The 144,179-nt window shown below is 38.7% G+C and overlaps 4 protein-coding genes across 6 annotated transcripts in view; 1 reads left to right on the forward strand and 3 right to left on the reverse strand.

The window, feature by feature from the left end:
* Positions 1-871: 871 nt before the first annotated feature.
* dbh (dopamine beta-hydroxylase (dopamine beta-monooxygenase)) lies at positions 872-22,664 on the forward strand. Its single transcript, XM_056238993.1, has 12 exons — positions 872-1,401; positions 3,114-3,264; positions 5,194-5,447; positions 7,445-7,621; positions 9,853-9,955; positions 10,905-11,071; positions 11,611-11,754; positions 15,708-15,746; positions 16,021-16,080; positions 18,365-18,492; positions 19,016-19,175; positions 22,533-22,664. The coding sequence occupies exons 1-12, from the start codon at positions 1,075-1,077 to the stop codon at positions 22,656-22,658; spliced, it is 1,836 nt and encodes a 611-aa protein (XP_056094968.1). The 5' UTR covers positions 872-1,074; the 3' UTR covers positions 22,659-22,664.
* Positions 22,665-23,910: 1,246 nt separating this feature from the next.
* sardh (sarcosine dehydrogenase) lies at positions 23,911-90,414 on the reverse strand. The gene is made up of 21 exons (XM_056238953.1): positions 90,396-90,414; positions 87,285-87,611; positions 86,768-86,946; positions 86,279-86,458; positions 86,054-86,177; positions 85,671-85,771; positions 82,909-83,013; positions 76,453-76,582; positions 67,685-67,771; positions 58,732-58,822; positions 55,235-55,376; positions 50,735-50,818; positions 50,214-50,327; positions 49,971-50,109; positions 49,711-49,824; positions 49,395-49,542; positions 40,033-40,126; positions 36,584-36,746; positions 30,008-30,176; positions 27,580-27,715; positions 23,911-24,495 (listed from the first exon to the last, which is right to left on the reverse strand). The coding sequence occupies exons 2-21, from the start codon at positions 87,604-87,606 to the stop codon at positions 24,340-24,342; spliced, it is 2,778 nt and encodes a 925-aa protein (XP_056094928.1). The 5' UTR covers positions 87,607-87,611; positions 90,396-90,414; the 3' UTR covers positions 23,911-24,339.
* A 3,457-nt stretch (positions 90,415-93,871) lies between these two features.
* cercam (cerebral endothelial cell adhesion molecule) lies at positions 93,872-112,638 on the reverse strand. The gene is made up of 12 exons (XM_056238964.1): positions 112,312-112,638; positions 110,877-110,987; positions 110,634-110,751; positions 107,522-107,656; positions 106,122-106,326; positions 105,779-105,898; positions 104,363-104,439; positions 104,135-104,241; positions 101,948-102,080; positions 100,395-100,522; positions 97,148-97,351; positions 93,872-95,279 (listed from the first exon to the last, which is right to left on the reverse strand). The coding sequence occupies exons 1-12, from the start codon at positions 112,512-112,514 to the stop codon at positions 95,045-95,047; spliced, it is 1,776 nt and encodes a 591-aa protein (XP_056094939.1). The 5' UTR covers positions 112,515-112,638; the 3' UTR covers positions 93,872-95,044.
* A 15,128-nt stretch (positions 112,639-127,766) lies between these two features.
* The window catches only part of urm1 (ubiquitin related modifier 1), an 18,749-nt gene continuing 2,336 nt past the window's right edge, over positions 127,767-144,179 (reverse strand). Inside the window, exons 2-5 of one of the 3 annotated variants that reach the window (XM_056238996.1) lie at positions 143,338-143,408; positions 138,453-138,534; positions 137,535-137,583; positions 127,767-128,014 (exon numbers count right to left, since the gene is read on the reverse strand). In XM_056238996.1, coding sequence (XP_056094971.1) covers positions 128,003-128,014; positions 137,535-137,583; positions 138,453-138,534; positions 143,338-143,408 — 214 coding nt within the window. In that variant the 3' untranslated portion in view covers positions 127,767-128,002. Of the gene's footprint in view, positions 128,015-136,510; positions 137,123-137,213; positions 137,453-137,534; positions 137,584-138,452; positions 138,535-143,337; positions 143,409-144,179 lie in introns of those variants that run through there. The other 2 variants (XM_056238995.1, XM_056238994.1) reach the window with 2 other exon arrangements.

Genomic DNA, 144,179 nt, shown 5'->3' on the forward strand with positions numbered 1-144,179 from the left:
AGAACACATGTCTGTCACACATGCTGAGAAATATTGTGCAAACATAAAGCTCAACGAATGTCACAGTTATACCAATATACTTATACTGTTATACTATATAATAGTTCAAACCAAACAGGTATTTATTGACAGAGAAGCAGAGCAGTTATGCAGGTGAGTAAGGAAGAGTAATATTAAGCAGATGGATACTGAATAACTGAGGCCGTTTACACAACGCCGTAAAAAAAATGTTTAATGCATTTCTGCCGTTCATTTACATAACAATAGCGTTTTGGGGGCCTGAAAACGCTAACTTTTGAAAAAAATAAACAATTGACAGATGTTTACTTCTAAGGCACATCCGTTTGAGAGGTTTTGCATCTGAAAATAAACTATAATCTTTTTTTTATTTTTTTTCACTCCAGACAGTACCAGTTTTTACCCGACGTTTGAAGTGTATTTTCAAGTTGAAATGTTGTTTAAATTCAGTTTTCATCAAATTAATAAAAGTCATGTGTTTTCTCTTCTTCAATAAAATGACACTGGGTTCTCTGAAAGCGTATAAAGGACATTTTAGCCAATAAAACGCAATTTTCACATGCGTGTGATCTATTGCACTCTAACATCCCAAACCGTCTTAGACGTAAATGATTTTTCATAATAAACTCCACATCTATAGCAAACGAAAAAAGACAGTATTGCAGAAATCCGCCCTTCTCCCTCACAACAAGCAGATGTTGGAAAAAAAAAGAAAAAAGTTTGACCAGAGGGCAAAATAAACAATTGAATTTTCGTTAACCCAGCTAATAGAATTAGCCAGGATAAAGTAGAGGCTGTCACAGGGTCGTGCTCTTAAAAGCCAGAGAGAGTCCACAGCCAACAGAAGTGGACCAACACGAGGACCGGTGGACACCTACCAACTGAAAAACACATCTGAGACGGGATCAAGAAGTCAACAGAAGAACGATCCATTTGGGAGTTCTCAAAAGACGACGGCATAAGGAGATTTCTGACGACTTGTGACTTCAGAACAGCCCAGAAACATCATACTAAAGACCAACAGAAGGGGCCTTCAAGTAGAAGACAACATAGGCAATGCGTCTTCTCAACAAAGACCTGCGGTTGCAAGACGTCACCCTCATGTACCTCACCGTTTTGGCCACTGTGGTGGTGCTCTTGGTGGCTTCCTACCAGGCTCCTGCGCTCCCCTCCAGACCCCCCCTGGCCTACCACATCCCCTTAGACCCCTCGGGTCAGCTGGAGCTGTCCTGGAACATCAGCTATCCCACCCAGGAGGTCTATCTAGAGGTGAAGGTCAAAGAGCTGCACCACGGCCTTTTACTGGGCATGTCCGATCGGGGAGAGCCCACCAACGCCGACTTGGTCCTTCTGTGGGACGACGGTCAAAAATCCTATTTTGGGGTAGGAATAGTTCATACGCTTTGGTTTTATGATGGTTTTTTTTCTTTATGGTGTTGGAAATGTGCTCCGGGGATAGTGTAGGATTATGTGCTTTTATAAAATATGTATTTGATATGAGCAGGAAAATGATGCAACATAATGCAGAATCTTGTCAACATGAGTGTTTTTCTTTTTTTTTGGTAAAAGGATTGCTTATCCACAAATTAAATGTCTTTACTCATCCCACCTTGTAATTCCAAACCTGCATGACTTTCTTTCTTCGGTGGAGCATAAAAAAAAAGATATTTTGATGAATGTTTCAATTGGTTTTGTATGTACTGTCAGTGGAGTCCAATGTTGTTTTGGACCCCATTGACTTGCATTGACTGGTTCTTTATTGGCATCAATGGAACCTTTGCTTTGCACAAAAGGTTCTTTATAGTGGATAAAGGTTCTTCAGATATTTAAAGCTCTTTTAAGAACTGAAAGGTTCTTTGGGAAACCAAAAATGGTTCTTCGATGCACTGCAAAAGCCTTTATTTATGGACAAAAAAATATTAAGAGATTAAAAAAAACCAAACATAATCTTTCATGTTCCACAGAAGAAACAGAAGTCATCCAGGTTTGGAACAACATAAATAATGACAGAATTCAGAGATCGTACTAGACTTTTTTGTTGTTGAATAATAAACGACTAATGACGAATTTCTAACCTCTCGGTCAAAGCAACCTTTCTCCGTTGCTCTTGAGTCTGAAGAGTCAGGCTTTATAGATCTTGTTATGATTGCCTGGCTACAGCACACCCACCCACACACACACACACACACATCCGTGCACTTCCAGTTCAGCCGTATAGTGCAACACTCCTTCTAACATTGAGCGGAACAGCTCACATCTGGGTTTTGCCCGGCGCACCCCAAATAAAGTGGTTGAAGGAAGGTCATGTGTGTGTCAAGGCCCTCTCCATTCATTATGCATGATTTATTTCATTATTTTGCCTTTGGATTTCACTGTTCTGTCCGTTTTGAATAAATGTTGTATGGCCAGCCGCTCGCCCTGCCTCCCTCAGCGTATGTCCAGGAGAAGAGTTACTGACAACAAGTCAAAACATTGTAGGCTGGCGGAAAATTATGAACGAATTACTGGTTAAAATGGACACTTTCAAAATCGATTATAAGTAACATAAAAACCATAGTAAAATATCTCTAAAGTATTTATACCAATATTTTATGATGGTTTTAACACTTTGACTTACTTTTTGGCAAATTAGTGGCACACTTTTTTCGAAAAATCATACATTTTTGTATGAAATAACTAACTTTTTAAAAATGTTCTCAGGAGATCGTGTTGGGTAGTTTATAAATGAATTATGTATCACGGTTTCCACAAAAATATTAAGCAGCACAACTGTTTTCAACATTGATGATAATAATAATAACTGTTTCTTGAGCATCAAATCATCATATTATAATGATTTCTGAAGGATCATGTGACACTGAAGACTGGAGTAATGATGCTGACAATTCAGCTTTGATCACAGGAATAAATTACATTTGAATGTTTTAATGCATATTCAAATATAAAATAGCTATTTTAATTGGTAATAATATGTTACTGTTTTTACTGTGTTTCAAATAAATCAAAGAAGATATTTCTAAAAACATGAACTTACCGACCTCAAATAGAGAAGCAAAGCTGATGTTTGTTTTTGTGATTGAATGTGATATTCTTAGGATGCATGGAGTGATAATGAAGGCAGAGTGATGTTGGACACTCAACAGGACTATCAGCTGCTGGAGACCCATCAGTCCTCTGAAGGCTTCTTTCTGCTCTTCAAAAGACCATTCAGCACCTGCGACCCACACGACTACACCATAGAGGCACGTTACTGAACATCTGAAAGTAGAAGAGCAGATAGAGGGGCTTGAGTGAGACAAAGAGACATTTGCATGATAATAGAGTGCAATAGGAAATGGAAAAACTCCTTTTATAGGGAAATTGATTTTGAACGATAACTTTTAGACTTACTGTGAGCTACGAGGTTGTTAATCCATAGTTTTTGCTTTTGTTGAAGCTGCATTATTTCAGCTTATTTTTAACCCACTGGTGCTCTTCGGCCATTTTTGACCGAAACATTTTATGTTTTTTTTTTTTTTAGAATGAATGGACATGATTCGAAAAGGTTAAATGGTCCTGAAAAAAATAGTCACACTTGTGCTCCTCGCGGTCAAATATGACTGCATTGGAAATGAAGGGGAGACGGATTTCATTTAGTGGAAACTTTTGGTACTGCGCAAAAACAAACTCTTACTGAAAGCTAATTTTTTTAAGATATCAAGCTCAAATTTGGAAAACAACTCGTTTAGAATTATGGCTTTGATTTTCTTGCAGTTTTAGAGTATAACATGTTTTTGAAATTATATTTTATATGCAAATTTGAAAATTGTGCATTTTTCATAACAATAAGCGTAAAATTCTGTAACTTTTTACAACTTTTTTCACTTCAGAAATAATTTTCCAAGTGTCGTCTTTGAAAAGAGATCAAACTAAGTATGAGCTCTAAAGCATTAAAGATTTAAATTTCCTATGCTCAAAAAGTGAATAAATGGATTACAAATACAGTGTAGATATAATTTAGTACCATAAAATCCCCTAAAAATACAAAATATTAAATAAAACACATTATCGAACTAACATATTATTTCATTGAAATAAAATAAAAAATTCAGTTATTTTTTAAAATAATCGTATTTAACAGCAGAATTCCTAGTGAAAGAATACATTACCCATGATGCAGTACAAAAAATTATACCAATCAGTGAGACATAAAGTCTTCAGCTCCGCCCACTCCCATGAAGCACTGCGAATGATGTAATTGAGTCGAACTCTGTAAGGTCTCAAAATACTGAATATATTTTAAGTACATTGCAAAATATGCATATATATACACAAATATTTGTTTTATATGTATCAACATTTATACATGAGAAGTTTTATCGTTTTTAATTTGATTATGCTGTTCGCAAAGCTTCATGGGATTGTAGTTCTTTCCCTCACTAAAGCCGTTAAGTACACAGTCGTGTACCTTCGCCATTTTGTCCGATTTTCTAAAACTTTTTTGTTTCAAATCAAAGTTTGTAATGTTGTGATTCACCTCAGAGCTGATTGGCTTGTTTCGTGGCTTATAACTCTTTAATGAAGACTTTTTAAAAATCCCTAAGGGAACAATACTTCCAGCACTGCTGAAAAAGGGGGCGGGCGTTGTTGCACTTGTGCTCTCTATAGTCCTTAGTCATGTTAGAAAAAGGTCCAGATCATGTAATTTTAACAACTCGTAACTTTCAAAACTGAGTTTGTCTACTGAAAGGTTTTTTTTCTTTTTTTCGGAAAGATGTTTTGTCAGATGAACAATTGGTATGTTCATTAGTAAAATCCATTGAACGCACTGTATTCGATTTCTCACAGCCTCATTTTCATTCCTGTCAAAAAATAAACATGGCGCTACCATGACTAAGGGATATATTAGGTCAGAAAATTACACATTTTTTAAAAAAAGAAGAAAAAAAAGTTATATCTTAAGTATTCTGAAGTGTTGGGGGGAAAATGTCTTCATTTACTCACCCTCATGTCATTCCAAACCCTTTCATTCCTCCATGAAATACAGACCGAGATGTTTTGAAGAATATCCATGCTGCTCTTTTCCATAGAAGGATCATCGTTCCCATTCCGTCCAACACGTTACTTAGTCACATGGGTCTGGAAAAACATATGGGTGATTAAATGATAACAAAAAAAATCCTTATTTCCAGGAAGGCACAGTCCACATAATCTACGCCTTGCTGGAGCATCCGATCCTATCTTTGCATGAGCTCAACATTTCCCGTCTCCAGCCTGGCGTCCAGCGGGTTCTGCTCCTGCGTCCGGACACTCTGTCCCTCACGCTCCCGAGAGATGTGCACACCCTGGAGGTCCTGGCCCCTGAAGTCATCATCCCCACACAGGAGACCACGTACTGGTGCCACATCTATCAGCTCCCGCCTAATATGCCCAAGAACCACATTGTCAAGGTAACTTGAAACTCTTGGAGCCACTTTGACCAATTATAACCCTCTTTAGTCAAACACTTTTGTAAGTTTGTACTTACGCAAGAGTGATGTAAACTCAATCTGAAGATAATTATGGAATTTGCTAAGGCAATTATCAGTATTGCTATTAACTCTTCCATCGCCAGCGTTCTTGCCAGCCACTGCCAACTTTTTAAAAAATCATCTTCAGACCTTTCAGACCCCCTTAATGACTTTTTTCCTCCAATAAAGCATTTAGCGATATATCTAGTGACTTTTTGGACTGTTGGTTAACATGTAGTCAGTCACTACATCACTCGTTCTGTTGTCTGACAGAAAAAATATAAATGAGATCAGCTTTATTGGACATTCGGCTATATATTATATCAAAATAAAGTACATGAGCACGGGTTAGGAGAAGAAACCGATGTAAAGTGCTTACAATTGGTACATGACATCATCTAGTAACATTTAGCGGCTTTTCCTACTTTTCCACTGAAAATAATTGGCAACTCTATATATTCATACTATACTCACTCATTTATACTTTTTGACCATTGCATAGGTCCCTCTCTTTTTAGTGAATTGTTTTAAGTCAGAAATGTCAACTTTTAAAAACACATTTTGAGATCCTGCGTTCTTTTACGCTGCACTGTCTGAGGTTTAAGTCTTCATTTTTTTCCGGCAAGCAACTAAAAAGCATCTAAGTTTCTCCTGTTTTATTCGACCTGATCCCATGGGAAAATATAATGTGGCGATTTCGTTTGAATTTGTACAATGTGAATCCTAGAAAACGTATGATTATTAGAAAAAAGCAAGCATGAAGGTCCCCTACTAAACAAACCCGTCTCTGGGGTGTAACTAGGGGGCATTTACATGACACCGTTTTCAACTAAAAACTGAAAACTTATGCGTTTTGACCGTTCATTTACACGACAACAGCCGCGTTTTGGGGGCCTGAAAACATAGACAGTATAAGAAGTGGACAGAGCCATCTCATTGGAACTCAGTTGAGACAGTTGAAGCCCATTTTTAGCGATTTTTGAGCACTTCCGTTCCTGACGCACAGATTTAAACCGACTCAAACTAAGCTTGATGACGTGAGCAACCTGTCTGACAGACGTAAATCTTCTAGTAGCTGTGCGTGAAAACTGCCAACGTTAATCTTGCAGAGACGGAGAACTTGAGCAAAGAGTCCTTTATTGTGAGTGAGCAGGAGTAAGTATTCCGTTGCTTTTATGGACTCATCATCTATGGGCTTCTCCCTTGACGGGACGTCCCCCGATCGCCTGCAAGCTTCTCCTGCTGTCTGTACGGTAATTTCTGTACAGCGCGACAGAGAGTCGAGTGGTTATGACGCAATCGTTAGCCTATTTTTACTAAATCTGTTTCTACGGGGCCATAATGTAACATAGAAGGTAATGGAGCACTTTATACATCGTCGTGTTTCTTTAGAAATAAATAATGGACAAATGGAGTCTTTAAACGCCTCAGATGTAAAGTTATTCGCTGTCAAAGTGACGCCAAAATGAATGGGAGTCAATGGAAATGCTAACGCAAGTGAAGTTCTGCTACAACATTACGGCACCCGGCCGGCTTCAACTTCCGGTCGATGGATTACCCCCTTGCCTGAAAACGCTAACTTTTAAAAAGGGATTTTTGAAAACGATACTGTTATCAATTCCGTGTAAACTACAAAAACGCGAATCTGTGAAACAGTGACATCATGTGCATGAGTATTGTGTGTTCAGTCTATAGGCGTGTAGTGTTTCTTTACAAAGTGACATCGCCAACTACTGGCCTGGCATGAATAATACAACGTTTTTAGTCATTTTCGCAGATCCTTGTGAACAGGGATTGTCTTGACAACATTGTCATCTGTACGTGAAAAACGCACAGGAAAAACTTGGTTTTATTGCACACTCAGTAAAATACGTTTTCTAACTTATTTCCCCCCTCCTGTTTTTCTGCAATTTATATCTCTTCATCTTCTTTTGCAGTACGAGTCTGTAATCACTCCTGGTAATGAAGCCATTGTTCATCACATCGAAGTGTTCGAATGTTCCCCTCAGATGGACACCGTACCTCCATACAGCGGCTCCTGCGATTCAAAGATGAAGCCCCGCAAACTCAATTACTGCCGACATGTTCTGGCTGCCTGGGCCATGGGGGCGGAGGTACACACGCAACTACATACTGCATTTGCATAGTATATAATTAAAGCCAGTTCACTTAAAAATGGACAATGATTTGCTATCATTAACTCAGCATGACATTCAAAATCTCAATGGCTTGCTTCCTAGATAGCACACGTACGTCTGCAAGATGTCTGTTAAACATCACTGCTGTTGATCATCCGCTGTTTACTAACATCTGATAGACGTCTTTAACCCTCTGGGGTCCTTCGGCCCAAATGGACTCGAAGCATTTAAATAAATTTTTTTTTTAAATCATAGCTTTATCGGAATGGTCCGAAATTTGGTGACTTTGTTGGTACTTGGTATATGAACACCCAACAAAAATTGGGGACAGGATTTGAATAGTCTAAGTGGTTGTAAAAAAATAGTCACACTCAGGACCTTCGGGTCCAAATGGACCCGCATAGGAAATTAATGGGAAATTGGCAAAAATGTGAAAATACAGAGTTTTTTTGTGCGTACAATCTACAAATCAGCCACGATCCAGAAAAAAGCACACAACAGTGAAGGGGTGAATCTATAAAACATCAAGAGTGCAAAACAGACACATCCACACACACACACACACACACACACACACACAAACACACTTTTATACACATACACACTAATAAATTCAGATTACATATGGGTTTTGAATTTTTAAAATGCTCAGTTTGTCCACCATAAGGCATCCATCTCATTTCAAAAATTGCTTTCATGAGGCCTAGGCTTGACTCTAAAATGAAATAGCTTAAAAAAAAAAAAAAAAAAAAAATTCTATTATATTCAATGGGGAAAAAATGGGTCCTAATTATTGCATTAATATTAATTATAAATCATTTTTATTTTTGAAATTATCTCAAAACACCAAAAAAGAAAAGAAAAAATATTATAAAAAACAAGTAAAAAAAAAAAAAGATGATTTTTTTACAATAAATATTAATCCCACCCTTCCGGCCCATTTGGACCCGAAGGTCCTGAGTGTGACTCTGAAATGAAGGACCCCATAGGGTTAAGATGTCAGTTTTACATACATTTTGAATCATTAACATCTTAGAGACATTTTCTAAACGTCTATTTGACATCTGACAGGAAACGTCCTATAGACGTATTGCAGATGAGCAAACACTTGAAAAAATACGTCTTCCAGATGTAAACGCGCACATCGGATAGACGTCTCCGTGATGTACGTGTGCTGTGAAACACACAAAAAGATATTCTGAAGAATGTTCACCCTGCCCTTTTCCCGTACAACAAAATAAATTAGGGAGTGTCAAGCTCAAAAAAGACAACAGAAATTACAATCACAGTAAAATGACCCAATGAAATTACGGTCTCCCCCTGACACTTCTGCATATTCCTACATCTCTTGTCACAAATGTCTATCCTCTTTGACTGCATGCTTTCGCACTGTTTCATCATGAGGCATATCCATAGAGGTCACTTTCTACATCAGTTTCTCCCTCTTTAGCGCTAAGTTTGAGAGCTAAAAACAGAACATATGATTATCAGCATCTTTAGGAGGCACACATACAGATGGGCTTTTTCTGCGCCAATTCGCCCACTCTAGGTAGGTGCCAGTCAAGGTTTTGAGCAGAGCTGTGAGCCAATCTGAAAGCAGAGGCGTCCTGATAAATCAGTTCTGGAGCCAAGGACCGATGCCGAGCTTGAGAGATAGAGATGGAGAGAGAGGCCTGCAATGAGATTACATGGGAGTACAACAAACACAAATCATGTGTTCTGCTAGCTGCCAATGTCAAGCTGGAGAGATGAGATTATGTAGCAAAATTTAGATGTTTTTCTTCAGTAGACTGCAGTTTGCCTCCCCCCCCCCCCCCATCATTTCGTTTTTAAATGTGTTTTAATGCCTTGTGAGAGAAGGAGGGGGAGTGTGTGAGAGCCAGGAGAGTGTGATAGAGGAACGGGAATGGGGCGAGAAACTGGAGGTGGAAGGAGGACGGTTATGTAAAGCGGTCCTTCGCACACGAGTTCTAAAACAGATAAGGGTTTAGGTTTCAACTTTGCAATCCTTCATAAGTCTAAAACGATGGTCGTGAACTGTCACGGATCTACAGGACTTTTCTGGCTCTGACTGAGCCGGAGTTGGCATAAGCTTCTTGTGCATTGGCTCAAATATCTTTTAGCCTGCAAAGCATAAATCAGAAGCTTCACTGCACCACGATCAATCTTATTTAAGTTCATATACAGTTCTGTGTCTGTACGCACAGCCGTTCTACTACCCTGCCGACGCTGGTTTGCCTCTGGGAGGAGACGGTTCTTCGAGGTTCCTTCGTCTGGAAGTTCATTACCACAACCCTCTCCTTATATCAGGTATGCAACAGGCACACAAACCATGTGAAATACTTCAGCCCAGTTGCTTATGGCTATGTTGAAAATGCTGAGTCATTACACTGTACACACTTACTATTTATAGGCGACTTTTTTATAATGCAAAAATATATCTAAAATAGTTGACGTTATATGACTTATAATGAGGTCATGTGGCACTTATTTCATGTTTTTAGTATGGTTATTAAACCATCTTTGCCCGTCCAAAAGTGCATTGCATTATGGGATACAGTATTCTGCACAGTGTGCTTTGTTGGAGACTGTAAATATAATATGATCAGAGTATTATATATGTAAGTATTTCTACAACTTTGGTATTTTTTCACATTTAAATGGTCATCATAAAAAAAAAAACTTCATTGTCATTTATTTTTTACTCCTTTTTTGTTTACTATTTTGTTTTACCCTTGTCCCAGAGCCTTTAAATCTTAAAATATGACAATTCATAACAAAAATATGAGTTGGTACATGTTTAATTTTGCCCATAATACTCCTCCACCCTTTTACATCACTCTGGATCAACATTCGTCACAATTCTGCGCTCATGGGAGTCACTTCAAAGGTTTTACATACCTGACGTTATTAACACAGTTGCGAAAGGTAGTCAGTGAAGGACAGTGATGTGTCAGAGATTATAAGTATTAGTGACAGCTCTATATACAAGCACCTGGAATCTGGATTCACACTGAAATCTGATATTGGCCACATTTAAAACAACAATGTGAACAGCTATGCAAAACAATTAGTAGCTATAGTTAAAGAAAAACCCAATTTGAATACTGCTCACAAACTGTATACTCCAGCAAGCGTAAGAATAGCATGCTAGTTTGCTGCTAATGTCTTTCTTCTAAACTCCTCAACAGCCTGATTTCTTCCTTTGATTTCTAAATGCAGAGCTCTTTATCACTCGTTCTGTGTGTGTTTGTCACAGGACGGAGGGACTCCTCAGGCATTCGTTTATGGTACACTCCATCTCTGAGGAGGTTTGACGCAGGCATCATGGAGCTCGGGCTAGTCTACACTCCTGTCATGGCCGTTCCTCCCCGCCAGCGCTCTTTCCAGCTGACTGGCTACTGCACCGACAAGTGCACACAGACGGTCCCGGATCCTCACAAACATACCTAAATACTGCACTTCACTCAAGCCAGATAAATTCAACCAAAGCTGCGACTGAAGATAAATCTAGAGCATCCAGTTCTAACTGCATTCAGACTTTGAATTCAATTAAAACACATTGGGTGGCTTCCTGAAAATAGATTAGGGACAATTTTCAACAAATCATGCAATCAAAATAGACTAACTTACTAAAAAAAGAAAAACACTCCCATTTAGGGTGTAATAAAAGTCTAATGAACCAGCCCACAGTGGCAAAAGCTCATCAACAAAAGGAAAATTGTGAAAAACAAAGCATTGTTATATAAGAAAGCATACTGTATAACTTCAAGTAACTCTGTTTGGGCTACTATATCATGAATGATAGTTCAAATCATGTGGCTTGTTGAGGTTAAGTTAACCACTCAAAACACCCTAGCAACACCCCAGCAACGCCCTAACATTAAAACCACTTACATTTTCTTCATAAAATGTCAAATATAGTTGACATTAATGATGAAATATAATTTTTTTCTGTCCTCCAGGCTCTTCCAGCAGGAGGTGTACATATATTTGCATCCCAGCTACACACTCATCTGGCCGGCCTCGGGGTGAGAACCGTCCTGGTGCGAGGAGGCAGAGAGGTGGAAGTGGTGCAGGAGGACAGACACTTCAGCACTCACTACCAGGTATTACCAAGTTTGTTTAAGCATAGAAAATTAGTTTATCTTTTACCCTTGATACATTTACCTGGTCTTATTGTGCATGATACATGAGTGCACGTTATTCCAAAATAAAAGTTTTTACATAATATTTTATCATAATGTAATAACTTTAACCTCTAAACAACTTTCCTTCTCTGCTGACATCACCAAGCCCTCTTATTTTTCAACCAATCCCCTCCAACCAGAGAGACACCACACCCAGCTGTTCATGAGGAAACTGCAGGGGGTTTGTGGTTTGATGAAAATGTAATAATCAATTGAATAAAAAATAAAAATTTGAATAATTTTAAAATAACAAAAAACATATTTTATTAAAATATTTTATTTGTTTACCTGTATGTCATGTAACCATTAACCGACACTAGACCGTAAGCAAACTTTAAACATGCAGATGTGCTGTTAAAGTGCCACTATTATGCTTTTTTGAATATTACCGTTCATGTAGTGTGTAATATAGCTGTTTGTTACTGTAAAAGGTCAGCAAAGTTTCAAAGATCAAAGTGGGCGATAAATAGAGTTGTTGTCTCCTAAAAGAAAGATGTGATTCTGAACTGCCTGAAAAGAGTTGTCAGTAATTCAAATCGTACAGGAACCTACGTAAGTTTTGTAAAAAATTTGCTTAATGCCAGCCTATGTTCTTCATTGGCTCCCTGCAAACAACATCTGGTCTGACCCTCAAACACTGTAGTTGTATCTGAGGCAAGGAAGAGTTTGGTTCGTGTTGTCGAGATGTTGAGAGGATGCTGTTTTCTGTGCTGTGAAAGCAAATCCACTTTGATACACTTACAAAGGATGAAGACTCTGACTCGGATTGATGCCATCGTTACTGTTGATATCACTGTGTATCAAGTGCTGAGGCTAATCTGGAGCTAAAATTCAGATATGGCAATGGCTGTTTGGTTTCCGACACGACCTTTAAGTGGTAGACCAATCACAACAGACCGGGTCATCCGACCAATCAGAGCAGAGTAGACCAATCACAACAGACCGGGCCATCTGACCAATCAGAGCAGAGTAGACCAATCACAACAGACTGGGTCATCTGACCAATCTGAGCAGAGTAGACCAATCATAACAGACTGGGTCACCTGACCAATCAGAGCAGAGTAGACCAATCAAAACAGACTGGGTAATCTTAACCAATCAGAGCAGAGTAGACCAATCACAACAGACCGGGCCATCTGACCAATCCGTGCAGAGTAGACCAATCACAACAGACCGGGCCATTTGACCAATCAGAGCAGAGTAAACCAATCACAACAGACTGGGTCATCCGACCAATCAGAGCAGAGTAGACCAATCACAACAAACCGGGCCATCTGACCAATCAGAGCAGAGTAAACCAATCACAACAGACCGGGCCATCTGACCAATCCGTGCAGAGTAGACCAATCACAACAGACTGGGTCATCTGACCAATCAGAGCAGAGTAGACCAATCACAACAGACCGGGCCATCTGACCAATCAGAGCAGAGTAAACCAATCATAACAGACTGGGTCATCTGACCAATCAGAGCAGAGTAGACCAATCACAACAGACTGGGTCATCTGACCAATCAGAGCAGAGTAAACCAATCATAACAGACTGGGTCATCTGACCAATCCGTGCAGAGTAGACCAATCACAACAGACTGGGTAATCTTAACCAATCAGAGCAGAGTAGACCAATCACAACAGACCGGGCCATTTGACCAATCAGAGCAGAGTAAACCAATCACAACAGACTGGGTCATCTGACCAATCAGAGCAGAGTAGACCAATCACAACAGACTGGGTCATCTGACCAATCAGAGCAGAGTAGCCCAATCACAACAGACTGGGTCATCTGACCAATCAGAGCAGAGTAGCCCAATCACAACAGACTGGGTCATCTGACCAATCAGAGCAGAGTAAACCAATCACAACAGACTTGGTCATCTGACCAATCAGACAAGAGTAAACCAATCACAACAGACTGGGTCATCTGACCAATCAGAGCAGAGTAAACCAATCACAACAGACTGGGTCACCAGACCAATCAGAGCAGAGTAGACCAATTACAACAGACTGGGTAATCTGACCAATCTGAGCAGAGTAGACCAATCATAACAGACTGGGTCACCTGACCAATCAGAGCAGAGTAGACCAATCACAACAGACTGGGTAATCTTAACCAATCAGAGCAGAGTAGACCAATCACAACAGACCGGGCCATCTGACCAATCCGTGCAGAGTAGACCAATCACAACAGACCGGGCCATCTGACCAATCCGTGCAGAGTAGACCAATCACAACAGACTGGGTCATCTGACCAATCAGAGCAGAGTAGACCAATCACAACAGACCGGGCCATCTGACCAATCAGAGCAGAGTAAACCAATCATAACAGACTGGGTCATCTGACCAATCAGAGCAGAGTAGACCAATCACAACAGACTGGGTCATCTGACCAATCAGAGCAGAGTAAACCAATCATAACAGACTGGGTCATCTGACCAATCCGTGCAGACTAGACCAATCACAACAGACTGGGTAATCTTAACCAATCAGAGCAGAGTAGACCAATCACAACAGACCGGGCCATTTGACCAATCAGAGCAGAGTAAACCAATCACAACAGACTGGGTCATCTGACCAATCAGAGCAGAGTAGACCAATCACAACAGACTGGGTCATCTGACCAATCAGAGCAGAGTAGCCCAATCACAACAGACTGGGTCATCTGACCAATCAGAGCAGAGTAGCCCAATCACAACAGACTGGGTCATCTGACCAATCAGAGCAGAGTAAACCAATCACAACAGACTGGGTCATCTGACCAATCAGACAAGAGTAAACCAATCACAACAGACTGGGTCATCTGACCAATCAGAGCAGAGTAAACCAATCACAACAGACTGGGTCACCAGACCAATCAGAGCAGACTAGACCAATCACAACAGACTGGGTAATCTTAACCAATCAGAGCAGAGTAGACCAATCACAACAGACCGGGCCATTTGACCAATCAGAGCAGAGTAAACCAATCACAACAGACTGGGTCATCTGACCAATCAGAGCAGAGTAGACCAATCACAACAGACTGGGTCATCTGACCAATCAGAGCAGAGTAGACCAATCACAACAGACTGGGTCAACTGACCAATCAGAGCAGAGTAGACCAATCACAACAGACTGGGTCATCTGACCAATGAACAGTTCTTTTATCGAACAGGTTCAGACACTGTGAGAAAAGAGGTGATGCTGAAATGCATATTATAAGAACCTTAAAGTGTTTTTTGACCTTGGATGCATGTAAACGTTTTGTAGGAAACCTTCAAAACAAAATTAGGAGCCTTTAAAATAGCATAATAGGGGCACTTTAAATTATTTATGTATTGACCTAAAATCTCAGGGGGAAGGGGAAGTGTATATTTAAGATGCTCTAACTGTTCACCATTTATTTTTAGTTTAAGATTTTTTTTCAGTTGACTTAAATACTTTTTAAAAGTAAAAATGTTTATTTTGCTCTATGAATGCAGTTTATAATAGTTTCAGATGACGTGTAGCATGTCACATCGACTGCAGCACACTGTTCCCTGCTCGAGACGTGTCAACTACCCACGTTCCCCTGCAGTATACCTGAACAGCTGACGGGTTCATCACTCCCACGCCATTCTTCATGCTCACATACTCCTGTGATAAAAACCTTTAAATGAAATACAAGTGAATGTGCTCTGACTTATTTCTGTGATGCCCTTTTCAAATCACAAAAGTAACATAATATTATTAATATTATATTTTTAGGGCACTGCTATGCGGTTGATAAAACTCTAGGCCATAGAAAGGTGCTATGCTAACAAATTCAGATGCATTCCGTTTTGGTTCTAATACATATTGTAAAAAGAAAAAAATCAATCAAATGCTAACATTTGTAACCTTTTTCTTTTTTGTGCAGATTATCCGTGTTTTAAAGAAGATGGTGACTGTTTTGCCAGTAAGTTGCTCTTCACTCAAGTAAAAGCTGAGGCATATTTAGATGAGAGAAAGAGAGACGCTGCAGTGCAGACATTACAGGAAACGCCTGGAGCCAGCAAGCCACCAACAAAAGCACAGATCGACTGCATTTAGACTGTCAATACAAGCACCCACACACGGCTGAGGCTGCCAATCTAATGCTAACCTGCCAAGAGACATTCATTCTAACATGCTCTACAAATAGCGGAGTGAACGTGTGTGATTGCCGCTTTGTGCGTTTGTCTTCCCCATAGGGCGATGCTCTCGTCACAAAGTGCACGTATAACACTGAAGACAGGAACAAAGTTACAGTGGTAAGTCTGAGCAATGGCATATGCTTACATGTAAAATGACACGAGCACTCAAATACATTCTCTCGCGTGAATTCGGAGGATCTAGACACCACAGATGGATTGGCTGGAAATCAAACAAGTTCATAACTCTCAGAATGAGATTGTTATCATCCTGCACAATATAACACAAGTTTGTAATACAAATTTAACTAAGATCTGCTTGAGCTTAATTAAACCCACACTCATAAACTATTACATTTAAGCTACTACTGTTTAATAGGAAACAATTTGTCATTCATCCAGGTAAACATTTCATATATGCAAATAGGCATTACTGACCCAGTCTGTTGTGATTGGGCTACTCTGCTCTGATTGGTCAGATGACCCAGTCTGTTGTGATTGGTTTACTCTGATCTGATTGGTCAGATGGCCCAGTCTGTTGTGATTGGTTTACTCTGATCTGATTGGTCAGATGGCCCAGTCTGTTGTGATTGGTTTACTCTGATCTGATTGGTCAGGTGACCCAGTCTGTTGTGATTGGTTTACTCTGATCTGATTGGTCAGATGGCCCAATCTGTTGTGATTGGTTTACTCTGATCTGATTGGTCAGATGGCCCAGTCTGTTGTGATTGGTTTACTCTGATCTGATTGGTCAGATGGCCCAGTCTGTTGTGATTGGTCTACTCTGCTCTGCTCAAATTAAAGTCCCCCTGTAGTCAATCATTTTATCCTTTAAAACGAATTTTTGATCACAAAAATTACATATTAAAACGTATTTTCCTGTGACATTTCCCTCCCTCATGCCTTAAAATAGCTTGAATGTAGCGCTACACCCTTGCTTCATTTAATATCACGCGGAACCATGAATATGCTAATTAGCCCCGCCTCCACTCACGCCAGCTCACAGATTCACTCGGCCAACTCACTGTGGTAAACGCTGCACAGTGATATCGCTCTTTACAAGGGTAACTAATATGAGTAGCCTTTTGCTTGACTATGTTATCAAACAGCTGAGGTCAGGCACTTATGTTGGACGAGAAGGCCTGGCTCGCAGTCTCCGCTCGAATTCATCCCAAAGCTGTTCTAACGGGTTGAGGTCAGGACTCTGTGCAGGCCAGTCAAGTTCCTCCACACCAAACTCGCTCATCCATGTCTTTATGGATCTTGCTTTGTGCACTGGTGCGCACTACAGTCATGCTGGAACAGGAAGGGGCCATCCCCAAACTGTCCCCACAAAGTCCAAAATGTCTTGGTATGCTGAAGCATTAAAGGGATAGTTCACCCAAAAATGAAAATTCTGTCAGCAATTACCCACCCTCATGTTGTTCCAACCCCGTAAGACTTTCGCTCATCTTCGGAACACAAATTAAGATATTTTTGATTAAATCTGAGAGCTGGATCACTCCTCCATAGGCTTCTTAAGGGATCGAAACTTGCCGGCCCAAAAGTTATGAAAGACATCGTTAAAATAGTCGAGTGACTACAGTGGCTCAACCTTAAGTTTATCAAGCGACGAGAATACTTTTTGTGCGCAAAAAACAAACAAAAAGAACGACTTTATTCAACTACTCTGTAAGGCCGTGATATTTCACGTAGTGAAACTACGCAAAGCTTCTAGGTTGTATGTCACACGTAGGCTCACTATTGGCTGACGCTGGTCATGTGTGTGATGCGTGACGTGCAACCTAGAAGCTTTGCGTAGTTTCACTAAGTGAAATATCACGGCCTTACAGAGTAGTTGAATAAAGTCGTTCTTTTTGTTTGTTTTTTGCGCACAAAAAGTATTCTCGTCGCTTGATATACTTAAGGTTGAGCCACTGTAGTCACTTGGACTATTTTAACAATGTCTTTCATAACTTTTGGGCCGGCCAGTTTCGATCCCTTAAGAAGCCTATGGAGGAGTGATCCAGCTCTCAGATTTCATCAAAAATATCTTCATTTGTGTTCCGAAGATGAACGAAAGTCTTACGGGGTTGGAACAACATGAGGGTGGGTAATTGCTGACAGAATTTTCATTTTTGTGTGAACTAACCCTTTAAGAGTTCCTTTGACTGGAACTAAGGGCCAGAGCCCAACCCCTGAAAAACAGCCCCACACCATAATCCCCCCTCGACCAAACTTTACACTTTTCACAATGCAGTCAGGCAAGTACCATTCTCCCGGCAACCGCCAAACCCAGATTCATCCATCGGATTGGGTTCAGTGAGAGTCCACTCTAGAGTCCAGTGGCGGCGTGCGTTGTGTGAGAGAAACAAAGATTTTACTTCACTTCAAATCAATTGTCTTTGTTTTCTCACTTCCGCAGGGTGGTTTTGGGATCATGGACGAGATGTGTGTCAATTACGTCCATTATTATCCCCGTACACAGCTGGAGTTGTGCAAGAGCCACGTGGACCTGGATTACCTGCAGAAATACTTCAGTCTCATCAACAGGTACACCACAAGTCCACAAAACATCCACTCAGACTAAACTAACCACCAAAAACACCAAACATGACCTTCCTGTATGACGTCTAACACATTCCAGACAGTCATTACCTCACAATGAGAAGAAAACCTTGAAAACAGCAACACTGCAGATGATGTGTCACACCGCTCTGACCCAGTCAGGCTACAACAACAACAGCATACCTGAAAGTAATGTCTTGCTTTGAGACCAACTGCCCGAGGACAAGAGGAATACTTTCAATTCCTGTACGAATTCAGTCGGAAAAACAGAAATGAGTTTTCTTCAGCAATGCATAAACAAAGAGAAGGCGATGACATTTGTATTCATCCATTTTGCACAGGCAAATTGCATTTTCTAGCTTTAAAAAAAAAGCAATTTTACGACATTGTTGTGGGGTCAGACGAATTATGAAAGTGGTTTTGTGTCTATGCAACCAAATTACCCCTTCTTGAGATGTTTTGGGGGTGGAAAGGTCTACCAAGTTTTGCTGTATTGTCGTCTGTGTAGGTTTCAAGGACGTGAGAGTTGCAGTTGTCCTCAGACTACCGTGGAAGAGCAGTTCTCCTCAATAACCTGGGACGGCTTCAGCGGGGATGTGCTGAACTCCCTCTACATCACTTCCCCCATCTCAATGCACTGCAACCAATCCACCGCTGAGCTCTTCCCCGTAAGCACAACATTTAAGCCACCATTTCACTATCTCGGACAAACTGGAAGCCATTCATTTCCAACGGAGGGTAATACGAGACCATATGCGTATGCAGAATCTTTAGATTCGGATGTGTTTATTGAAACTTTTGTGGCTATACCTCATGTGAACCACCCAACTTTATATGGTGCATTCTAATCAAAACTGAGATAAGTGAAGAACAAAGTGAGATTTAGCAATATTTCTTAAAAATCTACTGTTCTTCTTATATATTGGCAGTTATTTGTTTAGTGTGGATAAATTCATACATTCATTTTACCATCGTGAATAAGCGGAGGGTAATGGCCACCAGAGCCATAGAGAGACAGAGTTGCGACGCTCTTTGATGTCGCCGCGACGGCTGTCACGTGGTTCATGTAAGCCCCAATAGTTCCAAAACATACGCGGGCTGTCATGTTCTTCTATGGGACAGACAGCAGCGATTGCATTATTGACCGGTAAATATAAAATAAAACACACACCCAAGTACTTTTTCAGCTGTTATTGCATTTTGTTAATGTCAGTTTTGCATTTGGAGAGGCAGGGTGACAACTTAGATAAGTTTTAGGCTATATTTTTGGAGGGAAAAGCTTAGTGTTCATGTTCGCATGGGTAGTAGCACTGGCTTTAGCGTCTCTAACTTAACTTTTCCATATCATTCATCTGATGATGGACGTCTCGTGATATTTATTTTAGCACAACTGGGCTGTATTAGGCTATTGATTCCCGTGATCTTGCTTATAAATTCCGATTCAGCCATTAGCCTACCTTCGTGATCACGCACGAAGATCACGCACATCCGTTCAGAACTCCAACCAACATAAAATATAAATAATTACGCTGTGCATGTACAAATGAATGATTTAGGAGGGAAATAGACTGCTCCCATAACTTTGAAAGTAACGACTATATTTGCAATGCTCGGTAAATATTAACTTCATAAAATGAAACCGGAGAGATAGTTAATGAGTGAATTAACTATGTTCCTAAACACGATCCATAACATATGTTTTTAACATACAATCCATAACTGTTAACGGGATTCATTTCAGTATGGCTAATGTACCCCTTCATCCTACCATAATCATAGACTAAACCATTCATCTGAAAACACACACAAATACATACGTACTGTGTACAGTACACATGTATATATATGTATGTATATATATATATATGCATGCATGCATGTATGTATATATATATATGAATGCATGTGTATTTATGTATATGTATTACACAAACACACATTTTGACATATGCATATATACACACATAACCCTAACCCATTTAAAAAAATGAATTGTGTGTGTGTGTATAATATTATATATATATATATAATATTAGTTATATTAGTTAGTTAATATTAGTTATATATAATATTATATATTATATATATATATATAATATTAGTGCTGTCAAACGGTTAAAATATTTAATCGCGATTAATCGCATTAATGTCATAGTTAACTCGCGATTAATCACAATTAATCGCACATTTTTATCTTATCTAAATGTCTCTTGATTTCTTTTTGTCCCATTCTTTTTTCTCATTTTAATGCTCTTATCAACATGGAAAAGTGGATCGGCTTGCTTTGTGCAAATGTTTTATTTATTGAAAACAACATTGACATACAGTTCAATTTCACACTAACATTCTCACTTGGAGCAAATAATCTCTCACACAATGTAACACTGTCCATCAATAAAAGGGTGAAATAAATATGACGAGGTCCTGATATTGACGAGGGGGCGGAGAATTCGCATCAGCTGTGTGTGTGTGTGTGTGTGTGCTTGGCCATCATCAAGTGGTATTTCAGACTGGACGTGCTGCGATGTTAGCTCAGTTCACAACGACAAAACACACAGATCACTTTGGTCTCGTCAATGGAACCATTTGGGAACTTTTTAAAAGTAAACTTTCCATTCAGAATCTTATTGGCATCCATTTTGGCGTCTCGCGCTCGTCATCCACTCAGAACGTAACTTTAACCTACTATTTGGCCGGCTCGCAAGCCCAAACAAGTGTGTGCGTTGTGCCTGTTGTTTTGTTTCCGGTCTAGCTAGATCCGCTTGTGCTTTCAAACGCATGCCGCGTCCTGTTGCAAAAGCATGTGAAAAAACGACAAAGTTTGCTAGGCCAAAAAGACCGTTAAGCGCGCGATGAAAAAATTAACGCCGTTAAAATGGGTTTGCGTTAACGCCGTTAATAACGCGTTTAACTGACAGCCCTAATTATTATTAATAATATTATAAACATCAGGTTACCGTAAGTTAGCTAACGTTAGTGAAGTGTTGGTCACGTAAGCTATAGCTGCAATTAACCTATTATCTTCCAATAAACATTAACTAAAACTGGCTACATAAAATATAACTACGGACTAGATTCACGAAGAGGTCGGCTAATGTGTGTAAAAGTAAAAAAAATACAGTAATTTCATTAATTTACCAGCGAGCGTACTTCGGAAACACTGAAAATGAATGGGGTTCAATGGAGAAACTATCAGTGTTTGGAACTATCGGCCGCTCCACGACACGCGTTACTTCCAGAGTTCATATGGCGGTCTATGGGAGTGTCGCAACTCTGTTTTTCAACGGCTCTGATGGCCAGTATTGGGGAAAGTAACTTTTACAACATCGTTACAATATTGCGATACTCCCTTAAAAAAGTTACTAATTACATTACTTTCCATAAAAAGTAACTAAGTAATGTTACATTACTTTTGCATTACTTTTTTTTCAGGCTCTTCCAGGGTTTTTTTTTTTACTGAGAAGTTATTTTTTGCAAGTGTTTAAAGCACCTTCGTTGTGTTTTAAAGACACATTTAGAATATTATACAAAAGTTCAAGTATTTCAACGCACACAAAGCTTCAGTTGTGCTGCTTTACAATTTTGTAGAAACAGTGATACATTTTTTTAAGGAATCTTAGAAAGTTCAAAAGAATAGCATTTATTTGAAATAGAAACAAATAAAAAGACCATTATAAATGTATTTTCTGTCACGTGTGATCAATATAATGCATCCTTGCTGAATTTAAGTACATTTCTACTAACATTTACAAACAGTTTTAAATTAAATCTGTAAAAACTTGAAATGAAAAAGAAATTAATAAATAAATTTGAACAGGGACTCAAACAATATCTGTCCTTGAAAGCTTGGGTAACATTATGAATACAAGGTTTAGGATTCATATAAACAACTTTGAAATTGGATTGGATTCAATTGGATTGACAAAAATGAGTCAATGTAACCGTACCTAATGAGAAAATGCCACCTCAGGTTGAACTGAAATTAGGATATCTTTACGTATTAACGCTCAAGTCTTTTCTCTTAGGGTCAATGGGAGAAACAGGAGATACCGGTGGTGACGGCAGAGCTCCAGAGAGCCCCGTACCCGTGTGAAATAAACCCTCGAGCGAGTGACAACCCTACAGAGGTCAGGCCTGACGGCAGCGTCTGATGCCCAGACATGAGCTCAACCTTTACCACTCAACGACAGACTCACACAGCAGCCTGTGCACTACGCAGGAGACGTGCTTCAAGTTATCACATACAATCAATCACTAAAGTACTGTTTTGTTTGTAGACTATTATTTTAGATATTACATTAATATTTGTTTGAGAAGGTGCAGTGTGTAAAAAACAGCATTTATATGGACGAAGGTGCACTACACTTAAAACGTAACATTATTGTGAAGTATATACTGAATGCTGTCTACTATTTAGTAGATAGTAAAATAGTCCACATTATGCAACGATGAGCATTTCAAATAGTAGCAGGTTAAATAATGCATGCTTAATTCCATGGGTGGCGTACAGTCTTCTCAGAAATAAAGATCATTTACAATTGTTTATAGTTATTTTGTTTTGTGTAAAAACTTCTAAAGAGTCCAATGAAATGAATCAATAAGTTGGTATTGAGTGCAATGCATTGTGGGATATTTTGTCCAAAGCAATATGCTGTACAGTATGCATCCGGGAATCCCATGTGTACAGAAGATCAACACTGCCGATCAAAAGTTTGGGGTCAGGAGGTTTTTTTTACAATTTAAAATAATAATTTTGTATTTTAATATATTTTTACATTTAATTTATTCTCAAGCTGAATTTTCAGCATCATCACTCCAGTCTTCAGTGTCACATGATCCTTCAGAAATCATTCTAATATGATGACTTGATAGCATTATTATCAATGTTGAAATCATTTTTGTGGAAAATATGCTTTCTCTTATGAATATAAAGTTCAAAAGAACAACATATTTCTGAAATAGAAATCTTTTGTAATATTATAAATGGTTTTACTGTCACTTTTGATCAGTTTAACGTATCTTTGATGAATAAAAGTATTAATTTTTATTAAAAAAAAATCTTACTGGCCCTTACTGAAAGTTTTGAACGGTAGTGCATGTTCTCCTATAAGACAGAAAAATACTTAGAAGATCTCACAATATGACAAAATTTGGTTTAATTCTTTCAAATGTATCAAATTTTCAACAACAAATAAAGTTAAACAGCAGTCGGCTTCAAAACCAGACTTAAGAAAGAGTTTTTACTATTGTTAATGATTACAAGTAATGAGGAAAACAGGTTAAAATACTATAAAATATTAATTTAATTGATGGCCCAACATGCAGAAATCATGTTCGGTTTCTCTCGTTCTGTCAGGAAAATACAGCGTATTTTGTAACATGTACACAAAACAGACCTTCAAATCAAGACAATATCTTTATTTAATTCCATAGATGTATATTTGGCAAACATTCATTAATCCCTATAGTTAAATTTGACACGTGACCACTGAATAACATCTGTAATGCACAGCTATTCAATGAAAAAAGTCACAAATGTTCAAACCAGCACAAATAAGTGAGTCAGGCTCATGGTGGTGTACTCACTAAAATATAATTTTCTGAATGATTTCTTTCTGAAAACGATGAACTTTTAAGGCACAGGAAGATGCTGAACACGATTACACTGAATAACCAGTTTTTTATTTTTGAATTCACATTAGTACTTTGTTCTTCTATGATCCGTTATGGTGGATCCTCCCTTTAAGACAGTGAGTATAAATCCAGAAGAAACGGTCACTTGTTTTGTCCAGGAATGCTGATGCTGATGTGTTGGATAAAGGTCTGGATCGGTTACGTTCTGGCCTCGTGCGCTTGTGGAGAGCCGTAGATGCCCTTGATGCGCTTGTTTTCGGGGTCGAAGGGTGATTTCAAGTGAGCTGTAGCTCTGTATGTGACGCCCATCCTCTCCAGCGTGAAGTCGCCACTGCGGACGAAATCAGGGCTCACCTGCGGGCCGTTGAACACAGACACATTTCAGTAAGATGGATATATGATTAAAACTAAAAGGCTTTTATTTTTTCATTGATATATCAGTGTCAAACCATGCAATGCAAATGAGGTCTGCTCTCCTCACCTCCCTCTCTTTCTATCTCTCCCCTCCTGCTCGCTCTCGGTCAGGGGTTGCATCTCTTTTTAATTAAATCTGAAGAAGCTGCAGGCATTACCCTGTGGAGTCGAGATCAAGACGCATTCGCTGGAAAACTAGCCTGACCTCTTTAAGTGGGCACATTGCAGCACTAATGGACACATTGGTAGATGTCCACTGATTGGCACTGAGAATGAGGCAAATACTAAAGCTCCTTGTACAGATGAAACACACTGTTTGCTCATGTTATTAATACAGAGAGCGGTGTCTTGAGCTCCACATACTCCTCCTGCCTATGTGTATTTAAAGGTACAGTAGTACAAAATATTAATATGCCCTTCTAACCCTCTATTAAAGTTTTAGTTTCTTTAGAGAAACACAAAAAGAGACAGAATGCTGAAGCTGAAGTTTGAAGCCCTGGTCATGATAGCTTTGTGTGACAATTTTAAGATGTTATTTCACTTAAAATATTGACATCGGCTTTAGCTCTCCTTGGTAACTTCAAGAGAATTCGTGAAAGGAAAAGTGATAACTGATTCATAAAAAATAAAACTAATACTGCACACCGGCGACCAGTATGGACTCTCACAGTGCTTTTGAAGCTTGAAATCTCTTCATTTCCAGTCACTACATGGAATAGCAATGGAACGACAAGGAGATTTTTTCTAAATTTCTTCTTTTTGTCTTCCACGGTAGAAAGAAAGTCACGTGGAAACTTGAAACTAGAAACAACAAAGTCTTATGCATGAAGTCTCAAGGTCTCTCTTCCATGAATAATACTTGTGTGACATCATGCCCAGTGATGTGTCTGTTATCGTCTTCCTCGCTGTGGAATGGAGATGTCTCAGTGCTACCTCCCCATCTGTCCCTCCTCATCTAGCTGTCTGTCAGTTAGCATTAACTACACATCCCCCTGTATCATGTCATACTTGTAGTGCACGCACTTCAGAGTGTGTCTAAGCATTACAACACACACAGTCACATGGTCTCCCTTCCCTCTAAACCATCACACACACACACTCATTTATGTCAAGCTCTCTCAAACCTTTATATTTTCAAGTATTTTCTACCTAAAATGTTTAATTAATGTGTGTACACACACACACACACACACACACACACTTAATTCACAAGTTAATTTGAAACAATATGTATTTTGAAAAGCGCTATACAAATAAATTTGAATTTAATTTAATTTAATTATTACATAAAATGTTATATATTCATGGTTGAGAAACCTTGAGACTTCATTCATAAAACTTTCTTTGAGTTTCTAAGTTTAATAAATGTATTATTTATTTTTTAATTTTATAGTTTATAGTTTAAATGTAAAAAATGTTGAAACCTGCCTTTCTCCATTATTTAATAAATGAATATTACATTACATACATAACATTTTATTTTATTTCTTTTCATCGTTACTTATGTTAAAGGTTGTTTAATAATAAAATGTTTTTCAGTGAATTTCCATCAAAACCTAATGTGTTATTTGCAGTGATCATACGATGTTTAGGCCATAGCACCCACCGTTGCCCATCGTTTGATACTGGATTAATGCAAATGAGCACTTGACAATAATGGCAGTATGAGCTCAGCAGAGAGCACGACACACACACACACAACCCTTCATCTAATCATCGCTCTTTAAATGACCCTATATGAGGAGCAACTCGCATGACTCACCCTGAATCATAAAAGCAGAATGAGTGCGTATGCGTCGAAAGACCCGAATCAGCGGAGTGTCTTAATACTTATCTCTTAAAAGTACTTGCCCAAGCTCAAGTTCAGTTATAATTAAAATATCATGTTGATAATGACCCATTCTCATATTTTGATGTCTGATCTGACTGTGTGAGTAAAACAGTCGTTAAACCCACATTTTGTAGCACTAGCTGCAAAAAAGAAAAATGTTCTTTCTCAGTATTTTTGTCTTGTTTTCCCAGTACAAATATCTAAACATTCTTAAGCCAAGATACATTTACTTGAGAGGCAAAATGATATAAGACGTCAAGTCTTCTGAAAAACGTTTTTTTTTTGCTTAATACAAGAAAAAGGAAAAAAAAAAAGATCTGCAAATAGGGTCAGAAAAATAATAAATTTTTCCCTTTGAATTAAATTAATTTTTCATACCCCATTAACATAAACTCATTTAATTAATAATTTTTTCAAAAAAACAAGACTTAAGTCTCTTGCACAACAAGTTGCAAATTTTCGTATGCGTTTTTTCGTGTTCATTATCCATGCGAAAAATGCAGAACATTGAACCCGATCCGAATTTTTTTATGAAGGATACATTTTTTCGGAGGCAGTGTTTGAACGTAATTGACAACGTGAGGTCGTATTTATTTGTTAACGTGCGGAAATTTCGGATGGCAATTTCGTACTCAGTGTGCAAAGACCTTACACTTTCAGTAGAGTTAACTTACAGCCCTGATATACTTCAAGCGAAATCGAAGAACAAACTGGTGTGACGTCATTTCAAACTAAATCAGGCCAAAACGGAGTTTGTTTGGAGTTCATTTTGCCAAAGCGAACTTTCAGGAAAAGTTTGCTCCGAGTGCCAAACGCCTTCGAACTCCTTCAAGAAATCCCTGATGTATATAACTTTCTTCAGATAAACACAAATAAAGCTTTTTAGAAAACAAATCAATGCTTCCGGTCTACTGTCCTACGAGCGTTCATGAGAGGAATGTTGTGACGCAAGTATGTTGTTTAGCACATAGGACCAGCTCGTATGACTTTCACGAGGGCGACAATTTTTCATTTGGGACGAAAGATTTCAACATGCAGATTTCACAACAGATGATGTTGCAGTCTAACTTTTAGAAACATCCTCATTTTGGAGGAGTTCCTATGCAGCCATAAAATGCTAAACAGATAAACATCTATATATAGATAAACAGCTCACTAGTTTTAGAAAAAGACAGCAATCGCACAGTACTTACCACACCACCGTCTGGGTTGCGAATATAACCATAGCCAATAGTCTTGTCAATGGCAAACCCAAATTCGGAGCGCCGCAGGTGGCCCACAGGAACGCCGTTGCGGAAAATAGCTTCCAGACCAAACATTGGCACTTTCCTGCAGGAAAGACAAACAACACATTAGTGCTGATCAAATGAGGATCCCTAAATAACATGAAAAACTACCGGTACATGGCATTTATGCCAGATCTAGGGGCCCTTTTTAGATCTGGCAGTTTGATTTTAACTTCTAAAATGTTTTATGATGATCATAGATTGATTTCAAATTCTACATTCAATTTCTACAAACTGTGTTGGATGAAGTTGGTTGGGCAATATGTAAAACATTAGACTGCTGAAATATTTAGTAAGGCTCATGTCAGGCAAAAATGAAGCTCTAAGCAGACCATCATGAAAAGTGGTGGGCAAAATCTCCTTGAAAAACCTTATCAGGCAAATGTAAGGTGACATATTATAGCATTAGTTCGGGATTACAGCAATTATTCACTTTTAAAGGAGCTGTATGTAAGAAATTTATTTGAATTAATCATAAAATGGCCCTGAAATGTCACTAGACATTGAGAAATCATGTTCATTTCAAATACTTATATCACTGACAACAGTAGTCCGGCCAGGATATTGTCATTTAAAAAGTGAAGTTGCAGCCCTCAACTGATGTTGATGTTGTCATGTTGTGTTTTGGTCTGATGCTCCTCCCTCCACCTATCGACCATTCACGAAGTCAGTAGTGTTGCGGCATCCGGGTTGCCAGCTCTGCTCTAGTTACCACAGCTGCAGCTACACACGTGTCGGATAAAAAAATGCAGCCGATCTGGCAACCTCGAGTCAGGGGGGAGGGGGAGGGGATACACCGCTCTACAGTAATTTGAAAGTGATTGCAGTACCGGTTTTGGCCACAATCTTACATACAGCTCCTTTAAGCCAGACGGTCTGTAAATAAATGTCAGAAAACTTGCCAGTTACCCGAGGCTATGAAAACACTGATAGCCAACATAATAGCCTGCTGCTGTGCTTTGAATTTTAACCCTATAAGATCACATTTAGGAGTCTGCATCCGCTCAATCGGTCCTTCATTTTCACTGTTGTTGTGATATTTTAGAGCAAAGCAGAGAAATAACCACAAAAATGATCAGAGTCAAGGGTCCATTAAAGGTGCAGTAAGTGATTTCTGAGAAACACTGGTTGTTGACACTGTTGATGTCTCTTTATCGTAGCTCAAGCGAAGCAAAATAATGCTTTGTGAAAAATAAAGAAAAGATGACGAATTAAAGACAAGGAGGAACAAAAAAAATGGACATAGTTCACAAGAGTATATCCAAGCAAGAGTTTATTGTTAGTCACCAGCAGCAGCACAGCAGCTCCAGACAAACAATGACACTCATGTTACTATAGCTAACATTACAACCACAGCATATCTTGATTCTGTGAAAAAGCAAAAACCAATGTTACTCAGGTATGAAGCAGAAACAACACAACACGTCTGTTTTCAGGACTTCCCGCTTCAGTCTCTCCAGCGCTGGAAAGCTTTTCTAATGTTAACGCGGGTCCTAAAGCTCTTGCCTGATCATAACCTTTTATGACTCTTACAGTCATAAAACTGTCATAACTTTTTCCAGTGATATTCCTCTAACCTTTTCTCTCAGCCATTTTCTCTTTCCTCAAATCTCCCTCTTGCTCTCTCTCTCCTCCCCCCATCATGAGTGGACACGCCCCCTACTGCTGATTGGCTCTATCTCCCCCTCCCCCATCATGAGTGGACACGCCCCCTACTGCTGATTGGCTCTATCTCTCCCTCCCCCATCATGATTGGACAAGCCTCCTACTGCTGATTGGCTCTATCTCCCCCATCATGAGTGGACACACCCCCCACTGCTGATTGGCTCTATCTCCCCCTCCCCCATCATGAGTGGACACGCCCCCTACTGCTGATTGGCTCTATCTCCCCCTCCCCCATCATGATTGGACAAGCCTCCTACTGCTGATTGGCTCTATCTCCCCCTCCCCCATCATGATTGGACAAGCCTCCTACTGCTGATTGGCTCTATCTCCCCCATCATGATTGGACACGCCCCCTACTGCTGATTGGCTCTATCTCCCCCATCATGATTGGACACGCCCCCTACTACTGATTGGCTCTATCTCCCCCCTCCCCCATCATGAGTGGACACGCCCCCTACTGCTGATTGGCTCTATCTCCCCCATCATGATTGGACAAGCCTCCTACTGCTGATTGGCTCTCTTCCCCTCCCCCATCATGATTGGACACAGTGCTGATTGGCTACTAGTGTGTTGTGCTGGTTGGTCCGATCCATTTTCTACAGCATTTCTCAGAAATCGCGTACTGCACCTTTACACTCCTGTTATTATACTCAACATATTCAACACTCACTCATCAACTGTGAAACAGACGATTCGTCTACGCAGACCCTCAGCCTTTTGGGCCTCCAACGCCTTCCGACCCAGGAAGGGAATGGAGGTCTTCATCTTACAGGTGAATGCAAGTCCCGCCTCCAGTGGAGTGTCATCAGGACGCAGATCTGCATGCCAATGCCTGTAACCTGATAGAGACAGACAGTTCATTCAAAATCATTTCAATAATAATAAAACAATTGAAAATGGAATCTTTGTATTCATGTTGGATTCATATATTATAAAAATGAACAAAAAAGTTGCGATCCATGAAATAACTGGCCTTTAAAAATAAAAATCTGCCTGCCTCTTTGGGAATTTAACATAGGGGTGCCCTGACTTATTCACCCTGTATTTTAAGGAAGAACATTTATTTATTTACGATACATTATTCATTCAAAGAAAATTGGTGTCGGTAAAGGTTGGATTTTTCCTCATTTATTTAAGGCATTAAGATCAATTTCCAAAAGATGATTTATTATTCCTCTTTTTAGTCAACTTTAGCATGGGTGTGTTAACTTATGCTAAGCACTGTGTGTATATATATATATATATAAAGGAATTTTAATTCAGAATTTGAAAACATGTTCATCATAAAAAGTGCATTCATGCCATTGTCTGTATGAATTGCATTTTTTGATATTTTTTAATAATTAATAGCTCTAAAGAGCATCACGGCATTGAACCAAAAATATTAAAAACCCTATCCATTATTACTTGCACGCTGATGCTTCAATAAACAGACTTATTTCTTCATCATATTTAGTCATGAACTCAGGTAGAGTATGAATACTGTCTAGCAGATATGACCTACATAGTGAACACACAGTGAAGCTGAGTTGAGTCTCAAGAGTGCAGTGAAAGTGCTGAAGTGTACGGCTCCAGTAATGAGTTTTTATTGTGTCCAGCTGTCTACTTTTCCCTTTAATTCCAGGAAGTGCTAAATGCATACGGGACACCTACCAACCTACAGTCCATCTGAACTGTTATCTCCACCTGACCTCCGGCAGCATGTGTGCTTCCACTGTTGCTGGTGCAGGAGAACTGCTGCGGTTCAGTTTAAAGCCGTATTGAAAGCAGCACAAAGAATGAATTATATATGTGGCTCTATTGGAGAGCTATACAATGATATTTTATGCTGTGTGAATCAAAAATGCATCTACAGGACTCGAAACGATCAATCGAGATCTGTTGAGTGGCTCAAACAATGTTCATCAACAGGATACCAGAGTAAATCAATCTTGACACACTAAAAGCAAAGTTTTACTGCGTCACCTGGAGAAACTCATCTCATAATGCATGAGGGATTGTGAAAACATCTTTTACCACTGAACTAGATGTTTAGAAGAAAATGTAAGTGATCGTGTTTTGGATGGTTGCTAGGCATTTGCTTACTGGGGCATCTTCCTGCTCTGCCACTGTTCGGACGCTCTTGCTTACTGCTCCGCGCTTTGCTCTATCGCTTTTATATTTTTATATTTTATCTCCTTTTATCACCTAATTTTAACTTCAGCTAATCAGCACAGTGCTCAAACGCTTGGATTACTACAAAAAAGCAGAATTCTTTTTACTTGACCAGCCTCCCACTGAAAGCTTACATTCCGGGGAAGAGAAAATCACAACTGTCTACACTCATAAAGGATAAGAGAAAATGCCTCCTCTGGAATCTACTTGCTGCATTAACTGCCACAGACTTTTACAAAGGATTGTAGTTCTTGAAACAAAGTTATTTGTGGGACCACCAAACCAGACGGAACACACAACAGAGATCAGCCATGGACGCCCTCAGCATACAGCCGGTGAGTCCCATGCATCTAGTACTCCTCGACAGGCCATACTGAGTGTAGAGAAACAAGCCGATCGACTTACAAATCGATGGCACAAACAGGGAGCGAGACCCAAAGGCACTCGAGACATCAGATTGTCACGAGTATCACATATTGCTGCAGTAGCATCCTCTACCCCAGATACGGCTCTGACAAGGATTGCAAACACTGGTCTCCTACCACCGCCTATACATCTTGAGAACAGATTTGAAGTATTAATGAATGAGGAATCCCTGAATGTGATGAATGTGATCGAACACAGACTGAATCAGCCAGTAGCTAACACTGCTAACTGCTCAAGGTCGAGCAGACAGCGGCACTCAGCTCAGAGCGCAGCCGAGCACAGGACTCTGATAGTGGGTGACTCCATAATCAAAAACATTATTAGCAGGGATACAACTACGTGCTGCCTTCCACAAGCAACGACTTCTGATGTAAACAGGGAACTTCAGAACATTCTGATGAAACATAAAACTGCAAATCGACTCATCATTCATGTGGGGAAAAATGATATTCATAAAGAGCAGTCAGAACTCCTTAAGAAGGATTTCAATGAACTTTTTGAAACACTTAAAAGACTGAAAGTTCAAACATTCATCAGTGGACCACTCCCAGCAAGAGGAACAAACAGGTTTTCACGGTTGCTTGGGCTTAATACATGGCTCCAAAAAACCTGCTATTTAAAAGGAGTAAACTTCATTGACAACTTCAATCTTTTCTGGAGTCAGAGGCAACTGTTTCAACAGGATGGCCACCACCCAAACAAACTTGGCTCAAGAGTGCTAAAGGACAATATCTACTTCTCCCTCAATCATCCTTCTGCAGTCTGTGCCAATCCACTCAACCTGAATGGCACACACATACCTGGACACAGTATGAATGACCACAGGACTTCACTTCAGCACCTGAATGGACATGCGGTTGACACGTCACACAAGGACAATGATAACACCACTCAGCCACAACAACCTCTGCTCACGGACACAATCTCAGCTGAGCCCTGCCCACAGAGCTCACCACAGACAGACTGTGACATACTAGAAATGCTCCAAGATTCAGCACCCAAGGACGACTTTCTGGAAAACAGCCAGGGAAACCAGGACAGCATATTACAGCCGATAACACCAGAGCAACAGCCCCTCTCCCCAGACACATTTTCTCTATCTCCAGCATCTCCACTTCTGTGCTTCTCAGAGAAAATGGAAGAACTGGTGTTTGCTGGAACCAAACTATCCCACTCTTTTGCTGCAAGCCCCCAGATGTCAACCAAAAAGCGGCAGGCCCCACAACCACCAAAGCCTGCGGGCCCAGCTCGCCCTCCCCCTCCTCCTGTGAGAGCTCTTCGGCCTCTGCCACAACGCCAGGGCTCACACCCTCCTCCAGCGGCTCGCGGTGAACCAAAAACAACTGATACCAGCTCTCAGTGATATGTGTCGGGTCTCCGCTATGACAACAGTAACTTTCTTAAATGTTTACATAACAAGCGGGAACCCAGTGTGCCTGTATCTTTCTCTATTGCTGTTCGATTACATGATAGAAGGTCTAAGGCCTTCAAAAGCCGTACAGCAAACCCATCTAATCTGGTACCTATTACACGCCAAACTAAGACTGCTGTGGGGACAAAAAGTAAGACTGTTAAGTTAGCACTTTTAAACATCCGCTCACTTAAAAATAAATCACTTCTAGTCAATGACTTAATAACCACATACAACCTGGATTTTATGCTTCTAAATGAAACCTGGCTAGAAGACAGCTGCAGTGCAACAGTCCTCAATGAAACATCCCCTCCTAACTTTACTTTTATGAGTGTCTGCAGAGCTGTAAGGAGAGGTGGAGGAGTAGCTGCTCTTTTTAAGGATGTCTATCAATGTAAGCAAACATCATTTGGTAACTACCCGTCTTTTGAATATCTCGGTATTGTTTTAAAAGGTGCCCCACGCATTTTACTTATCATTATTTACAGGCCTCCAAAATACTCTCCAGCCTTTGCTGAGGACTTTACAGAACTGTTATCAACAATTTCCTCAGAGTTCGACTGTTTTGCTATTGCTGGAGATTTTAACATTCACATAGATAATGATACAAATATGGCAAAAGAAATCAAAACTGTTTTAAAAACTTTTGACCTGATTCAGCATGTACACGGACCGACACACACTCGTGGACACACTCTAGATTTACTTATCAGTAAGGGTCTAAACATTTCATCGATTGTTATTAAGGATGTAGCACTGTCTGATCATTTCTGTATTTTCTTTGATATATTGATCTCTCCTGCCATTGAAGCTAGATCTGTGTCTGTCAAGAAGAGATGCATAAATGAGAACACTAGTGTACTATTTATGAAGGCTATATCTTCAACACCAAGCTTATCTGCTGACTCTGTTGATTTTCTCCTTGATTGTTTTAACTCAAAAGTTAAAAGTGTAATTGATGATATTGCTCCTGTGAAAGTCAGGAAGAGTGGTAGACAAAAAGCACCTTGGAGAAACTCAACAGCTGTGCAATATATGAAAAGACAATGCAGAAAAACAGAGCGCATGTGGCGGAAGACAAAACTTGTAGTCCATTATAACATCTACAAAGACACCATCCATGCTTTTAATATGGAACTAGGCAAAGCTAGACAGACTTTCTTCTCAAATATTATAAACAGCAACTTAAACAACACACGCACTCTTTTTGCTACTGTAGAGAGACTGACAAACCCCCCAAGCCAGATTCCCAGTGAAATGCTCTCAGACGGCAAGTGCAGTGAGTTTGCTTCTTTCTTCTCTGAGAAAATCAATAATATCAGAAAGGTGATCAGCTCATCCTTGAGTTGCTCTGGGGTCAGACAGATCAGACCACAACCGCAGAAAGTAGCTACTATGTCTGTTTTCGAAGAAATTGATGGCAAAATTTTAGAAGAAACCATACAGCACCTTAAAACATCAACCTGCGCCCTTGACGCACTTCCCACATCTTTCTTCAAAAGTGTGTTAAACTGTTTAGAAGCAGATCTCCTAGAAGTGGTAAATGCCTCACTTCTCTCTGGGAGTTTTCCAAACTCCCTGAAAACTGCAGTTGTCAAGCCCCTCCTGAAAAAGAGCAATCTGGATAAGACCATATTAAGCAACTATAGACCGATCTCAAATCTTCCTTTCATAGGCAAGATCATTGAAAAAGTTGTCTTCAATCAGCTGAACAAATTCTTAGTCTCGAATGGATACTTTGACAATTTTCAATCTGGTTTCAGATCGCATCACAGCACAGAGACAGCTCTCATAAAGATAATAAATGATATTCGCTTAAATACTGATACAGGGAAATTATCAGTGCTGGTACTACTCGACCTCAGTGCTGCATTTGACACTGTCGATCACGACATACTTCTTGACAGGCTGGAAAACTGGGTGGGGCTTTCTGGGATAGTCCTAAAATGGTTCAGGTCATACTTAGAAGGGAGAGGTTATTATGTGAGTATAGGAGACCATAAGTCTGAGTGGACATCCATGACATGTGGAGTCCCTCAAGGCTCAATTCTTGCACCACTCCTATTCAACCTGTATATGCTCCCAATGAGCCAAATAATGAGAAAGAACAAAATCTCTTACCACAGCTATGCAGACGACACACAGCTCTACTTATCCCTATCGCCTAACGATTACAGCCCCATTGACTCCCTGTGCCAATGCATTGATGAAGTAAACAGTTGGATGTGCCAAAACTTTCTTCAGTTAAACAAAGACAAAACTGAAGTCATTGCGTTTGGAAACAAAGATGAAGTTCTCAAGGTGAATGCATACCTTGACGCTAGGGGTCTAACAACTAAAAATCAAGTCAGGAATCTTGGTGTGTCCCTAGAGTCAGACCTTAGTTTCAGTAGTCATGTCAAATCAATAACTAAATCAGCATACTATCATCTGAAAAATATTGCAAGAATTAGATGCTTTGTTTCCAGTCAAGACTTAGAGAAACTTGTGCATGCTTTCATCACCAGCAGGGTGGATTATTGTAATGGACTCCTCACTGGCCTTCCTAAAAAGACCATAAGACAGTTGCAGCTCATACAGAACGCTGCTGCCAGGATCCTGAGCAGAACCAGAAAATATGAACACATCACACCAGTCCTCAGGTCTTTACACTGGCTCCCAGTTACATTTAGGATTGATTTTAAAGTATTATTACTGGTATATAAATCATTTAATGGCCTAGGACCTAAATACATTGCAGATATGCTCACTGAATATAAACCCAACAGATCACTCAGATCATTAGGATCACATCAGCTAGAAATACCAAGGGTTCACTCTAAGCAAGGAGAGTCTGCTTTTAGCTATTATGCCAGCCGCAGCTGGAACCAGCTTCCAGAGGAGATCAGATGTGCTCCTACAGTAGTCACATTCAAATCCAGACTCAAAACACTTCTGTTTAGCTACGCATTTACTGAATGAGCACTGTGCCACTGTGTCCGACTGTTTGTACTGTATTTTATTTTATTTTTTATTCTAAACTGTTTTAATTATTCTTATTTCTTTTGATTATTTTAATCTCTTTATTCTTAACGGTTTTAATTATTCATATTTCTTTTGATTTTTCTATGTAAAGCACCTTGAATTACCATTGTGTATGAAATGTGCTATATAAATAAACTTGCCTTGCCTTGCCTTGCCTTGCCTACTGGCCCAAGTCAAAAGAATATTGCTAGTGATGCCAATTACAGTGATAGAGATGACACTAAAGCATACCTTTCTCAATGCTCAGGGAGTCAATGGCCCTGTATCCAGCATTACAGATGCCGTATCTGGCACCGGCGGCCATGATGGAGTGGTAGACGGGCAGACAGGACTCTTTCGGGATATGAAGCTCCCAGCCCATCTCACCCACGAACGACAGACGCATGGCCCTCACCTACACACACACACACGATGAAAAAAATGCAACTTTATAATATGTGAAGAAGAGATTCCTGGATATTGAGTCCATTTTTATGCATAAGGAATGGACTCGTTTTCTTAGTGGAAGCTTTGAGCAAATCTATAAAAAAGATAAAATGATTTCAACTCACATATTTAATGTCCATTCATTTTTTATTTTCTAAGTAGTCATGCAATAAGCGGGATAACGTACGTGTCGGGTGGTCATTATAAAAAAAAAAATTATAAAAAAATATATATAAGTGATAAAGGGTGTTAAAACCAAGACAGATGAGACTAGAATGAAACAGAATTATTATCAATGTTGAAAACAATTTTGTGCTGCTTCATATTTTTGTGGTGACAATTTGTCAGGATTCTTGGATGAATAGAAAGTTCAAAAGAACAGTATTTGAAATTAAAAATCTTTTGTAACAATGTAAATATCTGAACAATTCAATGTGCCGTTGTATTTCTTTCAAAACAAGTTTTACAGACCCCAAATTCTTGAACGGTAGTGTAATTTAAAGCTAATTTTAGTGTCGTAATTCCAGGTTAAATGATTTTCATGGCATACTCATGTGACAAATGAGGTGATCTCATGTTCTTCCTGGCGTATCTGTCCAGCCTCGACTGACTTCACCCTCCAGAAAGCTCAACTGTTCATTAAACTGGGCTGAATACCGAACACACTTTAACACCCAACCAGGGATCAGGATACAGTATCAACAGCGCTAAACAGTCACTTAGATACTAGGCTGGCCGCTCTCCAGGACCTGCAGCAGTAACAGACGCACCCGAGTGTGTGTGTGTGTGTGTGTGTGCAGTGATCAGAGAGGAGCGCTTCATTGTGCCAGGCCTGAGATCATGTGAAGGACACCATTATCAGCCAGAAACAAGCATTCACAACTGTAACCTGCAGGGAGATACAGTGAAGCTTTTCTGGAGTCCAACTCAAGACATTGTTAGATTGGTACCCTGTTACCCACAATCCACTAGTTTTAGCCTTAGATAACCCATCTGCAGACTGTTCACAGATCGCCTCATGCATATTCAGCCAAAAGCTGGCGGAAATTGGTGGTCACAATCTGATTGGCTGGCTTTATGCAATTTATGTCAAACTGCACAGGTTTTTATCAGTTCGGCAGGAACACAGTTGGTATTTTTCCCAGCAGCACTTCCAGGAAGAACTAGCCAATGGATTTGCTGTATGCAATGTTCATGGCATCAAATCTTTGAGAGAGTTTAGTTTGAAACAATCAGTAGTTGGAATTTTACTTTGTTATACAAGTTTTATCTGATGTATGATTTGCCCACCTCTAAATGTCACAAAAACTGCATTTGGGGTCAATTAGATATTTTTTAATCAATACTTTTATTCAGCAAGGACACACTAAATTGATCAAAAGTGATTTCTATATTTCAAATAAATGCTGTTCTTTTGAACTTTCTATTCATCAGAGAATCATGAAAAATATTCAGGAGCACATCTGAACATTTTAATGATATCTTAGCGATGCGATAATCTTTTGAGAAATTGAGAAATAAAAAAATAAAAAATCTAATCACCCAAGCAATCATTTATCAACATATTTATTCAAGATTCAATTTGATAAAAGAAAACAATCAATTAATTTGCAAATATTACATTTACCAATTACTAATGCAAAAAAAATGATAAAAATCGTATATTTATCTGCGTAAAAGTAAAAATGCATAATCACATTTTTGAACAAATCTTTTACATTTTAGTGATTTTATGTTTACTGAAGCGTCTCCTTGCTTAGGTTGTACTCATGGTTGTAAAAAACTGTTGTATGTATTGTTCTGTTCAACGGGCCGCTGATGGAGGACAGCACCTGGCCAGGGGCCCCCAGGTTATTTGAGTCGGGGCCCCTGCTGTAAGCCTTTGGTTATAAAGGAAATACATCTAATGTAACGTCTAATGTATGCATAAATAAATGTGTAATGGTGCTTGATTCTATAAACTACATAAACTATAAAGTATAAACTACTTGGCTACTGTATTGTCATGCATGAGCATGTCCTGAGGTGAGTGGGAGAAAGAGTGTGATTGGGTGAGCTGAGGTGAGACAAAAGTGTGTCTACATTAGAATCACAAGAGCGGAAGTTGACCATCTGTCTGATGTGCAGAAACACAAACACACATACAGGAAGTGTCCATGAGATTCATTGTTATTTTAGGTTTTATTAGGGCTGTCAGGCGATTCAAGTTTTTAATCGAATTAATTACATGATGTGCCGATTAATTAATTAAATTAATTGCAAATTAAACAGAGAGATTACCCCCCCCCCCCCCCCCCCCAAATATTTTAAGTCATTATTGCTTAAAACAAAAAACAAAACCAAAAACAATTACACTGCGATTACAATTGCATAATTAATGCCATGAGATTAATGGGTCTTAAATGGGTATTAAAGGGATCGTTCACCCAAAAATGAAAATTCTGTCATCATTTACTCTCCCTCAAGTGGTTTCAAACCTGTTTGACTTACTTTCTTCTGTGGACCATAAAAGAGGATAATCTGAGAAATGTCTTCTTTTATGTTCCGCAATAGAAAGGAAGTCAAACAGGTTTGAAACCACATGAGAGTGAGAGACATCACGCAGTGAGTTGAGTGATATATAAGAGGACCTATGTAGGTCTGGGGTGGGGCGTGTACAGTAAATGCATTAAATCATTATAACACGTTATTTTTTCCATTACTAATTAAAGCAGCACTAAGTAGGAATTCCGTTTTTGTCAAACAGCGACCCCTAGAGTCGCGGTGGAGTACTTGTACTGTCGTGAATAGCACTCACGCAGAGATGGCTCGCACTCACGGCCGGATCCCCTCCCCCTGTACACCGGTACCTGTTCAGTAGGATGGACGCTGTAACGAGTGGAAATAAGGTATGGCCCCTTTAAGAGCTGCACGCGCCCAACACCACATGTATACAGCGCCAGGTTATTTCTGTTTGATGCTCATTTTATCAGAATTTTATCAGATCTTTGGGCGGGCCCGCCGGCCCAAAGTTGCAAGGGTGGTTTTGCGGCTCACAGGCAGCAGGGGGGTGCGAGACGACCACCATTCAACACGAAATCAGTAATATAAACATTACAATGACTCCAAAGCTGTTCGGTTAAGGTAAAAAAGTTACTTAGTTCACCTTTAAGTAAATGAATCTGCAAGAATCACTAATTAAAGCATGAGCAAATGTGTGTGATTGAGCTGGAACTGCACAAAGATGGAGGACAGGGAGAAGGAGGGAGCGTTACCTTGTGTCCGGCGGCGTTCACTATCTTGTGTGTGGAGAAGGGAAAAGCATCATTACTGAGGTCGGAGTCCAACACTTCCTGCAGAAGCTCACGACTGTGAACACACAAATCACACGCTTTACACCCAAACAACCATACCAACAAAATCAATACTTAATAAATCAGTATCAACTTTAGACCAGTTTTAAAAAGTTAGTGAAATGAACCAGAGGAAAGGGCATGAGAGGCATTTTCCTGTGAACTTCTACCGCACTTTTGTAATTATATAATAGTTTTAATAAAAAAAAAATTGTAAATAACATTTTATTCAATTTGAAAATTAATTAAATATTATATTATGTACACTCGAGTCGGAATATTATGAATGAAAGTAGAATAAACACAGTGCCCAATACTTCATATATATATATATATATATATATATATATATATATATATATATATATATATATATATATATATATATATATATATATATATACTTAAAATATACTTATATATATATACACACTTGAAAGAAAAGCACACTTTTTTCAAGCAAAAAATTTCACAAGAGGTTTGGTTTAAAATAATATAACTTTGATTTAATATAAAATAATATTTGAAAGTATTTTTTTTTTACATTATTAAAAAAACTGATTAATTAGTGAAATAAATAGATTAAATACAGAATAAATACAGTGGCACTTAAGCCAGACTTAAAATGTATTAAATGTCATTGCATTAAATATATATAAAATAAAACACCAAATGGCATTTACTGTAGAGAAAAGCAAAACATTTCACAAAAGGCAAAAAAAATATATATTCAAAAGTGTATATGAAACGCAGCAAATTAACATAAGAGTCGTGGTTATTATTTTTATTATATATTCTTTATGGAGTGCATGAATATGTCCCTATGTGTCACCATTTATACTGTCTCCATTTCATCAGGTCAGCCATCAGTCTCTCTCCCATTTACTCTCTCCATCAGTGTTCCTTTCTATTTTCAACCCGCGGCCCTCGCCTGACCTGCTCTTTTCCTGCGAGTGTGTGTGTGTGTGTGGGTGCGATGGACTTGTTCTCGCTGCATCATTTGGGGTGACAGGAACAGCTTGGCCTGTTTTGCATTAGCATGTGTGTTAACAAAAGCAGAAGGAGGCCTGACGGATGTTTGCTCAAGTGCAAGAGTGTGTGTTTGGCTTCATGCTACATGTATCTCACAGTACAGTTCTATTCCAGCAACAGACAAAGAGAAGAAACATGAGATCAGTGTGTGCAGAGTGAAGACCGGTAAAAAGGTTTGAAAAAGGTGAAGGAGGAGGAATAGAGTCAGGGGGATGGAAATGATGAAGGTGGATTGCCATGTATTTGAAGGACTGCATCATGTGTGTGTGTGTGTGTGTTTAAGGAAAGTCTCCTTCCCTCCACCCACTCAAACATCACTCTGTTCACTGAAGCACAAAGGCCAACAACCACTCTAATTATACAGTGTGTGTGTGTGTGTGTGTGTGTGTGTGTGTGTGTGTGTGTGTGTGTGTGTGAGTGAGAGAGAGAGAGAGAGAGAGAGAGAATCTAATTAGGCGCTCTGTCTCTCCTTTAGCAGTGTCAGTTAAGCAAGGATCAGATATAGTCTTAATGAAATCACTTTTCACCACAGAGCACAAACGATGAGAAATGAAGCGAGCGCTCAACCAAAACGCTCTGAGAATCTTGACGTGCATAAAATGTATTACTCAATATTTAAGTGTAATGTTAGATTAAAATGAAGAAATTGACCTTTAACTACTAGAGAATATGACCGTTTTAAAAATATTCGTGTATACATTCTTGAGTATAGTATGTTTGTATACACACATTATATATTCAAACACGCATATATTTCCATTTCAAATATATGCTGTTCTTTTGAACTTTACAGTAAAAAAAAATCAGCACAACTGTTTTCAACATTGATAATAATAATAAAATGTTTCTTGAGCATCAAATCCTCCTATTAGAGTGATTTCTGAAGGATCATGTGACACTGAAGACTGGAGTAATGATGCTAAAAATTCAGCTTTGCATATCAGAAATAAATGACATTTTACAATATATTACAAAAGAAAACTTATTTTAAATTGTGATTATATTTCACAATTTTACTGTATTTTTTTAATCAAATAACGGCAGCCTTGGGTAGACGACTTTAAAACACATAAAAAATTAAATATAATTTTATTTATATGTGGAACAAAAAGAGAAATTCTGTTGAATGTTTAGGCTGCTCTCTTCCATACAATACAAGTGGATGGGGACTGAGGCTGTCAAGCTCCCAAAATAACAACAAAAAAGTAATCAATGTGGCTTTTACACTATATTCCAAGTGTTCTTAGGACAGACAATAGTTTTATGTGAGGAGAAGACTAAAATTAAAGTTGTCTTGAAAATCTTGGTTGATTTGGGCACCATTCACTTTCACTGTTTAACAGCTTGGACATCCTGCTATAAATAACTGCTTTTATATCCCAGAGAAGACAGTCCAGACCGACAGACATAAGGCCGAATAAATGCCATGAATTATAATTTTCATGTTCATTAAAATGTTCTTTGTATAAAAAAACACAATCTGCCTGCTTTGGCTAATGAAATGTCCTATCATAACATGCATCTGCTGATTCCATCTCCAGACTTCATTGAAAATCACCACCCTTCGGTCAAGCTCACAGTGGCTTCAGTGCGTCGCGAACGCAGCTGTGGAAGCATGTCTCCAGATGACGGTAAAGCACGCATTCACACTTCAATATAAGCACACTGTCGCTTGCTCTGCTAACACTGCATGAATCTCGCTCCCGTCCTGACAGGGTCCCGTATGACACAGGGATCATTTCAACATGCACACAACAGCCTTTCAGACAGAATGTGGCTCAGAACATCTTTACCCAAATACACGGCATCTTATGAGCTTCCCGGGCTTTACCGTCACCCCGAAATAATGTCTGGATATTCACAAACAACGAGATTTACACTAACAAGTTCCTTGAATCAACATGTTGTTCCTGGAACATGTTGTACTTGGGTAAAACACATTTTGAGGGAGGTAGTTTTCAACACAATGTTATAATTGGAGCAAAAAAATTGAGAAGGTCTCTCATGAGGACAAGGCTAGCTATAAAATCACCGCAGAACATCATTACTCAGAGACGGTTCCTCAGCTGTGTCTACACATGGGCCGTGTCTCAGGTTCCCTATGACAGGAATCTGTATATTTAACCGCTACCACGTGACTTGATTAACAAAATGTAAAAAAAAAAATATATATATTTTTAAATTTCAATCAACAGCACTCGTGGCATAATGTTGATTAATGTTGATTACCACAAAAATAATTTGGACCTTTTCTTATAAAAAAAATATCTGGATCCAGTGAGGCATTTACAATGGAAGTGACCATAAACAATATGTCTGTTAAAACATGGAAACCATTCAAAATTTGGGGGTTAAAAAAACCGAAAACTTTTATTCAGCAAAGACAGCAAGTGAAGACATTTATAATGTTTCAAAAGATTTGTACTCCAAATAAACACTGTTCTTTTGAACTTTCTATTCATCAAACTATCCTGAAAAAATATATATCAAGGTTTCCACATTTATGATAATAAGAACCATTATTAATAAGTGAGTACCGATAATAATTTATAGTAATTAAACATCAAATCGTCATATTAGAATGATTTCTGAAGGATCATGTGACCCTGAAGACTGGAGTAATGATGCTGAAAATTCAGCTTTGATCACAGGAATAAATTAGTTTAAAATATATTGAAAAGAAATATTGAAATTATTAAAAAGTTATTTCATAAAATTAGAAGCTTCAAATTTCTACTGCTAAATCCTACAAAAATTGGCCCCATTTACTTTCTCATTGAAAACGCCATACCATAACCTTGATTTTTACGGCTTCTTTTTTTTTATTATTATGGTGCCAAAGAGCTTAACTTGCATTAAACCCAAAAAATTCCTCTAAGATGACATAACATTTACAGTAAGTGAACGAAGTGAGCAGTTGATTCTCAGAGGTTTTCATGGCACCCTGTGTGAAAATCTCTCGAGAGCGAATATTTCGGTGCACTGGAAACATGAACAAGGGAGCAGACTGAGAACACACGGAGTTCACAACGGGAGCGAGAGTAGCTCCTGTTCGGGAGAAACACTGCTGTTCTCATTAGATGTGACAGAACCACTGCCCTCTCCTAAGCCATGAGGAGAACAGTGAAGGAAAGGGGGGTGAAGAGGGAGATTTCACAAAGCTGCTAACTCTTTCATCTAGCTTTCATCTGGACACGAGGAAAAGGACTGAAGGACACAGGCGAAGGGCACACTCTTTTGATGAGCAAAGCAGAAGTGCTTTAAAGGGCTCACATAATGAAACATCTCATTTCTCTTGATCTTTTGAAACAGAACAGTTTCAGAACTCTGAGTCAAAAAAGATCCTTTACGATACAAAGCAGCAAAAACCACTTGTTCTGAGGGACTGTCTGCATAAAAGACAGCATAAAAAACTAAATAAAAGTCCATCTCATGCTTTTAAGAGCATCAGGCACTGGGAAACAGTTATGTATTTCATCAGAATATACACAGCTACTTTTGAATGACCCATCAATGGAGAACGTTTGTTTGTTTTTTTGCCCAGAAGAATGGTGTAGTTACAGCATCTACCAGCAGGGTTTAACTTACAACGCTAACTAGCCAAATCTTATGGAAGCTTGTTTCCGCCACTGAATAAAATGAATAAATAAATAAATAAATAAATAATTGCGACTTTTTCTCTCACAATTCTGACTTTTTTTCTCACAATTGCGAGTTTACATCTCGCAAATCTGACTTTATAACACATAATTGTGAGTTTATATCTCGAAATTCTGACATCTTTTCTCAATTGCGAGTTATCAGGCCAATTCTAAGGAAAAAAAGACTTTTTTCCCCTCAGAATAGTTTATATCTCACAATTCTGACTTTACAACAAGCAATTGCGACTTTATATCAATCAATTCTGACTTTATATCTCGCAATTCTGACTTTATTTCACGCAATTGCGACTTAATTTTACGCAAATTGCGACTTTGTTTCACGCAATTCTGACTTTGCAATTGCGACTTTATATCAATCAATTCTGACTTTTTAACCTGCAATTGCGACTTTATATCAATCAATTCTGACTTTATATCACGCAATTCCGACTTTATAACACGCAATTCTGACTTTATAACCTGCAATTGCGACTTTATATCAATCAATTCTGACTTTATATCACGCAATTCTGACTTTATAACACGCAATTGCGACTTTATTTCACGCAATTGCGACTTTATTTCACGCAATTCTGACTTTACAACACGCAATTGCGACTTTATATCAATCAATTCTGACTTTATATCTCGCAATTCTGACTTTATATCTCGCAATTCTGACTTTATTTCACGCAATTGCGACTTTATTTCACGCAATTGCGACTTTATTTCACGCAAATTAGGACTTTGTTTCACGCAATTCTGACTTTGCAATTGCGACTTTATATCAATCAATTCTGACTTTTTAACCTGCAATTGCGACTTTATATCAATCAATTCTGACTTTATATCACGCAATTCTGACTTTATAACACGCAATTCTGACTTTATAACCTGCAATTGCGACTTTATATCAATCAATTCTGACTTTATATCACGCAATTCTGACTTTATAACACGCAATTGCGACTTTATTTCACGCAATTCTGACTTTACAACACGCAATTGCAACTTTATATCAATCAATTCTGACTTTATATCTCGCAATTCTGACTTTATATCTCGCAATTCTGACTTTATATCACGCAATTGCGACTATTTCACGCAATTGCAAGTTTATTTCACGCAATTGCGACTATTTCACGCAATTCTGACTTTACAACATGCAATTCTGACTTTATATCAATCAATTCTGACTTTATATCACGCAATTCTGACTTTATAACACGCAATTGCGACTTTATTTCACGCAATTGCGACTTTATTTCACGCAATTCTGACTTTACAACACGCAATTGCGACTTTATATCAATCAATTCTGACTTTATATCTCGCAATTCTGACTTTATATCTCGCAATTCTGACTTTATATCTCGCAATTCTGACTTTATAACGCAATTCTGACTTTATATCTCGCAATTCTGACTTTATAACGCAATTCTGACTTTATAACACGCAATTGCGACTTTATTTCACGCAATTGCGACTATTTCACGCAATTCTGACTTTACAACACGCAATTGCAACTTTATTTCACGCAATTCTGACTTTATAACCTGCAATTGCGACTTTATATCAATCAATTCTGACTTTATAACCTGCAATTGCGACTTTATATCAATCAATTCTGACTTTATATCACGCAATTCTGACTTTAAAACACGCAATTGCGACTTTATTTCACGCAATTGCGACTTTATTTCACGCAATTCTGACTTTACAACACGCAATTCCGACTTTATATCAATCAATTCTGACTTTATATCACGCAATTCTGACTTTATATCAATCAATTCTGACTTTATATCACGCAATTCTGACTTTATATCAATCAATTCTGACTTTATATCTCGCAATTCTGACTTTATAACCTGCAATTGCGACTTTATATCAATCAATTCTGACTTTATAACACGCAATTGCGCCTTTATATCACGCAATTCTGACTTTATATCTCGCAATTGCGACTTTATTTCACGCAATTGCGACTTTATTTCACGCAATTGCGACTTTATTTCACGCAATTCTGACTTTACAACACGCAATTGCGACTTTATATCACGCAATTCTGACTTTATAACCTGCAATTGCGACTTCATATCAATCAATTCTGACTTTATATCTCGCAATTCTGACTTTATATCACGCAATTCTGACTTTATATCAATCAATTCTGACTTTATATCTCGCAATTCTGACTTTATATGACGCAATTCTGACTTTATATCAATCAATTCTGACTTTATATCTCGCAATTCTGACTTTATAACACGCAATTGCGACTTTATATCACGCAATTCTGACTTTATATCTCGCAATTGCGACTTTATATCACGCAATTCTGACTTTATATCTCGCAATTGCGACTTTATATCACGCAATTCTGACTTTATATCTCGCAATTGCGACTTTATATCACGCAATTCTGACTTTATATCTCGCAATTGCGACTTTATATCACGCAATTCTGACTTTATATCTCGCAATTGCGACTTTACATCACGCAATTCTGACTTTATATCTCGCAATTGCGACTTTATATCAATCAATTCTGACTTTATATCTCGCAATTGCGACTTTATATCACGCAATTCTGACTTTATATCTCAGATGTAAACTCTCAATTGTGAGAAAAAAAGTCAGAATTGTGAGATAAAAAGTCGCAATTACCTTTTTTATTTTTCATTCTGTGGCGGAAACAAGCTTCCATAATCTAGACCCCTTTTTTGCTGTCAATTTCCCATGTAAAATATGCATTGAATGACAGTTAAACAAAAATGTCCCACATGGTCATAGTGAGGGTGGAAAAATAGCAAAATTATCAATAAATTACAAAAATATTTGTGATGCAAACAAAAATTCGATTCACATAAGTGGACTTGACTTAAAAATGCTGTTTAAAATATATATATATAACAAGAACATTTTGAACAGTCAAAACAAACAAATAAAATCCAACAAAGAAAGAACATTTCACCACAACTAATTTGGCCTAAGTCATGGCTTAATTTTTCTCGGTCACATCAATAATATGTGGCAGTTATACTGTTAATTTAAATGTAATTTAAATTATGCAGCTTAAGCAAACCCCCCGAGAACATATTAATTATTCTTTCCTGTATCTCTTCATCTTTCCTTAACACACCTCTGAGACACACTTTATATTGAATGACTGACTGTTGTGTAATATTTGCCTTATGGCTCTTTTTTTCATCTGTTTTCAGGGCAGAGGTGAGAGAGACAGCATGTGGAATGGTTTCAGGCGAGAGACGACAGACAGTGGATGTTATTACTGTATACTGTATATTCTTGAATTTGGACATGATTCGGATATGTTAAAGAGATAAAAAAAAAAAAAAAAAATCCCACTTGGCTCCTTCGCAGTTAAAAATAACCGAGATAGGAAATACGAAAAGGGAAATACGAAAAAAATACGAAACCTCAGAGAATCTTTTAGTGGTACAAACTACAAATCAGCCACTGTGCAGAAAAAGTGCACAGCAATTAAGGGGTGACACTAAAATATCAAGAGTGCAAAATAGACACACTAAAAACCACTAGAGAATTTATAAGGCACTTTATATAGAACTATAGACATCTAGTGGTTACAACATGGCATTACATAAGTTTTTCTTTTTTTACTCCCACCAGATGGCACTAATCTTTAACATGGAAGACTACTATAAATTAGAAAAAAATTGTGTATTATTTTCAATGGGTAAAAATAGCTAATAATTTTTTTTATAAATATTGCATAGTATCATAAAATCCCCTCAAAATTCTAAATAATAATCAAAAAATATTATTAAAAAATATATATTACATTGGTTTTACTGGGGGGGGGGGGGGGGGGGGGTATTGGCATATTCTTATTTGCTTTTTTTCTTCTTATTTTAATAGCTAAAATAAAATAAAACGAACTTTATCGTGATATATATCGTTATCGTGATTTTTTTTTCTTCCTCATATCGTGAAATACGATTTTGTTCATATCGCCCACCCCTACAGTAGCATACAGAAACAAAGTAAAATAGTCTATTTTCACTTTTTAATCAGTACTTTCCAATATTGATAAATTATTCATAATCAACATTTATCCCACTTTGACCACCATCTTGGATAGATTTTCTCCCTGAACTTCTTGCAAAGCATTCTGGGATTACATTCGCCATGATCCTGGCTTAATGACCATTCACACCAAGGACGATAACTATCAAGTTTTAATAATTGTTCTAATTCTACGAGACTAGCGTAGTCCACCTACCTAGTCCACACCACAACTACTGTATAAAGATAACGCCAGACAGGAATGATAACGATAATCATTTTTAGAACGATTTTTTCGAGCTGATGACTGATAAAAACATTTGACAGCCAATCAAAATCCATGTGACTTTAGAGAGCTCGAGCATTTAAAGCGGCAGACGACAAAACAGCAGTGTGCATTAATAAAAACCAGAACATTATCATGTGTTGGTGTGGATGCTAATTTTTGGCCTTTAGAATTTGGCCAAAAGAAGGAATATACAGTATACTCAATTCAACAACTCACTAGAACAGTCTGTTTATAAGTGTGTGTGTGTGTGTGTGTGTGTGTGTGCTTGTGCCAACCTCTTGGGTCCCTGTATGCTGATCATGCCCATGTCCTCAGTGTGGTCTATTAGTGTGCAGTGGAAACCCTGGTCCTGCAGCGCTGACTGGATGTGGCTCCAGTTGTGCTGCGCCACACCACCTCCAACGGCCAGGTAGTACGCATCACCTTCAGGACACACACACACACACACACACACACACACACACACACGATGTGAATATAAACTCATGACTTCCTCCTAACATGCTGATGAGATACTTGCAACGTCCTGTTTCAATGCCTTACACATCCGTTCTGTGACCCTGAACAGAATGCATCACGTGTGTTGTTTACCGTTAGATTGGGGTGTCAGCGGGAGGTGGGCGGGGCTTGGCTCCAAACGACTGACGGTGAGGTCAGACTCAACTCCGCCCCTCTGGTTTAACATGCAGGTGTAGACTGTGGAGCCTGAAACACACAATCAGTCAAGATCATTACACTTCAGAAAGCTTTACCACTGAAAGTATGTGGTCAGAAAAAACAATGTTCATGACTAGATATTATATGTGAAGACTAGAAAAAAAAGAGGAGACAGAGATCACAGAGATCCTCACCTGGAGCTTTGTTGACATCCGCTGTAAACAGCCAATCAGCAGCCTTCTTTGCATCCGGCCCAGTCAAGTAAAACTTACCAAAGTAAGACATATCAAACACAGCTACAGCATTCCTACAGGTCAGACACTCGTCCCGAATCTGGGTTCAAACAAAAATGTAAAATATATATATATATAAAAAGATTAAATAAATACTGGAACTGGAAACAAACACTCTCAGAAACATCTACCGATGTTGCTCACCACATCATGATGTGGAGGGAAGTCAAAAGTGTACTCTTTGCCAAGTATCTGGCTGTATTTGTTCACAGTGTTCTTGGGGACGTCGTAGGCTCCATAGTAATCATAATCTAGAACCTGAGGAAAGGCCATGGCAAACACCAATTTAGCAGACCAATCAATCAACCGTCAACACACGATTTCTGTCCTATACTGAGGTAATGGTGCATATGTGTGTGTGCATATGTCTGTGTGTGTGCCTGTGTGTGTGTGTGTGTGCTCGCGCATATATGTGTGTGTGTATTTATATCTGTGTGCGTGTGTCTGTAGTGTTTGTATCTGTGTGTTCGTGTGTGCCCGCCGTGCATATGTGTGTGAGTGTGTGCGTGCGTGTGTATGTGTGTGTGCATCTGTTCGTGTGTGTAAGTGTGTGTGTGTGCATGCGTGCGAGTGTGTATGCGAGTGTGTGTGTATATTTGTGTGCGTGTGCATGTGTGTATGTGTGTGAGTGTGTGCCTGCGCGTGTGTGTGTGTTGAAAACTCACTTGAGCAGGTCCATCTTGGTTGAACCATCCAGGTCTCTCCCAGCCGTGTCTCTCTTGAAACACACAGCCCTGTTCCTGTAGCACCTGTTAAATAACACAACCATCAAACATAACATATTTCAGTTTCCAGTGAAGGATCCAGCATGATGTAGGCAGTGGCTAAAGACAGCAAAGAACCGTAAATATGGAGAGAACACCGCGACGGGAAATCTGAAAAACCCCTGTGTTTGTAGTCAACATTTCCCACTGGATGACAACGAACACAGTGTTTGGGCCCAAAAGGAGGGGAAACAATTGCGAGTAAACCGTCGTTCTGTCACTTCCGCCCAACTTCCCAAAGCAAAACGCCATCGCGGGCAGGTGAGAAAGCTGCTGCCATAGTATGTTTACCAGAACGCCGTTTTAAAGTAGAAAAAGTACGATGCAATTTTCAGTGATAAACCAACTCTTAACAACACTGTATTGCTAATAACCCTTTGTCGATCCGACTCTCCGTGGGAGGGAATACAAAAAAACACCTTTAGTTCTCACGAAAGCCCTGGAGCTCTCAAAAGTCTGATGAAGCAAAACACGAACGACAAATAAACGTGAACGTGACGTGAAGAAAGGGTCATCATTTTTACATGACATTTTATTTAACCTTTATTTAACCAGGAAAAGTCCCACTGAGTTACAGTAACTCTTCTCCTAGGGAGTCATACATATACAATAGACACTGAGACAATACAAAACGAGTTTAAAAATCGTCAAACATTATTATTATTATTATTATCTTTATTAAGTAACTGTTCTGTGATCCAAGTCAAAATGGTTTAATTGCTTAGAAACACTACTCAACTAGTCACACATTTTGGGGTATCATTCATATCTGTAGCCCAAACAGAGCAGGATAGGTTATGCATAGGTCTGGGGTCCCTAACCATCTAGCTAACAGTAATAGTGATGTCTGTCTCATCAAACACCCCTAATCAACACAGATTCTGAGTAGAAATGTCAGTTTAGACAGAATAAAGAGTTCGATGTGGCATCCCTCCCTCATGCTTTTGTTTTCCACCGCTCCAAAAAGCCCATCACGATTTCTCCAGCTATTCTTGAGCTCGAACACAAAAAAGAAGGAACTGGTCCACCCTCCTCCCGGCCCCCCACACAGCACCAGATTCACGCTTTCCATCTCCCAGGCCAGAGACACACTGGTTGCTAGGCAATTCGCCTTCCTTCTCCAGGCTTTTTGAAGTCCATACATTATTCTCCCGGAGTAAAGCATGAGCTGACAAGCTTTCCATGAGTCACGCACAGCAGCTTGTCTTATCCAGCATGAAACGCTATCATTTATTGTTTTTTGATAATGATAATGCTAGTGTTCTTTAACAGGCCCAGGCGAAAAATACTGTTCGCATGAATTAATTCAGCCACTGTTCCCATGCCAATGAGCCACTAGTGTACACGCTTGTCCATGCTGTTACTTAACAGAGGAATTTAAAGAAGTATCTGGTAAAATAGGTGTTGGAAAGCAGAGGTTTCTAGAGGTAAAAACAAACCTGACAAAGATCTGCATGCGGTCAAGGTTTGCACTGTTGATTTCTTGAGCATATACAATCATGTGGTGTCAGTGACAGAAAGCTTGTGAATTTAAGGGATGGTTCATCCAAAAATGAAAATTCTGTCATCATTTATTCAACCTTATGTTGGTCAAAATCTACGGTACAACCTCCAAAAATGACCAAATCACCATAAAAGCAGTTTTTTAAAGATAAAAAAAAGACATGTCAAGTCTTTTTTTTCTTTCAGAAATGGATAAAAAAACAGGGATGTATGATATTGGGAAAGACTGACATACCAGTCAAAAGTTTGGAAACATTACTATTTTTTGTTTTTGAAAGAAGTCTCTTATGCTCATCAAGCATGCATTTATTTGATCAGAAAAACAGAAAAAAAATGTAATATTGTGAAATGTTATTACAACTTAAAATAATGGTTTTCTATATACACTTTAAAATATCATTTATTTCTGTGATGCAAATCTGATTTTTCAGCATCATTACTCCAGTCTTCAGTGTCACATGATCCTTCAGAAATCATTCTGATATGATGATTTATTATCAGTGTTGGAAACAGTTGTGTGGCTTAATATATTTTTTTTAATAACCTGTGATACTTCTTTTGTCACAATATACACTACCGTTCAAAAGTTTGGGGTCAGTAATTTTTGTCTTTCTTTTTGTTGAAGGATATTAATACTTTTATTCAGCAAAGATGTGTTAAATTGATAAAAAGAAAGTGATAGCAAAGATTTATATTGTTAGAAAAGACTTCTATTTTGAATAAATGTTGTTCTTTTTAACTTTTTATTCATCAATGAATCACAGGTTCCAAAAACAAAATTTTAGGCCCCCCAACAGTTTCCAAAATTGATAATCATCATATCAGAATGATTTCTGAAGGATCATGATGATGATGCTAATGATGCTGAAAATTCAGCTTCGATCACAGGAATAAATAACATTTATAAAGTATATTAAAATAGAAAATCATTATTTTATATTGTAATAATATTTCACAATATGTACTTTAAATGTATAAAGTACATTTTTTTTCTGTATTTTTGATCAGATAAATGCAGGCTTGATGTGCACTTCTTTCAAAAACATTAAAAATAGTAATATTTCCAAACTTTTGACCAGTACTGTGTATATATAAAAAAAAATTCTCTTTTTTTTTTACTATGATGTATATTCCAACATGAAAAAAATATTGAAAGTAATTTTATCAAGAATACTTAAATTGCTATATTTGGAAAGACTATTAGGGTTAATTCACCCAAAAATTTATATTCTGTCATTAATTACTCATCCTCATGTTGTCCCAAACCCACAAGGGTTTTGTTTCCCTCCATTGACAGAAAGGTAGTAAAGACATTAAAGTAATCCAAGTGATTTTATTAAGCGACGCGAGGTTTGCGCAAAAAAACATAATTTACCACTTTATTTTCAAAATATTAATCTCAAATGCAGTTCATGAGGGCACCACAACGCATGCTTGAGAGTGCAGACGTTGTTGTGTGAACATGCGTTACTATGTTTTTATTGCGCAAACAAGGCACTTGCGTCACTTTATAAACTTGGTTAAAATACTGGAGTCACATGGATTACTTTAATAATGTATTTCCTACTGTTCAGGACCTTGAATGTGGTAGTTGCGTAGCTGTGGAGGGACAGAAAGCTCTTGGATTTCATTACAAAGATCTTCATTTGTGTTCTGAAGATGAATGAAAGTTTTACGGGATTATTATTATTATACTACTTAATTTTTTTATTTTCAAATGATAGACCATTGAGATTTTATTTTGGCAGTTTGCCAGTTTCAGAGTGAAGTGTGACACTGAGTTCACACACGCAGCTCATGATCAAAATTGTGCATATATTTACTTAATTAAATCACAACCTTTACGATTAGTGATTGCATTAAGCAATATTGCATTATCGATTATATATCAATGTATTGTACAAACCCAATAAAAACCTTCATTATATGGAAAAGAACAGCCTAAACATTCTTCAAAATAGCATCTTGTGTGTTCTACAGAAAAAGAAAAGTCATACAGGTTTGTAAGGAAATGAGAGTGAGTAAATGATGACAGAACTCACATTTTCAGGTGAACATTTCCTCTAACACACAAAATAATGTTCAACATTTTTACATATTGATATAAATGAAGGTTGAAAAGTTCACTTTTGAGATTAGATGAAAGGCAGGTGTCTTTTTAACCAAGTTATCAGTATCACATCCCTTTGCTAGCACTTAGCTGGATTAAGATTTCCAAGCCGGAAAGAGATGAAATATTCAAGAGGAATGTCTAATTTATAGTCATCTTAGTGAGGCTCAGTGGACTAAATGAACGCAGAGTGTTATTATTGCTAGCTATCTATATTTCAGCAGGCTATTATTCACTAGGATGAAGCCTTCTTGTGCGGCTTCACGCCTGGAGCCTAGCCAGAACAAAGTGGTATTTTTGGAAACACTTAAACATCATCTTTTTAGCAGTAGCTTAGCAACAAGTCTTTTGAGCAGCCACACAGATGCTGGCAGCGAAACGCTGGCTAATAGATTCACACATAACACTTTTGGCTAGCAAAGTGTAAGCTAAGTTGCCAAGTTGTGAAATTTCTCAAGTTAAATCATGATTTACACTTAAAGGATGATGTTTTGATGTAATTAACGCGACTTGTTCTCGGATCAGGCTTGTGGAATTTTTTTTGTCTCAATACAAGCAATTACAAACTGACAGGAAGACGGGTGTGAAAGCAGGACACTGAGACAGAAAGAGCAAGAAGAAGAGAAAGAGGAAGCAGCATTCATTTCACATTAGTACGGGTGAGAACCACTTGTCTAATGCACATGCATGTACGGGAAATTATATATGATTATTATGGACAGTAAAACAAAGACGTCTCGAGTCAGTGGTTGATAGGAGGATAGAGAGATGCAAGAGAAGGGCAGAACCTGGTGGAAGGTATCTTTCCTCATGTTGCGGCTGGCCAAAGGTTCATCGAAGGGAAAAACTACTGAATAGTTTTTGGCGTATGACTCGTGACTTCGCTCTCTGATCCAGCGGTTGTTTTCGGTCAGGGAATGGTGGAACCGCCTGAGATACAGACAAAGGGAGATACGCACACACACACACACACACGGTCGTTTTAAGGGCCGTTTCAATCGCAAAATCCTACCAGTGCAATAAAACGTTCGCTCCGTTAAAAGTACCACAATGCATTGTGAAAAAAAAAAAAAAATCACCAACACAATGACACGTAATAGATGTTTTTTTTTTTTTTTTTTTTAATACAAACCATTATTTAATTATATTTCAGCATACATACATCGCTAGACAGGTAATGAACAATCTAGCTAACATTTATATATAATATACACTCACCGGCCACTTTATTAGGTACACCTGTCCAACTGCTCGTTAACACTTAATTTCTAAGCAGCCAATCACATGGCGGCAACTCAGTGCATTTAGGCATGTAGACATGGTCAAGAAAATCTCCTGCAGTTCAAACCAAGCATCAGTATGGGGAAGAAAGTTGATTTGAGTGACTTTGAACGTGGCATGATTGTTGGTGCCAGAAGGGCTGGTCTGAGTATTTCAGAAACTGCTAATCTACTGGGATTTTCACGCACAACCATCTCTAGGGTTTACAGAGAATGGTCCGAAAAAGAAAAAACATCCAGTGAGCGGCAGTTCTGTGGGCGGAAATGCCTTGTTGATGCCAGAGGTCAGAGGAGAATGGGCCGACTGATTCAAGCTGATAGAAGGGCAACAGTGACTGAAATAACCACTCGTTACAACCGAGGTATGCAGCAAAGCATTTGTGAAGCCACAACACGCACAACCTTGAGGCGGATGGGCTACAACAGCAGAAGACTCCACCGGGTACCACTCATCTCCACTACAAATAGGAAAAAGAGGCTACAATTTGCAAGAGCTCACCAAAATTGAACAGTTGAAGACTGGAAAAATGTTGCCTGGTCTGATGAGTCTCGATTTCTGTTGAGACATTCAGATGTTAGAGTCAGAATTTGGCGTAAACAGAATGAGAACATGGAACCATCATGCCTTGTTACCACTGTGCAGGCTGGTGGTGGTGGTGTAATGGTGTGGGGGATGTTTTCCTGGCACACTTTAGGCCCCTTAGTGCCAATTGGGCATCGTTTAAATGCCACGGCCTACCTGAGCATTGTTTCTGACCATGTCCATCCCTTTATGGCCACCATGTACCCATCCTCTGATGGCTACTTCCACCATGTCACAAAGCTCTAATCATTTCAAATTGGTTTCTTGAACATGACAATGAGTTCACTGTACTAAAATGGCCTCCACAGTCACCAGATCTCAACCCAATAGAGCATCTTTGGGATGTGGTGGAACGGGAGATTCGCATCATGGATGTGCAGCCGACAAATCTGCGGCAACTGTGTGATGCCATCATGTCAATATGGACCAAACTCCCTGAGGAATGCTTCCAGCACCTTGTTGAATCTATGCCACGAAGAATTGAGGCAGTTCTGAAGGCAAAAGGGGGTCCAACCCGTTACTAGCATGGGGTACCTAATAAAGTGGCCGGTGAGTGTATATATATATATATATATATATATATATATATATATATATATATACTATGTATTTACATGCTGAAATGTTGCACGTATATGTAACAGGCAATGTATTTATCACAATATATTTTAAATACCATAAAAAAAAAAGTTAGAAAGATATCAGTTCTGCTGTTTTTCATTAATACCAGTAGTGATGATGTACAATGAGGACTTATAGAGTCTTGTTGAGACGCACCCTGATACTTATTTCAATCATGACAACTCTTGAATTAGTTTTAGTTATGTTAATGTATTTGGTCTTGGCAGACTAGATCTGCTACGCTGCTGCTGATTATTGCTTCTGCAGAGCAAGTATGGACTTGTTACTGCTAACAGATACACAGACACACTGCTGTGAGCACGTAAGATATGAATAGCCTGCATGAATAGACATATACATAAATCCCGTAGCAGATCTAGGCAGGTGGAGCTGGGGGAGGTGGAGGGTTTCATAGTAAATCTGCCTACTAGCCTGCAGCTAAGAGTGAACCAGACTATTTAAATGTTGAGCAAGCAATCTCATTGGCTGCAGGAACAGCAGAGGCCAATCAGCTTGAGCCACGCAGTAATGATGTGATTGTTTGGAGACTGCATGTAAAAAACCTATCAACCTGAATCCTCTAGAGCTTCATGACTGAACTTGATATTTAGTAGAAAGCATGATCTTCAAGATGTTTAGTTTGGTTAACAGTTCTTGAATGTCTGGTGTGGAAGAAACATGTTCTAGTACACTAAAACATGTCAATATGGTCTGATTTAGGGTTGCACGATTTTTAGAAATCTAATCTAATAAAAATTGCAATTGCAATTTAAAATGCAAAAAAAAAAAAAAAAAAAAAAAAAAAAGTTCCAGGTTTGCTGTGCTTGTTTATAGGGCTGCGAAATTGTGACTATAAAATAATGATAATAGTATTCTAAAACAATATTCTTATTATTACAACTAAATAAAAATGACATTTTACAGTAAAATAAAAAAATTGTATTTTAAAAAATTATAATAGACATTTTATTTTAACATTCACATTTAATCATTTATCAGACGCTTTTATCCAAAGCGACTTACAAATGAGGAGAGCAATAGAAGCAGTTAAACTAACAATTGGACAACAATATGCAAGTGCTGTGACCCTTTCCAGTTTAGTCTAACGCAGTATATGTAAATTGATGATATGTATGATTTTAAATATGTAATGATTTTAAATAACAAATTAGTATTGCAATTTTTCATATTAATGGCTTTCTTAATTTCTTCATTTTCAAACATTACCCATCAAGATTTTATTTTGGCAGAAAACCGCCGGAAGCCCTTAGAGCTAGAGCTTCTCTATGGCTGACAACAGCTGCTTTATAAGTGCTTCTCATTACAAGTTTGGGAAGATACAGTTGTTGGCGCAAATTCTGTTCACAAATGCACGTTATAAGTGATCCAAACTCAGAGCATATAAGCTCAGCTCACATGTAAATGAAACGTAGCCTTGGCAATTTGATAATTACACTAAGTCATACCTATTCTTCAGTTTTAATTTGTTTAAATGTGTTAAATGTGGTCTAAATTGTGAACTAATGACTCTTGTGAACCGGTTCCTTTAGTAAATCAGTCAAAAAGATTCACGAGTTATTGGTTTGAATCATCTAACAACTGGCTCAATTAATTGTTCTGAATAGTTCTTGACTCACTGAACAATAAGTAAATTACTTTCATGTTCGAATTAATGTCATGTCTGACTCAAAATGTTGGAGCTCCCAATGGCTCTCCCATTGGCCAGCCAAACACATAGCCCCGCCTCAAACACAGTACACAATGTAGTACACACAGGAGCACTTGCTCACACTAAACGTACCTGATATCGTATCCGTACATGTCTTTCTCGGGACGGCCATGAATGATCCAGTGAGCCAGCTCTTTGCCGCAACCTCCCCCCAACATCATACCTGCCAATCAAATCACAGAGCACATGTCAATCATCATCCCACTACATCCTTCATCCTACATCAGACAATCAGTCAAACTTGTGTACGACCCTATGCAACAAACCGCACCGTTTAACAAAGTACCTCTCTAGAAACATTCTGACTGAGAGTTGCCAATCAATTCACCATGAACGTTACCCGGTAGAGTTGTGCTGTCAGACTGAATCAATCTTCACGAGCTCTGAGCAGACAAGAGAATAATAATGAACAGAAGTAGAGGAATACCAAGGAGGAATGAAGGACACTGTGAAGTGAGAGACACATAAAAGGGGAGTGAAACGGATGGGCGAAAGGATCTTGGATAGTAAGAGCCGTACTGAGAGCCCGTGGTGTCTCTAAAGGACTTTTGCTTCATTAGCTGGCTGATGACTTCATTAACATTAGCCAGCCACCACAGAGTCGCTGAGTAATGGCCACCTTGAGTTTCACACACCCCGTGTCCCTCACGCCGGATGAAGTATTCTAGAGCTCTCATGACAAAGCAGAGAGACACTACCAAGATCTCCGTAAGAAAGAGGTGTCTTAGGTGCCAATCATTCAGAACATGCTTTCGCGTTTAAAAAGTGAGATGCAAAAGAATGACAAGAAACAAGTTCTAGAAACGTGTTTTGAACCATGATTTTATTGTGTTGATACATCAGACATTTTATTGAAAGGCCCAAACTAAGCAAAAATATGCAATTCGACGCAGTTGCTGATGTTTATTAGGGGGGTAAATCTGACGTTTTGTCACAATACCATATGATATCGATTCTCTTAGCCAGCTGTATTACGATTTTTGTTAATTCCACAAAATATTCTGCGATTCAATTAGATTCAGGGGTATGCCAATCGATATATGTCTATATTATGTGCCTATTTTACACAACCAGTTACATTTTTATTAATTCACAAATGCGACCAAAATATATAACATGACCATTTCTCTGAAAATTTTGCATTCCTGTATCTCAATTGTGACATGCACAACAAAAAAAATACCTATTATGCAAAATTCACTTTTATATTGCTTTTGAACATATTTATTTGTCAGCAGTGTGTGTATACAGCCACCCTATTGTGGTAAAAATCCAACCATTCAGTTTGCTATTTTCCCCATAAATCTGAAACAGTGTCTCAAAATGAGCCGTTCAGGAATGTGCTCCAATGTGACGTCACATTGCACAGGCTCCGCCCACGACTGCTGACAGAATCTGCCCTATTAGCATAGCTCCTCCCCTAAGTGAGCTGAACACAGTCTGCCATGTTTAGCATTTAACAGCAGCATTCAAGAAATGTATTCTTATTAAAGCTTCTAAAATAATTTTTTGATAACAGCATACAGCAGTAGGCACTGTATATTACGCTGCTGTCACTTTAATACACAGATCTAATAAACACAAACACGTGTTTCTTTACTTGCTGTTTACGATCACAGACATAACTGAGTATGTTAACTTTGTGTGTTTTTGACTAAACCTTGTGTGTATTTGACAGTTTAAGCGCAATAAGACGTGAAAGAGAAATTAGTTTAATACTCACGGGTCACTTCCAGCTTTCTGTGCGCGTGCTTCGGATGTGTGCGGAAAACCAAATATCAGAATTTTTGAATAATATGGCCTTGAAATGCATGCAAATAAAAAACTTCCATGACGACGAAGAGCGTGGCCATGATAGAGATGATAATCAAAACCAAACAGATGTTTTATTTTTGGCAGAGTATCCGAGCTGCTTCTGGAAAACGGGGCGGGGAACAGCAGCTCATTTGCATTTAAAGATACATGCACAAAAAAACAGCCTGTTTTTCCTTCCACTCAAAAATGGTCATTTACAACATGGTATAATAAATGGTCCGTGGGGTATTTTGAGCTGAAATTTCACATATACATTCTGAGGACAACTAAGGCTGCGTTTACACTTGGCATTAACATGCGATCACCGTGATCCGATCAACCAGATCGGATTATAAGCCAATCAGGACTCGGTGCGTAGACACCTGTCCACATCAAGTGGTTTCTGTATCTGGATAACAGATCGGATCTCGCAAAAAAAAAAAAAAAAGGATGGCTCCGGTGCAAAGTCGACCTGAAGTGGTGGGTTTTCTTTTAAAAACAATTTTCAGTCGGGGGACATTTTACAAATCTCGCTTAATGAGGAGGATGAAGAGGCTGCAAGTAGGCTACTAATAATGTGGATAGATGCTGTAAAGCGGTACAGAGAAACTTATGGGTCCGAGAACGTTGCCAGCTGTGGTGGGAAAAATGCGCGTTCATTACAGAAAATTAATGGTTCTGCAAGTTTCGGGTGCAAGGCAAACATTTCAGTATATTTGCGATGTACTTCGCACTCGACTATATCGCAAAACCACACCGCTACGTGCAGCAATTCCTGAAGGAGGGGGAATAATGACAGTGGGCGGGGTTTTGTGTGACGTCCACCTGTGAATGTAGACACGATGGCTGGATTGCGTTTACATTACACTGAGATCCGATCACAATGCGTCCTCGACTTCCTCCGAACCTGGACACGCCGATCGGATAACATACCGATCAGAAGAGCGGATAAAGGTCGCATGTTAATGCCAAGTGTAAACGCAGCCTAAGACTAATATTACATCTTGTAAAAAGGGGCATGATAGGTCTCCTTTAAATAACATCAAAATCAAGTCACACATGAGATCAATAATATGATGACAGCTTATGACATGACAACAGTCAAGAAAGTCTTTCAGGCTTCTGTGTTAAAATGTGCAATGAGTAAAATCTAGAGCAGATCCTCATTAGCAAACAACAAAAATAAGGTACTCTAGAAAAATGCAAGAATAATATGCATCAAACAGTCCATAGGTGGTGTGTCTGAGCCTACAGATGTCCTTGATGAAGGGTGCAGCACCATGACCTTCGCCAACGACTGCAGAGGCGACACAACCATTTACTCTTTGGTCAGTGGTTTGCTACAGCTGAACTATTGGGGCCGGGATAAGAGTTAAGCTTTGCATGAGTTAGTGCTACCACGTGAATAGACTTTCCCATATATATTTTTCTCTCAGGACACACACACACGAACACACACATCAGTTCTCATTCTTCATCAAAGCACCAACCGAATCACTAGCAGTATTTCTGCAAATGTCAGGGGAGATGAGAAAGAAAACAAGGGGGAATAAAATGAAAGAGAGAAGGAGGTTGAGAGAGAAGGAAACTTCAGAGTGCTATATGAGACGTGCGGATCACATCAATGTGTGTGTAGGTGCATGAAAGTACATGATTCTGTTCCAAAACCTAGAGAGCTGCCCTGCTGTTTACCGCCAACATAGGCAGCTGCCTTCTAAGACAGCTGCTAAAGGCCCTGATACACTTCAAACGAAATTGAAGAACGAATGCATGTGATGTAATTTCGAACAAAATGTGGCCAAAAGGAAGGTCTTTTGGAGTTTGTTTCTATAGTTCGAAACAGCTTGCCAGTGTGAAAACTTCGCTTAAACATCTTCTGAATGCCATTGGTCCATGACAGTGATGTAATAGGTGGGTGTGGCTCTGTGGCTCCACCTTCTTTGACTTGGAAATCTGTTCAGGTTTATTTGTTCACTCAGTCCGACGGTCAGACGGGGGTAAATCTTTTCTCACCGCTGTCATTTGTCATTTTTGTTGTGTTATTGAGAGGAACGCGCACAGCATATATTTACATAATCCTCTAAACGCCGCTCTCAGCAACAAGGGCAGCGTCGGGATGTTTGCTAACAGTGTACCATTGCACAGCTATTTACAAACTTCTTTTTACCCCTGAACGAAGAGCAAAAAAGAAGTGTGCCTCAAGTATATTGGGGTCTTAAGAGTGGAACCTCATGAGGGAACCGATTCGAATCGCTCTACATAGGCAACAACTCAGACGAAGCCCACAGCAAAGCTCAACTCACAACTGATTCCAAAAGCCTTTGATGTTAACATGTTGCTAAGCTAGCAACTCGTTCATTTTTCATTACACTGAACTATTTTTAGTCAGTACTTATTCTATTAATTAAATAATAAACATTTCTATCTCTTATTTGACCATCTTGAGTGATTTTCCACCCACTAATATTGCTGTAATGTATTATGGGATTGTTTTCTCCTCAAAGAAACTGCCTAAGGGATCGTTTACACGTAAAACTTTTTATGTGTTTTGGCTGTTCAATTACACAACACGGCATTTTGGGGGCCTGAAAACCTGAAAAGGGATTTTACAAAGTGACATCGCCACCTACTGGCCTGGCATGAATAATACAGTGCTTTTAGTTGTTTTGACAATGTTGTATAGTAGTCTGTACACGAAAAACGCCATTGTTGTGTAAAAGTGCCCTTAATGTGAAAGTGAACTTATCTTAGTACAGGCAGTTTCACAAAGTTTGCTGCTTCATTGTTTGTAGATTTTTTTTTGCACATTTCTATGGTATACTGTAAAACGATATGCATTTCATAAGTTTTAAATGCTTTTATTCGCAAAAACGTTCAATATATTCAAAGAGTCAATATTTACAGTGTTGAGCATATAAACTTCTGCAATTTGCTCTAGCATACTGGATATCCGCTTCTGGGCCAAATCCTCTGGGCTCGGAGTTCACAATTTGTGGACTTCTGCTTGTACACTCGCCTTTTGAGAATTGACCACAGGTTTTCTATGGGATGAAAACCCAGGGAGTTGCCAGGCCAGGGATCCAAAATTTAAATGTAATAACCTCCGAGCCACTTCATTATCACCTTTCCTTGTGAAATGGTGTGCCATTATGCTGGAAAATGCATGGATCATTACCAAATTGCTCCTGTATCGTTGGGAGAAGTTGCTCTTGCAGGACGTTTTGATACCATTGTTTATTCATGGCAGTGTTTTTGGGCAGAATTGAGAGAGAGCACATTTCCTTGGATGAAAAGCAACCCCACACATGGATGGTCTCTGGATGCGTCACTGTTGGCACGACACAGGACTCATGCTAGAGTTCACCTTTTCTTCTCCGGACAATCGGGTTTTTTTTTTCGATGTCCCAAACAATCAGAAGGGGCTTCGTCAGAGAAAATAACTTTGCACCAGTCCTCTGCCGTCCAATCCTTGTACTTCCTGCAGAATTTCAGTCTGTCCTTGATGTTTTTCTTGGAGAGAAGTGGCTTCTATGCTGCCAGAAGCATTACACACACCTGCTGCTAATATTGAGCAGCTCTGCACTGGTGAGACACATTTCCGTAGCGGATTCCTCAGGAGGAGACGTCCTGGCACTTGGTGGAGACTCTGGGACGTCCCAAAGCAGTTAAACCTCTCTCCTTGAAGTCCTTGATGATCTGGTAAATAGTTCTTTTAGGTACAATACCTTGCAGCAAATTCTTTGCATGTGCGGCCATTTTGATGCAAAGCCATGACGGCTGCACGTCTTTCTTGGGATGTAACCGTTGCCAACACAAGAACGCAATGATTGGAAGCACTTCTTCCCTCCTTTTACAGCAATCAGTCAGCTCTTATAATCCAGTCAGAATGATAGAGTGATTTCACCTGAATAGTACTTATTCACACTTTCCCATGTGCTGATGATAAAAATAGTAAAATGATGTTACCTGGTAATTTTGTGCCAGGGCCACAAAACAGTGAAATTTGGGTTTTTTAAATTAAAGTTTTGTAATTTTTGCAATTATTAAAAATGCTTCTGATCACCCCACACAATAATCTAGAAACAACGTAAATCAACAGCACAACTGAAGCAGCAAACACAACATTTATGTCTCTGCCAGAACTTTTGCCCATGACTATAGGGAACAGTGATTTCAGATACACCCATTGCCATGTGACTTACAGCGTCAGTTGCGCTGCTTCACCGCCATTCACAAATCCTCTCCTGTGGCCTCATGGGATAGTAAAGTGTCCACTGTATGTGCGCTTCAGAATCAAGCCGGAAGAAGGCCATCAGGGTAATTTGATACAGCAAAATACATATTTTACAGAAACTCCAAAACCAAAATGAAAGTTTTCATTTAGCTGAAAACCAAAACTGAAAATAAAGTTTATTAAATATTTAATAATAATTTTCTTTAATAATCAACAGTCACACAAAATACTTGTATATAAAGTTGTTTAACACCTAAATTTCACATAAGGCAGTTTTTTTTACTTAATATACTTATATTTCTACTTCAATTTGTTGTTGAAACATTTAAACGGAGGCTGCAATAAAAAAATATTTTCACGACAGGTTTATTCAAACAAAACCGAAATGTAATTCAATAATCAATAATAACGCAACGAATTTGGACACACTACTCATTTTATGTACTGCTTTTCGCCTACTATATAGTAGGGAAGTTTGCAAATTCGGACACGGTGAGAGCCTGTGTGTTTCTCCAGAAGGATAGCGGCTCTTAGCAATCACATCACCAATGGGCCACCATCTGCCTCAGATTAACAACTACTCCTACCACACACACACACACACACACACACCAGGTACACATCAACAGTCCGGACATTTAACTAGTCATCCTAAAACTCTTCAACTCAACTTCCACTTGCATATTTCTCTGTCCCAGTCCAATGGTGTGATGGTAGCACTGAACAGGGGAATAGAGAAAGACCAAAAACCAGACTGAAGACAAACGGGGAGACATGGTGGAAAGCAGCGGGGAAGGACGACATCTCGGTGGTCATGCATACTGATGGAATCCTATGCCCTGGTGCGCGCGCACACACACACACACACACAATAATAATATCCAACAGTTCTGATGCAATCACACTCAAGGAGAATCCCTGATCAACATCTTATTCCTCAAGTACCAGACTAACACCCACTTTAAGCACTTTTCATTTCAGTTTTGACATTCATAGGGTGAGTGTATCTGCATTAGAAAGTACCGGTTTTCTTCAAGAGAAAAATATGAATAATTCATCACAGATTTCAATGCTTCTTCCAAGATGGAATGGTTTATGGATAATATAATGGTTCATGGATAATATAATGGTTCATCATTAATTGACGTTAACTAAAAATCGAATAGTGTCATAATTTATTGACTCTGATGTCATTCCAAATCTGCATGACCTTATTGAGAAGATTTAGCAGAAACATTCTTCAGAATATCATCTTTTGTGTTAGAGAAAAGTCACACATGTTTGGTATCAGTAAAAATGTCAAAATTTTGACTGGTACTGTGTATCGAATAACGTTACCAATCACAGCCTCTTGTACTCATTCTTTCCAGGAAATGAGTTTCGCATGCTGAGGTCAGGAATCAATGTGCCATAAAAAAGCAAGCATGCATCTAATATCTGACTGTGATTCCTATAGCTATGTATTCCGATCCGTTCACGCGATCACGGCCTGTTGTTCGTCAGCATGTCTGAGGCCTGCAAGGTGACCCGGCCCACGCTGAGCACAATCAGCATTACTCCAGTTTCATCTGACCTTCAAAACCACGAGCCATCTGCATCCAAAAATACCAACGCAAAATGCCTTCTTTTAATCTTGCACTTGGATGTAATGTAATTAGTGCTAGGCGATATAGCTACAGTACAAATAAGATCAAAAATACAATATAAAATCTAGTTAAAATGGTGACAGGAACCAACGTCGCAGCCCAGTGAAACATACACGCGAATACAAGGAATATCTTATTCCTAAATAACAACGATTTGGCTGTCTATTAAACCGATCACTGCGAAGATTCAGATTTGCGTTGGCGCTGCCGCTGACAGAGAGAGCAGTTGTCATGTTTATAGGTATGAAACAGCTTCACAAACAGTGTCATTATTTCTGTTACAGTAATTCAGATGATCACAGAAGAACTGGGATACAAGTTTATAGTTCGGATATAAACACTGATGGTAGTGATATGATAAAAATAGAGTAAATCACCTTTTGAAAGTAACAACGTGGTGACAAGTGACTTAAATGTATCTGTCATTTTTAATAATAATTCAAATTAATATATATTTTTAAAAAGATTGCAACAATTAGCATTTTGTCAGAACCTCTAGTAAATTGCATGTTATTTTGTTCAGTTGTCTATGCAGAATCATGAAAGAATCGTGATCTCTAAAACAAAAAAATGTGTAATTCTCAATTTATCCAGAATCGTGCAGCTCTACAGCCCAGGATAGTCTCTAGTGAAGGACTGCACACTGCACAGGTAGCCTGGGTAAACCCAGACAACTTCCGGAAATTTAGATTTGCTCTGAAAGTTAGTCTGGCAAAGAGCTCATTCAAGCCCATTTCCAATCCGTCGAAATCGAGGCACCAATCAGAAACGTTGGGGCGGGCTTTACACGATGACGACAGCGCTGGGATTTTGTAGCCTACATTACAAAGATGGATGCCGCCGTCGAACATCACTCGTTCTAATCAGCTATCGCATCTGTTTTAAGCGATTTGAACGTTTCCTTTTTGTTAAAAAACGAGCAAAGAACAACACTCGGAGATGTTTCTCCACCGCTCTGCAAACGTCATCTCCTTCATCGCTCTGATTGGGTTTAGGTCTATCCGCGACGTCCGTTGGTGACGCCCATCTGGAAATGATTTGTCAGTTACAACTGAGAATGGTCTGGTTTTAACCAGGCTACTGTGCACAGGAAGAGATGGATACAACTGCAGTGGACTTAGATCTCTGGACACGCAGGGATCAGAGATCAAGTTGCGTTGATCTTGAGTAGGTGGTGTGTACATGGAGAGTGCGTGAGACTGAATTTTGCATGTGATCCCTGCTGGGTTTCTGGGTTAAATAATTCATTTGGCACTGGTCATCTGTGGAAGAGAAAGGTGCGTGTGTGTGTGTGTGTGTGTGTGTGCATGTGCTTGCGAATGTTTGTGTGTGTGTGTGCTCCATGACCTACCTGCACTGTTGAAGCCACATCCAAGGAAAAAGCCTCTCACTTCGGGAGCTTCACCCATCAGAGGCTTGTGGTCCGCAGTGAAGGATTCTGTAGGGGAAAAGGGTGTAAAAATGCACTATTAATCTGGTTCCCATGACTGTATTATTTTAAATTTAAAACTATAGGAAGAAACCTAATATTTTGAAATCAAAGAGATCAATGGAGTACATTGGCATACTCTAACATTCTCAACGCAAAACTCTCCGGTCTTCCCAGATCATTGATGGAAACTTGATTTACTGTATAAACCAAGCACCTTTATATATTCAGTATACAGAAACGTGGCCCATCCTAATAAACATGGGGACAGAAACATACTTTATGCAAGTTCGCAAATGCAGACATGGCACTGTTGAACATACAGTTCAAAATGTTGGGATCAAATTAGTACTTTTATTCAGCAAGGACCCCTTAAATTGATCAACATTTACAGTAAAGACATTTACAATGTTACATTTCTATTTCAAATAAATGCTGTTCGTTTGAACCTTCTATTCAACAAAGAATCCTGAAGAAAACATGTATCATGGTGTTCACAAAAATATAAAGCAGCACAACTGTTCTCAATATTGATTTTAAAAAAAAGTTTCTTGAGCATCAAATCAACATATTAGACTGATTTCTGATTTCTTTACAAATAAATGCAGCTTTAGCTAAAATCTTATCTTACAGTACAGTACTTATGTGTACTTACAGTGTACTTACCTAGAAAGTACTGGCTAATATTAGGTAAGTACATGGGTTAGGGGTGGGTTTAGGGGTAGATTCAGGGTTAGTACCTAGTTATTACCCAGTAATTATAATTACTATAATAAGTACATAGTAAGTACATGGGTAACAGGACTGTAAAAGGAAGCGTTACCAACATTTGATTAGAAGTGTGTGTTTGTGTTGATCTGTGAATATTTTATTTCATGCATGTGCTACTCCGACAGTAAATCTATTAATTTACAAATTCTTAAAGGTGCAACAGCAAGTATCTATTTTTTGCTTTTGACAAAAATGTCCTTTAATTGAATCAACATTTCTTCATGTTATATTAATTCATTTCAGTCTATTTTATAATGGATATGACAATGTTGATCTGTTTGGTCTTGGCGGGACTTGCTACTTCCAATACACACATGACAGTTAGACATGCTGCTTCTGTACAATATAGTGTACATGAATTACCCATAGCAGATCTATACAGGTGGAGCTGGGGAAGGTGGAGGGCTTCTGACTAAGTATTTTGAAAGTATTTGTAAGGTGAGCAGCAAGCTCATTGGCTACTGATAAAGGAACCAATCAGCTGTGCCCTATATAGAAGTGTTATTTTCATTAGCGAAAACTATGACTATAAATGTAAATTAAGCTTTTTTCCCATGACTAATACTAACACTAAGATGATGACGAAATGACAATAAGGTCATTAAACGATAACTGTAACTGACTATATCAACATGCAAGAGTTGATGAAAAAGACAAGACAAACAACAGAGTCAAAACATTACACACTGCTGTACAAGCCTCTACTACGAGCTTTCATGCTTGCGGTTGCCAGATGTCAAGAGTTTAAATCCCATAATCAGAGCTTTTCTGTTACCTTATCATTTGCAGTGCATATTGCAATATGCAATATAATGCATATAAATGCAAATATTGCATATTTACCTTAATCTTTGCAATGTGGCAACCATGCGCTCTCTCTAAACTGCGGAAGATGCGACCAGGAACTGAAAACACAGACAAACACGTAAGCAGGAGTTCAGTGATCTCCATTTGAGATGTTCTGCTTAAATGAAAGCCCCATTCAGCCGGTACTTGTTCCTTCACAAGCCGCTGGTGCTGTTTGCTGTGACTAAATCTGCCATCAAAACTTGATTGAACTGTAAGAAATCCAAACATGCATCTCGGCTATATTGTTTGCGATTTTGGTTGCTGAATAAATTAGATAAAGCTGTTAAACAAAGAAAGTAAATGGTATAAAACGGTAAAATTTGGATTTCCTCCTTAGCATAAAGGCTGAAGAGCGCCTGGACTTCAGCGCTGGTCGACCTATCCCTGTTTTGCGTGTTCATGGAGTAAATATATAGGCTATAAACTGTGTGTTTACACTGCTTTTTAAAAATGGCGGGTGCGGGTGTTTCGCATGCGTTCGGCCAATCAGCGTACACTTGCGTCACTGGTAGTTCCTATAGTCCTGGTTTAGACCCTACTCTGAAGTAGGAGCTAATTTATGCTGCGTTCCAGGCAGGTTTTTGAGCACGTAAATCACGACTTCAAACCACGACTCACGACTTTGTAGCGTTCCAGGCCAGTCACGCCAAACTACCTGAGCGCAATATACATACTTATTTTTTCAGACACATAACATTGTAATACATAATCGTGTGTGTATTATTATCATTATTATATTATTATTAATTTGACTGCAACGTTATATTGTCCTAAAGTGTATTCTCACTGTGTACCGCCTGCAGAAACACTGCATCCGTAGGGGCTGCCATTGTTGTTTTGTATGGTTTTGCGGGCTATGTGACGTCAGAGCTCGTAACTGGGAGTACATCGATCTCATCGGTCTAGATTCCAGTGCACTTTCACGGGTATAAGGTTGGAAAAACACGGGTTACAGGTTGCCTGGAACGTGGCATTAGTCCCCCAAAAGGAGTTCCTAGAACTAAAATTCCCAGCGATGCAAACACGCCTACTTCCGCCATTAGTTATAGGAACTATGAAAAGGTTCCTCTTGTGCGAAAGCCTACAGAGCCCCTAAAGGGACATTTGCAAAAATCAAGAATATACAGACTTCCGTGTGCGTACAAGAAACTTTTTGCGTGCCCAAGAGAAACTATATATAAACTATACCGGAAATTGTAACACATGAGCATGCAAACTAATTTTTGTGTGCTCACACGTTACAATTTCTGGTTTATGTATACTATAACCTATTTCCTTTGTGCATCACTGCCATTTTACTATAAAGAAAACGAGAGCGTGAGCCTCCCTTTTATATAACGCAATGCTTTCATAAGTCCTTTATGCTCACAATAAGCGCTGATAGAATTGAATGAAGAAACTCAGCATTTCTCCGCCACCTGTAAGGATGCATTAAATCTGACTAAGTGGTTTAATAAAGGGAGTTTTGATCTTGTGAAATGCAAATTTTTAGTACATTTTACTGTGCCAATATTTTCTAATTGGCCGTTATAGTTTTATATGGGACAATAAAAATTTACTGCCCTAACAAAATCCAAATTTTGATCACTTGTTACAGTACCAATGTTTTTTATGAACCATTAAACTTAGCATATAGGACAATGGACACTGAGCCATGTTGGCCGCCTAAGAGTAAAATTGGTTAAAGCAGATATAAGGCCGTGATATTAGCAGTATACTGCCCTAACGAAAGCCAAATTTTTAGGAAATAGATCTTTATAGAAAACGAGAGTATGAATGCGCAAGAATTGATATAGTAAAATGGCAGTGACATACATAGTAAATAGGTTATAGAAAGTACACAAAAACTGGAAATTGTAACGCAAAAGTTTGTCGTGGACACGCAAAAGACTGTTTTTATTTATTTATTTATTTTATTTCCCTTCAGGGGCTCCGTAAAAGCCCCTATAAAGTCAGTTGAATGTATTTTTATAACATTTCCTGTACTTCACGAAAAAATTATTTGCTGACAGTTTATAATACATAAAGTACAAAAGGAAAGGAAATAAGTGGGAGAGGTGGGAAACGTATGACACATGGTGCTGCTGATGGGTCAGATCAGATCTTTCTGAAAAGCTCTTTAAAAATGCATTGCTGCTGAGCGCTCACTTAATGGTCTATTCGTAATGGTCAAAACTTTCAGTGGTAAGATATTGTGGGATGACCCTCAAAAGCATCGAAGGCAGAGAGAAATGCAAAGGAGAACGAGTGTGAAGAGAAACAGAGGCCACGAGAGCAAGAGAGATTGAGAGGTGAGACAGAAAAAGAGAGATGAAGAAAAAGAGACACACCTTTTCCATTACTCCACATGAGAAAGTGTTTTCCAGAGCATCATCTGCTCTTTGTGAGAACGACAGAGAGCAAAAGGAAAGGGTGAGGATGCAGCTATATTTTATTTATCCGTCTTCCCTCTTACTCATCCGTCACCACACACAGACAGCGACGGCCTCTGAGGAATGACCCAAGCGCTCTGACTGCCCTCAGCGGATCACACTCTCGCTCAAACATATCCTCAACATCAACAGAACCATTTCTGAAGGATCAGGTGACACTGAAGACTGGAGTAATGATGCTAAAAAATCAGCTTTGCATCAGGAATAAATTACACTTTAAAATATATTCACATAGAATACAGTTATTTTAAATGATAATAATATTTCACAATATTACTGTTTTTTACTGTGATTTTGATCAAATAAATGCAGCCTTGGTGAGCATTAGAGCATTTAACCCTCTGGGGACTAAGTCCTTTTTGGTCCGTTTTCTCTATTTTTACATTTGGGCTTATAAACCATATGTAATGGAGATGGATCACTATGTGTTTGGTATCTATGGATTCAGAAGACCCTAAGATAACATAAGCATGCATGTAATGTGTTTATAAAGGAAGTATGAGTGAAAAATGTACTATAAACTAGAGAATTTCAAAAACGGAAATTAGATTTTTCTCATTTATTTCTGAAAATCACACATCACACAAAAATAGTGAACAGTTTTTGAACAAAAAATATATTTGTCAAAGCCTTTGCTTGACAGACATGTGTAATTGTTATATAAAATGTGTAAAGAACAATGAAAAATGTAACTTTATTTACAAATAGTCCCAGGCTTTTTTTTTAGGAATGCTTAGAATTTTCTAAGCAATGCTTTCTTCTCGTCACTCTCCAGTAATTGTTCCAGAGCTTGTTCCACCGTAAATCGTTTACTGCTAGCCATCATAAAAGTGCTAAAACAATATATAATGCTATAATTGTATGTATGTGTATATAAATATATATATTATAATTGTTCTTTCTCTCTCTCTCTCTCATTTAAATCTCTGATAATCCGCTCCGTAAGCCTCCGTTCGCTCTCTCTCCTTCTCTCCATTCAACGCTGTTTGCGTCATATCCCTAACTATATAGTACCACCCCTTGCAAGGCTACAGAGTCCTCTGATTTGCTAGAAAGGTCATGGTAACCTTCCTCTGATTGGGTAAGAAAAATATTTCTCCATCGGCAATTTTTCAATTGGTTGTTGTTCACGGAATCTGCCAAACAACATCGATTTCATTGGCCTTTTACATAGTGGTATTGCGCAACAAGGAAGTGTGTATATTTACAAAGCCGGGTAAATTATCACTGTTTTCAGCGGAATCTGAGGAAGACGGTAAAAAAGACCGCAGCTCTCTATCATTAATAGTTTTTAAGATAATTACACATTTGTAAAAGTATGCCATTTTGGGCGGTACCGCCCAAACCGTCCCCAGAGGGTTAAGAACGTTTTCAAAATGATTAAACTGCAGTCTGTAACAAGGAGGAAACACGATTAAATCACATCCGGATGTCAAAGTATATCAGTAATCGTATTCATTTAATGTGCAACCAGATAATTAAGGTAATTAAGTCATCAGTTTTCCAATATTTAGTGGATCAAGACCTCTGCCCAATGTTGACGATATACTGGCTCACGTCACGGGAGGTCAAAGAGACGCAGCAAGAAAGTGAGCACTTTCACAAGGACTATTTATTCTGAAATCATTATGAAAATAGCACTGCGTACAGGTGCCCTTCAATCAAGTCATCGTGATTTTCAAGTGTAGTTCTTGACTAAAATGGATGCAGTTAATGAGCGCAGTTCACACCAAAAATGCGTTAAATGGGATTCATACAAAAGTCCAATGACAGCAGGCCTGAATTACACATATGCTCAACATCTCCTTTTTAATAGCTGATGAGTGGGTGAATGGAGTCGTTCATAGCACTCTTGAAATGATTTGAGGAGTGCTTATCCACTGACCCGAAACTCGTCTGCAAGTGACCGACAGTCACTACAGTGTGTTAGCGGCATTTCACACCTGTCATCCTTTATTACAGCCAGTAAAGGTTGACTGAATCTCTGGGGAAAGCCGGAGCTGTGACAGATCAGCCAATCAGAGCTCAGTGTCATTTGACTGGCGGTCTAGTTAGCCAACCACTTGAATATATGGACTGGCAGAGCACAGCGAGATGAAACTCGGTCAAAAGGTCTGTATAGCGAGTTGATGAAGATACTAGAAGTACTGCTTTGACTATAGAAATACCCTAAACTTTGCACTACAATGAAAATCTGCAAAGAAACAAATGACTCACGTGATCGCATGTGATCAGTGAATTTGATTCCTCAGTGAATGATGGTTATGTACTGGTTCCCTTTCAGTCGAGAACGTCAGACGTAGTCGACGTCGACTGAATGGGGATCACGCTTAGGGAGCCTGTCTTCTTCGTACTACTATTTAATCAGGCCAATTCAACATTGCCGTGCATGATTACACGCTCCGCCCCGCAGCGCGGGTATAAACACGGAAGTGGACGCACGCACCAGTTGCCTTTTGCTTCGGAGCCGATCGGATGTCTCTGAAGAGCTTCTACTGTTTATACAGCAAGCGAGTGTCGGTGTTCTTGCGGGAAGACCTCCCAGTGTTGGTGTTTCTACAGCACGAGTGCAGCGGTGAAGCTTCTTGAGCTTTTTCTTCAAATTTCTATTTGTTTGTGTGTTTGACGGCTGGTTAGAGGGCGAGAAGTGAGTGCTTCACTGTTTCAGTTCGCTGATTCAGTGTTGCCGCGGTCATTCCCTGTGTGCTCCGGCACTGGTGACGGTCCCATTTCCTAAAAAAGCAACACGGGTGTGAGTGTGTCTTTCTCAAGACGCCATTCCATCCGTGTGTTTCTGGGTGTGGTAAAGCTCTGTCCCCCTCTGACGATCACGAAAGCTGTATCTCGTGTCTGGGCTTACAGCACGCTGAGGCAGCTTTCGTGGATGAGTCATGTTCCCATTGTGGGAATATGACCATCTCGGTGTTGAGATCGAGACTCGCCTACGTCAAAGGCTTGGGTGCAGTCCCCGCCTCTGGGCCCCGCCCTAGTCTTTCTTCTGGGCTGCCTTCCCAAAGGAGGACTGGGGTGCCGTCCGAGCTGGGTGATCTGAGGATTACAGTGAGGGGTAAACCGCTCAGCAAAGCCCCGTGGATCCCTCACTCTTCTTACACACCGCAACCGGTGGAGCTCCCCAATTAATTGGCTGGTCCCTCTGTAGTGGACCGACTGGTCGTTTCATTTGGGGCCCCTCCAGAGGACAGTATGTCTATAGCAGCATTGGAAGGGGAGCTGAGCTCTGGAAATGACGACTCGGCTGCGCTGCCTCCCTCTGGGAGATCAGCGTTGCTGAGCCAGATCCAGAAATGTCAGCTATGCTGAAAAAGGCCGCGGCGGCGGTAGGGCTCATGTGGAACCCTCCAACGTGCCCCGAGCCGTCTCGGTTGGATAATTGGTTTCTCGGGGCACCGCCGCCACGGTGCCTTTCTTTCCTGAAGTGCATGAGGAGCTTACGAGGGCATGGACGGCACCTTTCTCTGCCAGAAACCGCCTAAGTAGCTCCTCCCCCCTCACTACCCTGGGGGAGCAGTGAAGGGTTACGAGGCTATCCCTCCAGTGGAGCGGTCTGTCGCGATGCAACTGTGTCCGACGACCGCTGCCACATGGAGAGGTGATCCTCGTCACCCCTCTATAGCCTGTAAGTTCTCGTCTGCTCTCATGGGTAAGGCTTACAAAGCTTGTGGGCAACCCGCTTCCTCTCTGCGTGCCATGGCGTTGCTTCAGGTCCATCAGGCCCAGGCACTCATGAACATGCACGAGGGTAGTCCGGACCGTGAGCTCATGGGTGAGCTCCGCACTGCAACCGACCTCGCCCTCCGGGGTACGGCGATGTCCACACTTGTGGTCCAGGAGCGCCATCTCTGGCTCAACCTGGCGGATATGAGAGAAGCGGACAAGGTTCGATTCCTGGACTCTCCCATTTCTCAGGTTGGGCTTCTGTCTAGGCACTGGAAGGTGGCAGCACTAGTGGCGTTTTCATTAGATCCCCATTCAGTCGACGTCGCCTACGTCTGACGTTCTCGACTGAAAGGGAACGTCCTGGTTGCGTATGCAACTCACCGTTCCCTGAAGGAGGGACTGGAGGACATAGTCCCCTCGCCACTTCTGCTGGACCACCGCTGACTCCGGGGGCTGATCGGCTCCAAAGCGAAAGGCAACTGGTGCGTGCGTCCACTTCCGTGTTTATATCCACGCTGCGGGGTGGAGCCAAGACGTTCTTTATAGTGATCCAAAAACATACAGGGAAACATATGTATATGTTTGATTCCCGAACAGATGGTTCTTATGAGCCAGCTTTTTGATTCAAACACATGCGGCATGATTTCTGAACAGATGACTCTTATGAGCTGGTAATTGTTCGTGAGTCAGAAAGAAACCAGAAACCGTGACCAGAGTTTCCTGAAAAACTCTTATGGAGCCAGATATTTTTAGAGCCAAAAACATACAGCTTGATTCCCAAACAAATGACTTTTATGAACTGGTTCTTTTTAGTGACTCAAAAACATACTGTATAACATGACCAATGTAGTTCAATTTCTGAACAAATTACTCTTATAAGCCAATTCTTTTTAATGTATCAAGAACATAATGTTGTAAAACGGGCATCTGATGCATTTGTCTGTGTGTGTTTATATGTACCTGGACCACAGACAGTGGATTTGATTCCAGTTTGCTCCAGAGCAGGCACTCTGTTAACGGCTCCGTCGATGTGTTGCATGAAGACGTCCCAGTCCAGATCAAACAAGCTGAAGGCAAACTTATCCGACACCTACAGGTTCAGAGAACAAATACACAATTTTATACTCATACTCAATAATGGCGTGGCCTGGTGAGCTCACAGCTCACTGCTGCCATCAATCATACATCGATGATTCAGGAGGAAGGTCTTACTGGATGATAACGTCACTAAGGTAAAAACACCAATCAAGTTAAACAGCTGGTGTCCTATTGACCCTTCGCTAAGCCCCGCCTTAAAAACATCACTGACCAATCCACTGTCCGTTTTCTCAGATGTGCATTATTTTTAAATGTATGTCTATGGAGGATCTGTGTTTTTGAAATTTTAAAAAAGTAATTTGGCAGAAATTACCCAAAATTACATAATAGTGATGCAAGGTCCCCAGAGGATTAAAAAAAATACGTATTTTTATTTTTATATTTGAAGTATTTTATATTTTTATATTAAAATAACTCAAATAATCATAATTCAAAATAAAAATACATTTTAGAATTCAAAATAAAATAAAATAAAATAAAATATCACACCGTTTATGAAAAGCTTCAGCTTATTCTTCTGGGATGCTTTGTAAAGCTTGTTTGATAATTTGACAATAACCAGCTTAGTGAAGTCAATTTTCTTCTTTGCAGGAATTCAAGAGCAACTCCAGTATTCATTATGAAAACAAACATATATTTTTGAATAATGTGCACTGAATGATGAATAGTGCATAAAAGGACTTCGGACATTTATTAAGAATGTTTAATGTTAAGAAACGGAGAATGTTAAGTCAATTTTGATTGCATGTTGATTTTAAGGAGCAGACACCATCTCCCCCCCCCCCCAACCATCTGCACGGCTCAAACTTCACTTCTCACTTTTCACAACAAGTATGCTTCCAAGAAAACTCAATTTGTAATTTTATTTAAGCAAAATCCTCTCTGCTTGTCACTGTCTTTTCTCGTTGCCACAGGGGAATGTCAATGAACCTCGAAACCGTGGGATGGAAAGAAGCAGCAGACGGTGTGAGCAATCCGACAGCTGATGAAATGCTGATCGCAAAAAAATTTAGAGAATATCTGGCCGGTGTGGAGTTTAAAAATAAAAACTGTAGAGGCTGCATGTGCTGAGAACAGGCCAGGCTTCACACTGTCTCATTAAAAGTTTCAGACCAGCTCCATTTCTACAAACACACTCCTCAAAATGTTCACACTTCCCTAAGATATTGATCCGCTGTTTCATAGCAAGAGCAAAGTGAAAGTGTGAGGTGACACAGGGTGAATTAAATAAGAGAGTTTTGTTACAGAATACTGCTGTCTGGAGATGATTATAAAGGAAACGCAGTGTAAATCCGGTCAAAGGGGAGAGCGATGTATAAAAAAAAAAAACGATCTCCAGACATCATCACACTGGAATATCAGCAGCAGATAGACACGCTCACATGCTCACACACACACACACACACACACTACGTTTGGAATAGCATTACTTCTTTCTGCAGTGGGTAGTAAGTATACTGTGCACAGTATGGGAACTTTCCTTTTGTGACGAATGAACTGGATATGAGTGATGTAGGAACTGATCAGATAGAAATGACTCCTTCAAACTGTGGAAGAGCCAAATTCCAAATCAACACTCGGGACCCTAAATCAGATGATCTGTCATTTGGGACGCCATTTAGCCTGGAAACTGACTAAATCCTCTACATATAAGACAAAGAACGCTTGTAAGAGATAATCCCAACTAGCGAACGAACACTTAAGATGTCAACGTTAGGCAGTTTTAAAAAGACGGATTGGTTTGGAGATGGCACATCTTGACCGGCGCAAGGAAAATCTGGAGTTAACGCCAAGGATTGTTTGATTACCCAAGACAGAGACTTGAAACAGACCATCTCAAAGATCTCTGTTTGACCTTCCCTTAAACGCAGGACCACAAAACCGTCTCTAAAATCCAGAGACGGCCTTTACATATCAAAATGCATCCGATAATTCCAAAAAACAATGCTAGATGGACTTATAATCAAACATTGTTCAACTGCATAATTCTTTATTATGTTACAAACTATATATGTGACTATTATGCTTAGATTCCACATAATTCATGCAATTGTTATAACTATCAAATGGTGATTATAGAAGTGTGTCTTGTTTCCTATCAGCGTGAATGATTTATCATTTCTTGAATTATTGTATGAATCAAATCGGTGTAAAATGTATTGTTATCATGTTTAAATTGTACTCTGCTAGAGTGGGAAAGTTAAGAAGGCCGTGTGTTTAATCAGATAACATGCAATTTATGTGAGAGGAGGAGAAACATTTACAACCTGAACTAAAGACAATGTGGTCAGAACTCCTCTGAAGGGTTGGACAAACACAAACAAAGAGGACACGAACAAAGCATTAGACGCGAGGACAGAGGTTTCTTTTCTTTTCCATTGAGAGTCTCGTTTTACAAGTTAAGTTTTGCCGCAAAGCTTCAGTCAGTGACTCTATAGTCTGTGCCCACCTCAAACATCAAACTTAAAGTCCTCCTGTGGTCAACCATTGTATCCCTGAAAATTACATATTTAAATGTCTTTTTCCTTGGAGAAAAAAATCTGCCATGCCTTAAAATAGCTTGAATGTAACTCTACACCTTTCCCTCATTTAGTATACGCGGTTCTATGAATATGCAAATGAGCCCCGCCTCCACTCACTCACAGCAGCACACAGATACACTCGTTGACAATCACACGGTGATCTGATTGGTTAACTTACAAGGTAGTTTGTGACGTCAGAAACACCAGCGAATTTAAACAGTCTTTGGTTCACTGTAGTTTTAAGGGGAAAATACTAAGCAATGGTGTCGACTTATGAATTTGCACATGGTTTGTCTTAAAGCAAATTAAAACACTACATAGACATATAAACAACATTAAAAGCTTGATTTTCACCACAGGGGGACTTTAAGCCATTAGAAAGACTCTGTTTTCATTCATCCGCCAGCACACCAGAACGTGATTGGCTTCCCAAGGCGTCACTCCAGACACGAAAAGACCTCCAGCGAATCAATGAACCTGAGAAACCCATTTCAGCAAACCAGGCCTTCCGGGATCCACATTCAAAGACACAAACAACCAAAGCAAGTAACGCCTCTAGATTCAAGCTGATGCAAACGCTAAATTAATGATTGATGGTTCGTTCAGGTCATGTCTTAAAAAGTGCATATACTGTAGCATAATAGAAACTTGGGATTTCATGATCTCACTCTTTTGAAACTTCTTAAAAATTATTTCCTCACTTTCTTTCTTTCTGCAATCGTGTGAATGTGTGCGTGTGTTAGACATTAGTTTTATGTGTTAGAATAACCAATAGAGTCTCGTTTCGTATATAAAGAGAAGTGTTCTTGTGTTATGTGCTTACGAATTTAATGTCTTAAACTGCTGATCTTGTTTACCATGCTAATAAACAGTGTTTCCACTATAGTATAGTTTGGATATTAATATCCGCTACAGAGTTAATAGTTACGGCCCATTCAATTGAGCACTGGACGATTCATTTGTTCGGCAGTAAAATAAGTGACTTTTTACAAAATTCCCTATAAAATAATAATCTCTTTTGAGCTAAATTCACCCATTTCCCTTACAGTCATTTTAGTCTCATCAGTTTAAATTAAATCTCTTTTTGACTTCTTATTTGACTGGAATGCAAAATGTGAGAATGTTTTTACACAAAATTTCATTAAATGCTGTCATGGAAAAGTTTGACCATAGCAAACTATATCAAACCATATAAGATGTTTTTTGAACATACTGTAGCAAACCATTTAAATACATTTTTGTCTTCCATAAAGGAAGCTCTAGCTTAATCTGTGATGAGCACATGTTTGTGCTTAGCCTTGAACAGTTATCTACAGCCTTGTTTGTGCTCAAGTTGCCTTGAAAACAGTCGCGCCGCAGCTTTGTTTTCACTCAAGGTGTCTCCGCAGCAGATAACACCAACTAAAGAGTTGTTTTTCTGTTTATACGAAGCCCTCGCACGTTGACTGAAGGGGATGAGATCTATAAATGTGCGAGTGTAACTTTGCTATGCGTCTCCTCTCGTGCTCCAGAACACTCTACATGTCAGAATTGACCTTCTTGGCAAGAATAAAAGCTTATAAAGACACTTAGCTTGTGTTTTTTCAGTTTCAGCCTCACCATCATAATGATTGAAGTTTATTTTTTCCACGACAATACGCATACCAATAACCGTTTTTATGACCAAATTTATGAAAGCGTGATGAGGACACGACTGTTTGAAATGATTATCTTAGCATAAATTATACTATTTCAGATCATCTGAAAAATTATTTTATTTCAGCTCACTGCCGAGGCAACACTTCTCGTTTTTGTTTAGTTTAAATGGTAGTAAAATAACTAAAAATGTATATAAAAAAAAAAATCAAATAAAATTAGCAAAACTTTAACTGAACCAGAAAATCTAAAAATAGAATAGACTTCAAAAAATTAACAAAAACTATAATATTATACTAAAACTGATACTAACTCTATACTGAGATTTAAAAGAAGACATTTAATGAGAAACATTTTGCTCTTATGCCGTATTAAAGGTAGATGTAGTACACAGCATACTCTAACCTTCTCTGTGCAAAACCCTTTCTGCCGTCCCTCCAGACCGGGGGTTCCCAAACCTTTCCATTCCAGGACACGTATAATCTCATCTCTATAATCTATAATCTCAAGACCAACCAATTTGAAATTAGAAAACATCTGACGTTACTGTACGCTTAATCTTATGACAGATATCCAGTATTTAATGAAACTAATAATGTTATTTTATAGTACAACTGTAAAATTTCAATACTAATATTTACGTTTTCAATTCTTTATTTACAGACGGTAAAGAGTATATGAAATATGTCCATAAAACTTAAAACACGCTCACTCTGGTCGGGATATGAACTGTAATCCATGCTGTGAGTGTTGTTAAACTTGTTGTTCTATATAACTTTAAATGCCTTTTTCTTGTTTAATCTGTTTATGGTTTATTAGTGGCACTGTGGAGGGAGGTTTGGGGTGTGGTATAGGGTTGTGATATGGAAGAATTATTCAATTTGTATTTTGTATTGTTTTGTTTTTTTGAGGAAAACCCCCCCCCCAATAAATACAATGTTCGAAAAAAAAAATGTGTTGTTCAACTCATCGCGGTGTTCAGCGCAGAAAACGCTCTCATGCTCGTTCCGTGTGTGTACATGTGAAATGCTTGTTATGTATTGGTAGGTAACCCTCTTTATGCGTCTCTGAAAGACAACAGCGCTGAGTTGAACAGACGACAGATGAATGAACACACCTGAAACAGCCTCTCGTGACACTTGAATTCTCCGGTGTAAAGCAATCTCATGCAGAAAACAGCGCAGTGATTGGAGCGAACGAGTTCCTTCTCATTAATAATGCACACCGAGCCGCTTAATAATGAAACGAGTCTCTCTGAGACCCTCACTGTTACAACTGTCACGTTTCAAAACACAAAGCGCATTTTTATATAATTAAATTGTGGCCTTTGCCATTTGAAAAAAAAAATCACACTAAGCAAAATCGCGTTTTCTATTTAATGTTGTTATATCGTGCAGCCCTAGACTAAACTGTGTGTATGTGTGTGTGTGTGTGCGTCATTCACTGAAACACAAATTTAGCTGCAACTTTAAAAAAAAAGGTAGAAATGTGGCTTTGGCAACTAACTGAAATAAAAAGTAATAAAATTACTAAAATGAAAAATGAAAAAATTGATTAAAGCTGAACAGAATTATAAAAAAGGTGGCAAAACCACATAACAAAATTACTAAAGCAAACTAAAATATTTAACTAAATAAAATAAAATGTAAAAATAAAAGCTAATTCAAAATATTCATGAACAGTTTAATAAAATATCAATGTTTTTTTAAATGTTTATAAAGATTAACTTTTCTATCATCATCTAACAGTCAATCTATATGTAAAAATAGGCAGAAATGAGCATGCACAATATCAACCAATAATATTAAAAAACCGAAAACCAATATGATACATTGTTAATCCCTAATGAGAAAGATAAATAATTTGATAAAACATCAATTGCAAACCTAATGCACTTTTTGCCCCTCATTTTGTGCAATAGCTCAGTGGGAAGAGGAAAAAAATATCAAATCCCTCCATGCACCCATTTTATTTGTACCAAATCACTTGAATGCACAGCAAATCAAGAGGTAAATGGGAACTTCCTGATATCTGGATTGCGGAACTCAAACCAAACACAATATACACCATAAACAACTATAGCAAAAATATGGAAAGAATAACACCTTTTATATCTCAGACTCATATTTTTTCTCTTTTGGAAACTGTCATTACAACTTACATCATCCCAGAATATGGGGTTCTGTTCGTAGCCTCCCACAGAAAGAGCGTCACCTTGGAGACGGAGGTAGACCGATGCATCATGGTCCCTGACGTTGGGCATATTCTAGTGGAAAAAAGACATATTAGAAAGCTCGTTATATTCATTTTGTAGGAGCAAATATGGTGAAACTATAACCAACATGCCTCCATCTCATCAGATGATGATACGATCAGTGTGTACAGTGATACTTCCACTCTCCTGTCCTGTGTAATTAGGGAAGCTTATTTCGGACACGGAATATTAAGCGTCATAATGACGATTTTGTTCTCTTCGACTCACTGGATGGAAATGGTGCTTTATTCGCAAATGTTTTATGCGATATTCCAATTTTGCACACAAGTTATATTCGCCACTTTGGATGGAAACATAAGGTTGTTGTATTAATTAACTACATTAGTTAACATTAATAATGAACTGCACTTCTACAGCATGTATTAACCATTAAATGCTAATTTCAACATTTACTAATACATTTAATAATTAAAATCAAATGTATTTGTTAACATTAATGCACTGTGAACTAACATGAACAACTATATTTTTATTAACTATCATTAACAAAGATTAATAAATATTGTAACAAATGTTGCAATATAGTATTTAATGTTAACATGTAAAAAAATAATAATAATAATCATTTGTTATAAACTCGCAAATGCCAGAACAAAGTCAGCATTGTTGTGAGATAAAAGGTCACAATTAGCTTTTTTATTTGTTTTATTCCGTGGCAGAAAATGCTTCCATAGTATGTTAATGTTGGTTTGAGGGCTTAATATTTATTTTGCAGTTTCACAGTCCATTCAGAAGCAAAAGATCTATCAATTTCACTATCACATCATGTGGATGACAAACATTTCATTACTTGAGATTCAGTGATGACACATTGGCCATTTTGCGAGGAGTAACATAGCTGTCATCAACCATGCATCAAACTACAAGCGCTCTCTCTCTCACACACACACACACACACACAGTGTTGCATAATCCAGAGGAAGGCTCTGAGCTAAGTACTTATGCCATGGCTGCTGTTGTGATTTGCCACAGAATAGAGCACGACGCCCCAATGGACTACTTGCACTGAGCTCCGTGACGCACTTCCGTTTTTGAATAGTACAACTCATTTATTTCCAGTTACGTATATGTTCAATGTGCTGTAGTCACCTAGTTGACTTAACACCACCTAAAATGAGTGTAGAGTTTTACGTTCGGAACAAATTTATTGGACACATGCTGAGAGAGAGAGAGAGAGAGAGAGAGAGAGAGAGAGAGAGAGAGAGAGAGAGAGAGAGAGAGAGAGAGAGAGAGAGAGAGAGAGAGAGAGACCCTGTAGCAGATCTAGGCAGGTGGTGCTGGGGAGGCGGAGGGGTAGAATAGGAATCCAGGTGTCGCGCAGAGTTAGTGTATTTGTTTGGATGCTATGGTTACAAAGGGAAATGGTAATGAATACGTGAAATTGATTGGCTGAGAACATTAGATTGAACGAACCAATCAGAACACGAATATAGTTTCATGGCTGAACCTTTCATTTAATTATTATGTAGTTATTTAATTATATTATTAATTTACATCATTATTATTTTTATTAAATGTAAATATTAAATACACTTTTAATAATATTTGTTAATATTACAAGGAAATGCATATAAATGTAACTATGACAGCTATAAACTGCTGGGAAACAGTAATCTAGTGTGAAGCATTACTGATCTGTTTATAATTTCCACATCGTTCTAACTGATGCTGTCACATTATCCTTGGTTTCCTTGATAACACATTTAAATTAGTACAATTCATTGGTTTCCTTGGTAACATAATTAGCACAATTCAAAAACAGAGTTCAATAGACACCGTAAAGGCACAAAAACATATATGCACAAGATGTAAAATGTAGTATCAATGCAGCACATGTGGCCTGAAATTCTGTCAAACTGGTCATCATCAGCCCATCCTGACCTACTTTTCACGGGTATAGAACATTAATTGCAGCAGGCAAATAGCAGTTTTTTTTAATAAGGCACAATAAACAATAATCTTAATTAATTAATTAGTTTGTTTTTTTAATGCCACACAAGCTTTGGTTATTTTCATGGCAAAAAACAAAAACAAAACAGTTATTAAAATTTAAAATAGAAACTGCCATTTAACCCGTTTTAATAGAAAGGCCCATTATGTCTAAAAATCCTACAACTAAATTTGGATTAACTTGATTAAAAACCTTAAAACAAGATGTTTGCACTATAAAGAATGCTAATTACTTCATTTAAATATGTCTCAACGCAACTGCTGCACATTAACCGGCTGTTAAAATGTTGGACCGTTTCCCAGCATGCATCACTGTATGAAAAAAATCATGCAAAATGCCTCACTGTTTTTGTATTATGTGCATCTCTCCCCTTAATGGTGTGATTTTAAGTTTCCCTGCTGTTTTTCAGTGCGTGGAATGTTAAGGACCATGTGCACATGGATTAAATGTGTTGATTCATCTGAAGTCATGGCGCCTTCTTCTGCAAAGATCCTAGTGTTTGCTGTTTACATAGCCTAGGACAAAGGTGTGATTACTCAAGACCCCAGTGAGGTAGTAGGGGCATTTTATGCACGTAATGTCCACCACAGATACTTTAGGCTACAACCAAGAGCAAAGACATGATTTATTATGATTGTTGGTTTGTGATGTGTAATACTATGCTGAACCGGACAGTGTGCGGCATTTAATAGCTTACCTGAATTCCCTCGATTCTTTCTGTGACGACATAAGCATGATGCATGGCTACCAATGGGACATTGACGCCTGCCATTTTACCCAGCTTAGTGGCCCAGACACCTAAAAAAAACATAGAGAAGTATAAGTGACAGGATTATGCTGTATTGGCATGAAAAGAGACAGTTGATGAAATTTGATTATAATATTCATTAAAAAAAGACCATAGAAATGAGTAAAATAATTAATAAATAAGTGTTTATATATATGCGTGTGTGTTTTAAATATTTAATAGACTAAGAGGTGAGATTGGTCATAAAGTTTGCTTTTACAGCAATACACATGGTAAATGCTATTTCACTATCACAGACTGCCCTCTGCTGGTGAAGTCTGCATCTTTCTGACCTGCACAATTAACCACACATGGAGTTTGGATGGTCCCATGAGCAGTTTCTACAGCTTTCACTCTCTTCACGCCGAAATCATCAACCTTAACCTGGACACCTGTCACTGGACAGTTCTCGATCACCTGAAATCAATAATAATCATGTTTCAATATGGTTCATGCATTCAATCGTAACTAAAGAAGTCAATCATCCATTGAAGAGAGTATAGGGTATGGAGGCGTACAGTGGCACCCCGTGCCGTGGCTGCTCTGGAGAGGGTGGTGCAGGTGCCAGCTGGGTCCATGGTGCCGTCTTTAGGCACATAGAGTGTGCCATAAAGATCTTTCACATTCATCAGAGGATACAGGTCTTTAGTCTCAGCCGGCGACAGGACGTATGACTCAATGCCGTACGCTTTACCCAACTGAAACGACAAAATGAGTGAGTATCCACTTATTAGATTATGTTTCACATTTCATTCATTATTAACACATGCCTCTTTGAAATTCTTAGTCAATCACTGCATTCATTATAAAAAAATGTGCACATTGGATTCCAGTGGACAATTAACATACGAATGAATCTTTGAGCAATTTTGATAGAAATTAACTTTTCTTTTGTTGCAAACGCTGAATTTCTAGGCGAGGCTGGACATTTTTTTTGTCTTTGAAATTTGCCTGTGCAGTTCCATTTCTATCTTGCCAAGATGTGTGGTTTAGCATTTGTGCCATACCGACATGAGGCGCTTGTACTCGTCCAGTCGCTGCTTGTTGGAAGCGATGAACAGGCCTCCATTTTGGATCCAGCCCGTCTCGAGTCCCGTCTCCTCCTCCAGCTCTGAGCTGATCACGTTGCGAGTGTGAGCCAAGAGTTCCACCTCAGTATCACTTGGTCTTAACTGCCACAAAAGACCTGTGGAAACATAAAAAGATGTAGTATCTGATTCAAACAAAGAAACAATATTCAAAAGGCAAGCTGGGGCTCATTTGTATTTGACAGACTGCTACGCCCGTAGGCTTTAACTATTATACAACCAGTTATGTAAGCCTATTTATGGACTAAACTCTTAAACTAAACTGTACAAGTGGGATATTAAATCGGATTTGCTACCTAGATTCAGTTTTACCTTACACATTGTTCAATGAAAGTTAAAAACTGATGTGCATCTTCCTTTACTTTTTGCAGTTTTTGGTCGCAGAAAGAAACTGTAGCACCAAGTCTCTAGTCACAAAGTGTAAACAGTGCAATACCCGCCGTGTGCCAGGTGGTGCCTGCAGTCAATCTGTCCCTCTCCAGCAAAACCACATTGGTCATGCCCATTTTACACAGATGGTAGAGGGTCTGGCAACCCAGGCTTCCTCCTCCTATCACCACAACATCTGCAGACTTTGGCAGTGGTTTGGTGGGCCCACTGATGCCATCCTCCTGTTTGAGGGTCTTCTCATAGGGGACGCTCTTCTCTGTGGTGTGTGTAGACTGGGAGCTATAGCAGCGGGTGGTGGCACGGCAGAGGGGCGAGAGGTGCTGACGGCATGCCGTCACCCTCCGCGCCACTGTTCCCAAGAAGGCCATGGCCCCTGCAACAACACAAGACTATAAACACACACTCTTATTATATAATGTTGATAGAAACGAGTCCCTCAGGGCTCAGTACTGGGCCCACTTTTATTTGTTACAATTACTTTTTTGAGTTTTCTACATACGATAAATGGTCTGTCCATTAAAAAAAGTTTACTTTAAAATAAAATACACCTGGATTTTTGATATACAGCTGCAATTTTGGGCTTTTTAAAAATAATAATATGGTAACTATTTACAAGGTTGCATTTATTAAAGGTGCAGTGTGTAGATTTTAGCGGCATCTAGCGGTTCGGTTGCGAGTTGCACTAAGGGCTCAGCCCACTGCTCACCCTTCCCTTTCAAAGAAGCTACGGTGGCTAAAACGGGACAAACATATCGTCGTCTGAGGCAGCAGAGAATAGCCAGAGTAAGCCAAGTTTCTGTACCACAGTCCATTATAAACCACATCATGGATAAAGTTTACAAAGCCATAGTCAGGTGAGGATCAAGGGTCTTAATATATAATATAATAATAGTAATCAGCTGATTGTCTCACGAACGTAACCAGCACATTTCTCCCCACATAGCAAACCCATAATACAGCGAGGGAGAAGAACCACATGAAACTATCCAACTACATATGTTTTCTAACAGGGTAGTAAAAGTTTAGCTGGCTAATATGAGCTATTATGCTGTAGGGCTGTGGCTGAGCTGGTTAAAGCGTAAAGCATTGTTTATACTCGACATGTCCGCATGAGCGCAAAGGTGCGCACGGAAAAAATGACGCAATTGTAACAGCGCGCACGCCTCTGCATCCCCTAGACACCATTTACTACACACAAATTAATAAATAATAATGAATAAAAATATTGTTGTTTTTTCTCTGGTTTTGAAAACTCTTCGCGATCGACTTAAAATGCTTCCAAGATCGACTCGTCGACCGCGATCGACGGGTTGGTGACTCCTGTAACGTTACTGTTTTACGGTCAATAGTACTAATCAGCTGATTGTCAAAGCCATAACACAGCGAGGGAGAAGAAATAAGTTACATGAAACAATCCAACTACATATTTTACACCACTGACAAGGGAAAAGTCACTACTCACGGTGTTTAAGGCTAGCTTATAGCCCTCTGCGGCTTCTCTTTCAAAGTATGAGCGAAACGCGTTCTGTAGCGCTGTTTGTTTGCGTTCGGCTACGGTAGAAACATGACGTCACAATATGTCGACCTTCATAGAAGGGGGTGCCTGCGGTAATGTAGATATAAATGTCTCATTCTAAGGTAATAAAAACATAACGGTTCATTGAGTAAGGTCTTTATACACCACTGAACACATAGGACTATGGATCTTACATTGCATTTCTGTCAATAGATCCTCAGAAATATTACACATTGCACCTTTAACTAACAATTAAAAATGATTCTAAAACATTTATTCATCGTTATTTATTCTTATTTAATGGACCCGAGGTGACATGAACTAGCAATGAACAGTGGTATTTCTATTAATTAACGTTAACAAATATGAATAAATACCGTAACAAATGGATTGCTCAGTTAGTATTAACTAAAGTTAACAAATGGGACCTTATTGTAAAGTGTTACAAATTAAAATAAAAAAACGAACTTAAGCCAAGCACTAAGTAATTTTAATCTTTATTATCCATCTCATGTATAATTTCATCTGTATATTTCTTAACATTCTTCACTGTGAGCACCATAACTAATAAGAGTTTTAGTTAAGCTTTGTCATCTGAAATGTTTTACAGACAATTCAGTTTCTTATTTAAGGCTACTCACTGGTCAACAAACGTGTTCCTAAAAAATAATGCAATAATGACCAACTTGTCTTTGCATAACGTGATGCAAAAGCTTGTTTTAAGCTGAAGCATTTGTGCAATGCAAGCACGATGAAATTGATATTAAACTAAATAATAATAACAACGTGCAAAACAACAACATTGTAAAACAGATGGACATGCATTAGATAACGTCTAAAAAAAAACAAGGCAACTAAAAAAAACCTATCAGCGTGCGAACGAAGTGATAGGTCAGTAGTAACTTCACATCAGTGTCGCTCACCTACTGTATATAAAACTTAGTAAAAGAGCGAAGTCCTCTGCTTGTTGAGCTTGAGACTGCTGTTGAGATATGCTCATAAACAGAGCAACCGGTGCTCAAATATGGCTGTTTGCTGACTGAGCATGTGGACGAGCACAGCTGTGTGTGTGGCGAACTTCAAAACTGCTGAGCCGAACAACAAACAGAGCTGCAACGTGTCTGACGAGGAGTTCAAACTTAACGGTGGGTCTTTCGAGGAGTTCCCTCAGGCCGACATCACACTGTACATTTGCAAACCCCAGGTCGTACGTACATCTTTGCATATTCATATCAATCGGACAGGTAGGCTACAACATACCACGAGGCGAGCACGCTATTAAAGGAATATTACACACACACACACAAAAAAGCCGCCACTCTATAACATAACTTTTTTTCAGACGCTGAAACTACTAAAAACGCATTGATATTGAATGCGGTACTGAGGGGTTTATGATTGGTTGTTTGTTACTAAATAACTCGCAGCGTTCAGGCATTTTTTTTTACACTGTACAATTCGGATTAAAAATTACAAGTGTGAAACGTTCAAAGTGGGTTAAAAGTGGTCGTTTTCGGGTCAACGTACACTTAAGAACCTTAGAACGGTTTCTGTCATGCCAAAAATATTGTCTAAGTTACTCAGGCAGCTCAGTAGGTTTTGAGATCCAGACAGTTCCAAAACAACACATGCATTGCTTACCTGTCAGATGAATAAATCCACTATGGAAAGAAAAAACACACACACAAAAATAATTTTTGCTGGTGCGGACGTTGTGTAGGCTACTGTTTAGTGCACACTGCAGCCCAGATCCATTGGTTGCATTGCAAGCTGCCAAATAGACATGCTAACCCTAGTGTAAACTCTCCACCCACCAACAGCAGGACGGTGTGTGTGTGTGTGACGGGGGAACCAATGGTATGTTGGGTTAAGGAAAGAAAGAAATATAATTTAATATTTTATCAATTTTATTATTATTTTATATAATAAAATATAAAATAATATTTTTTATTATATACTGAAATAATAAAATAATTTAATATATATATATATTTTTTTATTATGTATATGTATATATATATATATATACACACACTATTATATTATTATATTATAGGCTATATATAATGGAAATATATATTTATATTTCATTTTATTATTATTTTCTTAATATGTAAGTGTGTATAATATAATCATAAGTACTTGATTTTAAGCATTTTCTATATAGACTATAAAGATGTAACCAAAGATGGGGAGATTTCAAAGTTTAAGAATTTAAATGCACAATGATCAAACATTAATCTTAAAACTCATATGTGTGGGTTTCAAACCTTATGGTTTTATATTGATTTATAGGCTACATACAGTATATATATAGGTTTACTTGCTCGATGGCATGTTGAGACTCAGCTGTCAGTTTATCCTCAGAGCAGATCACAATTAGAGCAGAAAGCTTGATCTCAGACATCTGCTCTATTACAGGAGGCTTCACTGCTGCTGGAAAATATTGAGAACATGGATGAGGATTACAGGAGGAATATAATGGGGCTCCTAACAGGATTTCTGAACATCCATTATACAACACAAACATGAATATGCTGTATAAAATGGGTGTCAGTATGCATGCAAATAAGCACATATGATATCTGATTATTCTCATTTCGTGAAAAAATTCATTTTAGAAATATTTTACATTTATATGGAAGACACGTTACATAAAAAGTCATAATAGTGACATACTAAATCATAATTATGACATAGTGAGATTACGAAGTTGAAATATTCTATGTTATAATTATAATATTTGTCATAATTCTGACTTTTGTCACAATTTTGACTTTTAATGTCATAATTATCAGAATTTCAACATAGCTTCTCATAATGAGGACTTTTATGTGATGATTTCTTCTTTTCATCTCATCATTTTGACTTTTTATGTCATAATGTGATTTACAAAATACGATTTTTTTCTTCTGTGGCAGAAATGGGCCACCATACGTTTACTAAAATGGGATTTTGAAAGTGTTTATATATAGTGTCTTACAATTCAGACAGAATAACAAGTTTTCCAGATACCATGAACTTTGACCATTATTGGCTGACCTATTTCTACATGCACAAAACATCCTTGAGAGCGTGAAAACTCCCTGTTTCAGCCACACACATGGACACTGAGTCGCTGACCTCACAAAACCTTCCCTATCTGAAACAACCAATCAGAAGAGGTTTACAGAGCCCCACCCCCGTCAGGGAAATATGACAACACACTGGATGAAGCAATGACAAAAGCCTATCAGTGACGGCAGTGGCAACCCAAACATTGCTGTATTCATTCGTTCAGATACTTTAAATGGTTGTACAATTATATTTAAAGCATTGCAAACTGCTTCTTGAAATGTTCATACCAGATTTTAGTCTACAAACAACTGTGATGTCATCAGAGCACTACAACATTGGGTAAAAAGCCAACAGTTTGACATGTATCATATACTACGCAGACAGAGGACCAAAACCATCTGATGAGACATTTCAAACTGCTGTTTCTGTGCAATAAGCTCAGCCATTGATTGTGCCGTTTGAGAATGAACAGCTCAGATGCGATGGCATTTTGCTGCTCTTATGAAACAGGGTTCGATGGGGTCACGAGGGGCAATGCCTTCAGCTGAGGACGGTGTTTTACCCCCACAAATGGCCCAACACTCCTCCCTCTATTTGCCCTCCTTACCCCTGAGCTGTGGTCACATGACCCCTGCTGGCTGGAGTCATATAATAATCATGTATCAATCCTCTCCACTTTCAACACCTAGATAACGTGAGAGAAACGGTTAACATAAGAGTCATTCAGTAGTAGCCTACTGTAATGTTTGACTCGTGTTTTTTTTTACTTAACATTTATTTATTTATTTAAATTTTGTATTGTTTCCTGTCTTGTAGATTAAAGAATCTGGAACTGAAAACACTAAAAACTGGATTTAGCTTAGCCTACTCATTAATTTTATTCAAATGTGAATTCTCTCTCTTGTGAATAATGTCAGAAAGCTTCAAACTTTTATTATTTTGCATATAAGCCATGTACTGTAAATTCACCCTCATCATTGTTTTTAGTATTATAGTTTTTGTTAAAGGCGAGATTTTTTTTGTTTTCATTTTAATTTAAAAAAAAAAAAAAAACTTTTGTACGGAGCCCCTAAAATATGACGATGAAAAAAGACATGAGATGGTAGGGAAAATATATTTTGAGTTCTCTCGCAAAAGTTTTGCGTTCCCCCGAGTAACTGCGTTCGCAAAGCAAACGCATTGATATAATAGTCCTTTCACAGTGCATTGTGGGACTTTTTACGGAGCAAATGTTTCAGTGCATTGGTAGGATGGATTTTGCGATTCAGACAGCCCTTAAAATGGCCGAATCCCTGATCAGTGCCCTGACTACTGATCGAGACACACCCTTGCAGTCCTCATGCCTTGGACACTTTGGCCACATTCCTGTCATAAATTAGTCATTTAAAGGGATAGTTCACCCCTAAATAAAACTTCTGTCATCATTTACTCACCCTCAAGTTGTTCCAAACCTGTATTCTTCTGTTAAACACGAAACGATATTTTAAAAAAGGTTGGTAACCAACCAGACAGTTTACTGTAGCCATTATTTATTGTAGTCATATTATTTTTCCAACTATGGACGTCAATGGCTGTTTGATACCAACATTCTTCAGAATATCATCTTTTGTGTTCATACAGGTTTGAAACAACTTGAGGGTGAGAAAATTATGACAGAATTTTTCATTTTTGGGTGAACTATCCCTTTAAGTAGACAAGTGCAAAAACCACAAGTGTAGGTATTTGGATAGGCAAAGACCTAAATTGTGGTTGTTGTATTTTCGTACTCTAACCAAAAGGTGGCGATAGAGATGCAGCAGAAGTGAAATCACCTCCAGAATGTGTTACGGTAAGTTAGTCTTATTAAATATCTCCTTAATATTTTATTCTAGGCTTAAGTAGTTATGGGTTTACTGCCTCTGCTTATATACCCTCATTCTCTCTGTCTCAGACAAATTATTTCACTTTTATCAATACCAGCCAGATTTGTTCACATTATTTATTATTTCTATTGATCAATTTAATTATGTGAAGTAGGTCTTGTTCCTTAAAAAAAGGTATGTGACTGACATCCAAATGTGTAATTTTTCAAAAACATTTTTATTTCAAAAACAACCAAGTTTAACAGAACTGCCATGCACACTAATGTAACGTCATTTCATTTGGTCCCGCTGTTCACTTTGGAGAGTTAGAGAAGGGAATAAGACAGGGAAGAGAAATAAATAAGAACAAATGAACATGATGGGATCAGAAAAAAAACAGAATGAACACAGATCATATCAAATATACAAGCTCTGTTTGTTGGATTGTCTGAGCATGATAGTCCCACGACAGCGGTTTAAACTTTAAATACAATCCAGTAATAAAATTCTAATGCACCACTTCATAAAATGACCTTTTTGTATAGTTAAGAAAAAAAAAGGGAAATCCCTCACTATCAATATTTGCAAATGAGTATACAAATTTTATTAGCAACATTTCGGTCTCATGATCTTGATCAGGCATATACAAAGAAGGCCATGAGACCGAAGTGTTGCTAATATAATTTTGATACTCATTTGCAAGTATTGATAGTGTGAGGGATTTCCTTGTTTTTTTAGATTTTTGACCCGACTCATTTGGTCTTTTCTCCCACACACCTATCACCTGCAGGTGTTCCAGGTGATTGCTAATATATAGTTAAGAAAGAAAAAAATAACCAAAGAAATGGACAAAAACCCTCTCCTAAAATACATAACTTTTTCCCTCTTGAACTGAGGTCAAATATAAGAGTCCCTGTACCAAATTGCCTTTACAGGACCTTGTTTTCCATTAAAACAATTTTTTTTCTATTTCAAAATTGTATCTTTCTCATTGGGAAATTGTTTTGCTTGTTTGTGTGTTGCTTTTGTTTTGCCATAAACCTCACTGCTTTTTGTTGAAAAATGCCAATAAATTTAATTTAAGATATATCATCTGAACACATATCTTAATATCTCGCAATTAAATATCTTTTTTCTTTTACTTAACAAGAAAATGTATCTCGTCGGAGATATTTAGACATCTATACTGTAAAACAAGAAAAATAGTGATTTAAAAATAGATTTTTGTTGTTGTGGAGTGAAAGTGTCCTCCTAATGTTTGGTCCCAGGCCTCGCTCGTCTCGTCCACAGTTTCGAGGTCTCCCTGATGAGTGACGTGTGTCCTCATAAAGAGCTGCGCACTCATTCTAACCCCTCCACCCGTCTCTGATGCTTTGGGACTGTACAGGTACTTCACAACTCGTCCTTGTAGGTGGCGCTCTGCAGACCGGCCGGTGGCTGCGAACCCTTCAGAGTTTTATGGGACCCCCTCCAGTCCGTGCGCACGTTGTCATCGTCCCACAGCGTAGAGGTCTCGGTGTCGCTCACCCACTCCGGGTCCCCGGCGTAATGGCAGGGCTGCACCAGAAGAGGGTGTGTGGAGTACGCCATCAGATTCCGATTGGGAAAATGGGATTTGTAGTCCTCACTATTAATGGGTGAAAAACAGCAAAATAAAATGGTTTTCAGTAGCTGGACTCATCCTTATGATTACAGGCTAGAGGAATTAGGTCAATGTGATGTTATAATAGAATAGCAATAGAAATATAACATAAATGGGAGTGTGTGTGTGTGTGTGTGTGTATATACACTATGTATAATTTATTATATCGTATAAATATTATATAATTAAATATTAATGCTATTATTTTTACATTTAGCAGACGCTTTTATTTAAAGCAACTTACAAATTAGGACTAAATTAAGTGAGTCATCGTGAAGAGGCAAAAACAACGAAGTGCTCAAAATACAAAGTGCAGGCATTTCTCAGAGTAGAATAAGCCAGACAAGGGGGGATTAAGGGAAAAGGAAAGAATAAATTATATATATATATATATACTACCTTTTTTGCCTTGTAAATATTATATTGTACTTCAAGTTAGGGATATATATATATATATATAATTTTATATTAAATATCCCTAACTTGAAGTATAATATAATATTCACAAGGCAAAAAAGGTTGTAGTACTAGTAGCATTACTATTTAGTATTATATTTATACTATATAATAAATTATACATACAGTATATATATATATATATATATATATATATATATATATATACACACATTCATATTTTATTCCTAAACCTAAGTATGAGCAATAAAAAAAAATATATATATTCATATTTAATAATATAATATTTATACTATATAAACAATATGTATAAATCTAAATATACATTCATATTGTATTCCTAAACCTAAGTATGAGCAATTGAAAAATAATATAATATAATAGGGATCGACTTGACTATGTATATGTATAAATTCCTATTTTATCCCAATTAAAAAAAAAAATACTAGTGATGCTAACATTACAACCTTTCTAAAGAAAGAGGTCACCGCTTATTTATTTAATGTCTCTTTTGGATCCAGAAGAGCGAATAACTTTAGGGCTTGTGCTGTTTGACTTTACCCCAATAAATGAATCAAGTATCAATTACTTTCCGCAAAAGCCTGTAGAGGTACTTCATGTACCTCTGGGTACGCATGTCCGGGGCCAGCTGGCAGACGGCCCATGGCTTTGTCAGATCTGGAAGGAGAGCGAAGCAAACGCCGGCTAAAGTAGCTGGAATGCGGAACGGGGAAGGCAGGGCAGGGCAGGGCAGGGTGTTTAACGGGTTAGCCGTCAGCGGGGCAGTAGCAGCACGCCGGTCTCTAGCCATGGATCGATGGAAAGATTGAAAAACGCGAGGAGAACGCTGCTCTGATCTGTCTCTGTGGGGATGAGGAGCTTCAGGCGGGACGTGCCGAGCAGAACGAGTAAGAGTCAGAGATGGAGAGGAAACGGACAGAGGAAAAGGGATGGCATCATGCCAACCCACAGCACAAACAACCAGTCACGCTGAGGAATCAAAGCTATTGCCAGCTCAAGATCGGAGTTTCTTTCTTGGCTTAAGTCTCAACGCTCTCGCCATAAAACTCAAATGACTTGTACAATTACATAGTGAAGAAACTATGTAGAGAGTTTTTAGAATAAAACTCTCCAAATCAAAGCACACATTTGTGGTGAGCAATTTAAGTCCTGCTTCGCAAAAATATGTTTTTTTTTATATTTCTGGACTGTAACTTAACTAGACTACTAACATTTCATTAGAAACTAGACTTGTTTAACATATAATCAAGGAGAAAATCCAAGTATGCATATGCCTTTATGGTGAGAACGCAAACTTTGTCAACTAAAATTAGAAACATCACTTCTATAAGGGGTTTGCAACACACCCCACAAATCGTTTTAACATTTAAAGTATGTTTAGTCCCAGTCTCTGGGGACTTGAGTGTCACACTCACTTTGGGTGCTTGTCATACATGATGGGTAGGAACTCATCCACAGGAAGCATCTTGGATATGGGTTCTGCGTTGAGGAGCTTCTGAGCTCCCTGGAGAGAGATGGCGTAAGACAGCGTCCAGTAGGAGTAATCGGCGTGCACCAGATTCCTCACGTTCTCCACTGCCACCTCCTCTCCAGGGTTCACCTTCTTCCTGCCCAGGTATCTGCAACAGATCCCACAACAGTAAAGCCTCCTGATGGGGCGCTATATCATCTGTCAGGAGTTGTACGGCTGGATTACCCATGCCTATTTTAAAGTGCCCCTATTATGCTATTTTAAAGGCTCCCAATTTTGTTTTGGAGGTCTCCTACAACAGGTTTACATGCATCCAACGACAAAGAATTCTCATAATATACATTGCAACATCTCCTCTTTTTTACACAATGTCTAACGGTTTGATCAAGGATTCAATCTCTCTAAACTCGAGACCTTTTCGAGAGCCTACTCTGCTCTGATTGGTCAGATGACCCAGTCTGTTGTGATTGGTCTACTCTGCTCTGATTGGTCAGATGACCCGCTCTGTTGTGATTGGGCTACTCTGCTCTGATTGGTCAGATGACTCAGTCTGTTGTGATTGGGCTACTCTGCTCTGATTGGTCAGATGACCCAGTCTGTTGTGATTGGTTTACTCTGCTCTGATTGGTCAGATGACTCAGTCTGTTGTGATTGGGCTACTCTGCTCTGATTGGTCAGATGACCCAGTCTGTTGTGATTGGTTTACTCTGCTCTGATTGGTCAGATGACCCAGACTGTTGTGATTGGGCTACTCTGCTCTGATTGGTCAGATGACCCGGTCTGTTGTGATTGGTCTACTCTGCTCTGATTGGTCAGATGACCCAGTCTGTTGTGATTGGTTTACTCTGCTCTGATTGGTCAGATGACCCAGACTGTTGTGATTGGGCTACTCTGCTCTGATTGGTCAGATGACCCAGACTGTTGTGATTGGGCTACTCTGCTCTGATTGGTCAGATGACCCGGTCTGTTGTGATTGGTCTACTCTGCTCTGATTGGTCAGATGACCCAGTCTGTTGTGATTGGTTTACTCTGCTCTGATTGGTCAGATGACCCAGTCTGTTGTGATTGGTTTACTCTGCTCTGATTGGTCAGATGACCCAGACTGTTGTGATTGGTTTACTCTGCTCTGATTGGTCAGATGACCCAGTCTGTTGTGATTGGGCTACTCTGCTCTGATTGGTCAGATGACCCAGTCTGTTGTGATTGGTCTACTCTGCTCTGATTGGTCAGATGACCCGGTCTGTTGTGATTGGGCTACTCTGCTCTGATTGGTCAGATGACCCAGTCTGTTGTGATTGGGCTACTCTGCTCTGATTGGTCAGATGACCCAGTCTGTTGTGATTGGTTTACTCTGCTCTGATTGGTCAGATGACCCAGTCTGTTGTGATTGGGCTACTCTGCTCTGATTGGTCAGATGACCCAGTCTGTTGTGATTGGACTGCTCTGCTCTGATTGGTCAGATGACCCAGTCTGTTGTGATTGGGCTACTCTGCTCTGATTGGTCAGATGACCCAGTCTGTTGTGATTGGTTTACTCTGCTCTGATTGGTCAGATGACCCAGTCTGTTGTGATTGGATTACTCTGCTCTGATTGGTCAGATGACCCAGTCTGTTGTGATTGGTTTACTCTGCTCTGATTGGTCAGATGACCCGCTCTGTTGTGATTGGGCTACTCTGCTCTGATTGGTCAGATGACCCAGTCTGTTGTGATTGGGCTACTCTGCTCTGATTGGTCCGATGACCCAGTCTGTTGTGATTGGGCTACTCTGCTCTGATTGGTCCGATGACCCAGTCTGTTGTGATTGGGCTACTCTGCTTTGATTGGTCAGATGACCCAGTCTGTTGTGATTGGTCTACTCTGCTCTGATTGGTCAGATGACCCAGTCTGTTGTGATTGGGCTACTCTGCTCTGATTGGTCAGATGACCCAGTCTGTTGTGATTGGTTTACTCTGCTCTGATTGGTCAGATGACCCAGTCTGTTGTGATTGGGCTACTCTGCTTTGATTGGTCAGATGACCCAGTCTGTTGTGATTGGTCTACTCTGCTCTGATTGGTCAGATGACCCAGTCTGTTGTGATTGGGCTACTCTGCTCTGATTGGTCAGATGGCCCGGTCTGTTGTGATTGGGCTACTCTGCTTTGATTGGTCAGATGACCCAGTCTGTTGTGATTGGTCTACTCTGCTCTGATTGGTCAGATGACCCAGTCTGTTGTGATTGGGCTACTCTGCTCTGATTGGTCAGATGACCCAGTCTGTTGTGATTGGTTTACTCTGCTCTGATTGGTCAGATGACCCAGTCTGTTGTGATTGGTTTACTCTGCTCTGATTGGTCAGATGACCCGGTCTGTTGTGATTGGGCTACTCTGCTCTGATTGGTCAGATGACCCAGTCTATTGTGATTGGGCTACTCTGCTCTGATTGGTCAGATGACCCAGTCTGTTGTGATTGGTTTACTCTGCTCTGATTGGTCAGATGACCCAGTCTGTTGTGATTGGTTTACTCTGCTCTGATTGGTCAGATGACCCAGTCTGTTGTGATTGGTTTACTCTGCTCTGATTGGTCAGTTGACCCAGTCTGTTGTGATTGGTTTACTCTACTCTGATTGGTCAGATGACCCAGTCTGTTGTGATTGGTCTGCTGTTTAGTGAGCATCGGAAACTAAATTAATAAATTGCAGCTTCCAGGCCTCAGCTACAACTACAGCGATTGAGGGTCAAAGTAGACGTTGTTTACAGACAGACAATAAATATGTCTGGCATTATATATGGCTAGCATTATGCAAATTTGTTACAAACCTATGTATGTTCGTTCAGGAAGTGAGCCTGGAATTACTGACGACTGGTTTCAGGCAGTTCAGCATCGCTTCTTTCTTTTGGGAGACAATAACTCCATTTATCAAGCACTTTGATCTTTGAAACTTTGCAGATCTTTTACAGTCACAAACAACTATATTACACACTAATATCTGAAAAAGCATAACAGGGGCACTTTAAATAAACATACTTTAAATGTTTACATAGATATGACAAGTTTATGCTATACAAACATAAAAACAGAAGTGTGTAAAATGTAAAAAAAAAAAGTGACCAAGCCGAATTTAAGTTTTTCTTATAACTGCAACAAAAGCAATATTCTAATTCTGGTTTCCTCAAGTCTCCACGACAACCGTGTGACAGACAGGTGTCACTCACATGATGTCCCAGTCCAGCTCCGCCTGCTCCACCTCCTCCATCAGCCGCATCAGACGGCGTTTAAAGTTGACTTGGAAACGCATGTCATCCTCAAAGATCAGCGCCTTGTCTAGCTGCATGTCTACCATCTATGAGCAATAGATGACAAATCATTTTGAAATAAAAACAGCTTATTTTATTTTAATGTTTGGGGTCAGTAAGATTTAATTCAGAATTTTATTCACCAAAGATGCATTAAATTGATCAAAAGTAACAGTAAAGACACTACTATTTCAAATAAATTCTGTTCTTTAAAACTTTCTATTTATCAGAAAATCCTGATTTTTTTTATCTTGGTTACAAAAACTGTTTCCAACATTGATAAATAATAAATGTTTCTTGATCATCAAATCATCATATCAGAATGAAGACACTGAAGACTGGAGTAATGATGCTGAAAATACAGCTTTACATCACTGGAATAAATGACATTTTAAAATACATTTGCATTGTAATAATATTTATTTTGATCAAATAATAAATTCATCCTTGATGAGCATAGGAGACTTCTTTCGAAATCCTTGCAACTCCAAACCTTTAAAATGGCAGTGTACAATAAAATATGCAGAAAAATGCATGAATGCAGCGGTGTAAAGTATTTGAGTAAATGTAATTAATTACTGTACATAATGTAATTATTGGCTACTTTGTAGTTTTATAGAGTATCAAATATATTAGCAACTTTTACTCTCTACTTGACAATTTTTTTTTACATGTTCTCTTTACTCCAACACATTTGTGGAAAATAATGCAATTACTCGTTACATTTTACATCTTTTTCTCCAGCAGTTTATTTCTGCTACAAAAGTGCATAAAGGGCATTAAATGTGTACTATATCTGGTGGGTTTTGCCCTTGTTCACCCAAACTCGTCAACAGGGCTACTTTACACTAATGCGAGTGCATTATTAGCAGGTAGTTGCTGAATCACAGGTGTTTCTTATATAAGGTGAGGACATGCCGAAACCAGCACGTCCAGAGCAAGTAGACTTTGACTATTTAATTTGACTTAACATTATTTTATTATTTATCCGTTGTATTGAAGAGACCTTTTTGAAGGATATTGGTTTACTTACGCCCTTTTTGAGCTGTTGAGCTTAACTGAGAATTGAGTGTTTGTAGACATTTACGGGTGTTGACCTTGATTTATTGCAATTTTGAGGTGTTCAGATTTATTCAGATTTAAAAAAATAAATAAACATCTGATTGCTCTCCTCACAAATCAACTGTATCTTGTTTTTCACTGGCATTGAGGACTAGTGCATCTTTGAGCCTACATTCAGTACGAGTAAAATACTTCAGTACTGTTAAAGTCAGATACTCTAAGACTTTTATACAAGTCGTATTGGAATTGGTTAACTGGAATTGGTCATTTTCGCTGTAAGGTATCTGTACTTTAACTCAAGTATGGTTTTGGTTTTCAGGTACTCTTTACACCTCGGTTTGAATGACACTGCTTTAGATAAAATACCAAACCAAAAGGCATGTGTTTAAATAATTTTCGGGGCCACTGACCTCTTTCCAGATGTAGTAGTGGCTCAGGAAGCAGCCGACCTCTCCCTTAGTCAGCGTGCGCCCAGAGAAAGGGTCATAGTAACCAGGTAAGAGATCCACACCTAGAATCTTAATGTCGCTGCTGTTCAAAGCGCTGCATACACACGCAATTCAAAACACAATTATTGCATTATCTGTAGATATAAACTAGAATGCATGAAGATTCTTATAACAGTAAATGTCTATTAGAGCTGCATGATTAATTGTTAATCGATCGCGAACTTGATTCAGACAACCACACAATCTCATTCCTAAATGACAACGATTAGTCTTTTCAACCACACAGCATCATTGTTTCTGTGTTATAATAATTCAGATTATCACGGAAGTACTAGGATATAAGTTCAGAGTTCGGATATAAACACTGATGTCAGCGGTAGTGATCGGTAGAGGAGTAAATCACCTTTTGAAAGAAACTTCATGCTTCAAATTGATTGGGCTGATTACATGTGAAACTCAAAAAATTCGAATATCGTTCAAAAGTTCATTTATTTCAGTAATTCAACTTAACCCTTGTGTTATGTTGCGGGTCAATTTGACCCGTTTCGATTTTCAAGTTGTTGGAAATACTGGTTAACCTTTGTTTTTTTTCTTGATATTTTGTGACTTTTTCTCATTTATCATGATGAACATGCATGCAAAGTTTCAACATGCTGATGTGTTTTGACATATACAAACAAAATTACTGTTACGTTCGTGATGTTCGCGGGTCAATTTGACCCTCATAGACAGCCATTCAAAAGCAACTGTACAGACACAAAATAAAAACATTTATTTTCTGTATGTCAGGGCACTTCAACTCCAGTTCTAACGTGCAAGTGCATCTAAAAGTGCTCTAACCCTAACCAAACACACTTGAAAAAGATAAAATTACAGTGTTCAGAATTATTTGCAAATTACAGATGAAAATCTTTGTCAGACACAGATAGTAAAATAAGCTCTAATTTCAATATTCAAAATATCTAAAATACCTAGCTTTTAACCAAAACTTTTATGTAGGATTTTCAAAGGCAGCTTCACAGAGCCAAAAAATAAATAAAAAACATTTATTTGATGTATGTTTTTGTTATGTTTGGTTTCTCACTTCCCAGTGAGTGAATAATGAAACTAGGAAAATAGGTCTTAGGAAACTAGGGAAAGTTAACTTAGGAAAATGGAAAATTTTCATTATACAGCAAATTTTTTTTGTTCAGTTACGATGTTCAAAGCATAAAATGTAAAAAATCAACAAAAAAAAAGTAAAAAAAAAATATATGCAAAAAAAATCAGTATACTGTTTATTTTCCAATTTTGTCAAAACAAAACTGTTTTAAAAAATGTTTTAAAAACATTTTCATAAATCATATTTTCAGATATAATGTTTTTGTAATGTTTGACAAATGTTGATATTAAAAGTTTACAGTTTGTATCTAAATCTTTGTTGTTTTTTATAGTATGATTTTTGAGGAATTGTATTTAATCCAATTAGGGTCAATTTGTCCCGGTCCATAAGGGGTGTACACAGAAATCGAACAGAACACAAGGGTTAAAGGTGAAACTAATATATTATATAGACTCATTACATGCAAAGTGAGATATTTCAAGCCTTTATTTGTTATCATTTTGATGATTATGGCTTACAGCTTATGAAAACCCCAAATTCAAAATTAGAATATTGTGAAAAGTTTTCATAGCTGTAAGCCATAATCATCAAATTATAACAAATAAAGGCTTGAAATATCTCACTTTGCATGTAATGTGTCTATAATATATTAGTTTCACCTTTTAAGTTGAATTACTGAAATAAATGAACTTTTGCACGATATTCAAATTTTTCGAGTTTCACCTGTATCTGAACGTGCTCCTCCCAAACTTTGTTAATAAAACATCATTAAAAAATGTATTTTAAAACACTGATTCATCCAGTAATGAAACAAGTGAAGTGTCTATGAGTGAGTCATTGAATCATTCATTTGAACATTCAAATGCATTCAATATTTTTAAATAGATTGCAGAAATTAACATTTTGTCAGAACCTCTAGTAAATTGTATGTTATTTTGTTTAGTTGTCTATCTCTATTTTATCGCGATCTCTATTTTAAGATCTATTTGTCTGTTTATTCGGAATCGTGCAGCTCTGATGTCTATTGTGTGTTTATCTATACTTACGCTCCATCTACGGCATCCACAACTTTAGCATCAATCTCAAGCTCATACAACGACCATAACATCCTGTCCCTGCGGTCTGGACGTCTGCGCAGGTTTACCAAGTAGATCTGAGGAGAACACACACACACACGTATGCACGCACACACATGCAAAATATTATTCTATCAAATGAAGTGATTGCTGTAGCTCACAACAATGGTAAAAAAAAAAACAGAGTATGCACTTTACCTCATCAAAACCCATGAGATCTGACTGTTTGGGAGGAACGTGGACATAGCGAGAGACGTACATGGGCGGCCCATGGACTGCGGGAGAAATGACATCAATTAGGACTCAAATCCCTGACAATGATTGTGTTCGATCTAATCACTAATTAGCACAAGCTTAGCACAAGCTTCACATACAGTGGGGTCCAAAGAGTCTGAGACAACATTGAAAATCATCACACAAGAACATTCTTAATTTATTATGATCATTTAAGTTTTGTAAAAGTCATTGTTATGAAAGCCCGTTTCCACCTCGGAGTAAAAAATAAAAAGGGTTCTTGTGACTTTATTTCTCAGAATGGACTTTAACCCTAAAAAGGGCAAGACAATAAAGAGAAATCAGAAAATTTATTCATTGCTATTTTCCATCTTATTAGGACACAAATAAAAAAAGGAACCGTATTTAATAGTGAAAATTGGACCCTAATCTAAAGTGTGATAATTAATTCTGTTCTATTGTCTTTGAAATATGGGCAATGTGTTTATTGCAAACTAAAATATACTTTAATGACATTTCTATTCAAACTTGTAAGTTGTTCAATTCAATTCACATTTATTTGTATAGCGCTTTTCACAATACACATCGTTTCAAAGCAGCTTTACAGGAAATGCAGTCCACATTACAAATTAGAGTAATCTGTTATCAGAGGAAACTGTCTAAGTTGTGTATTTCATCAATGTACATATACAAAATCACAGTTAGCGAAAAATGTATTTAAACAATATAATAATTTAAGGCAGAAACAATGAGCTCATTAAAGTAATGAATACTTGTTTGTTAACAAATGATTAAGACATTTAGAAGTTTATGTATTTAAATACATTTCTAATTACACATTTGTTATGAAGTTGCAATTTAATATATATTAACTTTGTAATATTGTAATATTGAATAACATGCTACAGTTAAAATGAAAATCAAGTACGTTACATGTGCTTTAGTTTAGTGTGTTAGCCAACACATCAAAATAAGTGTACTTCTTTAAATCATGACAAAAGATTATTAAAACATAATGATTTCAAATGTATTTTGAATTAAAACTTTCAAAAAGTGCACTTAGTGTACTTAAGTGTGTTCAGAAACATATTCATGAAAGTGTACTATCTTTAAGTACACTTAAGCAGCCTTATATATATATATATATCATATTCTATTATCTGCAAGTACAGTTTACAAGTACAATATATATTTGTAAAGTTTGAAGTACACTACAAGTGCACATTCAATACACATGCACTTCTTTTTCACAAGGGAAAATACATGCTAGCTTAAGTGCTGTTATCATTAAAGCAAAAAGGGGGGCATTTTTAAGTTATTGCAAAAGTGTAATGCTGATAATATCATTCAATAAAAAATGTAAATGTCAGTGTCACTCACTCAAAGACTCCAGGTAAAGGTGGACAAAATTGATTCGATCATCCTCGACCGTCTGATGAGGCTTCGCCGGTACGTTCACATAACCGTAACGCTCCTTGTTGCACAGATACATCTGAACCTCTGGTTAAAAAAAGCGAATTATATAAGATAAATAAATATAGTCAGAAATTGTATTCACTATGTCAGCTCTTTCCAATGCTATTTGACTGTCAATCCTACAAAATGTTGGACACAGAGAAGAATTTTCCCCTCATTCCCTCCAAACTAAATCCAAATGTTAAACTCATCATATTGCATAAGGGAAGTGAGATACGCTGGAGTCATCCAGAAGGGGGCGCTGTACCCGATATCCTGCAGGAGAAGGCAAAAACGATGATGTCGTCGAAGGGCCAGGAGTAGTCTTTGTGAGGCGGGTGGAAGGACACTTCCCTGGTGCCCTGTTTGCGCAGGTCCAGCAGGATAGTGGAGTGGACCATCGGGACAGGATAGCAGCCCAGCCTTTGACGTTGCTTTGTGGGGAAGTACTCAGCGGTACGACGATAATAGCCCTGAAACAGAGAGGAAACTGAACAACATAGTCAAAAAACAAAGTGTTTGAGCAAACAGCATCTAAACAGACCCATAATGAACAATTACCCTCAAAAGTGATGTTTTTGTTGTTGTTTTTTTGGAGATACTCACTTTAACTGAATAGAGGACTTGTTTTGTCACATTGTTTGCGCACACAGCTTGACTGTCAATATTTGCTCTTGTATATGTAGCATTGAGAAATCTGATTCATTTGAATGAGTTTGTCTGGACAATTCATGTAAATGAACCCATTTTGAAAAAAAAAATCTAATAAATTAAGTTCCAATGCAACATTTTAAGTCATTTAGTAGCAAAATATGTGATGGCAAAAATAATATATATATATATATATATTTAAATAATGTATATATTCACTAATGCTGAAAGGTTTGGGGTCGGTAAGATTTTTAAAAGAAAAGGTTTTTAAAAGAAGTCTCTTCTGCTCACCAAGGCTGCATTTATTTGACACAAAAATATAGTAAAACAGTAATATTGTGAAATATATTATTACAATTTAAAAGAAGTGTGTTCTATTTTAATATATGTTAATATGTCATTTATTCCTGTGATCAAAGCTGAATTTTCAGCATAATTTCTCCAGTCCAGTCCAGTGTCACATGATCTTTCAGAAATCATTCTAATATCCTGATTTGATACTCAAAAAAACATAACTGATTGTTATCAATGTTGAAAACAGTTGTGCTGCTTAATATTTTTTTGTGGAAACCATGATACTTTTTTTTAATTCGATGAATAGAAAGTTCATAAGAACAGCATTTAATTGAAATAGAAATATTTGAAAACACTATAAATGTCTTTACTGCCATTTATGATAAATGAATGCATATTTACTGAATAAAATTATACATTTTTTGAAAAAACTCGTGGTGACCCCAATCCTTTGTATGGTACACACACAGAATGCAGTTAACTTTGTATAAGCTTGCCTGTAGTTTAACTAATTTAAATCACCAGTAGTCTATACATTTAGAAACTACCGTTTCAAAGTAGCTTCTCCATTGCTCTTAATATTATACAGCAATAGTGGAAGCCGATATGACTTTATTGATGTGGCGTATAGCAAGATGAAATGTTAGCTATCCCTCATTGCGTTACATACACATGTACACACACTAATACACACTTCCCAGCTGGAAACTCATGGCTCTGTACCTGTGGAGTGATGCCACACCAGTAGTTGGAGTATGCTGACTGTGAATCCAGCATGGGGGCAATAACAGACTTGTTCTCCGCCATCAGGAGGTGCAGGGTGTCCGGGTTGGTCAGGATGTTGTCTGTGTCTGAATACTGCAGATGAGGACATAAACACAAAGAATGTCATTAATAGTTCTGATATTAAAATGATACATTTGAAAAAATTCAATTGGGGTTTAAAGCAAATCACAGTAGTAGTTCAGTGATTTTATTGTTATTAGACCTCAGCGCAGCGTTTGACACCATTGATTTCGATATCCTCTTCTCTTGCTGTTACGCGTCCAGTCTGAATTCTCCTGAATTCTAGTGATTTGCATACTTTCTCCTTAGTATGCATCATTAGTGCTCTGATTACCTTCACCTGTTCTGAATCATATCTCATTGCCCGCCTTTATCTGCCTCGTTCTCAGAGCATTCTTTGCGAAGTATTGCCTCTCTATGTGTGCATGTCCGAGCAATTCTCCTGTTCCTCAGTCTACCTGTTTCCCACGCTGAACTAAGCTTGTCTGATTGTCCGCCGCCTGCCTCTCGACCTCCAGCCCGTCCCGGATTCTGATTCTCTGCCGCCTGCCTCGACCCTAAGCCTGTCCCTGGATACTGAAGGTTCGCTGCCAGCCCTCGACCTCCTGCCCGGTTCGACTCACGTCTCAGCCTGCCTCCTATTATTATTATCCCGAGTTACCTTTTTGTCTGACTTTTCAGTTTAATAAATTTGTTGCATATGCATCAGTCTCGTCCCTCTGAGTCATTACACTTGCCTAAAAACTTGAATGGTTTAAATCCTTTCTCCATTGTATAGTGGGGTTCCCCAAGGATCTATTATTGGCCCATTCCTGTTTTCATCATATATGCTACCTTAACTATTGAATTTGTTTACATCAAATTAAATCATGGATGGTACACCCAAACTTTTTTCGATCTGGGCATTTTGGCCCACTTCTGTAAAATGGTGGTAAAGAATCTTGGTGTACAGTTTGACAATTCTCTGAAATTTGATAAACAGATTAATTCTGTGTTTAAATCCTGTTTTTCTTTTCTTCTTTTTTCTATCTAAGATCAATAGCAAAGGTTAAACCATTCCAGTCTTTAGTGATTTTGGAAAAAAAAAAATGCTGAAAAACTGTATTACTGTAATTTACTGTACGTGGGTGTTATCATCTTCAATAGGTGCAAAACGCTGCTGCCAAACTTTTGAAAGGTACTCATGAAAACAGCATGTAATGCTTATATTAGCCTAACTAGACATTGGTTGCCAATTCAATTTAGAATTTATTTCAAATTATAGACCCTTGTATATAAAGCATTACACAAACTGGCGTCTCCATATTTAGTGTACCTTCTTCAAGTGCATAAACTATCTAGTATGCTAAGATCAACCAGTCAGAAGACTTGGTTTCTATGACCAGACTAAAAAAGACCAGCTCTAAATCGTTGTAATAACTTAGCGCTTCATCTAAGACTAGCATCTTCATTAGGTTCTTTGAAGCGACATTTAAAATGACACCTACTCTCATTAGCGTTTGATCCAACTGGTTAACTTAGAAAGGGGCTCTAATATATTTGAATCTGTCTGGTGTTGATTGTATGTGTCATGTTATGGTGTTATTGTTGATCATTTTATTTGACGTATAATTGTACAGCACATCGGTCAACGTCCTGTTGTTTTAATAGTGCTTTATAAATAAAACAAACAAACAAGGTATTCGCAAAAATGATTCTAGTAAATTCCAGCACAATTTCTAGTGTGACCCAATAAGAACTGAATCTGGTTTTAATTTATTTTTTATATATACACTCACCGGCCACTTTATTAGGTACCCCATGCTAGTAACGGGTTGGACCCCCTTTTGCCTTCAGAACTGCCTCAATTCTTCGTGGCATAGATTCAACAAGGTGCTGGAAGCATTCCTCAGGGAGTTTGGTCCATATTGACATGATGGCATCACACAGTTGCCGCAGATTTGTCGGCTGCACATCCATGATGCGAATCTCCCGTTCCACCACATCCCAAAGATGCTCTATTGGGTTGAGATCTGGTGACTGTGGAGGCCATTTTAGTACAGTGAACTCATTGTCATGTTCAAGAAACCAATTTGAAATGATTAGAGCTTTGTGACATGGTGGAAGTAGCCATCAGAGGATGGGTACATGGTGGCCATAAAGGGATGGACATGGTCAGAAACAATGCTCAGGTAGGCCGTGGCATTTAAACGATGCCCAATTGGCACTAAGGGGCCTAAAGTGTGCCAGGAAAACATCCCCCACACCATTACACCACCACCACCAGCCTGCACAGTGGTAACAAGGCATGATGGTTCCATGTTCTCATTCTGTTTACGCCAAATTCTGACTCTAACATCTGAATGTCTCAACAGAAATCGAGACTCATCAGACCAGGCAACATTTTTCCAGTCTTCAAATGTTCAATTTTGGTGAGCTCTTGCAAATTGTAGCCTCTTTTTCCTATTTGTAGTGGAGATGAGTGGTACCCGGTGGAGTCTTCTGCTGTTGTAGCCCATCCGCCTCAAGGTTGTGCGTGTTGTGGCTTCACAAATGCTTTGCTGCATACCTCGGTTGTAACGAGTGGTTATTTCAGTCACTGTTGCCCTTCTATCAGCTCGAACCAGTCTGGCCATTCTCCTCTGACCTCTGGCATCAACAAGGCATTTCCGCCCACAGAACTGCCGCTCACTGGATGTTTTTTCTTTTTCGGACCATTCTCTGTAAACCCTAGAGATGGTTGTGCGTGAAAATCCCAGTAGATTAGCAGTTTCTGAAATACTCAGACCAGCCCTTCTGGCACCAACAATCATGCCACGTTCAAAGTCACTCAAATCAACTTTCTTCCCCATATTGATGCTCGGTTTGAACTGCAGGAGATTGTCTTGACCATGTCTACATGCCTAAATGCACTGAGTTGCCGCCATGTGATTGGCTGCTTAGAAATTAAGTGTTAACGAGCAGTTGGACAGGTGTACCTAATAAAGTGGCCGGTGAGTGTATTCTTATTATAGATATTTGGGTGTGAATGGTCCAAAATCAGGGTGTATATGCTTAAACTGGGTCATACCAGAATGTAGTCAGCCCAGCGTTTCTTGGCAAAGTTCAGCGCTGCCTGTTTGAGCTTCATAACATACTCATAGCGGCCGTTAGTCCAGTGCTTGGGCCCCAGCTCACCCGCATAGGACCTGTGCAGATAAAACAAGCCTTCGAATCAAACTTGACTGGTGGTACTTAAACTTCCAAACATCCAAAAGCATTTAAGAATTGTGGTTTAATCAGGACAGCATATGTTGTGTGATGATCGTCTCACGTGGGTTTATCTAAAGGTCTCCACTCCACATAGTGATATTGTGTTTGCATGACGGTGAGCCATTCTCGCAGGATTGCTGTTGTGTTGTCAGTGTTGTGGTCTGTTGCTGCCCTACAGGAAACAATAAACAGAGAGAGACAGCAATTTATTAGAGACATTGGTGTCATTCTATTGTGTCAAAAGACCGGTAAAGTCATGTCGTTTATCCGACATGCAGAAACATAAACAACATAAGACAGGAAGTGATATCATAGCGAGGACCCCTGATCACCTTCAGGACTGCATGCTAAGGTCAACAAGTCTTTTAATATATGGATAATTTGCCCTTTTTATAACAAGGAAAAGTGACTTCAGGTTGTAGAATGTCATGTGGTGCAACTCCCTCCAAAAATGTAATGATTTTTATGAATTAATATATACTTTTTGTTTTTATCCTTAAAAAATATATTTAACTTATATAAAAAAAAAAAATAATAATTAAAGGGTTAGTTCACCCAAAAATGATAATAATCCCATAATTTAGGTGTATATGACTTGATTATAGTTTATAAAGTAATAAATATGGATATTTTTCTTACAAAAACGCATTGCTTCGCTTCAGAAGGCCTTTATTAACCCCCTGGAGCCATATGGATTACTTTCATGATGGGTGGATGCGCTTTTTGAGCTTCAAAATCTCAGGTACCATTCACTCCCATTATAAAGCTTGGAAGAGCCAGGATAACTCTGATTGTGTTTGGCTGAAAGAAGATTGGCTTGAGGGTGAGTAAATGATGGGATAATTTTCATTTTTGGGTGAACTTAACCTTTAAGATGTTTACATTTATGTATTCAAGGTTAACGGAAATTATGGTATAACTTTTTACTTGGTAGTTGCACCACATGACATTTTTAGAGTAATTAAATTTAAAACTTTAGTTGGAAATGGTATAACAGTTTTTCAAAACTCTATGAAACCAACATGTACCTGGCCAATGTGTTTTAACTACATTTTTAAAAGATTTTTCCATTTCTTTATCTAGGACACTCTTATTGGTCATTGACCCATACACTGAGTAATACAAATTAACTATGAGCTAACATGTAATAACAGATTATCCTATTTGGGATGTACCATCTGACTTCTCTTGTTTATTTAAGTCACAAATTAAACGACTTAAAGCTATTTTGAACGTTATTCGCACTATTTGGCATATTTTTTGCCTAGTATATATTTTCTAAAAAAAATTGTATGTGCTAGAAATATAATAAATGTTTTAAAGTGAATAAACGAACACATCCTGAACGTAGGAGGAAGGGGGTCTGCTTTTGGGGGAAAGTCTGCAAAAATCAAGGGGAGGAGGTGATGAAATGCAAATAAGATTGACCTTTTGACATCTACAAATAGTAAAAAGATAATCAGCCATGTTAAACTGCAGGGAAGGAAGTCACCTACCAGATAGAGATGCGCTCTTTGGGATAGTTTAATCTCTCGAGAGCTCCGAGGTAATATGGTAAAGAATGAGCGGCGTTCCGTGCGATTACAACTATAACGACCGTGGGCGGCTGCATCTTTGACTCGTCGGTATAATTTTCCTCGGAAAAGTAACATTGTGCTACCGCAAGAATGGTCCAAACAGTTATAATCCCAGATAACATTGTTGGATTTTCGATGGGCCGCTGCGTCGTTGCACAAACAGTCCCATCCGCGTCAGCAGCTGAAGGAAAGAGGGCTCTTCCCTAAACTTCTCACTCCCCCTCAGTTCTCCGTTCCCCCCTGAAGGAGCCAACGTGTTCTGTTAGCTGTGTTTGAGTTACAACTTCCGTGTGAGGATTTTTTCTCTCCGAACTGTTACATTACAGTGTAACGTTTACATTCACTATTGTTTAGAATGTTCGACGTTTTTTTCTAAACCTCAACTGTTCCATTTTAGAATGCTAAATGTTGAGTTGACGTTTCGCTACATTGTTTCGCTAGCTTAACGGTTTTAGAATGTCGACGTTTGAGGATTTTGTCGGAGCTTATAGTGATTTTCTTTTTCGCCACCAAAGAGTCTTAACCACTGCAAATTTAGCGATTAGACTAATTTTACTATCAAACTAAACCAGACATTAACAGAGATAGATGACTGTGATATTTTGTCATGTTTAGTCTAAATTCTTTAAACTTTTTTTCCTTTGTCACTCACTGACTGAAAGAACGAAATTGATTTTTTTTAAACTGTATTTAAAAAGTGTCAGAAACTAAAACCACGGCGTCATCAGAAAGCAACGAAGGTCTGATTACCTAAATCGAATCTCGTACAGTAACACGCAAATTTCAAACAAAAATTAGAAAATTAAAATATTATCTTAGATGTAAAAGGTTTTATTTTACAAAACAACCACAAAGTTCTAGCTGCTTCTTCAAACGTTTTCCTACAGTGAACAACCACAAGAGGGATGTGTTGAGCTTGTTTCACAAATGAACCAAAGGGAATTTTAATATGACGTGTCTCCATCGGTTTGACATTAGAAGAGCTATTTTTTCAGTATTATGTGTAGCTAAAATGATAGATAGATAGATAGATAGATAGATAGATAGATAGATAGATAGATAGATAGATAGATAGATAGATAGATAGATAGATAGATAGATAGATAGATAGATAGATAGATAGATAGATAGATGTTACACTTTTAATTTAACCAAATCACTTATAAAAAAACTCCATATTGATTCAATCTTTTACTGGTTGTTCATCTACAAAGGAATGCGAAATTGATCATTGGCCATCCACACTATTGAGTCCTTGTCTTTATGAATGCTGAGATGCTCCTTACAGAGAGATCAAGTGAAAGAGAGAAGCTCAATGACCAGATGCCGCAGAAGAGCAGAACCTTGGAGGGTGTAATCAGAAAAGAAAACAGCCTGCAGAGAACAAAGAGATAGAGGCGCTGAGAGCGAGCAAACGGAATATACGGCTGACATCCAGCCAAACTGATTTCGAGTGTCCCTTCTATCATTGGCCAGCCGCATTGCCTGTAACAATTAAATTAGCGGCGTGCTCAGGCTTGGTCCGGAGACTCGGGTCAAAGGGAGTGTCGTTTCACGGTACCCACGCCTACCCCTCCAACCCCTGGCCCTCGGAGGGCACTTTCCCAGCACCTTCCGCACAGCCGACCCTGAGAGAGTTCACCAACATCCCAACTAACTTTTCACTGCTGGGTCAAAGGTCTGAGGAGCAGGGCAGCAGGGTGTGGCGGGGGGTCGAGGGCACACAAGACAACTAGCCCGGGCCCAAACATTTATTCAGAGAAGGAGGGGGCCATTTTCCCCTGGACAACTTTGATTAAGCCACTTTATCCTATGCCTAGTGGGGGGTCTGCCGTGAGCCTATGGATATACGAAGCCATGTGGCATAAGTGAAAGGGGGGGTCCACTGGTCCCAGCACCTCGGCAGACTCTTTCTTCACTGGGTCAGTCAAAATCCCTAAAAGGGCAGCTGCAACACTATGGGAAAGCCTCAAACTTCGTCCAGCATTGCGATAATCAATAACATGTTCCCATACAGACGTCTCACGGCTCATCAGCTCAATAACTGTCACTCACGGTCCCACGCTCAGCTCAATCGCACAGACTTACTCAGCAGTCGTGAAGTGACAGTCCAACACTGAATGCCAAATTAGTTCGAAGCTTTTTTTGGGAAGCTTGGTTTGTAGAAAGACCGACTCTGGAACTACTTACTGGAACAGTAGTGTGTTTAATGCCATTGGGAAAACGCGCTTACCAACATTTTTTTTTTTCAAAACTCCAAAAACATACAATTCACTGCAATTTATTGTGAGTCTTTGCACATACTATGCGATGACCTCAAAACACAAGTGTGTGATTTGTGAGCTGCATATGTGTGGCTTTTCTGATGTAGTAAACTTGCTCTGTAACTCACCTGGTACTGGAGGGCACTTGCAATGCGGAGCATTCAGGTACGAGTCCCGTGAAACATGAGTCACAATTAAAGAGCTCAAAGACTTGGAGAGCCAGCCAAAATGGCATGGTTGCCTCAGCAAATGTGTTTTTAGGGTTTAGTGTAGGTTGTACGTTATTTTTAAATGTGATAGAGCATTAACCTTTTAGCGGCACTCACCTGATATCTCATTTCCAAACTGCTGCAAAACGTACATCATAACACGTTGGCAGACTCATGTTCATCTGTTTTATCTTTTTGCAGAAATGTCGCCACACGCACATTTTCCCAGTGTTCCCAATTCGTTTGTCACAAAATGTTGGCACAAATCTTGCTGGTAATTAAGCGTGTATAGTGTTCACTTATTGTTTTTGGAAACGATTATGGTTGTTTTGAATAAAATTATAAGCAAGTCTTTATGTCCTCTTATCTCAGTGGAATCCATGGATCAAGGTGAACAAAACAGATTTCAGCGTCGTCATGATTTATTTTTTTTAATATTAGTAATATTATTAATTTTGGAATTTTTGGAAAAAACAACTTCCAAACTCCTAGATCGTTTATCGAATCTTCACCAAGGCTGTGTCTAAAATCGCATATGCTCTCATGTGTAGGTACTTATTATGAATAATTAATTACTTCACGACCGCTAAAAAAGTATGTTCTATAGGCAAATAGTATGAGTGTGTGTAGTATGAATGTAATCTGGCCGCACTACATTCACCATGTTGTCATTATCATGTGACCTACCAGCGTCAATGTGATAGTAAAGTGTCCATCGAATCCACACTTTAGAATCTCTCCGGAAGAAGTAGGTCATCCGGTTACTACAGTACATCTAGTACTGTGAATTCGGACATACTTTTTTTTGTCACATACTGTTTTTCACCTACTATATAGTAGGGACGTATGCGATTTTGGATGCAGCCCAAGTTTTGCTCAGATCATCTTCAGACAATGAAATATTTGTCTGCATCCGAAATTGCATTCTTCCTTACTGTATAGTAGGCGAAAAACAGTATGTCTGAATTCACAGTATTCATAAAACTATAGGTAAGAAAAAGTACATAACCTACTACTTCAAGAGAGATTCTGAAGTGTGCATCCATTGGACACTTTACTATCCCATGAGGCCACAGGAGAGCATTTGTGAATGGCAGTGAAGCAACACTGTAAGTCATGTGACAATTATGGCATTACATTCAAACTTCACTTTCCTATAGAATGTACTTTTTTAGCGGTTGCGATGTAATTACTTGCTCAAAAAAAGTACCTATAGAGTATGCTATTTTGGATACAGCCTGAAAGTTACCAAAATCTAGTTGAGTGCATTCTAGGGGTATTCTAAATGAAAAATATGAGAAGAATAGTAGTATGGTATTTTGAACATACCCACCACTTTCTGAAGCTCAAAAAGTTAGTCTGACTAATAATATCACCAGCACTACTGGTGAAGGTACAGTGCATTTCAATTCTTTTCTGTCTTTGTGGCTGATTCTGCAAAAAGATACATCTTAAGGAAGGAGAGCTACTGGGGATGTGTTGATAGTATAGATAAATTGACTGGTAATCAGACCATTGGGTACCTCATATGTTCCCATTTGGCCAATACTGCGAGATGACCAAAGCACTTAGACGAAATTGCCTCTGTAAATCTATTGCAGTGTAGTGATTTTGTTCCATCAGTAGAGTGGGATTCAGTGACACCTTTTTAAGCAGACACATTGCTTAACACACTTCTGAAAACCAGTGCTTTTTCATTTTGAAGTGTTAAACTTTGCTGAGTAGAGACCCACCTAACAATATTCTGATATTACACGTGATGTACTGGGTGATGGGCACCGCTGGTCTGCCTCCGGGCTTGAAATTTTACAAAAGGCCTTGACCAATAGTGACCCTTTCATTTAATTGTTTTATATTGTCATTGTTTTCTTTAAAAGAAACATTTTAAGATGTTAATGTTATTATTTACTCATCCTCTACTCATTCAAAAACCCATATCCCATATTTTTTTACACAGTTCTTTTCATACAATGACAATCCCTAATGACCACGTCTGTGAAGCTCCAAACATGCCCACACATGTACTGTAAAATGTACACAAATGAGAAACAGTACAATTTAAGTCATTATTCACAGTCAATCTTAGACGTCAAATCCTTCAAACGTCATTGTCATCAAGTGTCTTCTAACCAAATATTGTGACATAAACATCCATACTGCACCAAAGGCCAGTATATACACTCACCTAAAGGATTATAGGAACACCATACTAATACTGTGTTTGACCCCCTTTCGCCTTCAGAACTGCCTTAATTCTACGTGGCATTGATTCAACAAGGTGCTGAAAGCATTCTTTAGAAATGTTGGCCCATATTGATAGGATAGCATCTTGCTGATGGAGATTTGTGGGATGGACATCCAGGGCACGAAACTCCTGTTCCACCACATCCCAAAGATGCTCTATTGGGTTGAGATCTGGTGACTGTGGGGGCCATTTTAGTACAGTGAACTCATTGTCATGTTCAAGAAACCAATTTGAAATGATTCGAGCTTTGTGACATAGTGCATTATCCTGCTGGAAGTAGCCATCAGAGGATAGGTACATGGTGGCCATAAAGGGATGGACATGGTCAGAAACAATGCTCAGGTAGGCCGTGGCATTTAAACGATGCCCAATTGGCACTAAGGGGCCTAAAGTGTGCCAAGAAAACATCCCCCTCACCATTACACCACCACCACCAGCCTGCACAGTGGTAACAAGGCATGATGGATCCATGTTCTCATTCTGTTTACGCCAAATTCTGACTCTACCATCTGAATGTCTCAACAGAAATCGAGACTCATCAGACCAGGCATAATTTTTCCAGTCTTCAACTGTCCAATTTTGGTGAGCTCTTGCAAATTGTAGCCTCTTTTTCCTATTTGTAGTGGAGATGAGTGGTACCAGGTGGGGTCTTCTGCTGTTGTAGCCCATCCGCCTCAAGGTTGTGCGTGTTGTGGCTTCACAAATGCTTTGCTGCATACCTCGGTTGTAACGAGTGGTTATTTCAGTCAAAGTTGCTCTTCTATCAGGTTGAATCAGTCGGCCCATTCTCCTCTGACCTCTAGCATCAACAAGGCATTTTCGCCCACAGGACTGCCGCATACTGGATGTTTTTCCCTTTTCACACCATTCTTTGTAAACCCTAGAAATGGTTGTGCGTGAAAATCCCAGTAACTGAGCAGATTGTGAAATACTCAGACCGGCCCGTCTGGCACCAACAACCATGCCACGCTCAAAATTGCTTAAATCACCTTTCTTTCCCATTCTGACATTCAGTTTGGAGTTCTGGGGCCTCATGTACAAAGACTTGCGTTGAATTCATACTAAAACATTGCGTACGGACAAAGCTGTAAATGCGCGTACGCACAAAAAAAGCAGATGTATGAATCTCTGCGTACGAAGGATCCCACGCATATTCTCGTTGTACATCCCAATTAACGTAAAATTGAGCGCACATGCACGAGCACAACGCCCCACCCAGTCTCCTAACCCAATTAAATTAATTTAAATATGGTAATTAGTCCAATTAGGCAAAAGAAACCCGCAAGAACATGGCTAAAGCAAGCAAGAAACGAAATTTCACTGAAAATGTCTTCTATGTGAATATATAGTAAAGTGTAATTTATTCCTGTGATCAAAGCTGAATCATTTCTCCAGTCTTCAGTGTCACATGATCCTTCAGAAATCATTCGTTAATTTCACTGTTAGTACATCTGGCCGTGAACGTGAAAGCTGGCGTACGCTGTGTTTTTGTGCATTCGCAGTGTTGATACATGAGGTCCCAGGAGATTGTCTTGACCAGGACCACACCCCTAAATGCATTGAAGCAACTGCCATGTGATTGGTTGATTAGATAATTGCATTAATGAGAAATTGAATGGGTGTTCCTAATAATACTTTAGGTGAGTGTAAGTAAATAATAAATGTATATGTTTGTGTTTTGATTTATTTTAATTTATTTTCTTTGAATATTTTTTTTTAAATATTATTGAGAATTTATTTAAAAGGTATAGCTAAAAATAAAAAAATATCCTGTCATCCTTTATTCACCATCAAGTCGTTTCAAAGTTGTATGACTTTATGTATTGAACACAAAACTTCCTAATATAGCTTTATGTAAGAATTATAGAAGTCACAATTCACTTCTGTTCAAAATCTCACATATTCTAAGCAGGGTTTGATTGTCACTAACACCAAATTCTTGTGCTTCTTGTAACTTGTAACTGTCGTGGTCATGTTTAGTTTTAGTGTCTTGTTTAGTTTCTAGTCATGGGCTGTGTTCGAAATTGCCCCCTATACCCTTAAATAGGGTACAATTTGAGGAGACAACCATTTGTAGGGGGTTTCGAAACCATAGTGGCCCTGTCCCAAATAGGAGTCTGCACTTCCGTGATGTAATACTGCTTTGACTGTCAGGAAGAAGTTTGCTGTGGAGCTTGCTTCAGTGCGGCCTGGCAAAAGGCCAAGGCAAAGGAGGCGCTCAGAAAACTGGCAGCTCCAGTAGAAAGATGAACTCTGACGTGGAAACTAGTTTGTGTAAACCTTAATTAAACAAATTAATAATCAGATGGATGGATGATTCAGCTGCGGGCGCCATCTTCTGGCGAGAACCAAACTGAATTAATTCGATGGGCGACTCTCACAGTGCATTGTGGGTTTTCTCTAGCCATTGAGCTTACAAGTGGATGTTATGGAGTGTACTAAATCCCACAATGCATTGCAACAACAAGTGTACAATCCCTGTCCCAAATGGTACACTACAATGGCTGCCGCATGCTGTCCGTTTAGTCCATGAGACAGTAGGGTGTCCCATTTGTCATTCAGAAGGGTGCTCGAGAGCGCCCCCCTTTGGCATTTGGCTCAACAGCTAGAGAATACCCACAATGCACTGTGAGAGTCGACCATGGAGAGAATTCCCGCCTCAATCGTAATAAAACCTCTCATTAAGAAACCGCAATTAGATCCAAATAACTTAGCAAATTACAGACCGATTTCAAATCTTCCATTTATGTCTAAAATAGTAGAAAAGACTGTGTCCGCTCAATTGTGCTCTTTCATGCAAGAAAATGAGATATATGAAAAATTTCAGTCAGGATTCAGACCGCATCATAGCACAGAAACTGCGCTAGTTAAAATTACAAATGATTTACTTTTAGCTTCTGACCAAGGCTGTATCTCAATATTAGTTCTACTCGATCTTAGTGCTGCGTTTGACACTATCGATCATAAAATACTCTTGGATCGACTACAAATCTACACTGGTGTTCAGGGACAGGCATTAAGCTGGTTCAGATCGTATTTATCAGACCGTTACCATTTTGTTTGTTTAAATGGGGAAAAATCGAAGATAACGTCAGTAGACTATGGAGTGCCGCAAGGATCGGTGTTAGGCCCTCTGCTATTCTCAATATATATGCTGCCACTTGGTAATATTATAAGAAAACATGGAATTAATTTCCACTGTTATGCTGATGACACTCAATTATATATTTCATCACGGCCAGATGAAAACACTTACTCATCAAAATTGACAGAGTGTCTTAAAGATATAAAATGCTGGATGACGCATAATTTCCTGCTACTAAATCCAGATAAAACGGAGGTATTACTTGTTGGTCCAAAAAACTATCCACAAAACCACTTAATATACAACTTTAATATAGAAGGATGTCCTGTTACTTTATCCTCTACGGTAAAAGACCTGGGTGTTATACTAGACCACAACTTGTCTTTCGAAAATCGTATTTCATATGTTACAAGAACAGCCTTTTTCCACCTTAGAAACATTGCTAAATTACGTAACATGCTATCTGTTTCCGATGCAGAAAAGTTAGTTCATGCATTCATGACCTCGAGACTAGATTACTGTAATGCTTTATTAGCCGGTTGTCCTGCATCCGCAATAAACAAGCTACAGTTAGTGCAAAATGCAGCCGCTAGAGTTCTTACTAGGTCAAGAAAATATGATCATATAACACCGGTTACCTATCAAGTTCCGTATCAATTACAAAGTACTATTACTGACCTATAAAGCCCTAAATGGTTTAGCTCCTGTGTATTTAATGGACCTTCTATCGCCCTACAATCCATCGCGTTCTTTAAGATCACTAAATTCGAGGCTTCTAGTCATTCCTAGGATATCTAAGTCCACTAAAGGAGGGAGGGCGTTCTCACATTTAGCTCCTAAACTCTGGAATAGCCTTCCTGATATTGTTCGAGGCTCTGACTCGCTGTCCCAGTTTAAAACTAGATTAAAGACGCATCTTTTTAGCCAAGCATTTACATAATGCTTACCTTTTATAATACTGCTGAATCAGATCAAATGCATTTAATACTATAAAACTTGAAGAGACTGTAGGTTATCTGTATAGGTTGCATAGTATTTGCAGTCATTACGTTCCTGTGTATATTGCGTGAATGACGGGTGGTTGGGCAGATATTGTGTTGCGGTAGGTAGTATGCCATACGGAACCGTTGTCCACTGAAACTGCCTATTCACGCACCAGTGGGGCTCGACAGCCTTAAGGTGATGATACACAGGGCAACTTTTTGAGCAATGTTGCAGGGCAATCTTGCCGACCGATTGTTGCTTGGGCACTTTCCCATTAAAAATGGGCAATACATTTCTATCTGGATAATTTAGATCAGTTGTGGGCCCTGTGTCTCATCTGGTTGCCTGTTGACGGCAACATTGCCCAGCAACATTGCTAAAAAAGTTGCCCTGTGTATCATCACCTTTAGTCAACGGGTTGGCGCGTATGGTTGGGCTGTGGAGAGATTGTGAGATTGTGGTTAGGTCTCAACAGCAGGAGGGACGTAGAGGTCAGTAAGCTGGGCTGAGTTGAGTGGGGGACGGAGGGGGGTGATTTTGGGACGCAAGAGTCACTGTCTTCATGTTTTGTCATTTACGCCTGTGTTATGGAAATCATCATTATGAACAGCAGCTACGCTAATTATTTTCCCTTTGCTTTTCTGCTGTTATCTCGGGACGCGAGTCCCGAGAAAATGGCGTTCGTCAGCTCCAGTTTGTATCCAGCCTCTCACGGAGACTTCAAATGCTCCAATCACAAAACCTATGAAGTGACGACTCAACACGGGCGATATGGACTCTCTATGGTGGACGGCACTGATCCTCAACAACTCGTCTTAAGACCGGCGTGCATACTTGGACTTCCAAAAAATACTCTAAATGTTCCGATCCAATCTGACTTGTAATGCTGCCCGAATCATGCACTGTTCCTTCGTTGGCCAGAGGAGAACTGGCCCCCCGACTGAGTCTGGTTTCTCCCAAGGTTTTTTTTTTTTTATTTTTATTTTTTTTATTCTGTCACCTGATGGAGTTTTGGTTCCTTGCCACTGTTGCCTTGGCTTTTGGCTTGCTTAGTTGGGGACATTTAACATTTAATATTCAATAATATTATTGATCTGCCTTACTTAAGGTGGACGTTGACGCAATTTCTTTTAGAAACAAACTTTGTTATATTGTTTTCATGTTATCACTGTGAAGCGCTTTGATACAATCTGTATTGTAAAAAGCGCTATATAAATAAATGTGACTTGACTTGACTCTCGCCAGAAGATGGCGTCCGCAGCTGAATCATCCATTCATTCGTTTTCCAAACCACTGGTCCAATGTGGCTACAGTGTAATATCTTACAAGTATAAGTTTGAATTGATTATTCATTTGTTTAATTAAGTTTTATACATACCGAGTTCAAGATAAATATTTTCATCTTACTACTGGAACTGCCAGTTTACAAAGTTTCAAATGATTATTAAACAGCAAGCACAAACTGTGCAAAAGCGGCAGCCCCTCTTTGTCACTGTTTTGCCTGTGTTCTTTTTCACTGTTAGTTGCCATGGTTTCTGATTAGTCCTCACCTGTTCCCTGTTTTGTTCATTGTTTAGCCCTGTGTATTTAAGCCCTTTCCTCTTACTTGTGTTAACATTTATGGATCTTGAGTAGTGTAATTGCTTTTTGTGCTAGTTAAAGTCTATTATCATCATCCTTGGGATTGAGGGTAGCCTACTTTACACGACAACGATATGCTTGAAACGGAGAAGTTTTTCCTTTGAGTTTTCCGCATACAGACGACTCCATTGTCAAAACGATCCCGTTCACACTGATCCACGAAAACGACTAACAACCCTGTATTCTGCTGCCAGGCCAGTAGATGGCGATGAAACACTATAGACTGAACAACACAATACGCATGTGCATGACGTCATCATCTTCAAAGATTCGGGTTTTTGTTGTTTACATGGAGACCGTTTTCAAAAACTGGCACTTTGAAACCAGTTTTCAAAAGGTTTTTTTAGGCACCCAAAACGCTGTGGTCGTGTAAATGAACGGGCAAAACGCATAAAATGTTTTACGTTTTTAGTTGAAAACAGTGTTGTGTAAACAGCCCCTTAAACTACGCACCCCAGAGTAACATTGCTACAAATATAACATTGTAACACAATGTTCTATATTTGAATAACTGTGAATAAGATTTAAAAGTTGCCTTTAAAAAAAATTTTGAAATGAAAATTTATCCATTATGTAAATGCATGTCATCTGTGTTTCATTTTTAAAATAGGTTTTGACCTCATAATGTTTAATCAAAATGCCAAAAACTGAACCTTATTTTTCGATAATTTGTTACACTCGGATGCACGTCACAAGAAGAAAAGATATGTTGTGATACTTCCGCTTCATCACGACTTTTTAAGCCTTGTTTATACTCGACGCGTCCGCAAGAGCGCGAAGGTGCGCGCGGCAAAAATGACGTCATTGCGGTGTGGGCGGTCGTGCGCATTGGGTGCGCAAGACCCTCTTTTACTGTCTATGGCAAGACCCCATTTCGCCTGGCGGTGTGCACGGCACTTTTTGTAACATCGCGCGCGGCGCCGCATCCGAAGATGAACGACTTCGAGCCGAATCTGGCCGAACTGGTGCGTCTGTATCAGCATGTTTATGATCATTCTATATACAGAGACATTTGCATTGATGGGCGACCATAAAAGCCTCTCATTTTGTGAATAGGGACACATTTGCATTAAGCACCCAGTGTGCACTTGTCTAAACTGCTTATATTTACAAAATAAGCCTACAATGGCAGAAGTAAGCCCTGCTGATGAAATTAAGGTTTAAACACTCTTCAATAAGGCTTCAGTTGTTTAACTAGTTTACATGCAGTGAAAGTACAAGGCCTACTGCATTTATTACTATTTTTATATGAATAAACTACTAATAAACGGCAAACTACTACTTCACTGCTGATTCCTGGTGTTTTAGAGGAGAATTACTCCGAGTCGCCCCCTGTCGTTTCACAGAATAGCACAACGGCGAGCGCGTCAAGTATAAACGCCTCGTCCGTTTGGAGAGGTGCGCGCGCAGTCAGTGGAGACTCGCGCTCGTGCTGACGCGTCGAGTATAAACAAGGCTTTAAGATCTACCGCCGAGGGATAGTTCACTCAAAGATGAAAAGTCTGTCAAATTCATATTGCTCCAAATCCATAATTTTCATGGTTAAGTGTGACATTCACTGCATGCTTTCATGAACAGAGCAGCATTAACATCCTTCAAAACATCTTTTTTTTTTTTGTTGCTCACAAGAATGAAAGGTTTTGAACAGCATAAGTGTGAGTGATTTATTATAAATTTGTTCCTGTAACTTCTATCAGTAACTAAAGGTTTTCTTGGCTTCTGTGGACTATGCACAGACTATAGTGCAATTTGCCTAATTGTGAGACCAAGTTCACTTGAGGACTCCAAACAGTGCCATATTCTCTATTGCTTTATTACTTTCTCTATGATTTAACAGCTGGCAAATGGCATTATGGCCTAATTAAGTCCTTTTTCAAGAGTTGCAGTCAGCTCCTTTAAACGAACTATCCAGCGGTGTTCATTTCAAAATAAAAGCGCTCGCGTGAAGGCTCCTGTGAAGTTTTATTTGCACTGTATTCTTGACTTCTTTGAATGGACAATGCATGACTACGAACTCTAACAAACCAATTAGGGCGGAACTGAAATCATTTTGAAAAGCCAGCATCTCTTGTTGTTGTAGTGTTTTGTGTTGGTGGCTTTGTTGAGAGTGCTGTTGGAGTGGATGTGTGTACTTTAAGCACGGTGGCTCTATGAAACCTACAACGAGTGGCGCTTTTCCACTACACAGTACCAGCTCGCCTCGGCTCGGCTCGACTCGACTCGCCTTTGTTTGGTTTTCCACTGTGTAAAAGTTGTACCTGTACCTGCTTTCGGGTACTTTTTTTCGTACCACCTCCGGCGAGGTTCTAAGCGAGCTGAGGCGAGCTAAGCCGATACTAAAATGTGACGTGATAACAATGCCGACTGCTGATTGGTCACAGAGAATCTGCGTCATCATTGCACGCGCCAGATGGAGTATCCAGAATAACCCCGCCATTTTAAAATAGTTTGGCCAGAGATAGTTACTAAACTTACTACTATTATTATGGCAACTCGGAAGAATACGCCGTGGTCAAACGAGGAGGTGCAGACATTCCTTTGTTTGGTTGCCGAAGAGAGGATCCAGCGAGAGCTTGATGGGGCAACGAGGAACGAAATGCGTCGCTATGACGACCGGGTAGCAGTTCCGCATCACAATCCGTACACGAAAACTCGCTTCCGGGCACGTAAAACGTCAGTGCGATCCTTACCGGATTAGACCAATGAACTTTTGATGTGTCAATTACTGGGGGAGGGTCTTATCTTCGTTTCTTAGCTTTGATTGGTTTATTTTTGGCCTATGAAATGCTCATAAATGGTGATTTGCTTGAGGCTGTGCTGGGTGGGGAACTATGTTACGCGTCACAAGATTCCGTACAGTCATTGTTGGGAGCGTAACATGAAACCGTACAACGGGGCATCATGATTGCCTCATCGTGCAGGGTGTCTTATAGTAGTTAGATTTCATTATGACACAATTTACTTCACATTTGACTCTTTGGTTGACTTTAAAGTCCTTACATCGCTGATCTGCAAAATATTGTTCATAACGAAAAATGGCGCGTTCAGTCACCGCAGGTCGTTTCCAAGACCTCGTGAACATAGTTTTTAAACTGCCGTTTAAAATGGGGTTTTATTAACCTTATAACACACATTTTAGGTTAAAAATGTTCAACACCAATAACCATTACGTTTAACTTCAATACTATAGACCACATGATCAAAACTTCATTCATTTCATTTGCTGACTCTTTTCCCTCCTTTACCGGAGTCTACGAGATCCCTGCCCACCGCCATTTTTAAATATCACTCGGGTGTCATTGTACTTTCTGCTGAAATGTCGTCTTCAAAAGGCGTGGACTTCGACAATGCGTGAAGAAGATCAAAGATGACAAAACACAGTTTCCAAAGGTATATATAACTTTATTTGACCTGGAAGTAATTCATTGTACATTTGATTCAAAGGGTCACTGTACGGATTCATGTTACGGAAGCGCCGCTGTACGTATTGTGATGCGGAACTGCTACTATTTGTGGCGGTACTTTCTGCAATGGAAAACGGAGCGAAAAGCGAGCCGAGTCGAGGCGAGCCAAGGCGAGTCGAGCTGGTACTGGTAATGGAAAAGCGCCAGAGGAATGAATTTCCCAGTAGCCTCTTTAACCTAAGTCACCGCCGCTTCACTTACTGTCCGTGTTGCCTGGCAACCAGCCAACCACAGTGAAAGAATTTGTGTTTTTTTCCCTCTTAGTGAAGGGGGGACAAGAGAAAGTGAGAAAGAGAGAGCAAGAGACTGTATACACACCCCCCTCCTCAGTTTGCCAAGTAATCACGGGGTTCCGGAAGTTAACAAGAAGCGTCCGGAATGCTGGAAACCAGAGGAGTGCCAGAAATTAATTCACACACCTAATAATGTCATTATCTTTGATGATGTCATCAAATATTTAACACTCTGATATATCGGCATGTACTCAATATACCACATAGGGATTGTGATATAGATATGGATTAGGTCCATAATGTAAGCCTATGGGATTTAATACAGGTCGAATTACTTTGAGAAGTATTTGATGTGATACATCCCTTTTTCTTTCATATCTGTAACACAAGTTACAGTAAAAGTGTGAGCAATGATAATAATGACACTTCCCTAAGCAAACACTACTAATAAAGGAAATGGCATAAAGTGACAACAGCATATTAGCTAATTGACTATTATAGCACATTACAGCATATTATCAATTAACTATTATTAATCTAACAGTGAAAACATCACTCAGTGTTTCAAATATGATATTGTAAAAATGAAGCTTTTCACAAAAAACAAAAAAACAAAAAAAACCCTACTGTGAATCTATATTGAGGAACTGATGTTTCTCGTGAAATCATAAATGCCATAAAGATGGTCAATGTAGAGGATATCTTGGGGCTGTTTGTTCACATCGTTTTGTTCTATAATATATCCAGCCCAGGCAGATTTTCCATACTATTTATAGATTGCACTTATGCGAAGAAAATCTATAATGCAGTTGTGATGGAATAAAGCCAATGGCGAGCAATGAAATATAAACTGTGATAATAACGGCGCGAAGAATATTGTTTTATTGGAAACAACATTGAGCCTTTTTAGACACACATAACTTAAATGTGACACCTTCAATTTCAGTCACCCAGATAAACCACATTAGCACACACACAAATACCAAATATGCAATGTACAGCAATCATCATAATTCCCAGCACAAAAGAGAAACACAAAGCATTTCATCATCAGACACAGTCACATTAGGTGCGATTTACAGTTATAGTTTATTTAGACCACTTCTGCATGTTGTGTAATATGTTGGCTGAATTAGGCCTTCAATAAATGAACACAAGTGAAAAATGTCAATAACAGAATGAAAGCAAACAAATGGTCGTTTATGGTAATTTACAGTCGATACATAAAGAAAGCTATTAAAGTTTCTGTAGCTCATAATCCTCTATGAGCATCTTTCCACAGATGGTCGGAGGTGTACATTGATCCACCCTGTCCTGCTTAGCGCATATATAGCGCGCTTGAGATGTTTTCATCTGGTCAGGCTTATTTCAGAATTCCCCCTGGTCCATTGTTCCCCGTCCTCCTCCTTTCCTCAGAGGGGTAGTTTCATTGCCTGTCCCGTGGATCTGGACTCCTCTCCCCCACTGCTCCTTTCAGCTTCTGGGTTAAACATTTATCTGTGAATAGGGAAAGCACAGTGCCAAAACAAATCAATGTTTCCCACTGTCCTGATGTGCATGACTTGACAATATCCTGCCCAGCTGGCCCACTGGGCAACTTAAGTTGTGTGTACTTTTCTCCCTGCTAGAGGTTTGTTGCATCTGAGTTTCAAATTTGTTGAGTACAACAATGCAAATAAGCTCACTGTAAAAAAAAGTCGCTGCCTTAAATTGTTTAAGTACAATCAACTTGGATTTTAAGTCATTTCAACTTAAATTACATTAAACTGACTTTAAAACAATGAGTTGAATCTATAACTTTGAACTTATTTTGATGAGTTAAAGCAATATAAAAACACGTGTTGTCATAATTGACCATATATATTTTTTTTTTACTACAGAGCCTATAGAACGCAACAACTTACTGGTGTAAAACCAGTACTTTTTTTTCTTCAGAAAAAATATTTGTTTTTGTGTGAATTCTATTCCAATGTCTAATATTTTTATATATAAAGATAGGCTAGCCATGTACATAGCAGTTGGGTTAAAAATAAACTACAAAGTTTTTTTTTTGCAGTTTATTAACTACAACAATTATCCAGTTATCTACAATCACATGTCTGCATATTGTTTCATTGTCATCACACGAAGTTGTTATTTATGCAGTGAACTGAACTGTAAATGTTAAAAACAGCTTTTATTTTGTATAGTTAAGCCTTGTATAGACTGACTTTAAAAAATAACCCCTAAACTCTAGAAAAAAGGTTCTAACCTCAAAGGGTTCTGTGGTGCGTTCACACCGCCGCCGGCGAGAGCGTCAAAGTGGTTGGAAGTAATTCATTTTCAACCAATGAAATGGTTAAGTTCTAAACAGAACCAAATTAGGGTTCTTCAGCTTGTAACAAGCTTGTAACAGAACCCTTTTTGGTGCTAAATAGAACCATTTTAATAAGGTTCCATAAATAACAATGTTTTGAAAGTGCTATAGGAGCTTAATGGGGTTATAATTAACTTTTTAAACAATAGTTTATATTCATTAGGCTATATTAGTATCTTCATATTATTAATTTTATTTTTTTTATATTATTTATCAAGATTTTTTTGCTCCTATATCTGCCTGGTCTTATAATATCTTGTTGCCTCTATTTGGGTTTTACATAAAAATAATAATAATAATAATAATATATATATATATATATATATATATATAGCCTATATAAACCAGCATGTTGTGTCAATTAGGTATTTTAAATTTTTTATTGACATGGCAAATTGTAGCAAAAAATGACAGTGCTCTAACAACAGTTATTAGCTGAATACATTAATAAATAACAGTTGACATTGAACATGATATTGATAAAGACCAAGTTCCAGTGAAATATCTTCACAATCCACTATGATGTCTTTATTATTATGTGTGTGAGCGAGTGGCAGTTTCTCTCTGCAGATGATGAGGTTATGGTACATGACAGCAACTGAAATACACAATTGAATTTAGAGTTGCAGCGTGTCTCTTCCATTTTTGTAAAAACAATTATGTTTATGACGGCCAAAATTAGCAAAAATGGACAGTATGAGCCTTTTATGTTAAAAGGTAAAAGTGATATAGAGTCATGGGATAGCTTTAATGTTTTTTTTTTTGTGACTGGGTATGTTTATGCATAAAGTAAGATCTAAAAAAAATCTAACAATATGGATCATAAATTCAATATCTCTATTTGTGGAGAAGGAAAATTAGTAGGCTATCCTTGAACAGAGCTGCTCACACTTACATGTTCTGTTAAACTAAAAAGAGAAAAATACATTATTGTTAGGAAACCAGTAAAAAAATGTTAAGTTAAAATTTATAGACATTTTAAGAAAGAAATAATTTACCCGTTGAGAGTGTGTTGACAGTCTATGTAATTGAATGGCTGAGCTCTAGAAAATGAGTAATGAGGTGGAGTTGACAGTTACAAATTTGAAAAACAAAAAGGCGGGAATAAAGAACCCTAAACTCTAACACAAAGAACCATTTCAGAAGGGTTCTTCAGGACAATACAAATCTAAATAACTGTTGCTAAAGAACCTTCTTTTTCTTTTTAGAGTGAAACCTTTCATTGGGATCATTTTATGGATTCAGTTTTAAGTAGCCTAATTAATTTCGTTTTTATTAATTTCTCATTTTAATTACATTTTATGATTTAGCAGCTAGTAAACATATCACTAGAAAAAAAATGATGCAATCATTAAAGACATTTTTTTCCATATAGGCCTAACCTTTTTCGCATAAAGCGTTCTTTAAAAATCAGCCAACAACCTTAGGGTTCTATAAAGAACGCAATTGAACCTTTTTTTCAAACATTCACTCAAGTAGCTAATAATAAGTGCGTCAGCTAGCACCGACTTTCTCTTTAAAATGTAATCAAAAGCATAAACATCTTCCTTAAACTACACAAAAGCCATAAATTACGTCTAAACGCCAATGGGGTTCCATTAATGCTTCTATTAAATGAGTATTATATCTGTGGATAGCGGTTAACCCTTTCAAGTATAGGCACTCAGGATTGACGCTCGTGAAGCGCCTGTGAAAAGGCGGCATGCAGCGGGAAAGACTCTTTTAGCGCCAAATGAGCAATGGATTGCACGCGGGCAAGACACCCCGCGGAACTGAAGAGGAGGTTAACTCGCTTACTTCAGAGAGACAGATGAAAGGATAAAATAGTTTCACTTTAAGAGGGAGGAGCAGTGCCCAGGAGGCGGGAGTTAAGCCATGATTTATTAGGAGAAAAAGACAGCGAGGGGATCCTTCAGCTCGCGCTTGTCACGCTGACGGGTTGAGCGCTCTCTAGATTGTTTTGGATATTTTACCTCAGTAGCCTACTTTGCTAAAATGTGAAGGTTTATTATTGTAGGCTGAGTGGTAGAAGTAGTAAATAACCTTCAATGATTCTCTTTCAGGTAGGCCTACCTCACCAGAAACACCTGCTTATCAAATCCACACTAAAAAACACTAGAACACTAAAAAAGGGAAGTGTTCTCGCGCTGTCTGAGGTAAAGCAGTGTACTAAAATAGGTGCATATCTATTGCCATAAGAGAACGTTTAGGGAGTTGGAAGTAAAAAAAAAACAAGAACAAAAAAACGCTATGTAACATGTTAAGTCCTGTAGAGAAATCATTATGCATTTAGACTGTGTAGCCTATACCATAAAACCATTAGGCCTATGGTGGATGGTGTTTATTAACAGATAGGCAAAAAGCAAACAAACTTGGATTAGAAAAAAAACCTGGTCGTCAAATATGCCAATTTTTGTCACCCAAAATATGCCGTGATTTCACCTCTCAAGCTTGGCTATCGGCCTATTATATGTATTTATAGCCCATTTATAGCTACGTAGAGATATTTATAATTCTTGGTAGTGGCAAGAAAAATCGTGTTTTTGCTAACTTAAAAACTACAATTGACAACAGGCATTTTTACGACAGGCTATACATAGCCTATTAGTTTTCTTTTAGTTCAGTAAAAAAATGTCTTTAAACTTATGTATTATAGAAATAATAATAATAACAACAACAATATTATTATTATTAGGCTATTTTTATTTTCTCATTTTTATGTAGCCTAAGACATTTAGGCCTATTGTTTTAAAATGATCAAGTGGTCACGTATTTTACGTAAGTGCCTGGTTACAGCGTTGTACTAGCTTTCCTCACCCATAAAGGTGTCCAGAAAACAAACGTCATGCAGTGTGTGTAAACAGAATAAACAGTGTATGGATTGTGATCACTGTTGAGGAGAAAATGGGGCTGTTGTGTCTTTAAGAGGCTGCTGGTCCCTCGCTCGCAGCTGCTGGCTTGTGTGCAATAGAAGACAGTGGAGATTCATTACTTCTACAGCACAATGGACATTTATCACCCCATGGTGTTATTCAAATTCAGTACCAAGCGAAGATCATCCCCACTCCCTCTCGCCGTTCGTCGTGGCAACACCGGTATTGTTACGAGAGCCTGAGAAAAGCCTTCATAGGAACGTGATAGTCTGTGCCATTCCATAAGAACCGTCCCATCAAGGCATTGCTGAGGGCGTGCGGACTCTTCGAGCGACCCAACGCATCCCTCCTTCTTGCATTTGACCATTTTCTCCGCTTGCGTTAGTGAGGATACAGCGCTCACGCGCACAGGACAGAGGCTTCCTCGCATTTTCATCACCATTGCGTTGTAAGAAGAGGCTTTGCTATAACATCATCACACTACGGGCAGCACAAGTATCGAAATGGCTCGACTGGAAATGGTTTTTGATAGTTTTTTCGGTCTTTGCCAATATCAGATGATGATATTGCTTGATGTCGAGAGGTGGAACTACAAGGATGTGCGCCCTTACAGGTGCAGAAATGGCGAAGAGCTGCTTCTGTTACAAGGACTTTACAAAACAGCTCCTTAGCTGATTTTATTTTATTTCTTTTTTTTTTTCCAAAAGTGTTTCTTGTTCTTATGCGGTGATCTGAGGTTTTGCATTTTGTGTGATTTCAATTTTTTAACAAGCGCACTGAAAGAGCGTCAAACTTTTAACCCTCTTAAAGGATATGTTTTCTAAAAGGATTATAGAATGCGTTCGAAGTTTAGAATTTTACTGTGGATTAAATAAAAAAAAATTTAGTCGTTTGTAGGTTTTAGGTTTATTATTTTTCTGAGATGAAAGACCAATTGCAACTTTTTTTAAATTAAGAAAATAGAATTAGAAATCGTTCGTCAATCCTGAGGTAAACTGTACGTATAACAGAGATATAAACTAACGTCAGTTTGTCTGTTTATTTCGTTACAACCCGATATAGGCTACTTTTGCCTTTTGAGGTAGGCTAATTCAAAGAATGGGAATGCGGAACGAACCTGTTTTAAACAGGCTTATACTAGAATGATATTTTGTGTGAAAATCTACTAGGCCCAACAGCCACAGGGACACAATGAGAGATAGTATTTTGGTTTACACGTGAAATATATATTTTCATTTTGTTTTTTGTTGCTGTATGTGTGTTGTGACCAAATTATTCCTTTCAAATGGTCCCAGAGATTGATTGTCCAAACGCAATTCTTGTCAAATATAATTGAAATCCAAGAATTGTGCCTGGACATCTGTTGCTGGAGATTCAACATCTTCGTTCTGGAGGACATATAGGCCCTGTTGTCTGATGATTACTGTAGCTACACTAAATATTAATTTTCGTAAAGTTTCGCTAAATGTAAGACGCTCATTATGACACAGGGACGATTATTTTACTTTATTCACATAACTTTGAATTAATGTTCCTTAGAAAATGCAATGCATTAAAATAATTATCCAAACACTTTTGTTTTATGCTTTCGCATCCTTGATCATATTCGTCTGGGAAATTGAATATGGTTTATTTTCGTTGAAACGAAAAAGGCTGTATGTAGAACAGCAGTAGTTATTTGAATGTTGCTCAAGTTGTAGCATATTTAAACAACTTCCCAAACGAAATTCGTTGACTAAGACTTGTTTTGTTCGTGATAGTATTTATGCTTTTCTCATTGTGAATGGTAAGTGAATAAAAAGTCACGCTGATTATAACAGCATGGTGGGAAAATGCAGTGAGCATGCTTAAGTTTCTCATTCACTGCAGACTGCCATCTTTTGCCCAAAGCTGCATGGTGAAGGACTTTTCCATCAAACGGACTGAACTAAAACGCCATTAACTGAAGTCATTTTCGGCCTCATACTGTATCACTCCAGATAATGTTTTGGTTTGGCAACTGCCTTTATTTAATGTTGTATTTTACAGTAAATCTGTCTGTGTGTTTCAACGCACACTAGGCCTGTATGAGACACAGTGTCAGGCAAAATAAGCGTGTGTGTGTGTGTGTGTGTCTTGGCATCTGCCTGATTTTCCAGGACTAACACTAAAAATTAATTTGAAAATGAATTTTCTTTAATCATTTTGTCTAAATGCAGTTTAACAGCGGGCAGCTGTCGGTAAATAGTTGTTTTGCCTTAATTTGATATTCCATTTCAGACAGTCGATTGATTGTATTGGTAACTACGTTCCACTTGCTGAATCAATAAACTGCTAATTACACTACAAAGTAGTTTCAGTGACGTTTTTGACAACGAAAAACATAACACCAAAATGTGCAACGGCCCAACGGGATTTCGTTTGATTCGGAAGCATCGACTTGAGGGCGAATTAAACCTTTGCACCTGCACCACGTGTGGTTGAGAAGCCAAAAGAAATACTGCTTTAAAATTAATTCGAAACACATGTGCACTAGGCTACCACTCATTTCAATTTACTCTTTTGTTTGACCATAAACTTAATCTTTTGTGGATTGTGATTAAAGTTAAATGCAGGGCCTGCTGGGCCCCACGAGTTCTTTGAATTAGGCAAGCCTTGAATAGCTAATATCAGCGTAATTTATTAACAGCAGAAGTTTAATCACATTGACGACTGTTGGGATACAAGCCAGACAAACGTTTTGGTACACGCATTTACGAAATATAACTATTTAGCGTTTTTAAACCTAACGATTTAGGCCACCCTTAAAGGGTTATGCAGGGGAGGCCTATCTTGACTGTTTAGAGAGAAATTAATTCATAAAAAGTTACATAATCTGCTAAATCAAAGTAGCCCATTTTCCCCTTCGCTGATTTCAAAATGTTCTAGATTTCAGTTTGACTGCTAATAAATTCGAATAGGCCTATGTCTTGGCTATACATGTCTTAAGAAATGTCGGTGGTGTTTTTTTTTCTGTCGCTGTTGTGTTGAGACGTTTTTGAAAAATGCTATTGCCTTGCCTGCCGATGGCGCACTTCTAACGGCTGTCGACGTGCAACCGTTGACTAAACCAGCTCAGATGGAAGCACGGGCCTCCAAAAATTAGGGCTGAATGCTAATTAATGTATTAATACAATCATATTCTGATGGACTGGTGATTCAAGAGAGAGGTAGTAAACATTCAGTAGGCTGTTTACTTTGTAGCTAGCATTTAGTTTCAGCCAGGTCTGGACGTACAAAAGTGTCAAGACAAATGGTTTATTTGGTATGAATACGAGACACCATAATTATAGATTAAATGATCGAGAAATCACGATTTTGAATGTGTGAAAAATAGACTAATATTAATTTTAAAATAAAGGCTAAAATGTTGCTAGCCGAGTCCGACAGAATAAGGCATTCGGAATAGGCCTAAATTGACCATTTCTGCGTTGTTTTCATTTTCAAATGGCATATAGCAATATATTTTATGCTTTTGGCTACGATAATAACGATATTTTTTTTCTTCAATAGAGGAAAATGGCCGTGCTCCATTTAGTAAAATCGGTCACGTCGTCTAACAATAAAACCATTAATTTATTAAGCTACGTAGGCCTAATTCAAATTGTTACTTTGACGTTGTTATAAGATCTACATTGCAATTTCTACATAAAGTTACATATTCGTATAGCTTGTGTTTGATGTGGTATTATTTTTGGAAATTATTTAATATTTGTATCGTTAAGAACATAACAATAACATAGGGTGCTTAATCAAGTGGGTTAAATCCATTCTTGAATGAAAATAATAAAAACAATACTAAAAAACGACGGTGAAATATTAAAACAGCCTCAAGATACCACGATAGCCTGTGTGAAATTAATAGAGCGGCTATAAAATATATGTTCACTTCGCACCAGGCTATACAAATATTTTAGACAAAAAAATGTAAGAATGTACTTACTCTTAGAATAGCTAATAGACCAATTCTGCAAACTAATTTCACTGAATTAGCCTACTAGAATGTAGGACAAAAATATAAATTTTCTAATATAGGCTATATTTAATAATATAATATTTTGTCCGTTTATGCTAAAAACCAAAACACATAAAAAGTAGGCCTAAGCACATACAATTAGTATGTCTAATCTTCATTATAAATAACGTATTGAAAAATAAGCGAAAATGAAAATGTGGATCACATAGCCTATAAGCCAACTTTTAAGTCTCTGTAGGAAGTGTCTTTAATAAAGGAGAAATTGACTCGTGGCCTCCCAACAGGTCACACTGCTGGAGAAGCATGTTTACCCCTGTATTCCCCCTTTCACCCCCCCCACACACACACACTTCAATACTGACATCACGCATTTCTCCCTCGACATCATTAGCATCTGTATTATAGTGTTACTATTATCATACGGGTTTCCGTTGCAAATCGAGTCTTCAGCCAAGAGATTTGTGCTCGACCTCCCGCCATCATCCTATAGTTTATTCTAATGAATATTCTATTTAAAGAAAGTATACATAAATGAAACATAAAAGATATCTCATTTAAGTGCCATTCATCCGTACGATGTTATATGCTAAAATAATAGGTCGCCCCAAAACTTATAATTAATATTTAGAGGTAGAATTAGGACTACTTTTAGGTATACTACAGCAGTCTATTAGAAGTGAAGGAATGCAATAAAACCTTTTGCCCTCACATAAATATTTAATATCAAATAATCAACCTTCTAAGCTTATGACAAATATAAAACATTAATGTATAATGGACAGCATAAATATCTTTATTCAAATACTTAATTGCAGTAAATTTAAAATCAAACTAGTGCAAAGAAAACAATATTGTGGCAAAATTTACACAATATTTATTAATTCAGATAAAAAATATAGACTTACATAGAAAACATACAATTGACAGCTGTAAAGGCATCAAACAGAAAATGAATGAAAATTATAACGGAGCCTTTTGACATGGGGCAAGCGGTCCATCATGTCTCCAGAGAATCCATCTGGACACTGGCTAGACAGAGTGACCTTCCTAATGAGCCATTGCTCCCCATCGTAACCCCTCCACGCTCTAGTAAGGTACGGGACAGTGAATATCCCTCGGCAGCCAGATTCCCGGTGATGTTACGTTTTATTGGAATTAAAACCAAAATAAAGTCTTTTCACCAGATTGGTCGAAAAGCCCGGGCTCGGAATTGAAATCGGCCACCGATGGCGTTGTTGATGGATCATCTGATATTTGACCTTTTGAAGGGTGGAGGGGCTTCTGAATGGGTGTGGCATTAATTTCAGAGTCAGTTAGCCTCCATGAAGAGTAGAGATAAACACAACGTTATCCTGGTCCTGAAGCTGGTATTCCAGTTCACCCTGCAAGGGATATGGATGCACATGCAAGAAAGAAAAAAAAAAGAAAAGAACATTTGGCTCATAAATATCATCTTAAAATTTTTTTCTAATGTATACCCAGAAAAAAAGTATATATTTATTGTAAATTGTAGAATTCATTAGAAAGAGTTGCAGCTTTAAATCAACACTTGATTTGCAGGTTTTAGTCATTGACAGTTGTTGAGACATTGACTTTTTTCAATTGATTGTTACTTTAAATTACGGTCTGATGGCAATACATGTTTTCCTGAAAGAACAACCCAGCACAACCTTTATGTGCATTAGATGAATGAAGAGAAGCTGACACTGGACCTAAAATGAGCATGACGTTAAAACAGAGAGTGGAAGGAGTGATTGAGGAACTGTACACACACACACACACACACCGTCTTACCATTAGTTCCCAGTCTGCGTCGTTAATCAATACGAGAATCCCAGGTCTACTGTGTGTGTCAAAAAGAAGAGCTCATGTAAGTGATGTGAGCTACACTAAAACATGACAGTAAAGCAACTCTCTGATAAGAATACGCAGCCTGAATGTACACAATGAATATCTCCAGTGCTGCGGTTTTCTAGGACCCTTGCATCCGCAGTTCATTAAATGAATGAGCTTCTCTCATACAAACATACACATGCAAGATGAAACACAATGAAGACTATGCATAGAACATCCTCTCACAAAGATTAGTAAAATATTTATAATTACAGAAATCAATAACACAACACCGCATTATATACACAATATAACTTTGGATTTTGCTTTGTTTCCAACCATTAATACATGCCTACTCAGATTATGCCTAAAAAAGAAAATATTTTAATAATCATAAGGAATTTTATATATTTTTTTTATATTTGAAGTACGAGGTGCTAATGTAGGTGAAGGGGTTGCCCCTCACGGCTAAATAGTCAACGGTGAGGTTTATACGCCATTGAAGACTACACAGTGTATCAGAGGTATTTTCAGGTAGCAGTCCATGCTGATAACGGCAATAAAGGCCATTTACGATGATTCTCTCTATAAAACCTGTTATCACAATTTCAAAAAAAAAAAAAAAATCCACTCAGTTTAGTTTTTCAAGGAAGCAAGGTATAATTTCTTATTCCTGATGCATTCAAAAAAGTGAAGTATTTTTTAACAAAAGGGAATGTGGTGTGATTCTACCTCCTTGACCCCACGGAGAATCTGCAGCGAACACGTAGCACTGCATTTATGACGAGTGTGTGTCTACAGCACGCGTGTATATTTGTCTGAGCATCATCCTGCATCGGTAACGCATTTACTGTGCGTCTGCGAAGTGTGTGTACTTACACAGTGTCGCCCTGCATAAAGAGCTCTGGGCGCTCCTTCAGCATGTTCCCTCGGATCCACGCCAGCAGCTGCTTCATGTCCCCTGTAAGAGTACCACAGAGGTCAAAGTTCACAGGTCAGAGTTCAGTGAGCCAGCCCCACGGTCGATGTGACGCGACAGAGCCTCGAATGCAAGGTGGGGGAGGTATATCAAGAATAGACTCACCCACTGTCATTTTTGAGCGCACCATTGAAAATACAGCAGTGATGCCGATTAAATTCAGATTCATAAACACAGAGACACCATTAACTGTAGCCGTATCAGCCTGAAAGCACCGACCAGGTAAACGTGACTGGAATAGGTAGGTTTAAAATAAAGAAGGTTAGCACCGAAAAGCTGGGGGGGGGGGTGTTGATGATTGATGGATATAAACCCAGGGCGCCAATGTGAATTCAAATTAAATCTAGGATGTCTGCACACCCCCCACAAAAACAAAATGTGCTAGAAGCCGACATTTGTAAGCCTATGATTATAAAAAACAAAAATGTTTCGTAAATACCTGTATGCCAAAAAATTTACTTAGAATGTCTTGGTGGGTGTTGTAAAACAATCACAATTTTTTCTCCTGAAGCCATTCAAATAATACCCAATCAAAGGTATTGGATGTTATTCCACTAATTGAAGGGCAATAAAGTTTAGTCTTCAAGATTTGTGTTGTTTGTTCTGTGATAATACAAGCGCGTGATGATGGATGATAATCGTTTTATATCTGTACGTGTGTGAGCAATGAAGCTCCGCTGCCCAACATGGCGGAGAAGTCAGTATGTCCAACATCAACATTGTATCATCAGCGTCCGTTCTGGAACATACCAGTTTCCTGCTCGGAGGGGTGGTGGAGACAAAGACGGAGAAAGAGTGAGGGAGAGGGGGAGAGAAAGAAGGAAAAGAGAGAGATGTTTTCATTTGATCTGGGGAGGAGTTTGAATTTATTGTTAGCGAGTTTGCTGTGGTTGACACAAGGCTGGGCACGCAAATTGCGCATTTTCCGTATTTTGAAGATCGCTAGTTCGTCCGTATGAAAAGCCATTACACTTATTGGAAATGTGACATCAGAGACGGAGCTTTTAAAAACATCAGAAATAACTACCGCACTGCCCACCCTATCGTAACACATGGGTAGAATCACCTGCACAACATCCATACTGCTGCTGATCCCTGTGCATGTTTCATCCTTGTGTGAAAAAACATAACCTTGATAACTTACCCTAACCTTTGGATATAAACAGGATGAAACAAGACTTCAATGTGTTCTTATGTGTGTCAGCAAAGATCTTGACTGTAAATCCGATAAAGGAAGTTCTTTTTTTTAAAGGAGGTCCCTTAACTGAGGAGTTTGGCAACATTTAACAGTAGATGCTTTACTGACACACATCTCAATTCAAGCAGCTGGGAGGGATATATAAGGTCTCAGGTGGGCAATGGTTACTAGAACCAGAGAACCTGTGAGGGGGGTTGGGAAACCCTTGGTGGGTTTGAGGACACGATGACCAGAAGACATAGTCTATAGCTAACTGGCTATGCAAACATGTATAATTAGACCAGGACAAATTAGCAAGAGGACGAAAGCAGAGGGCAAGTGGGTGCAGGAGCGAGGGTCTATACAATACTCTTGACTGGGCAAGTTTCCACCAGAACTGAAGCTTTCAGAGATGTCAGCAGCACCAATGCGTGCAAGTGTGTGCGCTTGTAAGCGCGTGGCGTGCTTCTCAGGGAGAGGAAGGGGTCGAGCAACAGAGGCTGTTTCAGGTTAATTGGATCGCTGTCAGCCTCTTCAGTTGTGTAACGATCGTTGTACCTTGCAGCTCAGCTAGCCCACAATCCTGAACCTATAAAGAAGAGTGATGCTTGCCTCAGTGCTAAGCTACCGCAATGAATATTGACTAGTACCAAAAGCAGGGGCGAAAAACAGACGTGATCACTTTCAGCCACATCACTCCTTTGATTGGGAGAACTCGAAAAAACAAAACCAAAGCAAAAGTCTCCTGCTTCGCACAAAGGGTGGTTTATGTGAGCCAAGGGCAAAGAGTGAGGGGTCAACAAGACGGCCCATGTTTCTTAGCCCTCTTTTGTAGGGGTAAGGGAAGAATGGCAGACGAAAAGGACTGTATAGGTTGTGGTGAGGTAGGAAGATACAGAGGCAATACAGGACTAGGAGGGGGGAGTATGCGTCATCGCAGATAGGTGCATGCTGGGATAAAGTCTGCGTGGGAGGGTGGCGGTGTCTGTAGCATAGTGGCTGGCTAACTCTCTCCGTTTCCTTTCTCTTTTCATGACGATCATCATTATCACCACTATCTTTGGGTGGGAGGGAATTAAGTCATTCATCTTGCTCAGGATATGAGGGTTGGTGTTTCTATGACAATCCTGTGTGTGTGTGTGTGTGTCCGGCAGCGGGGGGCTCTGCACTACTCATCAATCACTCAGAAAGGTCTGGACCAGTGGACAGAAAATTTAGGCGGGATTAGTGTAGAGCATCAGTGTCAGACGTAGCAATCGTAGCCAGCCATCCGTGATGTTCTCAAATCATGCCCAAACACATGTACAGACTATGGGCTTCAAATGTGCTCCAAGGTCATCCCCTAGGCCCCCGCGAGGTCTTGGTGGCCACATTCCCTGCTGCCGTCCACTTTTGTGGACAGGTTGTCGTGGATACTCCGGTGCCATGGAGCTTGACCCTTCTCTTGTTTGGCAAGGCCACCAAAGTGCACATAGTGTTCTCGACCTCGGAGCTGGGACAGGGATACAAAATACTGACAAACTTGGCCAAAAGTTCTAGTCCTGTTCAATACAACTCAGACCTCAAGAGAAGGACGAACACTGTCCATGAGACAGGAAAAGTGACAGGTCACCACAAAAATCTCTGCAAATCCTGTTTTTTTTCCAACCAGATCATCCTTGAGTTACCAGGTTGACTTTAAACAACCCATTAACAACAACTTGACTTTGTGAATTTACCAGTTGAGGGAAAGAAAGGGTTTATAACCCACTAACTAAATATCTGTGGAAACCCACATGGTAGGCTCAAAGGAACATTATATCCTAACTATTAATATACTGATTAGTTGGATGAAATTTGCTCTGTAGATATCACCATTATCCACTAATCACTTGCCCTATCCCAAAATGTCAACTACAATTCCTCCAGGAACTTCTGAGCATGTGCTTGGGATATAAGGTCTTGCTTTACCAATCCATCTTTTCCACTAATGACTCTCAAATGACTTGCTTTCCAATCCAGAGATGGCAGAGAACATGTTACCCACTCACTGCTTAAATTCAGGGGGCAATACAAGCACTCCCCCACAACCAAACATCCCACCGCTTTCACCCAAATGTCCCACCAGGAACCCGTAGGAATGCGAGGTGTTTGTAGGAGTGGGGCATTTGTACTGTCAGGCATCCCAAAAAATGACTGCACACAAAAAGGACTTAGTGCTTTGTAACAATTGTCCCTCCCTCCTTTACTGGCCCTCCATTCTCCATACCTTTCCTGTGACCCCAGCACTAGGCATAAAAGATCCATCAACAGTATCACTGGCTGCATTTACAAGTGAAAGGGGCCCAATAATGGAGCAGTTAGGGGAAGAATGGCTGGGCACAGGGAGGCTCACAGATGTTGGTGGTTGAGGGGGAGGTGGGATGTATGGAGAAGGGGCTCAGCTCCATTGTTGCTGAGGGAGGGGTGGAGGGGTGGAGGGGGAAACCTCGATTTGTGATGGCAGGCCGGCACTTGTTTGCCATTGGCCCAATGTCAGAGTGAAAGCAGGACTGGCTAGAAGAAAAGGTGTCCAGGGAAGCGTGTGAACCAGGGCTCTGAGAGGTCAGGGGAGGAAAGGAGGCGAATGGGAAAAGGGCATCAGGCAGAGGGGCGGCAGAATAAAAGAGATAGATGTGGAGAAAGAGGCACATAATTTGGTATGATTTGTGTGGCTTTCTTCTATAGGAGTACCAGAGAGAAAAAAGGGCATCCTTTCGTTCTATAAGGGCATAAGGCCAATAAGTGAATCCTACATCCGAAACTTTGGTATTGGGAGAGAAAGGGAAGAGATATTTGGACCTAATAAAGTCATCAGCACTGAGAATGGTAAAGCACTGGTTTGAAAAGGTGAAAAACATTTCAAGTCTGATAGAAGTCTCTTAATATTACCCAACCATAGGAACATCTGAGCATTATCTGTGCTCATACATTAGATGTAAAAGAATACTTCAGTAAAAACTTTACTCTTTAAGAAAAAAGTAACAAACTAGATTTTCACATTGTCTGAAGACAACATTCAAGAGTTTGACCGTGCAAAACTAGTGTTGTTATGCAGTTGAGGTATTCTGAATATTTTTTAATACATTGCTATGGTTGCTGGGGTGTTCTTGGTGGTAGCTTTACTGTCCTCAAGTTATATTTATATTTGAGGTTTATGTCACTAACACAAATGGTGCAGGACAGGTTACAAGCTTAAGGCCAAAGAGACAGTTCACCCAAAAAATAAAATGCTGTCATCATTTACATTCCCCCATGTCATTTCATAAAATTAATTTGAATGAAAAATGAAAGAATTTATTTTCTTTCTTCTGTGGAACACAAAAGAAGATATTTTGAAAATGTCTCAGTGATTTTTGTTCATTATATGGACAAAACCGGTTGAAACACTTCACAGAATAGAGTCATACAAGTTTGGAACGACATGAAAGCAAGTAAATGATGACAGGATTTTAATTTTTTGGGTGAAAGTTATGCTTTTAATACTTACGAGTCAGGCGTTTGTTCCAATTATGAGTAATAGTAACAGTGATACTTGCATTAGCAAACTCCACAAACACAACCGAAGAGGTCAATCTTTTCATACTCACAGGGATCTGATTGGCCAGGGAGTGCCACATGATGATTCTTGACTCCATCAAACAGAAGTTCAGCTCCACCTCTAAAACAGGAAAAATACAGTGCATATAATGCTGTTAATGCCTCTTACAGGTACAGCTTTTAACAATAATGATATGCAGTGAAGGTTCTCCCATTTCCAAAATCATTTAACAGTATCATGCAGCTTTTACTTAACATCTAATCCATGACGAATAAGAAACCCCATCTGATTATTGTCCTTAAAGGGTAGTTGGGTGAACTAGCCCTGTAACGTTTTGCATCTGACACCAAATGTCACAGAGACTTTTTAAAGTTGATTTTATGATTTTAAGCAGGGCCAAATAGCACTAAGGACTTATTGGTAGGGCAGGCAAATTCGGAGAGGCTAGCAATAGCGAGTTAGCTTTGAAAGCATTAGATCAAACCCTCCCTTCAGAGCATCTCTAAAGCCACGTCTCCTTCAAAACACATGAACGCACACAGCAGAGTCTGCAAAGCATCACGAGAAACGGGTGTTGAATTACCTCATGCCTCGAAGCACTTAACATTTTAATAATAATGAACGTAAACAACTTACAGCGCTCTTATTTGTACCACCTGACTGCTGCAGTTTCATTTCGCCGTTGATAGTGTTGACATAGAAACGCATCCGAACAGCTCGGACCGAATGAAATGATTGAACGAAATTTTTTTTGTTCCCGAGACTTCCACAGATGATATATGTAAATTTTTTAACAAATAGACCACTTATATTATTGATTGCTATCAGGATGTAAATAGAGTTTCAACCAGTATAACAAAAAAGTGTTTATGAAAAAAATTGCCTACCTTT

This window comes from Rhinichthys klamathensis, unplaced genomic scaffold (genome assembly GCF_029890125.1).
Source record: "Rhinichthys klamathensis goyatoka isolate OS25496 unplaced genomic scaffold, OSU_Roscu_1.1 h1tg000549l_1, whole genome shotgun sequence".
Classification (NCBI taxonomy): domain Eukaryota; kingdom Metazoa; phylum Chordata; class Actinopteri; order Cypriniformes; family Leuciscidae; genus Rhinichthys; species Rhinichthys klamathensis.

Coding starts and splice junctions, on each gene's coding strand:
- dbh (XM_056238993.1), top strand. CDS start 1,075: ATGCGTCTTCTCAACAAAGACCTGCGGTTGCAAGACGTCACCCTCATG. Junction 11,072..11,610: donor CCGACAAGTGCACACAGACG/GTCCCGGATCCT, acceptor TCTGTCCTCCAG/GCTCTTCCAGCAGGAGGTGT. Junction 11,755..15,707: donor ACTTCAGCACTCACTACCAG/GTATTACCAAGT, acceptor TTTTTTGTGCAG/ATTATCCGTGTTTTAAAGAA.
- sardh (XM_056238953.1), bottom strand. CDS start 87,606: ATGGCCTTCTTGGGAACAGTGGCGCGGAGGGTGACGGCATGCCGTCAG. Junction 40,127..49,394: donor AGCATACAGGGACCCAAGAG/GTTGGCACAAGC, acceptor GTGTGTTCACAG/TCGTGAGCTTCTGCAGGAAG. Junction 36,747..40,032: donor TGAACGCCGCCGGACACAAG/GTAACGCTCCCT, acceptor GTGTGTGTGTAG/GTGAGGGCCATGCGTCTGTC.
- cercam (XM_056238964.1), bottom strand. CDS start 112,514: ATGTTATCTGGGATTATAACTGTTTGGACCATTCTTGCGGTAGCACAA. Junction 110,752..110,876: donor AGACCTTTAGATAAACCCAC/GTGAGACGATCA, acceptor TTATCTGCACAG/GTCCTATGCGGGTGAGCTGG. Junction 102,081..104,134: donor GTGGATGCCGTAGATGGAGC/GTAAGTATAGAT, acceptor GTGTGTATGCAG/CGCTTTGAACAGCAGCGACA.